General features: G+C 48.0%; 1 protein-coding gene across 1 annotated transcript; it reads right to left on the reverse strand.

Annotated features, from left to right (window-relative positions):
- Positions 1 to 20,209: 20,209 nt before the first annotated feature.
- On the reverse strand, positions 20,210 to 80,770 carry LOC142586186 (palmitoyltransferase ZDHHC20-B-like). The gene is made up of 5 exons (XM_075697439.1): positions 80,557 to 80,770; positions 63,622 to 63,835; positions 36,721 to 37,078; positions 24,249 to 24,414; positions 20,210 to 20,460 (listed from the first exon to the last, which is right to left on the reverse strand). Exons 1-5 carry the CDS (start codon positions 80,768 to 80,770, stop codon positions 20,210 to 20,212), a joined length of 1,203 nt encoding a protein of 400 aa, XP_075553554.1.
- Between the last annotated feature and the right edge of the window lie 63,409 nt (positions 80,771 to 144,179).

The raw sequence follows: 144,179 nt of genomic DNA on the forward strand, positions 1-144,179 counted from the left end.
CAGCCCCTAATGTTTGGTTACAATTAGTGTGCTCTTGTATAGCAATGGTTGTCACCATCTGAGTGAAAAATATACAGCTGAACTCCTCTGCAAAGAGTATCGGGCCTTGCGAGTAACGTAGCTATGCAATGAACAATTACATTGCTTTTCTCATTCATCTACAAACGAAAACGCCCAACTACGTCTCCCGTGGCATTCCTTCATAAGAACTGTCATTAAGTCACAAAATAGAATGTTCCTTCACATTATTCTTGAGCGTATCCTTTACGAAACGAGGAAACATTTTTCGAGCATGCCAGTTATTGCCAACTCGCTGTGTGTTGTATGGAGTGGGCAGCTGAAAACGTGCTCCGCCATATGTTACTTTTCGCTTATGTTAGACGACATCGGGGCGTCTGTCACATACGCTACATTCCACCAGCAGGAGGGATGGAACTTCAATCAAGCCTTTCTTTTCTTTGCTTGTGACATGAAAACAGATGTTCTACCCAAGCGCCACAAGAATGACATTATTCATTACGCTGGCTATGGCTCCGGCCATATAAAGTCGCGGGTCCTTTCTCATTGCAATGCAAGAGAATCTGGAGCTATCTGTATTGTTCGTTCTTCTCACTCAAATGTCACCTGGTGAGTAGAGTTTCTTATCACATTTCTTTCGGCTAGGAATACCTCGGCATTTCGCTCTGGCATCATTCCTAGCTCACAGTCGACGACGCACCCAAAGGGGATCCTCCGAACCATCCGCCTCGGAACGCGCTACACACCGCCTCCGCGTAAGACCCGCCCCTTCTGCGACTGTTTGTCTCACTGGCACGGGTTCGTCGTTGGTCAGAGATCTTCATCACAAAGCTGGCGCTCAGGCTGGCAGGACCATGTCATTCAGACATCAGCCAATCCCGCTGCACAGCGTCATCCGTATCGAGGCCCCATTCTCTCCCGACGCCACTCTGTGCAATCTTGATTCTATTTTTAACAGCCGCCGCGAGGCGCGTCGAAATGGCTGCCCCTGTACTCAAACTCACCCTCCGATACGCCCGACCGGTGTCTATATGTGGGGGCGTCGTATAAACGGCCATCAGTGAGACAGAGGCCCACAGTTCTTGGACCGGGCGGTCGGTAGGGTCGCCAGCGGCGGGCGCACGCACAAAAGGAAACCCGAGTCCTTCTAATGACTGCCAGTTATGCGCCGCCCTGCAGGGTGCTTACGATTCGGCAAGTTGTGCGCAGGCGGGTTTGCTCCCAGCGTCGCACCGTTTGACGTCGTCTGCGACCGCGGCGGCCGCATGGCTCGTTTCGCTCGCTGCTCGCTCACAATACGTCCGCAGCGCTACAGAAGAAGGGCAGCGGCGCGATGCAGAGAAAGAGGGGAGGGGAGGCGGAAGGGAAGCTGCGTCGAAGGAACACCAGATGTGGGACGAGACCAGAGAGACCATATCGTTGCCGTCGCGGTCCCGTAAAGAGAAGCCATTGTTGTGCGGTTACCGAGCGCTAGCTCGCGCGCGCGTAAAACTGCAAGACAGGCGTGTTGCGCGCGCTGTTCTTCAGGCTGCTGGCGCTGAAAACGATCCAACGAGCTTCTCGTTTCCTGCGGAGCACGTGCGGGCTTCGGCGGCGCCGCCTAAACGCATACGCGACTTGTTCCGGTCCGCGGGCCTGGCTATCGCGCCTCGCGATCGGACACTTCCGTAAGCGGCATTCGCGGTGTGTGCTCGCTAGCCCGTGCCGCCATTTGGACACATAGATCACCGCTGTCTGAAGCGGCGAATACGGAGAGTTGCGCGGCGGCGCGACACTGGGCGCTTCGTGTACACTCGGTACAGCGAAGCGCGCCCAGCTCGCATGCGTCGCTGTACACTTATACCTATATCCGCAGCGGGACTTCGCGTGCTCTGTTCCAAGGCACGCCCGGAATGCGAAAGACGGCCGTGCTTCCAGCAAATGGTTTCGCGATGCGCGGCGGGCGCAGAGTTGCTTCGAGTTCCTTCCGTGCTCGGGTCGCTTTGTGTAAGCAGCCGTGCGTACGTCGGCTATCTCAAGTTTAGCACATTATGGCCGCCTGCGCGGGAGCTTATCGGCACCCCCTTCCACCCTGCGGCGGTTGATCGCGCCCCGGGATCGTAATGGGATGACCTAATTGCAATTCCGTTTCGGGCGCGACGCCGACGAAAGCGCGTTCGCCTCATCGCCCTATACTTTCCATCGACGGCTCTTTCAGGCCCGCTTGTGTCTGGGCCAAACCTCGCGGGCTTAACACTTGAGTAGCGTGAGAGGGCCAACAAGTTATTTGCGATGGAAGCATAGATTAAATTAAAGTTTATTTTTGTTTTCTTTGACGCGATGTAATTGTCAGTTACACATTACGCTTGCTTTCAATGTGCACGATGAAGACCGCGATGTGACATCGTTGATTGTGTCCTCATTCCATAAACGCGTTTCGTACAATGCAATTCCAACTGGTGCAAAATGTGGCCTATATAAAAATTTGAAAAACTAGAGAATAGGTCATATGAAGGACATACTCCTAAGTTTTCATTTTTATATATGATGTCTAAATTGATGCTGGCGCCTTTAGATGGCACCGGTTTCTTTAATTCACAGAGAAACTAATAAAAGTCATAGTTGTGAAAATAAAAATCACATATTAATGCACTCAGACCTAATGTCGGCTCATATAAATAAGCCAAGCCCAAGTAACCTAAATGTTAGGCCTCATAGATGAGGGAACACGTTCACTTCTAAACTCTAGTCACATAGCTAAGCGAAAGTCAAGGCACAGAAGAAAACACGAAATAAGTTAATAGGAAGCTACGTGAAGTCATGCAGAGAATGTAACCCATCCCTGACCTAATGACCGTCTCGGGACCCTTGAAGCATAATAATTAATAATAACGAAGTCAGGTCAATTAAAACACATCCAATGAGCTTACAACTGCTGATAAATATTTTATTCAATATTATCAATGCACATCGCTCACTTACAGAAATATCTGAAGCGCCTTTAAATCCCGCGCTTGCAATCATAACGTTGGATGTCGACGTATAGGATCTTCTGAGGCTAAGGAACACGTTGGTCAATGTCATTATTTCATGTAATTAACGTTACGTTTGTGAATCGTGTCATAGACATTCTAGTAGATTATGTTGAATTTCCTCTTCCACGTGTCCCGAAGCGCATCGTGGACAATCAGCGGGTATAATTTGGAGTAAAAAGTGTTTTGCAAGCGCCGTAGCGTTTCAAAGGGTCTGGTTGTATCCAGTGTGCTAGAAATTTAAAATTTAATCCAAGGGTCTATGCAAAATAGGTCCTAGGATCTTAATTCTGACCGAACAACTTCACATTGCAACCATGGGCTCAAATATGTATTATTATATGATGTGATCTACCTATTGTTAGAGGAAGTTGCGATGTTACGTTGCTCACATGCGCTTTTCCCGCTGCTTCATCCAGTGCAGCATTTCCAAGGCTATTGCAGTAGCCAGAAATCAAATTTGTTACAATTATAGGATTCGCTTCACTTCGTTTCGCGATTTGCTTGAGAGTTTTGTAAGCTAAAGCTTTGTTCTGCGAATCAGTGTTGTCGTTATGACGGGACTATAAAGCCATGTTTCAATCAGACAGAATGAAACGTTTTATCGCTTGTGATATATTTATGTACTGTAACACAGATCTAATTTCAGCACACTACTTCTGCATTCGATCAAATCACGTAAGGCAGCTTAAGTGACCGTGTTTGGTTCCATTCCGGAATGACAAACGCAACCACACAGAAACCACCGGTGTACGCTTGACGTAACCAACGTATCTGAAGTATATCTAGTATATAACGCCGTTTGTTGTGCTGCTAATAAGATTCAAGATTCAAGGTTCATTTATTTCTCCAAGAGAAAGAGGCCCGGGACAAAAAGCTGCCTTGAAGCAGCTTGAAGGGCCCCGGGCCCATTTACAAAATGGCAGCCGCGAAGGGAAAAAATACAACTTCACATACATCATGAATCGAGGAACCGTATACAATGCAGAAGGACAATTAAAACTTAATGTACGACAAAAGTAAACTTCAAATGCTTAGGTTCATATTTTCTGTGCACCATTCTTTGTGTTAAGGGTGTTCGGAAACAAGAAATGAAACGATAATAGACACTGGAACATGTCTCGGTTGCATAATCAAAAGTTGCATTTTTGGGTGTACAAGGTGCCATGGAGGGTAAGAGACGTCTAAACTGCCAAACTTGCGTTTTGATTGCAGATTTCTGTGCATGTGGATCGCCAAATTGACGGAAGTCCTGTATCGCTCAATTTATTTTTATTATGGGGTTCTATGTGCCAAAACCACTTTCTGATTATGAGGCACGCCGTAGTGGAGGACTCCGGAAATTTTGACCACCTGGGGTTCTTTAACGTGCACCTAAATCTAAGCACACGGGCGTTTTCGCATTTCGCCCCCATCGAAATGCGGCCGCCGTGGCCGGGATTCGATCCCGCGACCTCGTGCTCAGCAGCCCAACACCATAGCCACTGAGCAACCACGGCGGGTACCTTTTCCCTGAACTTATGTATGGAAAGCAGTATTTGTCTGTTTTGGCAAGATATTTATTGCTGTGTCCGTACAGAATATTGATAACGGCAGCAGCGAAAACGTCTTTCCTTAAGCTGCGCACTCACACCTTGCCAGTTGAAACGTTACTTCACGAAAAAGGAATATATGTACCCTAGAACTCAAATTTCCATTAATTTGTCGTTTCTTTATTTCATTTACTAAGCACAAGTAATTTCCCCTGTGTTGTCCTTGGTGTCAGTGTTTGTTGGCTTCTGATGCTATGACTATATATATATATATATATATATATATATATATATATATATATATATATATATATATATACTGTCTTGCCAATACACTGACATAGCTGAAAAGATAAAACAATGTGCACTTTTTGTTATGAACGCATTGCATGGTACATATATAAAAAGGTGCAACAGCAAGGATAAACTTGCTGCTGTTAGTGGAGAGAAATAGTATTCGTGAATTTCCATCCTAAAGAAAGCGGCAAAAACGGATAATCACAGAACACAACAAAGCAGTCACTTCTGTGTTAGCAAAACATATACGTAAAAGAACATTGTTGGAACAATGGATGTTGCTGTATTCGACATTTCAACAAAGGTGCTTGTCATCAGGGTAGCAAATGTTTTCGTTGGCATCGTTTTTTTGTGCATAGCGTACTGGCACCTACCCTCATCGGGGCAGGAGAAGCTGGTGCATAAGGCAAGTCCAGAGAAGCCAAAGTTTTAAAATAAAGGCAGGAAGGATGTGCTTAGCAGTGGTGATTGTGATGGAGCGGGTAGGGCCACTGCTCTCAGTTCTTGCAAAGAACTGGAAAGTCGAGGAAAAAAAAATATAATGATCAAACATTGAAAAATAAGGATATCAAAATTAAACTGGGTATGACCATAACACAGCAATGAACAGCCTGGGAAAAATATGGGATGGGCAATATCATAACCAGGTGCAAGATTGCGAAACGTTCAGCGCTGTTTTTATTAATGCCGCTGTTGATGGCTCCAAGTTTCTGTCGTCCTTTGTAACCTTTGTCTTATTTGAACAAGAAAATGGGTCACTTTTTAAACACGTCTAAGTTCCAAAGCTGTTCAAAGCTTCAGCATTATTATAATGGAAGTAAATGTTATGGGCAGTTCTCCTGGATGGGCACTCATTCAGCAGTAATAGCCACAGGTGTAAGTTCAAAATTTAGTGGTCTAAATGGACCTTAGCTCCAGGCAAACCATTAGCTGGTCTTTCTTTCAACACAGATGCCTACACACTATATATATTGGCAGGAGTGCTAGCAAAGTACATTGTACTTGTTGCCACAACCAAAGTGAAGTTTGGTAACAATGAGTGAAAGAAACAAACAGCATTCCACAATACTGATACGGAAAAGTTGCTAAAATTTTTGTACCCCCTCCCTCCCACCACCATACACACAATTATACACCACACTGACTCTCATGGTGTGGATCATGCTTTTATAACACAAGGCATCAAATGAGGAGAATTAGGGGATCACAGGGCACAATTCCTTTTTGTTAGAACATCAAAGGTGCTTTACATTAATGCCACATTCTAAATAACAAAGGAGCAGCCGGTTTGTGAGATGGTGACTGATGCATACGAGAGGCTCATGACATTCTGTGCAGCAGAACATTGCGGATGACGTGTTATGGGCGCAAGAGCACTCTCATGCAAAATGACATCCTGCGGTCAAACCTTGTGCAGACGTGCCTACCTTAGACCTTGAAAAACACCACAGTGTAAGGCATAGAGTGCTAAATTTGTTGAAAATTACTAAAGATTCTTCGAATATTCATTGTGTTTGCTCTTAGTTAAAGGTTCACAGACTGTTCTCTACGGGTGCTGTAAACAGGCACCCGTCTTTTACAGTTGCAGCAACAATGTTCTCTGGCGCAGACCAGGAGAAATACTAAGTTATAAAAGGGTATACGCTATAAATTACACCCCCCTTGACATTCGAATCTGGCGGAGGAGGAGGAAAAACATTATTTTCTCATGGAGGATACATACTCCAGAGTAGAAGCGACTAGCGTAACCCTAATCCTTTCTGTTGCCAATGCCTGTGCACTAGCAGTTGCATAAAATACGGCAGTTACAATTTTTTTCCACACGCGTTAGTTACTACAAGCGGCTGCCAGTTTAGCTGTGCACAGCTGTAATACATTTCGGGCAAGCTAAAACTCTGTAATGAATTTGTCTCATATGACACAATTGGAGTGCAATATTCTACAAATATGTGAATCACTATGGTACACCCCATACAATAAAACACCGTTGATGAACCCACCCGCTGTGGTTGCTCAGCGGCTATGGTGTTAGGCTGCTGAGCACGAGGTCGCGGGATCGAATCCCCGCCACGGTGGCCGCATTTCTATGGGGGTGAAATGCAAACGTTAAAGAACCCCAGTGTTACGTTTCGCCTACGACGCGCGGTATAGCCGGCGCGGAGGCAACGGACGCCGGGGCTTCGTTCAAAGCGGCAGACATTTTGGCCCGTTCGGCGCCGCCGCTACGCCTCCCTGCCAAGCGCGTCCAGGCATGTTCCAATGCCACGTGTCTTCATGTGCGTGTGTGAGTGTATGTGCATATTGGTGCCCACGCTTGTCGAAGCGCGGATGCCGGGGAGAGGAGCTCCCAACAACTGTGAAGCGAGGGGGTCTGACAGGCGCCGACACGACGGCTGCTCCACCTTCTCTTCCCATTGTGCCCGAGTGGCGCCGACACGACGCTGCGCCACCTTATCCCATTGTTCCCGAGCGGCACAGTCACGTGCTCGTCTATAGAGGGGTTCCTTCTTGCCCTCAACTGCGAGAGTATAAAAGCAGCTGCCCCCGGACACCAAAGAGGCTCCGATTTCTTCTGTTGAGTAACGTGCTCTCCCGTCTCTCTACTTCGGTCGACCTGACCGCCAACTCTTTGCGATGTTAGAATAAACAAGTTGTTTTGTTGTTACCAGTCGACTCATGCTTTGCCGGGACCTTCGGATGCTTCCAGTTGTACCCCAGGCCGCCAGGCCAACGCTACCCTTGGGGCTTGCGACCCAGGTGCAACAACGGGCGTCAGCACCGAGTTCCCAACAACTCGTGCCAGCGGTGCGATTACAACTGTCTGCCAGCGGTGAGATCGCGACAACGGAGGCCAGCAGCGAAGAGATGCAGTTGACTGTATGCTGAGCAGCTCAACGACCATCCGGGAGCAGTGCAACAAGCCCTGTGTGATGACTGGTTGCCTGCAGCGGAACGACTGCGCTAAATTCTTGGCTGCGAGGTTTGGTGAGGGCGGGACTTTCTTCTTCTGAGCTTTGCCAGGCTTTTGTTAGTGTCAGAAACAGAGCTGGTAATTGTGGTTGTCGTTGCTGCCGGGTTAGATTGCGGCAAGACAATAATAGGCAGTAGAGGAAGCAGCATTCAGAGCAGCCATGGATTTGAAGTCGTTGCGCAAACCGAAATTGCTGGAGCTTGCAAGAGAGTTGGGTCTGGATGTCTCGGACAAACTCAGAAAACCAGAACTGCTAAGGGCTATTCTTGAGTTAGAAGCTGAGGATGACGAGCTGTCGGAATGCCTTGAGACCATTGAGGAGAGGGAGACGGCGAAAAGACAGGAGCGCGAAATTAAAGAACAGAAAGAAAAAGAAGAGCGTGAACGTAAAGAACAGAGAGAGCGAGAGCAACAAGAGCGCGACCACGCTTTGGAAATGAAGCGTCTTGAGGTAGAGATGGAACGCGCTCGTAATGGAAGTCAGGCACACGGTGCAGGAGAACGCGTATTGTTCAAAATGACTGACCTGATGCGGCCGTTTAAGCTTGGAGAGGACATTGGTTTGTTCCTGGTTAACTTTGAGCGAACGTGCGAGAAGCAGGGGTTCTCTCGGGAAACGTGGCCACAGCGCTTGCTCACTTTGTTACCCGGCGAGGCGGCCGACGTAGTCGCTCGCTTGAATAGAGAGGAGGCAGAGGATTTCGACAAAGTGAAATCGAGTCTGCTAAAGAAGTACAGGCTGTCAGCGGAGGCGTTCCGTCGGAAGTTTCGGGAAAATGAGAACGGCAAAAGTGAGTCATATACAGAGTTTGCGTACAGGCTTATGTCAAACATGCAGGAGTGGCTCAAAGAAGAGAAAGCGTTTGGTGACCACGAGAAAGTTCTGCAGTGTTTCGGGCTAGAACAGTTTCATAGTCGGTTACCTGAGAACGTGCGGTACTGGGTCTTGGATAGGCCAGACGTTTGTACGGTGGCTAAAGCCGCTGAGCTAGCCGAGGAGTTTGTGACGCGTCGGGCTCGCGGAGCTAAGGACGGTCAAAAGGGTGAATTTGGCTCGAAGTTTGAGAGGCCGAAGTTCACACCCATGAGAGCAAAGGGGAACACACGTAGTGCGGATGCGAGTGAAAGCAGTGCGACCGAACCTAAGGAGACGGCGGCAGCGGAAGCCGAACGCAGAAAGCGGTTCGAGACGAGGCAAGCGCGCGTTTGTTATACGTGCCAGAAGCCGGGTCACTTTTCGGCGCAGTGTCCGGAAACAAAACCAAAAGTTGTGTTTTTGTCATTATGCAGCACTGACGAGAACATGAAGCTTCTCGAGCCTTACATGCGAGACCTCCTCGTGAACGGGAAAGAGTGCCGAGTGCTTCGCGATTCCGCAGCTACGATGGATGTAGTTCACCCCTCCTACGTAGAACCCGATATGTTCACAGGCGAGTGCGCATGGATCAAGCAAGCCGTGGAAGCTCATAGTGTGTGTCTGCCCGTAGCAAAAGTGCTTATTGAAGGACCATTCGGAGCGCTTGAGACGGAGGCCGCAGTGTCATCTATGCTGCCCCCCCAGTACCCGTACCTATTTTCGAACAGGTCCGATCACCTCCTGCGCGAGAAGGGGCTTTTGTTTGGTGAGGCTAGCGTTCAGGCCTTAACCAGATCGAAGGTTCGGGAGCTCGCTGCAAAGGCGGTAGTTGCGGGGCCGACGTTATCAAACAATGAAAAAGGGTCAGAGGCGCAGCAAGCCGATATTCAGAGCACGCCCGAACTGAATAAAATGGAGCCTGTAGCGTTGAAGGCGCCAGATACTGGAGAGGAAATGCCCGATAAGGGAAAGATAGAAGAGCTATCTGCAGATTTGCTCATCGCGCCTACGTCAGACGGACTTGATAGGTTGCTAAAAGTCAGCCGATCGGCTTTGATAGCCGAGCAAAAGAAGGATGGCAGCCTAGAAAACGTGCGCTGCATTGTCAAGGAAGGTATCGCCAAGAAAAATGCTCGCGTTGTGGAAAGAGGTGGAGTCCTGTACCGGAAGTATCTAGACCGCAGGGGAGTGGAGTTCGATCAGCTGATCGTGCCTCAGTGCTACCGTCAGGATCTGTTGCGCTTGTCGCATGGGGGTTCGTGGTCCGGACACCTAGGAGTTAAGAAAACTAAGGACCGTCTCTTGCAAGAGTACTATTGGCCAGGGTGTTTTCGGGACGCAGACCATTTCGTGAGGACATGTGACACCTGTCAGCGGGTGGGCAAACCAGGGGACAAATCGAGGGCGCCGTTGAGATTGGTACCTATCATTACGGAGCCTTTTAGACGGCTCGTTATTGATACAGTGGGACCTCTGCCGGTAACAGCCACGGGGTACAGACACATTTTGACTGTGATCTGCCCAGCGACAAAGTTCCCTGAAGCAGTGCCGCTTAAAGAACTCAGCTCAGTTGAGATAGTCAATGCACTACTGTCCATATTTGCGCGAGTTGGTTTTCCTGCGGAAATCCAATCAGATCAGGGCACAGTGTTTACTAGCGCTTTGACGACAACATTTCTCGAAAGGTGTGGGGTAAAGCTGTTACACGGCTCAGTGTACCACCCACAGTCGAATTCCGTTGAGAAGCTCCACTCCGTCATGAAGCGCGTGTTGAGAGCCTTGTGTTTTGAACATCAAACTGACTGGGAGCTGTGTCTGCCTGGGGTGATGTTTGCATTAAGGACCGCGCCGCATGCGGCTGCGGGGTTTTCGCCAGTTGAGCTGGTGTACGGTCGCTCGCTTCGATCTCCGCTTCGCATGCTTCGAGAATCGTGGGAAGGCAGGGGCGACGACCCAGTCGTGGTGGAGTACGTGCTTAAGCTCCTCGAACGCTTAAGAAGGGCACAGGAGTTGTCAGGTGAAGCAATGGCAAAGGCCCAGCAGAGGGCCAAGGTTTATTATGATCGGACCGCCAGGGCCCGTCGTTTTGAGGTGGGCGATGAGGTCATGATATTGCGCACATCGCTAAACAACAAACTAGACGTGCAGTGGGAGGGCCCAGCACGAATTGTTCAGAAACTGTCGGACGTTAACTACGTGGTGAGTCTGCCAGGAAAGCGGAAAGCACAGCAAGTTTACCACTGTAATCTGCTCAAACCTTATAGACAAAGGGAAGCAGTGGTGTGCATGATGGTAAACGTTCCTGAAGAGCTTCCGGTCGAGCTTCCGGGACTAGGCTCAGCGACGAACAGGGAAGACACCGGTCAAGTCATTAGTGACCTTATCAGTAAAGCACCGCTGTCGCCTGAGCAGAAAACCGAACTACACCAGCTCTTACAAGAGTTTCAAGGTCTGTTCTCTGAGAGGCCTGGTAGGACTTCTGTCCTTACTCATGATATAGAACTTACCTCCCCAGAGCCAGTACGATCCAAGGCGTATCGGGTGTCACCCCGCCAGAACGATATTATGGAGGCTGAGGTAAAGAAAATGCTACAGCTCGGTGTTATTGAGGCAGGTGAGAGTGATTATACCTCCCCTTTGATTTTAGTTGAGGTACCGGGCAAGGAACCTCGTCCTTGCGTCGACTACCGCAGGCTTAATTCCATCACTAAGGATCAAATTTATCCGATCCCTAACATCGAGGAGCGCCTTGAGAAAGTTAGTAGCGCTCAGTTTATTTCCACCCTAGATCTTGTCAGGGGTTATTGGCAGGTTCCACTTACAGAAGAGGCTAGTAGGTATGCGGCGTTCATTTCACCAAAGGGAACATTCCGTCCTAAAGTGTTGAGTTTTGGTTTGAAGAACGCGCCATACTGCTTTTCAAGCCTCATGGATAAAGTGTTGCGGGGACAGCAAGAATTCGCTTTACCGTATTTAGACGACGTAGCGATATTCTCCGCATCCTGGTCTGAGCATATGGCACACTTGCGGGCAGTGCTAACCCGCCTGCGCGAAGCGGACTTGACGGTCAAGGCTCCCAAGTGCCAGTTAGCACAGGCCGAGGTTGTCTACCTCGGTCACGTGATTGGTCAGGGTCGTCGCCGCCCCTCTGAAATAAAGGTGGCCGCTGTGCGAGACTTCCCGCAACCGCGCACGAAGACCGATATTCGGTCGTTCTTAGGTGTCGCCGGCTACTATCAGAGGTACATCCCCAGGTACTCTGATATCGCGGCTCCCCTGACGGATGCTCTAAGAAAAACAGAGCCCCAAACAGTCGTATGGGACGAGACAAAGGAAAGAGCTTTTAGCGCCCTAAAGAGTGCCCTAACAAGCCAGCCGGTGCTACGATCGCCAGACTATACAAAAGGGTTCGTTGTTCAGTGCGATGCTAGTGAGCGAGGCATGGGCGTTGTACTGTGCCAACGGGAAAATGGAGAAGTAGAACACCCCGTCCTGTATTCTAGTCGTAAGCTGACCAGTCGTGAGCAGGCGTACAGCGCCACCGAGAAAGAGTGTGCGTGTCTCGTGTGGGCCGTTCAGAAATTGTCATGCTATCTAGCCGGCTCGAGGTTTATCATTGAGACGGATCACTGCCCTCTCCAATGGCTGCAGACCATCTCTCCCAAAAATGGCCGCCTCCTGCGCTGGAGCCTCGCTTTGCAACAATATTCCTTTGAGGTGCGTTACAAAAAGGGGAGTCTCAACGGTAACGCCGATGGCTTAAGTCGAAGCCCCTAACGTAGGAATCAGCCTCAAAATTGTTTGTTCCTGATGTTTTTCTTCCTGGGGCAGGATTTTTAACATATTGCTTTTGTGTAGTGTTTCAAAGTGATGATGTTCTTTCTAGTGCAATTTTCCAATTTGTGGACGCGTTCTGAGTGCTGCTAGACTACTGTAAGGAACTAGGCAGTGGTATAAAAGGGGAAAGAGCCTGGCAGGGCTTAGTGAGGGTTGTGCCGTGCTTGCTGACTAAGCGGTTGAGTTTCAGCGTAGTTCTAACGCTTGCCGGGAACGAGAACAAAAATGTGAACTCTCCCGAAGTCACTTTGCAGTGTCCCGTGCGAACCTGAACGAGAGAACGAGGCCTTCTCTGTGCGCTGCGCTCAAGAAACGTCGAGGGACGCCCGACTTCGGTTATGAGCATCATCGAGCGACATCCCTCCGGACAGCGGATGCAGTCCCCTGACCATCGGGATCTCCTTCCCCCGACGGGGCGGTCTGTTACGTTTCGCCTACGACGCGCGGTATAGCCGGCGCGGATGCAACGGACGCCGGGGCTTCGTTCAAAGCGGCAGACATTTTGGCCCGTTCGGCGCCGCCGCTACGCCTCCCTGCCAAGCGCGTCCAGGCATGTTCCAATGCCACGTGTCTTCATGTGCGTGTGTGAGTGTATGTGCATATTGGTGCCCACGCTTGTCGAAGCGCGGATGCCGGGGAGAGGAGCTCCCAACAACTGTGAAGCGAGGGGGTCTGACAGGCGCCGACACGACGGCTGCTCCACCTTCTCTTCCCATTGTGCCCGAGTGGCGCCGACACGACGCTGCGCCACCTTATCCCATTGTGCCCGAGCGGCACAGTCACGTGCTCGTCTATAGAGGGGTTCCTTCTTGCCCTCAACTGCGAGAGTATAAAAGCAGCTGCCCCCGGACACCAAAGAGGCTCCGATTTCTTCTGTTGAGTAACGTGCTCTCCCGTCTCTCTACTTCGGTCGACCTGACCGCCAACTCTTTGCGATGTTAGAATAAACAAGTTGTTTTGTTGTTACCAGTCGACTCATGCTTTGCCGGGACCTTCGGATGCTTCCAGTTGTACCCCAGGCCGCCAGGCCAACGCTACCCTTGGGGCTTGCGACCCAGGTGCAACAACGGGCGTCAGCGCCGAGTTCCCAACAACTCGTGCCAGCGGTGCGATTACAACACCAGGTGGTCAAAATTTCCGGAGTCTCCCACTACGGCGTGTTTCATAATCAGAAAGTGGTTTTGGCACGTAAAACCCCATAATTTATATACCTTTGAAGAACCTGAATCGCCGTCGGGGCCGTGAGGAGGTGATGAGTAAGTTCTGTGAAAACTAGACCACCTGTATAGCCTAAAGCTGTCGAGAGTGAATTCAGCCTCAGTTGGGATGGTTTCTAATTTAAACTGCACTCAGTAAAAATCTCCTTGCAGTTTTGCAAAATGTGAAACCCCCCGTTTTGTTGTTTATAAGTAATGACACGTAGGACAACATGTACAGTACCATCTTCATCTCCATATAATCAAAGCGAATAGCACCACACCAAATGTTATGTGCCTTCTGTCTCACATTTTCTGTCAAAAATTGTTAGTGCAGGATGCTGCGGTTGGCAGGGAAACTGATTTCTGGAGCAATATAAAGAATTAAGTACTGTGATCTCAGTTCTTTCAATGCTGTTTAAGCATCACAGGGTCTTATAAGGAAAAAATGACGAATAGACGAATAGATACAACATGTATATTTCACGTCACAACCCTCATGAAGTATTTAGCAGTCTGAATTATAAAGGGTTCCAGATTTAGATCGGAAGACAGATTTTATTGCACTTAGAGAATGGCATCATGTCAATGACTTGCATTTGGTGATTTATTTATGTTTATTTATTTCAGTTCAAATGTGTATGCATATTCAGCGATATAGCTTGACATGTTTTAAGTTAACTGTTTTCTCAATTTAGGCAAATTCGTATTCGCAAATAACCTCGTGGATGATGCCAAGAACTAGCTTAGCAGGAGTATATGTTTAACATTTGCATGATACGAGGCTCTTGAATGCATATCTAAGCCTGGGGTGCATGCCGCCCTTTAATCTCATCGGCAAGTTTCTGGAAATCATCTACAAGGTTTCTTATGATGAATGCAATTTGCTTGTACGGGAGAAACGGAATTTAAACAGGTGAATCATGCAGCCTAAGAATGGCGTCAGCAAGAAGCAAGCATCAAGGAACACTGCCCCAGGAAGCACTAGCTCAACGGGCATAGGCTATCAAACACAAGAATTATTGGGCTTCTTTATAATTCTGGCAGTGTAATGAAATCTGTCTTCCAATGTATATCTAAACTTTTTGATTATTCAGACTACTACCAATGCCTTCCCCAGAAACATTCATAATCATTATCCTATCTACACCAAATCATCCTGGCCGATATTCAAGCCTTATTAGGCTGCTTCTTTTTTCACTGCGACTTCTCTGTGGGAAAGAGGTGTCCATATGAAGACCATGTCATCTACTTATTTCCAGCTTTTTTTTGATAAATGATAAGGGAAGAATTTCCCACTTAAACTGCATTGAGCTTGAGCAAGTGCTATGTTTGAAGCTGTTGATTCTCTTTCCATTTGCCATATTTGACACACCTGGTTACCTAAGTAGGTAAAAAAGCTACAGGAGAAAGGTAGTGGCGCCGAATTAGACTTGTGACCCAGGGGACCTTTTCACGGTGACTGGAGGAACTGCTTGTGGTCTTGGCTTCTGCAGTCAACTGCTATGGCTTGGGCTTCTTGAGTGCCATGGCCACATCTAACAAACCTTGTCTCCACAGGCTGCATAAAAAGGCATAATTTTCTGAGTTAAGTCTTTTTCTTAAAAGAACCCATTTAAATTCTACTCTTAGCTTTGTGACACAAATTTGCCAAGCGATGGCAAACAACACTACCATGGTTTTGTTAAGTTACATGGCATTTACATATTTCGAAATCTTGGTGCATGATAGATGGGACACCCTGTAGATCAAACAACCCTATTCCAATTTTCATAATGATGTCATGCATGTTATTGGTGGCTATGACTGCTTCAAGTGATTCTTTCAGTAAGGGGCAAGTAGTTTAGAAGTTAGATTGTTTTGTAGAACGGGCGTGCAATGTAGAAAATCGAGCAAAAGATTAAGTTATGTTCACATGTTTAACTAAGAAGATGTAGAAAAAGGAAACAGGACACAACACCTAATAAAGAATGCAAAATTTGAAAATCTCCACTCAAGAAGAAACCAGTTTTTGAAAGTGCAGCAAAAACCACCAGCTTATGTGGAGTACACCCATGCTATGTACTCCAAGTGAAAAAGTTGAAATTGAATTATTCATTATAGATTACAGGTTACAAGTTACAGGACTGCAAAGTTGTTACTGCAATGCTTGGGCACCATAACTCAGAAAACGAAATGCCGTGATAATCTTCCACATTTGCTGAGGACAGCAGCAATGGCCAAACAGCACGTGGTTGAAGCTACATAAATATTCAGTTTTCACACACCTTAATTATTTAGCAAACAATAAAGAGGTACGCTGTGCACCTCTGCATGACCAATGCAATCTATCTACTTGAGACTGTACTGAGGCTCTTGCGTGGTACTGTTCGGCAGTTCAGCTTTGATTTTCGGCTATGCAGAATTGTTTAGGTACTAGTAACTTACTTTGCGATAAAATGAAACTTGCAGCACTGGTCATCTTAACATAAATAATGCGACTGCAAATATAACAGAAGCAGGGGACTATGGGTCTCTTAGAGAAAGAACATATACATTACGATTTTGATGTGATGTGATGCCACAATTGCTGGTGCTTGTCCACCCGCACTCCTATGGCAATAGCAGTGATCACCTACACACCTATGTAGATGTTCATGATTCAGGTAGAAAAAAGCTCAGAGGAAAAATGTCCACTCACGTTGAGAGCAACAATACTGCGATAACTTGAGGGAGATGGACCCATTGCAGGCAGAACACCTCTTCTCAGCTCCAGCAAGACAACAAAAACTAGTCTTTCAGTAAAATAAAATGAATAATTAGTAGTGATAAGTTACCTAGTTCCTGCTAAATATCAATACAATCGGATTTCCATGCATATCTGCTCTCTGTTTTGGTAGTACAACTGAATTGCTTTTAAGATACCGTCTATGATGATTGCATTCGCTTCTCTTGTAGGTCCACAGTTTTTGACACTGATACAAGATTTACAGCTTGCTTACTGACATGAATGCCTCGATTGCCCAAACAACATTCTAAGCAAACGGTGTCGCGGCACCGCAAGCAGTTGCACCAAGGAAACACACAAGAGAGCAGCCAGAGCGAATAACATTTTTGTCACTAAAATAAAGACGTGCACACAATCAAGAAAGTAACGATTACACGTAGTGAGCCACTGCTATTATCTCGAATGTTCAGTTCCGTATTCTAACAGAAGTTCTTGCTGTATCGGATACAGTATGCTCTCAAGCCAATACAAGCGTCAATACAAGTGCGCAACTAAATGTAGTTTTATTCTACGCTTTCAAGGCGATTAAGCAAGAGGTTAGAAGTGTCACACGGGAAATTGCGATCGCAATCGAGCCGATCGCGCTACCACTGAAATCGACCTTAATAAGATAGCTGATCCTTTCCCCGTTCGTCCATAATTTTTGCCCTAAGACGCTGCTTACTGGCCTTTTGAAACAATATTTCTGTTCGCGACGCCGGCTTACCACACATCACTGCAACACCTACATTATGCAAACCAAATAACATTAAAATTGGCTTACCACATGAGCAGGTTACGAGCGCCCGTAGACTGTTGACCATCCGGTGAGAGCAGGCTATTGCGTGTCCAAGCGCATACGTGCACCCGAACACAGGACAACTTATTCGATGCCGCAGCATGCAGAGTTTTCCAGACGAAGTGAACGACATTCAGCGCAAATATCCCCGCGCGATGACAGCAAATGACAAGAGCACAAGCGTACACCACACATCGAAAAATGAGGAACTTTGCCAATTTAAACGTGCCGACACCCAAGCAGCGTAAGCATCCATAGCTTGTGTTCTTGGGCTCCCGATGTGTCAACCTCTCTCCTCCTTGGGGCTTTACTCCACTCTTGAGTACAAAGCAAGGCATATTTACGGTAAACTAACCATTTTTACAACATGAAACGATAAAAGCCGCCTGACTACACATGCGCAGCTTTGTCTACCGCTGCTTAGATCGGTAGCGCAGCGCGCGCTTACCCTGGTGCCGCACTCTGTCAGCACGGAGAACAAAACAGAATCGGTTTCGTTCTCTCATTTGTGCTCTAGTTGCTGCAACAGGAAACTAATTGCCTGACAAATGCTTGAATTCTTAAAGAGGAGACCGCTTTCTCTCCTACAAGGTAGCGCATTTTATACAAAGAGATCAAGAATGCAAGAATAAGAAAGGCATGGAGGTCAACCATACGGTTTGCTACTGGGGATAGCAAGCCCCAGTGTTGCAATGCAGTGCAAAGTAGCACACGGCGATGCGTCAGTAAGCTCTAGTACAGTGCTAATTTGGGCTGGTTGGTGCATGTAATGAAAGGGTAAATAATTAGTTATGTCATAACATTTACCCATGGATAAAGCACATGGAACAAATGGTGTTGCACGCTGGCTCAAAAACGCAAACTTTGCACTGGGAGTTCTTTCTTTCCTTTTTCTTTTTTTTCTTTTTGGCAGTACACACAGTACTAACATGGTACTAGGTCCTTCCTATTCAGTCACTTTCCCGTAGTTTGCACACATGTCGGTGCGTGTTCGCCATCTTTATTCTGCCGTACAAGAACATGCGCGCTCACCGGTCTTGTTTCAAGATGAAGCGCCAAATGTTTCGATTTGATCTTACAGCAAGAATTGACAGCACATGAACAGTGCACACTATACGAAATCGTTGTGTGTCAATGAGTGGACAGTTATTGACAGAGACAAGATATTCTAGAATTATGGTAATGAGTTAAACCAACTACATTACAGTTAAGCAAAGCCCTTTAACTCTTGGGTACATGCTGCCCGCATTGGAAAATTTCATCCAGCCATTGTACTTGCATCTATTGGCCGGCAGTTCACGTCGAGACCATTTGTCGCTAAATGTAAACGCAGTTACGGTGATTATACCACTCCCTTTCTTTCAGTACTGACTTATAGTGCGCACAATTCTTGGCATAGAGCACCAATATTATTCCCAGTGCACCAGCACCTGAGTGATGAAAGTTTGCTTGCATTGGTACGTATGCCCATAGCTATTCCTTCACTTGAACATATATGCTGTACTATTAACTGCAAAGCGCGTAATTTGAAAACATTGCAAATAATTGCGCGTAGATCAGCGTTATACAAGGCCCGTATGCGCGGCAAACGGCGACCTAAAGAAAGAAAGCTCACATTTTGTACGCACCTTCATAATTCGTACAGTTTGCATGTTCATTAAAATATTGTTGAATGAAACTTTGTGAGTACAAGAGCTCATTCAGACTTGCAGTGTGTACAGCTTTCCTCGCAAAAATACGGAAGTTCGCATAACAAAAATACGTAATTGTGTCTGTTTCGTACAGAACAGTGTAGCCACTGTATTATTACAGTGAAATGTCCGCAACGCTTAAACAGGGAGTACTTTCCATATATTAACTGAAGATTTTGCCGTATTGTTGAAATGTGACATACTTTCGGTATTTTTACCTGCAATTCCTCCGTATAGCGATGCAAATTTTCTACAGTGTATACAACATGACATGACATGACACACACACACACACACACACACACACACACACATATATATATATATATACACACACACACACACACACACATATATATATATATATATATATATATATATATATATATATATATATATGTGTGTGTGTGTGTGTGTGTGTGTGTGTGTGTGTGTGTGTGTGTGTGTGTGTGTGTGTGTGTGTGTGTGTGTGGGTGTGTATGTGTGTACGGTACCTCACGGCGACGACGACAGAAAATTTGCGTGGAGTTCCTATATAATAACTATGGCAATTAAACATTGTTTTATTACGTTAACGTTTACAAGCTTCAAGACAAGAGCGCTACAAAGACGCGAACTAAAAGAAGAGCATGTACGACGGACAGGCGTTAACAAGACAAATTGTGAATTTATTCAAAATAAAATAAAATGAGTAATCAATTATACATAGATGTGGTGAGGAAAATAAAGAAGAATGGCATGAGGCGAGGGCAAGGAGGCGCTCCCTTCGCCACGTAATCACGTAATAAATACGTACGTCAAAAGCGCTGAATATGTTACGTTACTAAAGAGAACCCGATAACCCGCAGAACCATTCGCAGTAATTATAACCGTAATTTACGTACGCACTGACGATGAGCGTAATTACGGGTAGGTCATTGCCACCAATGGCCATCTGGCTGCTATGTTATTTTTTTTGTAATAGACGATAATGAAAAATACGGAATTATGTTTGCTTGAAAACTGTCTATAGACAATTCGAAGGCGATACGTCGAGAGTTTAAGCGAGTGTGTGTGATGCGCAATTACCCTCGCTTAACCAGTATTCGCTTATACTTTCAGTGTCGCACCTCCGAAGAAATGCCAGCGACAAGCAATAGTATTGCCTTTTTTGTTATTCTTCAGAAGTTGCATTGTATCGAATAAAACCTTCGAATAGTGAATCCCTGTAATGTCATGTGCATATAAGAAATGATAATAAAATAAAAACGTTTCTTCATTTCGGCTCAGCCGGTGTTTGGTCCACCTTTTGGGGTGCGGCAGTAGTGCTTGGCTGTTGCGGGGTCATTCGGGGGTAGTTGGCGAACTTGGGGAGTGGATGCGTAGGGCCAACTAGCGAGGGGCCGACTAGCGAGGGGCCGACCAGCGAGGGGCCTCTCACGGGCAGCGGGGGCTGGGGGAATCCACTTCTGGGTACCATGGTTGCCGGAACAGCGGCAGGAACCAGTGCCAGACGTGGCGGTATGACTGCGCGCAGAAAGACGAGCATTACCAACCACCAAAGTTTGACAAGGACACGAAAGTGCATATTCTTGAAGCAAAGAGGTCTGAAGCGCCATTTCTTAGGTACACGGATCAGCTCGCCTTACGGTTGAAAACATTGATAGGGACATAAGAATAACGTACGTTGACGGGCTATTCTGTGAATAATTCAACCGCACAAACGTGGCGCAAGCGAAGTGCATGATCGCGACGAGACTTGCAGGCGAAGCTCTGCGACTGAGTAATATGAAAATCTATCAGAATGAGACGTAACGAATTGAAACAGTGCCAGAGGGCATTGTTGAGTGAATGCTATAAAATGCAGTTCACATTGAGGTCAGTCAGCGGTGTATGCCATGTGATCCATTTTAATGCAAATATAATTTTTTTAACGTACCATTTAACCAATGCCAGGATGTTTACAGCAGTACTTGACTCTGCAGCCTAGCTCACACGGCGAATAGCCGTTGCAGTCTTTCTGCTAGTTCACTCAAATTTGTTAAGGAAATTTTCAGTTACAAGTTTTAGGGGCACACGTTGCAATGACATTGTCGCAGCGGGGCGGCGCAGGAGGACATAAAGCAAGTTAGACAATAAAAAAAAATCGCTGCCCAAGCGCCCCGTACAGACGGAATCAGTTGATTAGTTCCGGCGGTTCATTAAACGACGGCTTGGTAGGCTGCCGCATCCTCGGCACGCAGTTGTTGCTTGTTCTCGGCTGCAGCACCGGCACGGCGTAGACGAGTTCGTTCACGGCTCTGCTCGCGGCGTTGCTCTTCGAGATGCTGCCTGCTCCTCAGAAGTACGTATGACGTATGGCCTATCCTTTTCGCAGCTGGAGAGAAACTGTTGTGAGCGCGCTTGGCAGCCACGGAGCGCAACGATGTAACTACTGGCGTAGCCAATCACTCGCCTCTCCTACTCCGTTTTTTTTTTTTGCGCATGCGCGTGAGGTTGCATCGGATGATTTTTCGGCGCACAGGTGACAGACGGACGGACAGGCGAATCGGCTAGCCATATGCAGCTTTTCTGTAAAACGTCCTCCATTGCTTAAATACACGTATAAGGAATTCACTTTTTTTTGCTCCGATTCTGAAGCAGGCGCTTGTACCGCAAGTGAAGTCACATGCGCAGCTTCGGGAGTTAGGAAGACCAGAGGCATGCGTGCAAGGGGGGAGCGAATAAATAAAACAAGGCAGCAAGCGTCACTTAGCATTGCTTCCACAGCTCTTCGTGCTCCCTTCGCCGACGAATATCTGAACAGATGGTACTTTTAGAAACGCGTGAATTGCTGTTGCATCCCGTAGCGCCCTGCTTCAATAATGCCATCAACACGATGGTGTTAAAACCAGTAATAAGAAACTTTATTCGACAATATTATTTAGTTATTGAACGGATGGCGACGGCTACTCGAGCATCTATGGTATCCACCGCACTGACGGAAATAATAGTGAAAATGTATTGCCGAATATCGGTGAGATTTCTTGTTGCTTTTTTTCTGATTTTGTTTTATATTGGTTTCGATTAATATCCCTGTCCCACGGGAAGATTTATTGTCACTCGAATCGAATGGCATTCGCATATAATCCCACTAATCGCGATTTACACGGGAAAATTTAATGGCATTCGAATGGAATGACATTTGCCATCGAATGAGTTAGGGGGAGTCATTCGCATTTGATTTCGAACCGAATGTGCACTCTTGACCCTAGACAGACAACAGCGACACGCAACGCGAAAAAATAATGCGTGCATCAGCAATGTCAAGATATTTTTATAGACTTTTAAAAAGGAATAATTATTTTCGCCGCGCTGACATTTTCACCACGGGCTGCGCTCAAGCGCTATTACTCTTTGCATCAGGAGTCTGTCGCGGAGGTCAGCCATATTGGATGCGCTGATCGAAGTGCTTTTAGTTGTGAATAATTGGCGTCAAAAAGTTTTCATCCGTTTTAAAAGTACTCGAAAAAGTTCCTAAACGCGCTTTATAGGCACAAAATTTCTTCGAATTTCACAAATTTCGATCCAGATCGTCATAGCTTTCATTTGCGAATGCCATTATATTTTACTGTGTAGCACCGCAAGAGACCGAATGGTATTCAATGCATGGAATGCCATTCGATTCGAATGACATTACATCTCCCCGTGTGACAGGGCTATAACATAAATCTCTCAGTAGAGGGAAAAGCCATGATTTTGCGCAGACACTCGGTGCTTAGTATGAGATGACGAAAAAAGAAACTCAATACTCTTTCAAATGCGTCCACCACCAGTAGCTAATCACGCGCCATGCGGTTATTTATCGGTACTCTTGAATAACGCACGGGTGTGTCTACACCAACACACACTAACGCAGACTGTGCAGCACCTGAATACCGACAGATGGAGCACGTTGCATAATATTGTTACATATATATATATATATATATATATATATATATATATATATATATATATATATATATATATATATATATATAATATATGGGTTTTTACGTGCTAAAAACCACTTTCTGATTATGAGGCACGCCGTAGTGGAGGACTCCGGAAATTTTGACCACCTGGGGTTCTTTAACGTGCACCTAAATCTAAGCACACAGGTGTTTTCGCATTTCGCCCCCATCGAAATGCGGCCGCCGTGGCCGGGATTCTATCCCGCGACCTCGTGCTCAGCAGCCCAACACCATAGCCACTGAGCAACCACGGCGGGTATATTGTTACATAATATTGTTACATAGTCAAAATTAAAAATAACTTGATGTTCGTGATCTTGCTCTCCGAGGGCAACATAACGTTTTTAAGAGTGGTTACGCTTTTAGCGTTTACTTTCTAGGCTGAGCTGCCCCGAGATAACTGTTTTATGCGTATACGTATGTTTTAACTCGCAACGCTTTGTCACAACGTTAATGACCTATCTGTACTACTAATTGCCGAAAAATATGACACCGGTGCGGATGGTTTATGTAGCGCATCGAATAGCATGAGCACATTAGAGGCCAGAGGCCGTTTGCGGCGATGTAAAAGTGCTGACGGTAGCGGTATAAGTGCAGTGCTGCGTTTTATGGTTCTGTTTTTCCAGTATTATTTAAATACTTATATGGCAGTATTTGTGTGGCATATAACACTGGTTCATTTGACGCGTAAGCATACATTAGAGGATATCGTCTTCAGTCGAAGGCAAATGGCGCACTCACTAGACGTTGGCTTGACTAAGGGAACTGCACGCTTAATCGACAAAAGCCAGGTGTAACGCATCTCACTATCAACATATATGCACCTCACGTAGTGCTCACGTGCACCTTCTGCATCTAGCTGCGTACTATCGTTGGTGTACTTACTTTCTGTATGAAAACAACGCGTAGAAAGCAAGCCTAGCAACGCTTGCCTTGCTTCTTTATTATTATTGCGCAGACAAAACGACAGAAGCACATAAATGTACGTTAGACAACAGCACAGCGCTGTGTGTTATCGAATGGTACTTTCTGTGTATCCATCATTCTGACTGCACTATAACAACATAGAAGATGCATTACCAACAAGCCCATATAGCTATACCTCATCCACTTGCTTTACGTCGCTTGGGGAACTGCGATGCTCAGTAATCTAAATGCGCAAAAAAAAAAACGAGTGACAGCGCAAGACAGATGACGTACAAATGGAGACGAATTAAGCGCTGTCCTTCCATTTGTACAACCTGTGTCTTGCGGTGTTACTCGTCTTTTGAAGCAGCATGCACACTAATCCGTCCAATTTGGCACTCCAAATGCGCAAACCTGCACACGAGCTCCCCGGTGTGGCAGCAGGGGCATCTTTCACTGCGCGGACCAGTGGAAGCTGCAGGTTGTTTGGGTCGGGGTGGAGCTTCGTGGGGAAGCGGGTACCGTCACCAAGACTGGTCAACACCGGAATCGCCCAGAGAGGTTTGGACCGACCGAACACCTGTGAGAAGGGCACGAGTGACGTATTCCTGGTTAGACGTTGTGTGATACCAGTACTCTAGGGGATATGGACAGTGAAGGAAGAGACACCACGGCGTTACGCTGTGTAACATCCTTCGCCTGTCATTGCCCCCTGTGGTACTTTCGGCGCGGTACAGGCTTGAAATTTATTTCAAAGGGCCAAGCTTTCCTTTGAAACTAACCGCGTTTTCTTTGTGCCCAACTGCTTTCGGAAGGCGATACCAAAGATGGTGCAGTCAAAAGATATCTTAGTAAGAAAAATCACATGGCGGAACGGCCCCATAGTGCGCTCCGGTGATACCGGTGGTACCACCGAAGGCAAGGTACCACAAGTACCAGTACCGCACGGTCGTAAGGGGAGCGTTCTAAACACAACCGGAAAGACGACAAATACGAGCACTATGCCTCAGGGACGACACCGAGGACTGGATCCTAAATATTCAAGGCTTCTGCACAGGGGTGACAACCGACTCTACACATATATAATGAGGCCTACACTGCAACATTACATCACAAATCAAGCGGAACTTACAGCAGTCGTGGAAGCCGCGGTCATGCCAAATCCACACGAATGAAATCTGCTCATTCGAACAGATAGCAAGGCTGCAAGCAGGGCACTTCCAGCCATAAACATTTCGCGGCACTACATTCAGCATTAACCACGCACGTCGACGCACACCCTAACATTAGAGTGCGAGTTCAGTGGATCCCGAGCCACACAGGGTTCAGAGGGAACGAAGTCGCACATGCCACATCCCGCGCAGATCTCCCGTGCCCTCCTCTGTGGTGGGCGGATCCACTGAATATGAATGAGCAACACGCCTTCGCGAGGGCTGGAAGGTGCGAGATACTTGATGATTTACGAAGCGACTCCATGATGTACCTACAATCAGTCACACTCATGAAGCAAAGAGAGGTGGTACTAGGGAGGCGTGAGCAGACGCACTCTCTCCTGTCCTCACACTTCCAACACTACATACAAGCTTCGCCTGGTAAACCTGTTTGCATGGCATGTGGCGGCTTCCCGGATGATGCTCACATTCTGTGAGCTTGTCCTTGTGTGAGCTGTGAGCTTGTGAGCTTGTGATGGTCCTTGAAGAATTGGCACTAAATGTATCAGCTGGCCCCCGCATACGGTTAAGGTACGGTGATTAGGGGAGCGCCACCCATAACACGTAGTGGCAACACCAGTGCCACAGACAACCAACTCTCAAAGCATGATTAAAGCGTTCTTGGATAGCAACTGGTGTTGGTACTTCAGATTAAAAAAAAAAATCCCATCACCAGTGTTCAGCCGTTGGCCGCTCATCGCATCAAATAAGCCGTAGTAGTGAAAGGCCACGACATTCACGGAAAGCTTACTCGTAGACTTTCGGAAGCACCATCGTGTGTCGATAATTTCTTTATAAAGATATGTGTGACTAATAGTGGCAAAAAATCCGCACAACACAAGCGGCTCACGAAAATAATGAAGGCTTGATGAAATTATCAGTACTAGGCTAACAAGAGATTCCTCCGCCCGAAGCCGACTCTAGGAAAGGGCACTCTTGTCTTGTTGCACTGATGAAGACAAGTCCAGTTGTATGAATATTGACATTTGGATGAAGCATTTCAAACAGGCAAAGAACGCCCTTTTTAGTGGGAAAGCCAGCACGTTTATGCGCATCGGGCGTTTCGATCCGCAGCTGCACCAGAAGAAACCGACGCATCATAAGCACCTCGAGTGCAACTGAACACTGCAGACGTACACCACTCACAAACAAATAACAGATATATGATATACTACACGTAGATACATGTATATAATATGCAGCCTGTCTATAATTCACTGAAGATAAAAATGGTTTCTTCTCATAACATGGAACGCATTAAAACTAATATTTTACCTCGAAAGCCGCACTTCACACACACACACACAGATCTAGTAGATGAGCCAATCACACCAAGAATGCTTCGCTTTACGTAGATGTCCACCGCAGTTGAGTCTGCCTGCTTCTTTAGAGCACCGCTCTTAGGCACCCGCTCCTGTGTTGAGTGTCGGCGTGCGTAGGCGTGCGTCGGCGTTCTACCTCGCAACCGAGCGAACAAGCACAGCGAAAGATAAAAGAGAATGCGGAGCGTAGCGGGAAGTGAAAGAAGAGAGCGCGAGGAACAAATTGGAGGAGGAGGCTACAGTAAAAGCACGAATCTTAAAGTGGAGGAAGAGTGGTGGAGAAACGGCCTGTGCATGCGCTGAATTGCCAGCGATCACGGCATCCGCAGCTGCGTCGGCGAAATCATCGCCGCTTCCGAGGTTGGGGGGGGGGGGGGGTGGAGGCAGGTTGGTGTGAGGTTGGGAGAGCTACGCTCGTCCGCGGCGTCAGCTGCTGATTTCAGTCCGCGTTACCAACGCGTGGTACGGTGGTCACTGCTGCTGCAAGAGGCGACCACGAGCGGCTACGAGTAAGGCTCGATGTGACGCTCTCTGGGGCGCTGTCGCCGCATACGCTGGGGGCACGATTTCCATGCGACAAAGGGCCGCTCCAGTCGCTGGTGGAACGAAAGCTTGAGAAGAAAAGCTTAGTGCCGCGCAAGACGGGCTGTGCGGCGACGATGGCTACGATATGGCACCATAGTAGCGAGCTTCATCTCTTTGTAAACAGAAAGCTGCATGAGCGTAGGTCTCTCCATGGCAGCTGCTGTGAATAGCGCCCGCGCGTAACCCACGCGCTGCCTCTCGAGATCTCCGAATTGGCGAGGCAGTCGCGCCACAGTTCGCTCCTGTTGCGTTTCGCCTGCGACACGTGGTTTTGCCGGCGCGACTGCGGCGGGGCGGCGGACATTTTGGCCCGATCGTCGTCGCCGCAACACTCATCGCCAGGTGTTTCCAGGCGCGACTGCGACGGTGCGACCGCCTAGGGATCATCCTCGCATTCCAGTCATTGTGCCCGAAACAGGCGATGCCAAAGCAGGGATCTCATTCCAGTTATTGGGCCCGAAACAGGCGATGCCAAAGCAGGGATCTCGTTCCAGTCATTATGCCCGAAACAGGCGATGCCAAAGCAGGGATCTCATTCCAGTTATTGGGCCCGAAACAGGCGATGCCAAAGCAGGGATCTCGTTCCAGTCATTGTGCCCGAAACAGGCGATGCCAAAGCAGGGACCATCCTCTCATTACAGTCATTGTGTCCGACCGGCAGCGCCACGACAGGGTGCTACGAGATCGTGCTCGACATGGTGCTACGGCATCGCTACGACAGTGTGCGTCACCATTAGCCCATTGTACATTCACGTGCTCGTCTTTTGAGGGGTTCCTTCTTGCCCTCAACTGCGAGAGTATAAAAACAGCTGCCCCCGGACGCCAAAAGGAGGGCTCCGATTTCTTCTGTTGAGTGAAGTGCTCTCCCGTCTCTCTACTTCGGTCAACCTGACCGCCAACTCTTTGCGATGTTAAAATAAACAAGTTGTTTCGTTGTTACCAGTCGACTCATGCTTTGCCGGGACCTTCGGATGCTTCGAGTTGTACCCCAGGCCGCCAGGCCAACGCTACCCTTGGGGCTTGCGACCCAGGTACAACCACGGGCGTCAGCGCCGAGTTCCCAACAGATCGTACCAGCAGCCGGATCCAAACATCTGGTTGGCAGCGGTGAGATCGCCTACGACTTCAAACAACTGTCTGCCAGCGGTGAGATCGCGACAACGGAGGCCAGCAGCGAAGAGATGCAGTTGACTGTATGCTGAGCAGCTCAACGACGATCCGGGAGCAGTGCAACGAGCCCTGTGTGACGACTGGTTGCCTGCAGCGGAACGACTGCGCGGAATTCCTGCCTGCGAGGTTTGGTGAGTGCGGGACTTTCTTCTTCTGAGCTTTGCCAGGCTTTCTGTTAGTGTCAGAAACAGAGCTGGTAATTGTGGTTGTCGTTGCTGCCGGGTTAGTTTGCGGCAAGACAATAGTAAGCAGTAGAGAAAGCAGCATTCAGAGCAGCCATGGATTTGAAGTCGTTGCGCAAACCGAAATTGTTGGAGCTTGCAAGAGAGTTGGGTCTGGATGTCTCAGACAAACTAAGAAAACCGGAACTGATAAAGGCTATTCTTGAGTTAGAGGCTGAGGATGACGAGCTGTCGGAATGCCTTGAGACCATTGAAGAGAGAGAGACTGCAAAAAGACAGGAGCGCGAAATTAAAGAACAAAAAGAGAAAGAAAAAGAAGAGCGTGACCATCAACACGCTTTGGAAATGAAGCGTCTCGAGATAGAGATGGAACGCGCTCGTAATGGAAGTCAGGCACACGGTGCAGGAGAACGCGTATTGTTCAAAATGACTGACCTAATGCGGCCGTTTAAGCTTGGAGAGGACATTGGTTTGTTCCTGGTTAACTTTGAGCGAACGTGCGAGAAGCAGGGGTTCTCTCGGGAAACGTGGCCACAGCGCTTGCTCACTTTGTTACCCGGCGAGGCGGCCGACGTAGTCGCTCGCTTGGATAGAGAGGAAGCAGAGGATTTCGACAAAGTAAAATCGAGTCTGCTAAAAAAGTACCGGCTGTCTGCGGAGGCGTTCCGTCGGAAGTTTCGGGAAAATGAGAAAGGCAGAAGTGAGTCATATACAGAGTTTGCGTATAGGCTTATGTCGAACATGCAGGAGTGGCTCAAAGAAGAGAAAGCGTTTGGTGACCACGATAAAGTTCTGCAGTGTTTCGGGCTAGAACAGTTTTATAATCGGTTACCGGAGAACGTGCGATACTGGGTCTTGGATAGGCCAGACGTGAGTACGGTGGCTAGAGCCGCTGAGCTAGCCGAGGAGTTTGTGACGCGTCGGGCTCGCGGAGCTAAGGACGGTCAAAAGGGTGAATTTGGCTCGAAGTTTGAGAGGCCGAGGTTCACACCCATGAGATTAAAGGGGGACACGCGTAGTGCGGATGCGAGCGAAAGCAGTCCGACCAAACGTAAAGAGACGGCGGCAGCCAAACGCAGAAAGCGGTTCGAGATGAGGCAAGCGCGCGTTTGTTATACGTGCCAGAAGCCGGGTCACTTTTCGGCGCAGTGTCCGGAAACAACACCAAAAGTTGTGTTTTTTTCAATAGGCAGCACTGACGAGAACATGAAGCTTCTCGAGCCTTACATGCGAGACCTCCTCGTCAACGGGAAAGAGTGCCGAGTGCTTCGCGATTCCGCAGCTACGATGGATGTAGTTCACCCGTCTTATGTAGAACCCCATATGTTCACGGGCGAGTGCGCATGGATCAAGCAAGCCGTGGAAGCTCATAGCGTGTGTCTGCCGGTAGCAAAGGTGCTTATTGAAGGACCTTTCGGAGCGCTTGAGACGGAGGCGGCAGTGTCATCTATGCTGCCACCCCAGTACCCGTACCTATTTTCAAACAGGTCCGATCACCTCCTGCGCGAGAAGGGGCTTTTGTTTGGTGAAGCTAGTGTTCAGGCCTTAACCAGATCGAAGGTTCGGGAGCTCGCTGCAAAGGCGGTAGTTGCGGGGCCGACGTTATCAAACAACGAAAAAGGGTCAGAGGCGCAGCAAGCTGATATTCAGAGCACGCCCGAACTGAATAAAATTGAGTCTGTAGCGTTGAAGGCGCCAGATACTGGAGAGGAACCGCCCGACACGGGAAAGTTAGAAGAGCTATCTACAGATTTGCTCATCGCGCCTACGTCAGACGGACTTGATAGGTTGCTAAGAGTCAGCCGGTCGGCTTTGATAGCCGAGCAAAAAAAGGATGGCAGCCTGGAAAACGTGCGCTGCAATGTCAAAGAAGGTATCGCCAGGAAAACTGCGCGTTTTGTGGAAAGAGGTGGAGTCCTGTACCGGAAGTATCTAGACCGAAGAGGAGTGGAGTTCGATCAGCTGATCGTGCCTCAATGCTATCGTCAGGATCTGTTGCGCTTGTCACATGGGGGTTCGTGGTCCGGACACCTAGGAGTTAAGAAAACTAAGGACCGTCTCTTGCAAGAGTACTATTGGCCAGGGTGTTTTCGGGACGCAGACCATTTCGTGAGGACATGTGACACTTGTCAGCGGGTGGGCAAACCAGGGGACAAATCGAGGGCGCCGTTGAAATTGGTACCTATCATAACGGAGCCTTTTAGACGGCTCGTTATTGATACTGTGGGACCTCTGCCGGTAACAGCCACGGGGTACAGACACATTTTGACTGTGATCTGCCCAGCGACAAAGTTCCCTGAAGCAGTGCCGCTTAAAGAACTCAGCTCAGTTGAGATAGTTAATGCACTACTGTCCATATTTGCGCGAGTTGGTTTCCCTGCGGAAATCCAATCAGATCAGGGCACAGTGTTTACTAGCGCTTTGACGACAACTTTTCTCGAAAGGTGTGGGGTAAAGCTGTTACACAGCTCAGTGTACCACCCACAGTCGAATTCCGTTGAGAAGCTCCACTCCGTCATGAAGCGCGTGTTGAGAGCGTTGTGTTTTGAACATCGAACTGACTGGGAGCTGTGTCTGCCTGGGGTGATGTTTGCTTTAAGGACCGCGCCGCATGCGGCTACGGGGTTTTCGCCAGCTGAACTGGTGTACGGTCGCTCGCTTCGATCTCCGCTTCGCATGCTTCGAGAATCATGGGAAGGTAGGGGCGACGACCCAGTCGTGGTGGAGTACGTACTTAAGCTCCTCGAACGCTTAAGAAGGGCACAGGAGTTGTCAGGTGAAGCAATGACAAAGGCCCAGCAGAGGGCCAAGGTTTATTATGATCGGACAGCCAGGGCCCGTCGTTTTGAGGTTGGCGATGAGGTCATGATATTGCGCACATCGCTAAACAACAAACTAGACGTGCAGTGGGAGGGCCCAGCACGAATTGTTCAGAAACTGTCGGACGTTAACTACGTGGTAAGTCTGCCAGGAAAGCGGAAAGCACAGCAAGTTTACCACTGTAATCTGCTCAAACCTTATAGACAAAGGGAAGCAGTGGTGTGCATGATGGTAAACGTTCCTGAAGAGCTTCCGGTCGAGCTTCCGGGACTAGGCTCAGTGACGAACAGGGAAGACACCGGTCAAGTCATTAGTGACCTTATCAGTAAAGCACCGCTGTCGCCTGAGCAGAAAACCGAACTACACCAGCTATTACAAGAGTTTCAAGGTCTGTTCTCTGAGAGGCCTGGTAGGACTTCTGTACTTACTCATGATATAGAACTTACCTCCCCAGAGCCAGTACGATCCAAGGCGTATCGGGTGTCACCCCGCCAGAGCGATATTATGGAGGCTGAGGTAAAGAAAATGCTACAGCTCGGTGTTATTGAGGCAGGTGAGAGTGATTATACCTCCCCTTTGATTTTAGTTGAGGTACCGGGCAAGGAACCTCGTCCTTGCGTCGACTACCGCAGGCTTAATTCCATCACTAAGGATCAAATTTATCCGATCCCTAACATCGAGGAGCGCCTTGAGAAAGTTAGTAGCGCTCAGTTTATTTCCACCCTAGATCTTGTCAGGGGTTATTGGCAGGTTCCACTTACAGAAGAGGCTAGTAGGTATGCGGCGTTCATTTCACCAATGGGAACATTCCGTCCTAAAGTGTTGAGTTTTGGTTTGAAGAACGCGCCATACTGTTTTTCAAGTCTCATGGATAAAGTGTTGCGGGGACAGCAAGAATTCGCTTTACCGTATCTAGACGACGTAGCGATATTCTCCGCATCCTGGTCTGAGCATATGACACACTTGCGGGCAGTGCTAACCCGCCTGCGCGAAGCGGGCTTGACAGTCAAGGCTCCTAAGTGCCAGTTAGCACAGGCCGAGGTTGTCTACCTCGGTCACGTGATTGGTCAGGGTCGTCGCCGCCCCTCTGAAATAAAAGTGGCCGCTGTGCGAGACTTTCCGCAACCGCGCACCAAGACCGATATTCGGTCGTTCTTGGGTGTCGCCGGCTACTATCAGAGGTACATCCCTAGGTACTCTGATATCGCGGCTCCCCTGACGGATGCTCTAAGAAAGACAGAGCCTCAAACAGTCGTCTGGGACGAGACCAAGGAAAGAGCTTTTAGCGCCCTAAAGAGTGCCCTAACAAGCCAGCCTGTGCTACGATCGCCAGACTATACAAAAGGGTTCATTGTTCAGTGCGATGCTAGTGAGCGAGGCATGGGCGTTGTACTGTGCCAACGGGAAAATGGAGAAGTAGAACACCCCGTCCTGTATGCTAGTCGTAAGCTGACCAGTCGTGAGCAGGCGTATAGCGCCACCGAGAAAGAGTGTGCATGTCTCGTGTGGGCCGTTCAGAAATTGTCATGCTATCTAGCCGGCTCGAGGTTTATCATTGAGACGGATCACTGCCCTCTCCAATGGCTGCAGACCATCTCTCCCAAAAATGGCCGCCTCCTGCGCTGGAGCCTCGCTTTACAACAATATTCCTTTGAGGTGCGTTACAAAAAGGGGAGTCTCAACGGTAACGCCGATGGCTTAAGTCGAAGCCCCTAACGTAGGAATCAGCCTCAAAATTGTTTGTTACTGATGTTTTTCTTCCTGAGGCAGGATTTTTTTTTAACATATTGCTTTTGTTCAGTGTTTCAAAGTGATGATATGCTTTCTAGTGCAATTTTTCAATTTGTGGACGCGTTCTGAGTGATGCTAGACTACTGTAAGGAACTAGGCAGTGGTATAAAAAGGGGAAAGAGCCTGGCAGGGCTTAGTGAGGGTTGTGCCGTGCTTGCTGACTGAGCGGTTGAGTTTCAGCGTGGTTCTAACGCTTGCCGGGAACGAGAACAAAAATGTGAGCTCTCCCGAAGTCACTTTGCAGTGTCCCGTGCGAACCTGAACAAGAGAACGAGGCCTTCTCTGTGCGCTGCGCTCAAGAAACGTCGAGGGACGCCCGACTTCGGTTATGAGCATCATCGAGCGACATCCCTCCGGACAGCGGATGCAGTCCCCTGTCCATCGGGATCTCCTTCCCCCGGCGGGGCGGTCTGTTGCGTTTCGCCTGCGACACGTGGTTTTGCCGGCGCGACTGCGGCGGGGCGGCGGACATTTTGGCCCGATCGTCGTCGCCGCAACACTCATCGCCAGGTGTTTCCAGGCGCGACTGCGACGGTGCGACCGCCTAGGGATCATCCTCGCATTCCAGTCATTGTGCCCGAAACAGGCGATGCCAAAGCAGGGATCTCATTCCAGTTATTGGGCCCGAAACAGGCGATGCCAAAGCAGGGATCTCGTTCCAGTCATTATGCCCGAAACAGGCGATGCCAAAGCAGGGATCTCATTCCAGGTATTGGGCCCGAAACAGGCGATGCCAAAGCAGGGATCTCGTTCCAGTCATTGTGCCCGAAACAGGCGATGCCAAAGCAGGGACCATCCTCTCATTACAGTCATTGTGTCCGACCGGCAGCGCCACGACAGGGTGCTACGAGATCGTGCTCGACATGGTGCTACGGCATCGCTACGACAGTGTGCGTCACCATTAGCCCATTGTACATTCACGTGCTCGTCTTTTGAGGGGTTCCTTCTTGCCCTCAACTGCGAGAGTATAAAAACAGCTGCCCCCGGACGCCAAAAGGAGGGCTCCGATTTCTTCTGTTGAGTGAAGTGCTCTCCCGTCTCTCTACTTCGGTCAACCTGACCGCCAACTCTTTGCGATGTTAAAATAAACAAGTTGTTTCGTTGTTACCAGTCGACTCATGCTTTGCCGGGACCTTCGGATGCTTCGAGTTGTACCCCAGGCCGCCAGGCCAACGCTACCCTTGGGGCTTGCGACCCAGGTACAACCACGGGCGTCAGCGCCGAGTTCCCAACAGATCGTACCAGCAGCCGGATCCAAACACTCCGTTTGCAGTGTGCCGTGCGAGAATGATTGTCCGCGCCATCAACGCTACTCACAGCGTCAACTTTCTAATACGTATAAATCGTTTATCTATATAATCATAGTACAAAATGTTGACACGCGAAATTAAAACACGTATAGAGCTACGCTCAAATTTCGCATTAGGGAGTATTGTAATCGTCGGTGACAATGCCTCCATGACTGCTGGTATCTCTACTCAGTCAAATGCTTTTTCGTAATCTATGAAAGCCACATAGAGTAGCTTATTGTACTCTGCAGATGTCTAGATAACCTGATTAATGACATGGATTGGGTCTATTGTAGAGTATCCCTTCTTGAAGCGAGTCTGTTTCCTTGGCTGACTAAAGTCCAGTGGTGCCCTTATTCTATTAGAGATTATTTTGGTAAATATTTTATATAATACTCCTTCACAGACTCTAGAGGCTGACTTGCGATCCTGAACTCTAGTTTCCTTGCCCGGTTATTCATCATTATCTTTGTCTTCTGCATATTAATATTCAACACCAGTCTTACACTCTCCCTGTTAAGGTCCTCAATCATTTTTTGTAACTCGTCTGCAGTGTTGCTGAATAGAACAACGTCAGCGGCGAACCGAAGGATGCTGAGGTATTCGCCGTCAATCCTTACTCCTAATGTTTCCCAGTTTAATAGCTTGCATACTTCTTCCATGCACGCATTGAATAGTATTGGAGAGATTGTGCTTACTTGTCTGACACCTTTATTTATTGGTATCTTTATGCTTTTCTTGTGCAGAATTAAGGTGGCTGTGGAATCACTGTAGATATTTTCCAGGGTATTTACGTAAGCGCTCTGTACTCCTTGATTACGAAATGCCTCTGTGACTGCTGGTATCTCTAGTGAATCAAATGCTTTTTCGTAATCTATGAAAGCCATATAGAGAGGCTTATTCTATTCTGCCGATTTCTTGATAACCTGATTAATGACGCGGATGTGATCCATTGTAGAGTATCGCTTCCTGAAGCCAGCCTGCTCTCTTTGTTCACAAAATCCCGTGTTGCCCTTATTCTATTGGAGATTATTTTGGCAAATATTTTGTATAATACTGGGAATATGCTAATGGGTCTAAAATTTTTGTTATTTAACGTCTCCATTTTTGCAGATGGTATAACGTTAGCATTCTTCCAGTTTTCTCGAACCCTTGCAGTCGATAGGCACTTCGTGTAGAGAGCCGCCAGTTTTTCTTTCAATATGTATCCTCCACATTTGATTAAATCGAGTGTTATTCCATCTTCCCCTGCCGCTTTTACCCGTTTCATTTCTTGCAAGGCCCTTCTGACCTCGTATCTAGTTATAGGAGGACCATTAGGGTGACAGAATGGGTACCAAGAGAAGGGAAGCGGAATAGAGGAAGGCAGAAGACTAAGTGGTGTGACGCAATTAGGAAATTTGCGGGTGCTAGTTAGAATCCGTTGGCGCAGGAAAGGGGTAATTGGAGATTGCAGGGAGAGGTCTTCGTCCTGCAGCGGACATAAAATAGGCTGATGATGACGATGATGGTGATGTTGATGATGATCATGATGGCGATAATCATGATTCGTCGGTGAATCTTATTTTTTCTGCGTTCTTGATAGTGGAGCAAGTAATTTGGTGGACAAAATCCAATGTCCATCTCCATATGACATGTATGTTTTATGCGGTTCTTACATTGTATTTCTGTGCATCCCTTACTGTTGTGCTCTTGCATTCTTTGCAACGAAAATTAACTAATGTGCTTTCTTATAGAACAAGATAGGCACGTGCGGAACCACATGATTAAAGTTTGCGCAAGGAACGAACGCATTGAAATTATTAAAGAAAACATCGCTTTCGAAGTCATGTTCACTACTTGTAAAATCAAGCTACCTAATGCGACACTTCGTTGCCTCAAACATGCGATTCCTTCCTTGCAACTTTTGCCACTGGAATCTTCTCATTACGTTAAAAGTACCATGTAATTGAAACCACTGTATTCGCCCTTGAAATTCCCTGTTATCGTTGGCGTTAAATAACCAAGTGCAGCCAAAGTCGGTGCGACATTAAAAAAACTGTCGCGTTGTATGCGATTCAGAAACCTTTTTAGAAGCATTTTACCCACTCGACAGTGCTGCTACCACAGGTTGGTGCATTTGTTTACATTTGTCAAGTTCAATATGCTAAGCATAGCTTTCTTGGTCAAAAATGCAGCAAACCTTGAATAAAAGTGACGAACAGCTAACGCTATCCCAGACGAGGGGATTGTCAAAGTGTCAATACGTATGTGTTGAACTATGTGGAATCCCATATGGGCGCCGACATAGAAAAATGTTTAACTACACACAGTACCGGTAACTGGCACGTGTTAAACCACCATTTTGTTTGTCGTCGTCGCCGTAGAGTCCTGGAGCACATTTGACCACGGGAATTGTGTTACAGCTCAAGTTTAACGCTACCGTACGTTTGACGATACACGCAGTTCGATGCCAAATATTTTCTGCCATTTCGCAGTGAAAAATTGCGCAATCATCGCAATACAGGCACACTCACCTGGGCGACGTTCTCGGTGCGGCCGATGTCGAAGGAGTCCTCGGGCTCCCTGAACATTGTCGCCCGCATGTTCTCGAGCGTGGTCACGTTGCGGCACAGGTTGCCCGAGTGAATATAGAAGAAGCTGCCGAGGCCGACCGACAGGTAGACGCCGCCGATGACGAGCGCGCTGACGTTGATCGCGGCGAACAGGAGGCCATGGCCGAACCATGCGAGGACGGCGTGTATGACGGAGGTGGCCGCCACGAAACCGGCCAGCAAAGAGGAGTAAACCAGAGTCAGCAGGAACGACTTTTGTGTGGTGAAGGAGACGCAGTTGTTGAACCACGGGCAGTGGTGGTCCATTTTGAGCACGCACCTGTAAGGAGAGACAGACGTAAAAGGAAGCGAGGGATGTGAAGACGTAGCTCGGGATAAATCTCGTGGAGAGTATAGTATAGATGCTGCTTCCGTTCGTTATAACTGGATTCAAAGAAAGCACAAGTGAAGCACGTACAAGCTAACCGATTGAATCGACGATTTATTGCGGTCGCTTGTTGCTCGGGGAAGTTATAGAAGCTTTTGCCTTGAAGCTCGTGGTCCCGGGTTCATTTTTCCACTACGCTGACCGCAATGTTAGGCGAGCGACTGAAGGTAAAATACGCCTAGGAGCGGACTTAGTTGACGTGAACGTGACCTTATATCCTGCTCATTTAGCAATTTGCGCGTAATTCTGCCCATGTTCCTCTAGTTTCGCAATCTGCGCTTTATGACGAAGTTGGGGCTTTAACGACATTTCCTCCTTTCGGGCACAAATATGATGACAAATGAAATAGGGCCACAAGCACGGAAATGGTGTTAATAAGTACTGGACGTCCGGACTTTCCGTATGGAAGCCAGAGCGTCAAATACTTATTGACGCATGTTTCCTTGGCGTCCTTCTCATTTCATTGCAGTGAAGCAGTGTGAGTAATATACAAATCGGTGGGAAAGTAGGTACTTCTTCAAAACACTTAAAGCGACACTGAAGGTTACTATGAAGTCAAATTAAAGTAATAAAGCAATGCTCTAGAACGTCTAAGGCGTCAATATAATCGCTAACAGAGCTTTATAAACCCAGAAATTGAGGTAAATGCATGACACGATTTGAAACCCCCCAGCGACATTCCGGTACAAGCCCGATGACGAAGGCACTCCTCATCATAATTTATGTCACTAGTACTCAACTGCACGTATTAAAAAGATCATTTCGTTAGGTTATAAGAAGGAAGAAAATACTGCTTGTCTACTTCTATTTGAGTCTAAGAAAAAATAACATTTTGAAGTTGCCCTTCAGTAGTATGGGTGGTCGAAAGGTTTCGTGTGCGCTCGACTCTGCGCCGTGCGCGCTTTGGAATTTCAGATGTTTCGTTATCGCGTCGTGCTGCGCTGGTTCTGCTGGCTCATGAAACTTGCATTTGGAACAAATAGTGAGAATGCCACGTCCATGTGATGTCGTGGGATGCGCAAACAATCCGCGGAACTTGGACAAGGGCAGTTGCAGCGGCGAATCCAACCTTACTTATTACTCTGTGCCAACGAGTGAACCTCTCCGTTCGAAGTGGTTAAGTGCCGTACCTCTGCCCCAGCGCGTTGGCAAAGGGCCGAAAAATCGCGTAGTGTGTTCGCTGCACTTTTGTCCATAGGATTACAAGTTCAACGCCGACTTACTGAAGTCGTGTGGAGTGCCTTTCAAAGCAATACTTTCCCGTAGCGCTGTACCGTCCGTCTTACCTGCATTCTTGGAAGCGCAAGAACAACTGCAGGTCGAAGACGGTGAGTGCGGGATTTGGTTTTCACGAAGCAAAAGCTCCAAATGAGCGAATATGTACAGCCATGACACAAAGTTGCCGTCGTAGTAGTACGCAACGACGCCGGCAGTACGAGCCCTCCGCAGCAGGTCACGTTCATCAGTGCTTAAATCACTAAGTCGAGCCCAGCATCGCCAGCCAATGTGTCGTTGTCAGGGTCGTCCATCGCAACGACCGTCAAAGTTGGCGTCATAAAATAAAGAACCAGCCACCATAGTTCCGCTTTCGCGCTGCTGTCGGCTCTGTCTTGGCTCTGTTCGTGGCCGCGCGTTCGCGTTTTGCGCAGAAAAGGCGTAACGCCGTCTGTGGGCGCCATTTTCTCTCACCGATGGCGCAACGTCACTATGAGACCATGACGTCACCACTCCTGGATCGGAGGGCGGGCGATTTGAACTGCGCTAGAGGTGCGAGGACGCTTCAGAACGCATTTTCTCTTAAAATAAATCTCTTCTTCGCATGAAACAAGCCTTTCGAGGTTTCTGGGATGGTATCTCAACACTCCGCGTTGACTTAATTTTAATCTTTAGTGTCCCTTTAATACGCCACAGTCGTGTATTGCAAACGCACTACACGTTTTGCAAGCGCCTTATGTAGGCTTTATTTATGTCCCAAATTTTTATTTTCATTATTTCACACTGTTGGTTTATTCTGTGTTCACCAAAGACCACTGGTATTGTCCATCGAGGAGGAGGAGGAGGAGGAGGTGGAGGAGGAGGAGGAGGAGCAAGTAAGTTCGTTGAAATTAAGGAAATAAAATCCAGATGGCGCGCACTGTGGGGATCGGTGTACGCGAAGCTTTCATGCGCCAGCAAGGCAAAATGGTGCGTCAGGAGGAAGAGACACGCGGTATATATCTGTGATGAACGCGTCCCTGAGCCACCATGGTGGATTTCGCAACAGCAAGCGGTACTTATAATGAGCAATGAAACACGTTGAATAACCAGACATGAAGTGCTCGAACATCTAGAAACGTCCCACGAATGCATCCCGTACCTTCTATCTTCATCGACAGCTACAGAAGATGCGCGCACTCACTTTGCAAATGTAATTGTTGCTATGCGACGCGCCTAACGCGCCAAGTGTCTCTAACCGCTAAATTACACGAGGGAAGCTTGTAAAGGTGTTTTATTCCACCTTTTTGGGCTAGCGACCGTTCGTTCCCTAGTGATATGAGAGTCGATCTTGTGTGCTGGAGGTGCTGGGTTTGATTTCAGATGTCAGAATTGTAATCCCTTTTATATTGTTACGGGAAGGACGAATCAGTAAGAGGAGCAACTACTTACTGGTTATATTTACAACAGCGGTTGCAGCGCTGACCGGTTAGATTCACAGCGCGAGCCCAGTTCGTTCTTCCTCCTCTTTTTTCGAGTGATGGCGCCCACGCGCCTCATTCAAACAATCAAATACCACACGCCTGTAGCATAATCCCCCGGCGGCAGAAGCGAGGTCCCGGGGCGTCTAAATCTCATCACTGGGAGGGTGATACTGCTTCAGTCGTATGACGTGCGCGATATCGCTGGACTGGGAAGGACATGGGGCGTCAGGGGCGATCTCGTAGGTGACGGGAGCCATGGCACGAAGCAATCGACATGGGCCTGTGTAACGAGACAGCACTTTTTCGGACAGGCCGACCTGACGCGACGGAGACCATAGAAGCACCAAAGAACCAGGCGGGTATTGCACGTCTCGGTGTCGCCGGTCGTACAAATGCCTTTGACTCTATTGGTATTCCAGAAGGTGGTCACGGGCAATTTCCCTTGCGTGGGCACAGCGGGCGATAGCTTCAAGTGCCTATTCATTGGTCAGTGCCGCGTGAACAACGAGGGTTGTGTCGAAGGGCAGTGCTGGTTCTCGGCTGAACAGAAGAAAAAATGGGGAATAACCAGCTGTGTCGTGGCGCGAGGAATTATAAGCAAATGTGACAAATGGGGCCGTATAACGTAAAACTATTCCAATATGTTTTTATTCCAATCTCCTGACGTCAAATTTGCGTAAGCGCCGACGCAAGAATTCGGCGGTCACTCGCGGGGTTGTCTGAACAAACCGATTGAATGCTCCCCTCGTTCATAGGAGGTCACTTTTGTTTGCTTGAAAAACGAATAACATTGCCTGCACTGAGCGGCTTGCCTTATCTAATTGGCTCACAAGAGGCGAGGAGCACACTCAATTGGAGAGAGATTCGATAGAGCGGAGCTACTCCACTGAATATCTATAACCGGATGAAGAGGGTGGTGCCGGCGTCTGCGATTGGTCTGCTTTCTCTTACTTAGCTTGCGGTGGCATGTCAACAATCTTGGCGGCATGGAACGGAAGCTTAAGAATGACGCTAAAACAGATCCTAAGCCAAGAAGAGTTGGCAAAACTGGTTCGTAAACGTGATTAAAGTTATCGAAAACGTTACACGACCACGCAAAAAGATTTATTACATGCAAATAAACCCATACTCTCCGGCAGGGGCGAGTAGCCAGTGCGGAAGCGATAGGCGGCAGCCATCTTTTATTCCTTTCGGAAAGGGGCAGTCTGCGGGCATACAGAAAAAAAACCAGTTTTGTTCGGCACATTAATGCATCTTTAACGAGTACGCGTCACTTTGACGCGGCAAGTTTTTGCCGTTTTCGTGACGTCGCGTGACAGACAGATGAAGTGGGGCTGGTCCAAAAAAGTTTTTGACCAATCGCGGTGGGCTGATTGCATAATTGAAATAAAAGAAAGTTTGGAATAGTTTTGCGTTATAGCGCCCATGGTAGAGCGAGGTCCCAGTCACTGTGGTCTGAAGAGACATATTTCGCGAGCATGTCTGTGAGGGTGCGATTGAGACGCTCTGTGAGGCCATTTGTTTGCGGATGGTATGACGTGGATAGCTTGTGCCTCGTGGCACAGGAATGCAGGATGTCCGCGATAACTTTTGATAGGAATATCCGGCCACGGCCAGTGAGAAGTTGTCGCGTAGCTCGACGTAATAAGATCACGTCGTGTATAAGAAAATCGGCGACATCTTTGGCGCAGCTTGTAGACAGTGCTCGGGGGATGGCGTAGCGCGTGGAGTAATCCGTGGCCACAGTGATTAACCTGTTCTCAGAGGTAAAAATAGGAAAAAGGCTAAGTAAGTCCAAACCAACCAGAAGAAATGGTTCCGTGGCAATGTCGAATGCTTGAAGGTATCCAGCAGGGAGCATGGATGGTGTCTTGCGTAGCTGGCATTTGTCACACGCAGCTACGTATCTTCGAACGGAGCGAGCAAGCCTTGGCCAAAAGAAGCGTCGGCGGATCCGGTCGTAGGTATGTGACACACCCAGGTGACCGGCAGTGGGGAGTTAGTGAAGTTCGTGGAGAACAGCCGAGCGAAGGTGTTTAGGGATCACAAGGAGTAATGCAGGGCCGTCGGGGTGAACGTTGTAGCGGCAGAGTACGCCATCTTGAAGTGTGAATAAGCGAAGGGAACTGTCGGCAAGTGGCGATTCCAGGTGCTCAATGATGATACGCAAGTACGGGTCACGGCGCTGCTCGTCGGCGACATGGAGCAATGGAAAAACAGAGAGAACACAGGTGTCGTTGTTAATATCAGACATAGAGGTCGCGTCTTCGACTGGGTAGCTAGAGAGGCAATCTGCGTCCTGGTGTTGACGTCTCGACTTGTAAGTCACTGTGTAGGGATATTCTTGCAGTCGGAGGGCTCAACGACCGAGCCAGCCAGTAGGATCCTTAAGCGACGAAAGCCAACAGAGCGCATGATGGTCTGTGATTACTGAGAAGGGTATGCCATATAAATGTGGGCGGAACTTTGAAACAGCCCAGACCAGAACAAAACAATCTCACTCGGTAATCGAATAGTTGCGCTCTGCAGTTGTCAGGAGCCGGCTAGCGTAGGCTATAACGCAGTCATCTCCGCGTTACCAGTAACCCTGGTAACCCGTAATCCCGTAACCACTGGTATCGGTTCGGACCTCTGTAGGTGCGGACGGGTCAAAGTGGACCAAGACCGGTAGATTTGTAAGAATCGCGAAAAGGCATGAAAATGCGGCAGCGTGAGGGGAACCTCACATTAAAGGCACGTCTTTCTTCAGATGTTCAGTGAGCGGTCGAGCGATTGCTGCGAAATCTCTCACGAACCGTCGGAAATAAGAACAGAGCCCCACAGAACTCCGGACGTCTGACAGACTGAGGTACAGGAAAAGCCGTTACTGCTCGAACCTTCCCCGGGCCGGGTTGTCCTCCGGAAGCATCGACGATATGGCCTAGCACTGTAATCTGTCGGGGCCCGAAGTGGCACTTTGATGAGTTCAATTAGAGCCCAGCCTTGAGGAAGACGTCAAGGATAGCTACGACGCGATCAAGGTGAGTCTCAAATGCAGGAGAAAACACAAGGACGCCGCCGAGGTAACAAATGCAAGTTAACCATTTGAAACCTTGAAGCAGAGAGTCGATCATCCGTTCTAACGTGGCGGGGGCATTGCATAAACCGAACGGCATCAGCTTGAATTGGTAGACGCCACCTGGAGTGACGAAAACGATCTTTTCTCGGTCTTGTTCATCGACGGAAATCTGTCAATAACGAGATCGAAGGTTGATGGACGAAAATTATTTGGCACCGTGAAGACAATAGCGTAGTCGATTCGCGCTAAAGGGTAAACTTCCTTTCGAGTAATTTGGTTTAAGTGGCAGTAATCAACGTAGAAACGCCACGTGCCATCTTTCTTTTTGACGAGCACGACCGGCGACGCCCAGAGACTCGACGGCGGCTCAACAATGCCTGTGGCGAGCATATTGTTTACTTCCTGCTGAATAACTTGTCGCTCCGCCGTGGACACGCGATACAGTCGGTGGTGAATGGGAACAGCCTCACCAGTGTTTGTCCGATGCTTAAGAAGGGACGTCTGACCAAGTGGTCGATTGTCAGTGTCAAATATGTCGCGATACGAAAGCAAAAGGCGATATAGGGCGGCTGCTTGGTCAGGTGCGAGGTCCGGAGTAACCATGGGACGTAACGGGCCATCGAGGTTCAAGCCATCCTGCGGGTAATCAGGAGGATTTGGAGGTGCGTCGGCTGCAAAAGCAGTGACGTGGTCGTCTGTCACTGACCGGAGCGTGGCCTCCGTTATGCCTTCAGGTAACACTTGCTTCGTCAAGCCAAAATTGTTAACGGTGAGACACGCCCGATTAGTGGGAAGGGTTACGACGGGGTGTGGCACAGAGATGTCGCGCGCCAGAAATAGGTGCGACGACATAGTCGCCATCAGGCACGGTTGCCGTTGAGGCCGATTTGAAGAAGGTTAGGACTTTTGGAGGTAAGCGAACAAACGCTGTAGTGCAGAGGGTGTTCGGGGCGAACGTTTGAAAGAAGAGGAAGCTCGAGGCACAGTCTACCGGTGGAACAGTCGATGAGGGCCGAATACGTCGTTAGAAAGTCGAGCACGAAGATTAGGTCATGAGGGCAGCTGGTCAGCACGGTGAAAATGACTGAAACTTGGCGGCCAGCAATTCCTATGCGAGCAGTGCACATACCCTTGACGGCAACAGTGGCGCCATTGGCGACGCGTACGGCTTGAGTGATGGCACGCGTAAGAACTTTTTTTGAGGCGACGACATAGGTCGGCACTCAATATGGATACTTAGGCTCCAGTTTCAATTAATGCCGTCAACGGAACACCGTCTACGTCTACTTCAATTACGTTTGTGTTGGTGAGGAGCGTGAACGGAGAATTTGGACAGGACGAACGTGATGCAGCCCCTCCAAGAGCTACATAGCCTAGTTTACCGTCCGTCACTTTTACGAGGAAAAGCGGCGAGGTTGGGGCGATGGGGAGCGACGGCATTGAGGCGACGGCGATTGCACGGAGGAGCGGCTGCCAGGGGCATCAGAAGCAGGGTACAGACGGCGAGGTGAATAACGGCGAACGTCGACGTATGGCCGAGGAGCTGGGAATGAGCTTCAGTACGGTGGCATCCAGGCGGTGTGGCAGTGGCTGGATATATGACCGACGCGGTGGCAGCGGAAGCAGATCGGTTTCTCGGCTGGGGTTCGCCATTCAGCAGGATTGCGTGGTCTGGGAGAAAAAAACTGGTCATTACAAGTTGTGGAAATGGGAATGGGTGCCGAATCAGGTCGGGAGAAAGAGCCTGTGGTAGGAATCCAAGGTATGAAATTTTTTGCTGGACAACTGCTTGAACAACGGAAATAGTGGGGGCCGCTTGGTCAAAGGTACCGTCAGGGGGTCGTGGATGAAGGGGCGCCGGACTCGCCGCTTCAATCTCACGGCGAACAATACGTATGACGTTCTCTTGAAATGGTCGTGTGGCGGTAAGAGCGAAGCAAGAGGACGTGGCAGGGGTGTTTGGGAGCCGGGGAAACTGTGGCACGACGCGGCAGCTTTTGGCTACCTCGAAGCGGCGGCATTCTTTGACGATGGCGTCGACTGTAGAAACGTCGTTATAGGCGAGCAAATTGACGGCGTCGTCCACGATGCCTTTTAGGATATGGCCCACCTTGTCAACCTCGGTAATGTGCTCATCGACTTTCTGACAAAGCGCGAACACTTCCTGTATCTAGGAGACATACGATTCGGTCAATGACTGGACACGGGTGGCAAGCTCTTTTCGCGCAGCCTGTTGGTGACCTGACGGGCTGCCAAATAGGTCACGAAGCCGCTCTTTGAAAATGCCCTAGCTGGAGAGCTTGATTTAATGGGTGCGAAACGAGACACGCGGTGTCTCGTCCAGAGAAAAGATCACATTGGCAAGCATGATGGTAGGGTCCCAGTTGCGGCTTTGGCTAACACGCTCATACATGCTGAGCCAGTCGTCGACGTCAACGTCATTTTGGGCGGGGAATGTCCCAGGATCACGGAGACTAGGAACCGTAATGTACGTTGTGGTTGGCGCCACAGCTGTAGGTGGCGACGGGGTGGTTCCATCGGAGGCCATAGCTGAGAAGACTACGGTGCATGCCACTTCGGAGCTCCGTGGCGAAGACGGGGAACATTCCAGCTCCACCACAACGTTGCGCGAAGGACAAGTCAGACGTATAACTACTTACAGGTTATATTTACAACAATAGTACCAGCGCTGACCGGTTAGATTCACAGCGAGCCCCCAGCCAGTTCTTCCTCCTCTATTCTCGAGTTATTGCGCCACGCGCCTCGTTCAAACAACCAAATACCACACGCGTGTAGAAATATATACGCTGGAGTGCTTGTTCCCCTATTATATTGTTACGTAGGAAGACGCAGACAAAGAGCTATATACAAGTGTATGTACAAGGGACTACGCCGCACTTGGCCAAGAGGCAACAGCCCGCGCTAGCCTCTAAACGTCGTCGTCGTCTTCTCACTGCTGGCCTCTTCGTCAATGTAAACACTGTTCCGTAGCAATACCCCCGGAGGAGAAAGCACCGTCCCGGAGCGACTAAAGGTCGGACTCGGAAGCAGTGTAGTAGGCCCTGAGCCTACTGACGTGCACGACATCACTCGAGGCCAGAGTAGAGGACGAGGTTGAGTTCACATGCAGGAGCAATTTCGTACGTCACAAGCGTCACCTGGCGCAGCACGCGGTAGGGCCCTGTGTTTCGCGAAAGGAGCTTTTCTGAAAGTCCGACGTGGCGAGAGGGTGGCCACAGGAGCACGAGCGCACCATGCGAAAACTGTACGTCACGGTGGCGGGCGTTGTACTGACGCTGCTGAGTGGTTTGCGAGGCCGTCAGTCGAGCACGGGCAAGCTGGCGTGCATGGTCGGCGAGGGCGATGGCGTCGCGCGCATGCTCGCTTGTTGAGATCGCAGCAGGAGGAAGTGCCGTGTCAAGGGGCAAGGTCGGTTCGCGACCGTACAGTAGGTAAAATGGAGAAAATCCGGCGGTGTCGTGCCGGGAAGAATTGTACGAAAATGTGACGTAACGAAGGGTAATATCCCACTCGTGGTGGTCCTTGGAAAAGTACTTGGAGAGCATATCGGTAAGAGTACGGTTTAACCGCTCTGTTAGGCCATTGGTTTGAAGATGGTATGAGGTAGTCAGCTTGTGTTGAGTGGAGCAGGAACGCGCAATGCCGGCGATAACTTTCGAGAGGAAGTTACGACCACGGTCAGTAAGCAGCTGTCGCGGGGCGCCATGAAGTAAGATAATGTCACGCAAGGGAAAGTCCGCGACGTCAGTGGCGCAACTGGTAGGGAGAGCCTGCGTGATAGCATATCGTGTGGCGTAATCAGTTGCGACGGCTACCCATTTGTTCCCAGAGGATGACGTGGGAAAGGGACCGAGGAGGTCTAATCCAACACAAAAGAACGGTTCCACAGGGACGGTGATCGGCTGGAGATGACCGGCAGGTAGCACCTGAGGTGTTTTCCGGCACTGGCAGGGATCACAGGCAGCAACATAGCGCCGGACGGAGCGAGCGAGACCAGGCCAATAGAAGCGGCGGCGGACGCGGTCGTACGTGCGGGTTACCCCGAGACGTCCTGCAGTGAGTGTGTCATGCATCTCAAAGAGCACAGTCGGTCGTAGATATTTTGGCACGAATAGCCGATGATCAGATCCGTCAGGGAGGAAGTTCCTTCTGTACAGAATGCCGCCCTGAAGGACATATCCCCTAACGAATGCGTCGGTAGGTGCAGAGCGCAGACGCTCGATGAGTGCTCGCAGCAACAGGTCTCGGTACTGCTCATCGGCGATGTTAGTGAAGGCAGACACAGAGAAAATGCCGTTGGCGCTACTATTAACTATGTCCTCAGGCTCGTCTACCTGGTAGCGAGACAGGCAGTCAGCGTCCTTGTGTAGTCGGCCAGATTTGTAGGTGACAGTATACGAATATTCTTGGAGGCGTAAGGCCCAACGACCAAGTCTTTCTGCAGAATCTTTCAGTGAGCATAACCAGCAAATCGCGTGATGGTCTGTGACAACGGAAAAGGGTCGGCCATATAAGTATGGGCGGAACTTCGCAACCGCCCAAACTAGCGCCAGACACTCACGCTCAGTGATGGAATAGTTGCACTCCGAGGGTGAGAGGAGCCTGCTGGCGTAAGTGATAACACGGTCGTTGCCACGCTGGCGTTGGGCCAGTACTGCGCCAATTCCGTGACCGCTGGCATCAGTACGGACTTCAGTAGGCGCCGAAGGATCGAAATAAGCCAGAACGGGAGGAGTTGTGAGAAGGTGGATTAGATGCGAGAATGCAGTGGCCTCGTTATCGCCCCGCTGGAAAGGGGCGTCTTTTTTCAAAAGCTCGGCTAGTGGTCGTGCTATGGCCACAAAATTTTTTACGAAACAGCGGAAGTGCGAACAAAGGCCGATGAAGCTGCGCACATCCTTGACACACTTCGGAACAGGGAAGCGAGTAACAGCGTGGATCATGCCTGGGTCCGGTTGCACTCCGTTCGTGTCAACCAAATGCCCAAGGACGGTAATCTGGCGATGGCCGAATTGGCACTTCGATGCGTTGAGTTGCAGACCGGCTCGACGAAAAACGTCCAGGACAGCTGTAAGGCGCTCGAGGTGCGTAGCGAACGTTGGGGAGAATACTATAACATCGGCCAAGTAGCAGAGGCACGTCGACCATTTGAAACCGTGAAGAAGGGAGTCCATCATCCGTTCAAAATTGGCAGGAGCATTACATAGACCGAATGGCATCACTTTGAATTGATAAAGACCGTCTGGTGTTACAAAAGCAGTCTTCTCGCGGTCGAGACCGTCCACGGCAATCTGCCAGTAGCCGGTGCGAAGGTCAATAGAGGAGAAGTAGCGAGCACCGTGGAGGCAGTCAAGGGCGTCATCAATCCGAGGTAGGGGATACGCGTCCTTTTTGGTAACCTTGTAAAGATGCCGATAATCCACGCAAAAGTGCCATGAGCCATCCTTCTTTTTTACCAGTACAACAGGTGACACCCGTTGACTGCATGATGGTTCAATAACGTTGTTCGCAAGCATTTTGCCAACTTCTGCGTGAATAACATGACGCTCAGCCGGTGACACTCGATACGGGCGGCGATGAATAGGAGGGGCATCGCCGGTATTAATGCGAGGTTTAACAGCTGTAGTTTGGGCCAAAGGACGATCGTTAAAGTAAAGAATATCGTGGTAGGAAAACAGAACGCGGTAGAGCTCACGAGCGTGCTCGGATGGCATATCAGGCGCAATCATTTTCTTTAAGTCGGCGATTGTACAAGTTGCCGACTGCGATGGTAGAGGAGGATCAGCTGAATTGTCGTCTACTGCAATAGATGCTACTGAGTGACCTTCGAATGAGCAAAGCTGGGCCAGAGACATCCCGCATGGCAGCACTTTTGTCGTCAAGCCAAAATTGACCACTGGCAGGCAGACGCAATTCGCCGTGATAGATAAAACTATATGAGGTACTGTGGCCCGTATGTAAGTAGGACGTCTTGCATAGGAGCCGCGATGTAGTGACCGTCCGGCAGTGGTGGGGATGACACTAAGTCATCGTAAGTCAGTGCCGAAGGTGGCAAGCGAACGAAGTCAACGGAACTGAGGCGACTGGGGTGTGGTTCAGCGGGATCCAGAACGGGCAGATCAAGGCGGAGAGTACCGGCGGAACAATCGATATGAGCAGAATGTGCGGAGAGGAAGTCTAAGCCGAGGCTGATGTCGTGGGGACAGTGGGCGATGACTGTAAATAGCACGATAGTGGAGCGATAGGCGAAGGAGATGCGGGCGGCACACATGCCAATTACAGGGGCTGTTCCGCCATCGGGGACACAGACAACAGGCGTCGTCGCAGGCGTGACTATTTTCTTCAGGCGGTTGCGGAGATCAGTGCTCATTATCGACAGATGCGCCCCAGTGTCTATAAGAGCCGATACAGAAACACCGTCGATTGCACGTCGAGAAGGTTCAGATGAATGGGTAACGTCAGTAGAGGATTTGGCGGCGTAGGGAGCAACGCAGCGTCACCTCGAGGCGCTGCATCGTCTAGTTTTCTGGCTGGGAGCGGCGTCTAAAGCGAGTCGGCGAAAAAGAGCGACGGGGCTTGGGAGAGCGAGATTGTCGTCGTTGGGGCGAAGGCGAACGAGAATAGGGGTGGTTCGGCGCAGGAGAATCAGTGGCGGCATTATCGGAGCGTGCGACATAGGGACGAGAAGGGCAACCTGAGGGGCGATAGTAGTCAGTATAAGCAGATCGAATTGGGGAACTCCAGCGACTGCGACAGTGCCGAGAAATGTGCCCGATTCGACGGCAGTGAAAGCAACTGGGCTTGTCTTCAGCAGTGCGCCATTCAGATGGGTTGCGGAAACGTTGTGGGTAATAAGATGCCGGAGTGAGCGTAATCGATGAAGCCGGATGGTTATGGGCCGAGCAGATGGTGTGAAAATCCATGTTTGCGAATTCCTGGCGGACAGCTGCCTGGATCAGGGAAACCGTGACTGCAGGTGCGTTGGAGCGGCTGGAGTCGAAGGCAGCCGGATAGGCCGCCTCGATCTCACGCCGGACGATCCGGGTAACATCGCCAGTGTTGGTGGGACGAGGAGCGCCGGCACAAGAGGATGTCGCTGGGGTATTGGGCAGACAGGCCTTTGAGGATGTGGGAGGCCTTGTCGGACTCAGTCATGTGTGCGTCAACATTGCGGCACAGAGCCAAGACGTCCTGAATCTACGTGACGTAGGGATCCGTTGACGTCTGCACGCGGCCGGATAACGCCTTCTGCGCGGCAAGTTGGTGGCCTTATGGGTTGCCGAACAAGTCTCGGAGCTTTTGCTTAAGCGAATCCCGACTGGTGAGCTCATCTTCGTGCGTCCGAAACCAAACTCTAGGTGTGCCACCGAGGTAAAAGACTACGTTGGCAAGAATGATAGGCTCCCACCGGTTATTGCGGCTGACGTGTTCGTAGAGGCTGATCCAGTCATCGACGTCTTCCCCATCTTTTCCCGAGAATACGCCAGGATCACGGGGAGTGGTGAGAGTGATGTAGGTCGTCTAAGTCGAGCCTTCCATGAAGGAAGGCTCGACGTACCATCCACTGCGAAGCTCCGTGACGAGGTACAGGGACCGTCCACCTCCACCAGATATGTTACGTAGGAAGACGCAGACAAAAAGTGATATACAAGTATATTTACAAGGGACTACGCCTCACTTGAGGATGATGATGTCCTTGATGAGTTTGGCGCTAACCCACTAGCGGGGCTTGACCAAGAGTCAGAAAACCATGTGTTCAGAAAATGGAGGTAAAAATCTATAATTTTGTTACAGGAATTGGCCAACAGGCAACAGCCCGCGCTAGCCTCTACTCGTCGTCGTTGTCTGCTCACTGCTCGCCTCTTCGTCATTGTAAACACTGTTCCGTAGCAATCTATATATATATATATATATATATATATATATATATATATATATATATATATATATATATATATATATATATATATATATATATATATATATATATATATGTTACGTGTAGAAAGACACAGACGAAAGAGGCTGTTTACAGGCTATATACACTGGACTGTAGCCAGAGCGCCAGGTTGACATTCACTCGCGCCAAGGGCACAGACGCACTTCGTTGTCGTTCTCGCGGTGGCTCGCCCCTTGAGCATCGCTCGATGATATCGTAATACTACCCCCCGGCGGCACAAGCGCCGTCACGGTGCTGTTAAATATCCAAGGAGCGTGGAGAATTGTAGGGTTTGAGTCGGGTTACGTGGACAATGTCACTGGCTGTCACAGCAGAGGACGTAGTGGGCGTGGCTGGAACGATTTCGTAGGTGACATCGGTCACTTGGCGAAGCACACGATATGGGCCCGTGTAGCAGGAAAGCAGTTTTTCCCAAAGGCCAACTTTACGCGATGGTGACCAAAACAACACGAGGGTACCGGGCACAAAAGCGACATCACGGTGATGGAGGTCGTAGCGTTCCTTTTGTTTGCCTTGAGAGACTTGTAGACGAGCGCGCGCAAGTTGGCGAGCATGGTCAGCATGGGCGATAGCATCACGGGCATAAGCGCTAGTTGATGCTGTGGTGGACGGAAGCACATTGTCCAGTGGTAGCGTCGGTTCACGGCCATACAAGAGGTAAAAAGGAGAAAAGCCAGCAGTTTCGAGACGGGAAGAGTTGTAAGCAAAAATGATGTAAGGTAGAGCCTGGTCCCAGTCGCGGTGGTCGTATGAAACGTATTTGGATAGCATGTCTGTAAGGGTGCGGTTCAAACGCGCAGTAAGGCCGTTCGTTTGAGGGTGGTAGGTGGTGGTAAATTTATGCTGTATTGAGCAGGCACGCATGAGGTCGTCAATGACTTTGCCTAAGAACGTACGGCCACGGTCTGTTAGCAAATGGCGCGGAGCACCATGAATCAAAATGATATCATGCAGGAGGAAGTCCGCAACATCAGTTGCACAACTGGTCGGAAGAGCATGGGTTACGGCGTAGCGGGTCGCGTAGTCTGCCGCGACTGCAACCCACTTGTTTCCTGATGTAGATTCCGGAAATGGGCCGAGAAGGTCTGAGCCGACACGATGGAAGGGCTCGGCAGGGATGTCGAGCAGCTGCAGGTAACCAGCGGGGAGCTGGGAAGGCTTCTTGTGTCGTTGGCAAAGTTCACAAGCGGCAACGTAACGGCGTACGGAACGGGCAAGGCCCGGCCAGAAAAAACGGCGACGTACACGGTCATAGGTTCGAGATACGCCGAGGTGTCCTGCCGTTGGTGCGTCGTGAAGCTCTTCTAGAACGGTTGAGCGGAGGTGTTCAGGTATGACAAGTAGGGACTCAGAGCCGTCCGGATGAAGGTTACGACGGTACAGGGTACCGTCGTGGAGGACGGAGAGGTGTAGTGTGGCGTCGTCCGGATAGTGTTCAAAACGGTAAATGAGTGCTCTGATGTAGGCGTCACGACGTTGCTCGTCGGCGAAATGAAGCAGCTGCGAGAAAGAGAATACGCAAGCAGCGCTGGTAATATTGGAGGAGTCAGGGTCGTCAGCAGGGTAACGCGACAAGCTGTCAGCGACTTGGTGCAGGCGGCCAGACTTGTAGACCACGGAATATGAAAATTCTTGTAGCCTCAAAGCCCATCGACCAAGCCGGCCTGTAGGATCTCTTAGCGATGAGAGCCAGTAGAGAGCATGATGGTCAGTGACTACGGAAAAAGGGCGACCGTAAAGGTAAAGACGGGACTTCGCAACCGCCCAGACTACAGCAAGGCATTCTCGTTCCGTAATGGAATAGTTGTGCTCCGATGGCGTGAGGAGGCGGCTCGCATAAGCAATAACGCCATCTTGGCCACGCTGACGCTGGGCTAAGACGGCACCTACGCCTTGACCGCTGGCATCTGTACGCAATTCTGTAGGGGCATCAGGGTCGAAGTGGGCGAGAATGGGTGGTGAGATTAGAAGAGTGACGAGACGAGAGAAGGCAGCGGCTTCTGAAGTGCCCCACGAGAATTGTACGCCTTTCTTTAAAAGATTAGCGAGGGGTCAAGCAATTGTCGCAAAATATGGAACAAAACGACGAAAGTACGAGCGTAGTCCTACAAAACTTCGGACATCAGCGGCTGTCTTCGAAACAGGAAAGTCTCGGACAGCGCGAGTTTTGTCGGGATCAGGCTGTACTCCGGAAGCGTCAACGAGGTGGCCCAGAACAGTAATTTGGCTGCGGCCGAAACGACATTTGGATGAGTTAAGCTGCAGCTTCGCCTTGCGAAATACATCAAGTATAGTTGTGAGACGCTCAAAGTGAGTGTCGAACGTGGGCGAGAAGACGATGACGTCGTCGAGGTAGCAGAGACATGTGGACCATTTGAAACCTCGGAGCAAGGACTCCATCATACGCTCAAAGGTGGCAGGTGCGTTGCATAATCCAAACAGCATTACGTTAAAATGGTATAGGCCATCAGGTGGGATGAACGCGGTTTTTCCTCTGTCCATATCGTCAACAGCAATCTGCCAGTATCCAGAACGAAGATCAATAAAAGAGAAATAGCTGGAACCGTGGAGGCAGTCAAGGGCGTCGTCTATACGTGGGAGCGGGTAGACATCCTTCTTAGCAATGTCGTTCAGATGACGGTAGTCTACACAGAAGCGCCACGTGCCATCCTTTTTCTTAACCAACACTACAGGTGACGCCCAGGGACTCGAAGAAAGCTCAATGATGTTTTTGTCTAGCATTTTGTTCACTTCACTTTGAATTACTTGGCGTTCCGACGCAGAAACTCGATACGGTTGTCGGTGAATAGGAGTAGCATCGCCAGTAAGAGTCAGATGCTTGACCGCGAGCGTCTGGCCTAACGGGCGATCGTCGAAGTCGAAAATATCTCTGCAGGACGATAACACTTGGTAAAGGTCTTCGGCCTGCGCATAAGACAAGTCCGTCGCAACCATTTTCTTTATCTTGGGATCGGCGGCCGAGGCTTGCACGATGGGCCTGCTGAGCTCGCAAGAAGCATCGGTCGATAAAGTTGCCACGTGACGGTCGCCGAAACAATCAACGTTGGCAAGGCAAATACCTTGCGGTAGAATTTGCTTTGTCAATCCAAAGTTAAAGATAGGCATGAAAGTGCGGTTCGCATTAATAGTAAGTATACTGCGAGGCACGGTAACGTCCTACTGTAGTGGAATGTCGGGCAGAGGGGTGACGAGGTACTCCCCATCAGGGACTGGTGGGGAAGACAAGAGTTCAATATAGACTATTGATTTTGGCGACAGGCAAATAAAGCCGGTGGGGAGTAGGCGGCACTGGGGTGCGTCAGAAAGTTCTGCGAGAATCGGCAACTCAAGGCGAAGGGTACTGGCAGAGCAGTCGATAAGAGCAGAATGCGCGGAGAGAAAATCAAGGCCGAGAATGAGGCCGTGGGGGCAATGAGCACTCACGGTGAAGAGGACAGGAGTGTGGCGGCCGGCGATGCTAACACGTGCCGTACACATGCCGGTGATAGGCACAGTACCGCGATCCGCAACGCGGACGACCCGTGCCGACGCTGGGGTGAGGAGCTTGTTCAGTCGTCGTCGGAAGGCAGCACTCATAGAAAGATGTGCCCTTGTATCGATGAGTGACGTGACAGGATAGCCATCAAGGTCAACGTCAAAAAGTTTTTAGTTCGTGTTTAACGAGAGCAGAGAATTTGAGGGCAGTGTCGACAACGCAGCTTCACCTCCAGAAGCTGCAGTACCTAGTTTTCCGGCTGGGCCCGGGAGGCGATAGGCGGCGAAGAGAAGCGACAGGGTTGTGGTGAACGAGACTGATGGCGTCGAGGTGAGGGCGAGCAGCTGTAGCGAAGGTTCGGAGCAGGGGCATCAGCGGCACTGGGTTCATGGCGGGTGGCATAGGGAACAGAAGGTCCAAAAGTGCGGGAATAAGTGTCGGCGTATGTCCGAGGAGGCGGTGGCCATCGGTTGCGGCAGTGACGAGCGACGTGGGCGATGCGACAGCAGTGGAAGCTGTCATCAGGGGTACGCCATTCGGACGGGTTGCGGTGAGATGTGGTAGAAAAGGACTGTCGGGGACGAGGAGGGCCGGTAGAGAACTGGGGAACGCTGGGTTGAGATGTTGAACACACGGAGTTTAGACACATGTGCTCAAATTCCTGTCTGACTACGGCTTGAATCATGGCAATCGTGGTTGCTGGCGGATCGGAAGGCGTCGCGGAGAAAGCTAGCGAACAGGCGGCCTCGAGCTCGCTGCGAACAATGCGGGTGACGTCGTCACAGGTGGTGGCCTGACGCGGTCGACCTTCACATGTCGACGTAGCAGTGGTATTGGGTAGCCGCGTGATATGAGTTGGTTACGGCGGCTCTTGGCTTGTTCAAGGCGACGGCATTCTTTAATGATGGCGTCGGCTGTCGAGACCTTGCCGAAAACAAGCAAATTGAAAGCGTCGTCGGCGATGCCTTTTAGAACATGTGACACTTTATCTGATTCAGACATAGCATCGTCAGCTTTGCGGCATAGAGCCAAGACGTCGAAGATGTATGAAACGTACGGCTCTGTAGATGTCTGAACACGAGACGCAAGAGCCTTTCTCGCGGCAACCTTGTGGCCAATGGGGTCGCCGAACAGTTCCCGTAGCTTTTCTTTGAAAGTGTCCCAACTGCTTATCTCGTCGTCATGCGTCTGGTACCAAACGTGTGGGGTGCCGCCAAGATAAAAGGTAACATCGTTCGGTCCCACCTGTTATTAGCGCTGGCATGTTCATATAGCTTGATCCATTCGTCAACGTCCTGTCCCTCTAGGCCAGAGAACACACCAGGGTCGTGATGTTGGGCAACCGTGACGATTGGAGCAGTCGGACCGGCCATAACAGTTGCAGAGGCTCGTCACCGGGAGGCGTGGTGACAAGTGTTGCGTTTCGCCTGCGACACGTGGTTTTGCCGGCGCGACTGCGGCGGGGCGGCAGACATTTTGGCCCGATCGTCGTCGCCGCAACACTCATCGCCAGGTGTTTCCAGGCGCGACTGCGGCGATGCGACCGCCTAGGGATCATCCTCGCATTCCAGTCATTGTGCCCGAAACAGGCGATGCCAAAGCAGGGATCTCATTCCAGTCATTGTGCCCGAAACAGGCGATGCCAAAGCAGGGATCTCGTTCCAGTCATTATGCCCGAAACAGGCGATGCCAAAGCAGGGACCATCCTCTCATTACAGTCATTGTGTCCGACCGGCAGCGCCACGACAGGGTGCTACGAGATCGTGCTCGACATGGTGCTACGGCATCGCTACGACAGTGTGCGTCACCATTAGCCCATTGTACATTCACGTGCTCGTCTTTTGAGGGGTTCCTTCTTGCCCTCAACTGCGAGAGTATAAAAACAGCTGCCCCCGGACGCCAAAAAGGAGGGCTCCGATTTCTTCTGTTGAGTGAAGTGCTCTCCCGTCTCTCTACTTCGGTCAAACCTGACCGCCAACTCTTTGCGATGTTAAAATAAACAAGTTGTTTCGTTGTTACCAGTCGACTCATGCTTTGCCGGGACCTTCGGATGCTTCCAGTTGTACCCCAGGCCGCCAGGCCAACGCTACCCTTGGGGCTTGCGACCCAGGTACAACCACGGGCGTCAGCGCCGAGTTCCCAACCGATCGCTCCAGTGTCGCGATCCGAAACATCTGGTTGGCAGCGGTGAGATCACCTCCGACTTCAAACAACTGTCTGCCAGCGGTGAGATCGCGACACCGGAGGCCAGCAGCGAAGAGATGCAGTTGACTGTATGCTGAGCAGCTCAACGACGATCCGGGAGCAGTGCAACGAGCCCTGTGTGATGACTGGTTGCCTGCAGCGGAACGACTGCGCGGAATTCCTGCCTGCGAGGTTTGGTGAGTGCGGGACTTTCTTCTTCTGAGCTTTGCCAGGCTTTTGTTAGTGTCAGAAACAGAGCTGGTAATTGTGGTTGTCGTTGCTGCCGGGTTAGTTTGCGGCAAGACAATAGTAAGCAGTAGAGAAAGCAGCATTCAGAGCAGCCATGGATTTGAAGTCGTTGCGCAAACCGAAATTGTTGGAGCTTGCAAGAGAGTTGGGTCTGGATGTCTCAGACAAACTAAGAAAACCTGAACTGCTAAAGGCTATTCTTGAGTTAGAGGCTGAGGATGACGAGCTGTCGGAATGCCTTGAGACTATTGAGGAGAGGTCAAAAAGACAGGAGCGCGAACTTAAAGAGCAAAAAGAGAAACAGGAGCGCGAACTTAAAGAACAGAAAGAAAAAGAAGAGCGTGAACGTAAAGAAGAGAAAGAGCGAGAGCAACAAGAGAAAAAAGAAGAGCGCGAACACGCTTTGGAAATGAAGCGTCTCGAGGTAGAGATGGAACGCGCTCGTAATGGAAGTCAGGCACACGGTGCAGGAGAACGCGTATTGTTCAAAATGACTGACCTGATGCGGCCGTTTAAGCTTGGAGAGGACATTGGTTTGTTCCTGGTTAACTTTGAGCGAACGTGCGAGAAGCAGGGGTTCTCTCGGGAAACGTGGCCACAGCGCTTGCTCACTTTGTTACCCGGCGAGGCGGCCGACGTAGTCGCTCGCTTGGATAGAGAGGAGGCAGAGGATTTCGACACAGTGAAATCGAGTCTTCTAAAAAAGTACCGGCTGTCTGCGGAGGCGTTCCGTCGGAAGTTTCGGGAAAATGAGAAAGGCAGAAGTGAGTCATATACAGAGTTTGCGTATAGGCTTATGTCGAACATGCAGGAGTGGCTCAAAGAAGAGAAAGCGTTTGGTGACCACGATAAAGTTCTGCAGTGTTTCGGGCTAGAACAGTTTTATAGTCGGTTACCGGAGAACGTGCGGTACTGGGTCTTGGATAGGCCAGACGTTTGTACGGTGGCTAAAGCCGCTGAGCTAGCCGAGGAGTTTGTGACGCGTCGAGCTCGCGGAGCTAAGGACGGTCAAAAGGGTGAATTTGGCTCGAAGTTTGAAAGGCCGAAGTTCACACCCATGAGAGCAAAGGGGGACACGCGTAGTGCGGATGCGAGCGAAAGCAGTCCGACCAAACGTAAAGAGACGGCGGCAGCCAAACGCAGAAAGCGGTTCGAGATGAGGCGAGCGCGCTTGTGTTATACGTGCCAGAAGCCGGGTCACTTTTCGGCGCAGTGTCCGGAAACAACACCAAAAGTTGTGTTTTTTTCAATAGGCAGCACTGACGAGAACATGAAGCTTCTCGAGCCTTACATGCGAGACCTCCTCGTGAACGGGAAAGAGTGCCGAGTGCTTCGCGATTCCGCAGCTACGATGGATGTAGTTCACCCGTCTTACGTAGAACCCCATATGTTCACGGGCGAGTGCGCGTGGATCAAGCAAGCCGTGGAAGCTCATAGCGTGTGTCTGCCAGTAGCAAAGGTGCTTATTGAAGGACCTTTCGGAGCGCTTGAGACAGAGGCGGCAGTGTCATCTATGCTGCCACCCCAGTACCCGTACCTATTTTCAAACAGGTCCGATCACCTCCTGCGCGAGAAGGGGCTTTTGTTTGGTGAAGCTAGTGTTCAGGCCTTAACCAGATCGAAGGTTCGGGAGCTCGCTGCAAAGGCGGTAGTTGCGGGGCCGACGTTATCAAACAACGAAAAAGGGTCAGAGGCGCAGCAAGCTGATATTCCGAGCACGCCCGAACTGAATAAACTTGAGTCTGTAACGTTAAAGGCGCCAGATACTGGAGAGGAAATGCCCGACACGGGAAAGTTAGAAGAGCTATCTACTGATTTGCTCATCGCGCCTACGTCAGACGGACTTGATAGGTTGCTAAAAGTCAGCCGGTCGGCTTTGATAGCCGAGCAAAAAAAGGATGGCAGCCTGGAAAACGTGCGCTGCAATGTCAAAGAAGGTATCGCCAGGAAAACTGCGCGTTTTGTGGAAAGGGGTGGAGTCCTGTACCGGAAGTATCTAGACCGCCGAGGAGTGGAGTTCGATCAGCTGGTCGTGCCTCAATGCTATCGTCAGGATCTGTTGCGCTTGTCACATGGGGGTTCGTGGTCCGGACACCTAGGAGTTAAGAAAACTAAGGACCGTCTCTTGCAAGAGTACTATTGGCCAGGGTGTTTTCGGGACGCAGACCATTTCGTGAGGACATGTGACACTTGTCAGCGGGTGGGCAAACCAGGGGACAAATCGAGGGCGCCGTTGAAATTGGTACCTATCATTACGGAGCCTTTTAGACGGCTCGTTATTGATACTGTGGGACCTCTGCCGGTAACAGCCACGGGGTACAGACACATTTTGACTGTGATCTGCCCAGCGACAAAGTTCCCTGAAGCAGTGCCGCTTAAAGAACTCAGCTCAGTTGAGATAGTTAATGCACTACTGTCCATATTTGCGCGAGTTGGTTTTCCTGCAGAAATTCAATCAGATCAGGGCACAGTGTTTACTAGCGCTTTGACGACAACTTTTCTCGAAAGGTGTGGGGTAAAGCTGCTACACAGCTCAGTGTACCACCCACAGTCGAATTCCGTTGAGAAGCTCCACTCCGTCATGAAGCGCGTGTTGAGAGCGTTGTGTTTTGAACATCGAACTGACTGGGAGCTGTGTCTGCCTGGGGTGATGTTTGCTTTAAGGACTGCGCCGCATGCGGCTACGGGGTTTTCGCCAGCTGAACTGGTGTACGGTCGCTCGCTTCGATCTCCGCTTCGCATGCTTCGAGAATCGTGGGAAGGTAGGGGCGACGACCCAGTCGTGGTGGAGTACGTGCTTAAGCTCCTCGAACGCTTAAGAAGGGCACAGGAGTTGTCAGGTGAAGCAATGACAAAGGCCCAGCAGAGGGCCAAGGTTTATTATGATCGGACAGCCAGGGCCCGTCGTTTTGAGGTTGGCGATGAGGTCATGATATTGCGCACATCGCTAAACAACAAACTAGACGTGCAGTGGGAGGGCCCAGCACGAATTGTTCAGAAACTGTCGGACGTTAACTACGTGGTAAGTCTGCCAGGAAAGCGGAAAGCACAGCAAGTTTACCACTGTAATCTGCTCAAACCTTATAGACAAAGGGAAGCAGTGGTGTGCATGATGATAAACGTTCCTGAAGAGCTTCCGGTCGAGCTTCCAGGACTAGGCTCAGTGACGAACAGGGAAGACACCGGTCAAGTCATTAGTGACCTTATCAGTAAAGCACCGCTGTCGCCCGAGCAGAAAACCGAACTACACCAGCTATTACAAGAGTTTCAAGGTCTGTTCTCTGAGAGGCCTGGTAGGACTTCTGTACTTACTCATGATATAGAACTTACCTCCCCAGAGCCAGTACGATCCAAGGCGTATCGGGTGTCACCCCGCCAGAGCGATATTATGGAGGCGGAGGTAAAGAAAATGCTACGGCTCGGTGTTATTGAGGCAGGTGAGAGTGATTATACCTCCCCTTTGATTTTAGTTGAGGTACCGGGCAAGGAACCTCGTCCTTGCGTCGACTACCGCAGGCTTAATTCCATCACTAAGGATCAAATTTATCCGATCCCTAACATCGAGGAGCGCCTTGAGAAAGTTAGTAGCGCTCAGTTTATTTCCACCCTAGATCTTGTCAGGGGTTATTGGCAGGTTCCACTTACAGAAGAGGCTAGTAGGTATGCGGCGTTCATTTCACCAATGGGAACATTCCGTCCTAAAGTGTTGAGTTTTGGTTTGAAGAACGCGCCATACTGTTTTTCAAGTCTCATGGATAAAGTGTTGCGGGGACAGCAAGAATTCGCTTTACCGTATCTAGACGACGTAGCGATATTCTCCGCATCCTGGTCTGAGCATATGACACACTTGCGGGCAGTGCTAACCCGCCTGCGCGAAGCGGGCTTGACAGTAAAGGCTCCTAAGTGCCAGTTAGCACAGGCCGAGGTTGTCTACCTCGGTCACGTGATTGGTCAGGGTCGTCGCCGCCCCTCTGAAATAAAAGTGGCCGCTGTGCGAGACTTTCCGCAACCGCGCACAAAGACCGATATTCGGTCGTTCTTGGGTGTCGCCGGCTACTATCAGAGGTACATCCCTAGGTACTCTGATATCGCGGCTCCCCTGACGGATGCTCTAAGAAAGACAGAGCCTCAAACAGTCGTCTGGGACGAGACAAAGGAAAGAGCTTTTAGCGCCCTAAAGAGTGCCCTAACAAGCCAGCCTGTGCTACGATCGCCAGACTATACAAAAGGGTTCATTGTTCAGTGCGATGCTAGTGAGCGAGGCATGGGCGTTGTACTGTGCCAACGGGAAAATGGAGAAGTAGAACACCCCGTCCTGTATGCTAGTCGTAAGCTGACCAGTCGTGAGCAGGCGTATAGCGCCACCGAGAAAGAGTGTGCATGTCTCGTGTGGGCCGTTCAGAAATTGTCATGCTATCTAGCCGGCTCGAGGTTTATCATTGAGACGGATCACTGCCCTCTCCAATGGCTGCAGACCATCTCTCCCAAAAATGGCCGCCTCCTGCGCTGGAGCCTCGCTTTACAACAATATTCCTTTGAGGTGCGTTACAAAAAGGGGAGTCTCAACGGTAACGCCGATGGCTTAAGTCGAAGCCCCTAACGTAGGAATCAGCCTCAAAATTGTTTGTTACTGATGTTTTCTTCCTGAGGCAGGATTTTTTTTAACATATTGCTTTTGTTTAGTGTTTCAAAGTGATGATATGCTTTCTAGTGCAATTTTTCAATTTGTGGACGCGTTCTGAGTGATGCTAGACTACTGTAAGGAACTAGGCAGTGGTATAAAAAGGGGAAAGAGCCTGGCAGGGCTTAGTGAGGGTTGTGCCGTGCTTGCTGACTGAGCGGTTGAGTTTCAGCGTAGTTCTAACGCTTGCCGGGAACGAGAACAAAAATGTGAACTCTCCCGAAGTCACTTTGCAGTGTCCCGTGCGAACCTGAACAAGAGAACGAGGCCTTCTCTGTGCGCTGCGCTCAAGAAACGTCGAGGGACGCCCGACTTCGGTTATGAGCATCATCGAGCGACATCCCTCCGGACAGCGGATGCAGTCCCCTGTCCATCGGGATCTCCTTCCCCCGGCGGGGCGGTCTGTTGCGTTTCGCCTGCGACACGTGGTTTTGCCGGCGCGACTGCGGCGGGGCGGCAGACATTTTGGCCCGATCGTCGTCGCCGCAACACTCATCGCCAGGTGTTTCCAGGCGCGACTGCGGCGATGCGACCGCCTAGGGATCATCCTCGCATTCCAGTCATTGTGCCCGAAACAGGCGATGCCAAAGCAGGGATCTCATTCCAGTCATTGTGCCCGAAACAGGCGATGCCAAAGCAGGGATCTCGTTCCAGTCATTATGCCCGAAACAGGCGATGCCAAAGCAGGGACCATCCTCTCATTACAGTCATTGTGTCCGACCGGCAGCGCCACGACAGGGTGCTACGAGATCGTGCTCGACATGGTGCTACGGCATCGCTACGACAGTGTGCGTCACCATTAGCCCATTGTACATTCACGTGCTCGTCTTTTGAGGGGTTCCTTCTTGCCCTCAACTGCGAGAGTATAAAAACAGCTGCCCCCGGACGCCAAAAAGGAGGGCTCCGATTTCTTCTGTTGAGTGAAGTGCTCTCCCGTCTCTCTACTTCGGTCAAACCTGACCGCCAACTCTTTGCGATGTTAAAATAAACAAGTTGTTTCGTTGTTACCAGTCGACTCATGCTTTGCCGGGACCTTCGGATGCTTCCAGTTGTACCCCAGGCCGCCAGGCCAACGCTACCCTTGGGGCTTGCGACCCAGGTACAACCACGGGCGTCAGCGCCGAGTTCCCAACAGATCGTACCAGCAGTCGGATCCAAACACAAGCTCGATGTACCGACCACTCCGGAGTTCCGTGGCGAGGACGGGGATCACTGACCTCTACCAGAATGTTACGTGTAGAAAGACACAGACGAAAGAGGCTATTTACAGGCTATTTACACTGGACTGGAGCCAGAGCACCAGGCCGACATTCACTCGCGCCAAGGGCACAGACCCACTTCGTCGTCGTTCTCGCGGCGCCTCGTCCCTTGAGCATCACTCGATGATATCGTAATAATATATATATATACATATATATATATATATATATATATATATATATATATACATATATATATATATATATATTGTGTACAGGAAACCAACAAGTGGGGAACATAGAGCAAAACAAAGCGATGATGTTAAAAAGAAGCAAGTCGACTTGTCTTGTATACTTCAAGGAACATCAAGGAGAAAATCTGAATCAGTGATTTATAAAACCTCCTTGAGGATCTCCAGTTTCGATGATTTCGTGTTAATAGGTTGACTTTTAGGAGAGTAAATGACGGCCAAAGTTTGTTTCATAATTCGCGCTGAAACCCCATTACTAGTGCGTCATTGTGCCGTCACGCATTGCAAAATGATTTTTCAAATTTCGACGGCTGTAATTCGGTAAAAGTTCTTGGAATTTCTTAAGGTCAGTCCGTGGCTCCCTTAAACTATAATGTGCTTCACATTTTTGCTGAAATGCCTTCAACTAGGCTCGAGGAGACGCCGTGAAAATTCTAGGCGTCATGGCTCTAGCTTATGCGGGAATTTCGAGCCGGCATCGCCAGAAGTCTTTCATTTTCGCGTCTTTGCTGGCTTACGAAAATGCCTTCTCGTGGTAAGTGTGGCTGTTTTCGTGAGGTGAAAGAACAATTTCCTAACCCAGATCAAATAACTTTGTCTCCTGAGGGTGCCTTCAAGGCTTGCGCTACGGCTGTTCGAAGCGGTCGCTGCCGCGTACCTCCTGCACCAGGAGCAGTGGTGACATCGGTCCGGCTTGATGCGCTGGCACTCGGCGCAGTAGCGGACGCAGCCGTCCATGCCCAGCGTCAGGATGCCCCGCTTGTCGCCCAGCTCGTCCAGGTACAGCCGTCGCTCCTGGAAGTCTGTCAGCGCGTCCAGCCGCTGTTTCTCGTCGACGCTGACGCTGAAGTACGCGGGTATACGCCCTGCGCCTGTTGACAAACAGTCGATATTTTGCATTTGCACTTATTCCAGCTTAAGTGCCCGTGGGCATTACGTTAGGAAGGGGGGTGGGGTCCATGATGCAGTATATATGAGTACCCAATACACTACACTACCAAAACAATTTCGGTGAAGCAGTTTTGGACAAGAGCAATAATAATAAAAAGGGAAAGAAAAGAATTTATAGCCGCGATGGGCGGAGGCGTATCCGTGTAGGGATGATGATGGCTCGTATGTATGTCGCCAGATTTGGAGTGGTCCTCGCAGGATGCCGTGTTGTGAGGCATTGCATTCCGCACTATACTAGCGTCGGGGAAGAACTGCTCGACCTTTGAGTCGTCCTAAGGTTTGACTGTGAGATAAACGGGAAGGTGTTCTCAAGAGAGGGTTCAGGAGCACGTGTTCTGATTCTGTGGGATAATAAAATGAGTGATGAAGGGATAAACGGGAACCTGTTCGACGTGATCCAAATGATGTTAGAGCCAGTGTGCGTTTTTCATGCGGCAACACTGACTTGCCTATGGGTGCTGTACAGTGGCGTAGCCAGAAATAGCGTTAGGCGGGGGGGGGGGGGGCGCTCACGTTGCAGCTCGGCCTCGTCCTTAAGAGGAAACTTTAGGTCGGATGCTCCTATCTAAATACATGTAGAAGGAGAATTCGTTTTTCTCCGCTACCCTGCACCAAATTTGACGAAGTATATCGCATTTAAAATAAAACCGCATTTTAATGACTGTTTGTTTGGAATTTTTGATTTAGGTCGTCAATACTATATTGAAAAGTGGCAAGAATAAAGAATTTTCGGTAAACTAAACGATGAAGTTTACAACTCTGTAAATCAGCAATGAAAATTGATATCACAATTCTCTGAATTGCATCTAGTAGTACATCTACAGCGGACAAAATATGTTACCCACGAATCTAAAAAAAAATATGTATTAAGGAAATACGGCATTTGCAGAACCCTTGTACATAACGTAACCAATTCACGTAATAAACAAATTGGCATATCCAATTTGTCCGCTTTGAATGGTCTAATGGATGCGGTTTACAGAACCGCGATACCTGTTCTTGATGCAGAACTAATAATGTGTAAACTTCGTGGTTCTATTTTCTTTAGAATTTTCGAATTTTTCAAAATTTTTAACAAAGTTCAGGCCCTAAATCGAAATTCCGCTCCAACAGACGCTAGGATTCAACTTCCTCTCTCAAATACAAGAAATTTCATTAAATGCGATCCAGGGGTTATCCCAGAAAAGCGTTTCTGCGTTTTACATGTATTTGAATAGGCCGCGCTGGAGTTGGGCCCGAGCTAAAGCTTCCTGTTAAATACTTTGTCTAGGGATCAAATACATGAATAATAACTGCATTGCCATTGCCAAACATGCTGCAAACGAATTCTTGAACGCTACGCACTGTCAATACAAGTAAAATATGTATTTTTTCATAAGAGAATGTACTCGTATGTGCCAACAATTGTGCCTAACATAACTGATATCAACGCTTCCATGTTTTTTGTCTGTCTATCACACGATCTTTCGAACAACATCAATTCGAAACCACATTTCGCTGAAATGGAAAAAATAAAAAGGCCATGAAATGAACAAGTTGAGCACAAATATATTAATGAAACTTTATCATTCAAGATCCTTGTTCATATTCTTGTACATGTGCGATGGCCAGTGAATAATGTCAATGACGCAGTCATTTGTTCCAATGTATTACGCAAGAGAAGCTGTCACCGGTGGTGTATCGTGACTAATTGCACCGAAATTATAGTCACAACAGAGAGCACGTATAAAAAGCAGGAGTTATGCAAAATATACGAGGGCGAGTCAAATGAAAGTGAGCCAATGTGAATATATGACAAAGAGGGTACTTTTTTTTTTAAAGTCTCCATGAGCATCGATACATTTGTCCCATTGACTAACGAGTCGCGCGATTCCCGTCTCGTAAAGCTCCTTGGGTTGCTGGTTCAAAAAGTCTGCAACTGACTTTTTCACGTCATCGTCCGACACGAATCTCGTTCCCTTGAGCTGTTTCTTCGCTAGCCCCAAAATGTGCAAGTCGCAAGGCGACAGGTCTGAGCTGTATGGCGGATGTTGCAGCTTTTCCCGCTTGAACTTTGCCAGTTTTGTATTAACCAGATCAGCCACGTGGGGACGGGTATTGTCGTGGAACAAGATGACCCCATTCGACAATTTTCCACGTAGTTTGTTCGTGATTGCGACACGCAGCCGATCCGGCGTTTCAGAATATCGGAAACAACTGAAAGCCTCTTAAGATTTAGCAAATTCTATCAGCAATGGCCCCTGACGATCGAAAAAGAAAGTCAACACCTTTCCGGTGGAAATGATGGCATTTGTTTCTTTGGGGGTGGCGAATTCGAATGTTTCCACTGTAAACTTTGCAGTCGTGTTTCAGGCTCGTAACAGTGGCACCATGGTTCGGCCCCGATCACACTTGCAGACAAGAAGTCGTCGCCCTCATTGTCATACCAGATCAGATAAGTCAAGGCAGCGCCGAAATTCTCCGTCTTCTGGCGGTGGTTCAAAACCTTGGGCATCCATTGCGCACACAAGAGCCGTTAACCGAGATGTTAATGAATTATGGCGTGAATCGAATCGTGACTGATGTTCAGACGCTGTGCCAGTTCATCGATGGTTATCCTCCATTCTTGTCTCATCAGCTCATCAACGTTTGCCATTTTGTTAGGAGTGATTGCACGATGGCTTTGGCCCGGTCTCAGATCGTCTTTGCAACTTTCACGACCTTCTTTGAACCGTTTCCTCCAACGCTTCACAGTGGCCAATGAAATGCAATATTCAATGTACACGGCAGCCATACGGCGACTAATTTCTTTTTGGGAAACACCTTCAGCTGTCAAAAACCTCACGGCACCATGCTGCTCAACTTCTGGAGCGCCCATTACGTCACGCAACCATGTTCAACCCAGTGTATGAGAGCATTAAAGAACATTTATCCTCACACCTGTGTGTCACTTTTGTAAATGAGAGAGACAGAGAGAGAATGAAGAGGAAAGGCAGGGAGGTTAACCAAATATCAGTTTCGGTTTGCTACCCTACACTGGGGGTGGGAGATAGGGGTTAGAAAGATGACAGAGAGGAAGACGCTAAAAAGAGGAAACACGCACACATGGAGACACACACACACAAAATGCGTTCCAGTTAAAGACGTTCGCAAGGCTCAGTAGATCGCAAAAAGTGCAATAGCGCTTGCACGGCCTTCTGCTGTGACGTTAGGTCCCTTCGATGGCGTAGAATACTTTTTTCCGATAACGGTTGGTCGTCCAGCTGGTGAAGTTCGTTGCGAAAGCATTCCCTCGATGGACTGTACTGCAGGCAGGCGCACAAAATATGGTCAATTGATTCTTCATGGCCGCAGTGGCCATATGTTGGGGTGTCAGTCATCAATATGCGGAACGCATAGGCTTTGGTAAAGGCAACGCCCAACCACAGTCGATGCAAAAGCGTGGCGTCTCCACGGCGAAGCTGTGATGGCGCTTGAATACTTAATGTTGGATCAAGTGAGTACAGAGAGATGCCTGTGTGCTAGGCGCATGCCTCGCAGATAATGCACCGAACCATTATTGCGCGGGGTGGGTAGGCTCACTTTTATTTGACTCGCTCTCATACATTAGAAATGCAAAGATACAATGAAATATACAAATGTGAAGATACAGCTTGATAAAGGGCAAAAATGTGTCACTGGAAACAAAGTTCGCTGCATGTATACACAAAACCTCGCACCAAGATATTTAAACATACGTATTAGCCTCCAATAAATCTACGTATCTGAGAAAATGTAACTGTATATAATGCGTCAAGCAAGGCAAATAAACAAGTTGCGCAGTCACAGATTCACAGAATCCTAGATCCCGCCCCGATGCTGTTCATTCCCCCCACGTATCGCATGCGACGGAAGGCGGCGCGCTTGCTCCTCACTTTTCTCCCTTGCGCACACAGGACTGAGCCGCCATCGTTGGCTCAGCTATCCCCCCCCCCCCCCCCGCTTTCACTGACACATACAGCATGCGAAGCGCGGTCACGATGTTATAGCTTTGGACTTTATACGAAACATGAGGGCGATGGCGATGACAGGAATGGGCTGGAGTGTCCATATAATTGCTATCGCAATAATATATTAAGAGCATAGGGCAACTGAAGCGTCCCGTGGCCTATTACTTTCCGCAAAAGAAGTAACAAAACCGAACTTTCAACATGCGACAATTCGCTGCGCCGCAACAATGTTTATTTGTTTCTTTCGTGGGGCGGGGACACCGAAATAAAAAAGAAACGCGAAGGAAAGTATGTTTGCCACAATTGAATGCCTACCTTAGGTACATAATGTGGCTACCAAAGGAATATCGAAGAAAACGCGAGACGCTTGGCACACCAAGAACCACGCGCATACTGCTCAACATCCTACACTGGCGAGACAAGACTTTCTGGAGAGGTTGCATTGAAGCGAACGCGGTGCAATCCGTCTAGTCCCCACAGTGATGGCGGCAGCGAACACTGTTCTGTGTTCTCGTCTGCTAGCCAGAAAGCAGCCAAAAAACACTGCCAGGCGAAAATTCACTCGGCCAGAGAAAACCGAACCCGCACAGAAGTTCGCCGCGTGGTGGTCAGGGCAACACAAGAAAAACGCATGCGTCTGGCTGACTCTGGCAGCCCGCGAGTAGGGTAGCGAGAACAAAAAAAAATAATGAAGAAGCTCTATGTGTCGTCGCAAATAAAAGTCAAAGTAGAAAAAATAAATAAGAACGAAGTTACCTTGGCTGGCTTTAGTGTCTAGACAAGGATGCTTCGGCGCAGGTGAAAAATAATGTTGAAATTTTTTTTTATGTGGCATGACGGCACCAATGAACCACCACAACGCGTAGTCTCATCGGACCTCGCTGCGGGCTTTGTCAACTTGTCTGATAGTGTGTTGATTTGGCTTGTCTTGTATGTTCCGATGTAAGACTTTGGAAAAGTCAATGCACCTTTGGCGTCAAATATTTATGCGAACACTAAACCCACAAAGTTCCACAATTGAAAATCTAAAGTACCTGTTTGGCAATGTCAATGCACTTTTCACACGAAAAGTTTATGAGAACTTTATACCCATAAAGTTCCGGAATTGACATTGACAGTGTTTTACTCCGGAATTGACATACACGTGCTCCGGAGATTCCATGATAGAGTGTAGATTCCGCGGCGCGCCCGTTCACCATCAAAATGCCCTTGAAACTTTGTACACGGATGGGGCTGCTTGCGTTATATGACTCCCGGTGCACGGGTGTTGACGCAAAATCCAGCCCGAGTTCTCAATTTTCGCGGTGAAATGTCTTTTTGAGCGTGAAAAAGATGTTCTAGACAAAATCCAGAATGATTTCCGGCGCAGGGGGTTGCTTTGGTTGGCGGTGCATGGACAGCACGAAAAAATTTCGGAGGGGGGGGGGCTGAAGCCCCATAAGCCCCCCCCCCTTCTTCTGGCTACGCCCCTGGTACTGTAATGACATAAACCAAGCCGCGCAATTTCGCACGGCTTCTAAAGTCAGCAGAAAGATAGGCCTGCGAGGAATGCCACACGGATGCTTCGTATCCGAGCTTCACTCAAACATAAGTTAGGTGTGTCAGTTTCTTTCTTTTCTTTTTTTTTGTCATTATTTCAGGAGATGCTACTTTCAGATGATTTATTTATTTATTCAGGTTTCCTTACAGGTTCAGTCGGGAACATTGAGTAAGGGGGGGGCGATTGAATCAAACACAAGTTTAACAGAAGCAACGCAGATCAAACAATACAATGTGATAGAATACAATATAATACGGCGTAAGCATTCCAGTGTGCACTAAATATCAGAGCAGATGGTTCTGATATGAAGGATTCATGATACGGACGGCACCACGTGGAACCCTATGTACTTGAAACATTCAGTTGATTAAGGTGGCACTGAGTAAATGCAATACATGTGATGTTTGATAGTATGTTTGGGTGAGAATGATGCGCATTTGCATTTTTAGAGATTTAGCGGCATGGAGCGATTTCTCGCACCATGTAGCGATTACGTCGACGTCGCGTCGGAGGGCTATTCTGCCATCAGGCGTGCGAGGGGGGGTATAATAAAGCAATCGACCCCGAAAAGTCTTGTTTGTGCGCTTACGTTTCTTGAGAGGTCATCGATGTAGGTCAAAAATTATCAGTGGCGATAGACCGGCGCCTTGTGGAGCGCCCGACCTCAGGCCAGCAAAAAGTTAGTTTGGTTAGTTGGTGGTAATAAAGTGGGCGCCACCTTCTTGGAAATATGCAATCCATCTTAGTCAATTTGTACCTATGGCAATGAAGCGTAGCTTTATTAGTGGATTACCATGGGGAAACGCGATCGAAGGCTCTTGAATAGTAAGAAAAAGAAACTGAGCCAATTCGGTAGCGGTGATCCATGAACTGCGCTGGTTGTGGGTGAACGCAGCTAGTCGCATTTCACAAGAAAGGTGTTCGCGGACTTAGCCGTGTTCGTGCGGGTAAAAGAACTTATTATATTAAACAGGTTCTCTTATGCTGGACATTGCAATATGCTCTGGAATTTCGGAAATTACTCAAGGAAACCGGGCGCTAGTTAGCAAGAGATTCATGATTACCTGATTTAAAAATGCTTTTTTTTAATATTTTGCATGGAATATTACTGGACCACGTGAGCGTGTTTCTTAGTAGTTTGTTGTTGACGTCATCGCAGCCAGCCAGAGGTAATAATTTGGGCCCACTTATTATTTTAGACACACATTCTGAGCTGATTCTAATGTCCGTGGCATTGATGTCGATCAGAATGTTAGTAATGGTTCAGTTGGGGAGTCACTGAAATATAAAAATGGTGACAAAAAAGTACTCGCTGAGTGCGGTAGCACATTTTTTAGAGTAAACTGGGCTGCCTTTCGAGCCAGTGAGCTGTAGCTGCGTGGTTCTGGCTTTAGTAAAAATTATGATATTAGTCTTTTCAGGGTCAGAATGCAGTATAGACAGCAGGTCGGAAGGAAAGAGTTGGTATTTCAGCTTTCGTATTTCTTGGACGTAGACTGTCGCGCACGCGTGGTAACTTTTTCCTGATTCAGCGGCATTACTTTTGCGAGCGGACCTTCAGAGAGGCTTTTCTTTTATGTACTGGAGATATTTCGGCTCTAAACACGAGTTATCAGCATCTGCTGCCAGAGTTATGGTAAGTATGTATTTAGTTTTAAAGGATGGTAGCATGTTTTTCATAAGGTTCCCAGTTTCTACTCGCAAAGCGGAAGTGGTAGGAACTTAACGAAGTCATTGTAAAAGAGTGCAAATTTAGCCTTGATGTGATCATAATCACACTTGTGGTCGACCACATGTTTCATTGTGGGTGATCTGTTCTCAACGGGAGTGAGACAGAAATAACAGGAAGACTGGTTGCTAAGGCCGGCAGTAACGTTACACTGGATATTTAGTCAGGACAGATTGTACGAAGGTTTAATGCGTTGTCGCCTCTGGCAGGGCAACTTACTGCTTGATGGAGGTTAAAGTAGAGTGAGAGGTCAAACATTCGCCAGCAACACTTGAGACCGCTTACATTCGCATTGCCACACGTAAGCATTCCCCCACATTGTCCTTTTAATTAGAATCCATTTGGCAAATGTTTTGAATAGATGTTTTCTAAATGCCTTTAAGTTCTTTCTGCTGATTGGGTGCGTGTGTATGCGTATACCGCGTGCTCAAAATTAAGCTTTATGATTTTCTTAAAATTAGGCACTGGGAGGTACGCGAAGACCATCTGTGCAAATGAGTTTATGTGGCCAGGGGGACATAAGGTAAGACTACAATTGTCGCTGTCGGCAGTCCACTTAACTTAAATTGAATAATTAACCTTTTGTTGACTGGAGTAACTGTGCACGTCTGTATTCAAAAGTAAGAGGCAGTAGTGTTTCTACACAGTTTCACCTGGAAGAACTCTTCTAACATGTCTGCGCTCCGAGATGTTCGACTGCAAATTTTAATTCAAGTTCGCATGATTACGCATGCAGGAGAGTGAGGATCGGCGTAACGCTTCTCCTTGATGTGACGCGGCTGTTGCTTGCGGCGTTTACTACGGTCTTTATGAACCACCTGGCGAGGCGCAACTCTTCAGGTGGTTACGCATCGAGTCGCTGGCGTTCGGCGACGTTCTCCCGGTTGCGAACCTCGGGATCAGCGCGGCGACGACATCTGGCTTCCGCCTCGTTGATGCGAACGTTCGGATTAGATTGTCGATGGATACGGAAGGCTTCTGCATGCGGTTGCGGATGCACGGGGTCGGCCTTACGGGCACGATTACGTTCCCCTATGGCAGCCTTTTCTTCTGCCGTGCGCTGCACCCACGGCCTACCCGTGGTGACGGCCGGGAATACACTGTGTGACGAGCGCAATGCAATGCAGATATATACAGTTCGTTTGCGTAGCGTGGCGTTTTCCCATTGGCCGAGAGCATGACATCGTTCCCTTTGTTCTTATCGGTACAACTTCGGATGTAAACTGTAGTGTTCTACGCAGATGTATAGGTTGGCTTTCCTGCAGTGCGTTTTCCACGATCATGGACGAATCAGTGAGACATAGAAAGCTTCGCCTTAAAAATGCCGCGTCGATCAGGGCAGCCGGCGTCGGGCGTTACAGCTAGCGTTCACAATGCGTCCGTCAAAAATTGAAACCGAAAGAGTGGCTCAGATATTAATGTCGACGGCTTGGAGTGCTACAATTAATTTGGCCTCTGGGCTCTTTGTTAATACCGTGTTGATACGCCCAATCTGGCCGACAGGAAGCTGACAAGGAAAGTTATTCCCCCGTAGGCACACTTACAACTGTGGTATGAAGGAAATGTACAATATAAGTTACAGCACATGTAATATGTCATGTGTGATGTAAACAAAACAGATTAGCAAACAAAATAATAAATGGTGTCATGACTATTGCTCTCCGCCACAATATCTCCATTGGAGCCAACGTCTAACATTTTTTATGGCTACATGTCGTTTCAACGAAACCCCATCCTCGTATTACTTTTCTCAACTATATTTTTCAATGTAACTTTCAGAATTCTTCGCAGCCTTGGCGATAAAGAAAACATGTGAAAGCGTTTGACGTAAAGAGTAAATCTTATTTTCCAAATACAATGTACACTTATCAAATTTTGTGGAAGACCTTGTATTTGTAGTCAGATGATGACTTATCTCGCTTATGATGGGCAGACTCCAAGTGGCTCGCTTGTTCACTTTTTTTTCACTTTTTGTTTCCTTGGTTTATTATGTTTTGTTATTGCTGTTGCTGTTGGCCGCCAAACTTATTTTGTTTTCTTCTTTGAGCCTGTCACTTTTTCATCTAACTCGCTGCATTAACTTCGAGAAAGGCGTCGTACATCGTTTCGCGTTACGCAAAAGTATAAATTCACTATCCTTCACCCAAATATATTAGCGAGTTAAGTTGGAAATCGGAGTCTAATAAAAAGTTTATTGCTCAATTCCGAACCGTTATGAATACTTATTAACCCATTCAAATAGTTTCGAGCAATCATATTTTTGATCCGAAGCTGAACCTGAACCGAGACGATTCATATGCAGAAGCCTGAACTCTAACCTCAAATGAAATTGAAAGCTTTTTGGTTCGGCAACATGAAGGGGAAAGATTAAGTCTTCATTTTCTCAATTAAACAGCTTTCCTTCATCACCAAAGGAGAGCAGATGGAGTTACGAAATAACAAACTACAAGTGAAGCCTCATTCGTTGCACGCTGTCTAGGTCAAAAAGCATGTGAAATTTTGCGCTGACTGAGCGCAGCATTTCTGAGGCTTGAAATGTAGGCGTGGAAAGGCCGAACGTATCCAGCAGCTCAGCGGTGCAGCGGTGTCCACAGACACGAATACTTGCCGTAGCTGCTTTCAGTGCTTTTTGTGATGAACACGGCTGCCGAAAGGGCGTTGTCAATGTGAATTATTCCAAGAAAAAGGAGCTGTTAAGAGGTACTCAGCAGTTAATTCCCTGCGTTATCATCACTTCATCTTCGGATCACTACCTTTTGATATTACCGAGAACAAAAGGGTTAACCGAAGCGCCCGATTTTTATTAATCGTATCATGAGAAGCCAGGAAACAAAGACATCAAGGACAACGTAGAAAAAATTACTTTTACTTACCACTTCAATTAAAGGAATCATAAATTAATGGCAATTAAAGTAGATGAACAAACAACTTGCCGCAGGTGGAGAACGATGCCACGTCTTCGCATTACGCGTACGATGCTTTAACCAATTGAGCTACCTCGACACCATTTTCCCAGCTGCATTGTTGGGTATTTATGTGTTACTACAAGAGCTAACCTTGGAACTGTTAGCCAGCGCCACCACTCACATACCTTGGCGGCGGATGTGGAACATCCTTTCTGCCACATGCGTCACGAGTGCGTGATCTTTCTGGTTGAAGGAAACTGGTCAATAAACCCGCACATGCTACCTGAAGGAATTAATGTTGCTGAATTCTAGACCCTCGTTATGTAAGAACAAGAAGAAAAGGGAAAGAAACGGTCCCGAGTTAGTTCAATTGTTTAGAGCATTGCACGCGTAATGCGAAAACGTGGGATTGTTCCCAACCTGCGCAAGTTGTTATTTCATCCACTTTCATTGCCACTAATTTATCGTTTCTTTAATTCAATTCGTAAGTACAAGTAACTTCTCCTATGTTGTCCTTGATGTCTTTGTTTGTTGGCTTCTATGATACATGCCTAGACTGTCCGCACCCCTGGTCGCTATCAAGACAGGGCTCGCGCGTCCGCGCCATGCATGCGCAGCCGCCGCCGGAGTAGGACACTCGCTGTCAAAACGCTCGCATGAGGAAGCACGGCAGCAGCACCGAGCGAAGTGAACTTCATGTTGTCTGTCCTTTCGAAGCAAACTGAGCGGAGAGATTACAAAGAGAAAACGCACAGTGGTATGACCAATCGGTGCACTTACTCTCATCTCTACGCAGATCACTTTCGAGATACGGCCCGCGCGACCGCGCAATACGCAGTTTGTGCCGGAGTACCACCTTCAGGCGCCTTCCTCTGCCGCCGCAGAGATTGCCTTCGGGGCTTCAAACATCCCATCGCCGACTTCACTGTCGGCGGTCCAAATACGCTTGGGCGTAAAAAAAAAGCAAGACAAAGGAGCTCAACGAAACTTCAACAAACTCGGCGCCATCGGCCATTTTTGCTACCATCTTTCGGTGAGGCCGACTACGCCGAGGGACTTTCACGTAATGGGGTATTTCATGCTTTCGAATTATTAATTTTTTTCTGTTTGTTGGGACAGTGTCCAGTGGATACTGAATGAGGTGATGATAATCAGAGCGAAGTTCTTTTGGGGACTTTCTCGAGCAGCGGTGCATTCGGTATGCAATTAAGGAAGATTCTGCACTGTGACCTGCGTCAGTGTCCCGAATTTCCGCGTTATAGTGTGATTGTCGATCATTATAAAAGAAGTTACCGTTGACGTACCTCGCCCGAATACATCACAATTGTTCGTTTGTTTAACGACGAATTTATCACTTCCTTTCCTCTTTTTTGTCTATCGCGTTGCGTTTTACCAGCTCTGCTTTGGAGGATAACCAAGAAATTGTACGGCTGTGGAGGTGGAAGCTGACGGCGTGGTCCAGCAGCGTAGCAACGTGATAACCTGGACGCAGAACTATGACCAGGGCATCGGCCATTATCCATCACGAAGAAGTCAGACCCGCCGTTATTGCTTAGTGGCTATGGGGTTGGGCGGCTAAGCACGAGGTCGCGGGATCGAATCCCGGCCACGGCGGTCGCATATCGATGGGGGCGATGTGCGAAAACACCCGTGTACTTAGAGTTAGGAGCACTTTAAGCAATCGCAGGTGATCCAAATTGCCGGAGTCCGCCCACTATGTTGTGCCTCATGATCAGATCGCGGTTTCGACACCTAAAACACCATAATTTTAATCTAAGGACTGTTATCAGTCAGATGCTAGGTACTTCCACTCGATGTGAGAACTGGTTTATGCAGCCTAAAAGCCTTAAATATTATTCACCAAATTAGCATATTAATTTCAGCAGCGAGTAACATGTAGTATTGATGTACGAACTTGAAAGATTTCGCTATGATAATGAACGCTGCAAAAACCGGTGATCTATAGGTGCAGGTGATGCAAAGCTTTGCTAATCAGAGCAAATGGTTGGTGTGCACCCATATACTATAAAGCCCTATAGTACTCGCGCGCTCTTTCTCTCTCAAATATCGCAATTGGAATTTATCGCAAAATTTAAGGGCGTCCGAAAGTTTTCAGAAAAGAAATATGAGCCCTAGGGGGGCTGAGAACTAACAATTGATTTTCTCGGATATTTCTGCTGTGTGTACAAAAAAAACAAAGACGCGCTTGATATATTTTGCTGCATAAGTGTGCACTATGCCAGAAGCAAGGGTCTGTGCGAAAGAAACGAGATTATGCACGAGGGCACGCCGATCAACTTTTTTGCCGACAAGTCAATGCTCGCCTCGGACGAGATGTGATGCGTTAGTAGTCATTCACGAAGACCACATGGTACTAAAGTGTCGCGTAGAATGCGAAAGAGACTGCAATAGTTTCAAAAAGGCAGAAATGGCAAAAAAAGAAAAGCTCGGAGGAGGTTTTGCGGCCAAAGTACGCCCTAACTCCTCCGTTCGTGAAGTTATAGGGTGAATATCGCGTGAATATCGCGATTGGCCAGTGGGCCTAACAGCTGCCATTACGTGCGAAGACGCCTCCCCTGAAGGCAGATAGATGCTTAGGTCTGCACCTGGGAGATGCCATTCGTGTAAGCGCTGTTCGTAACTCACGAATTACAAGGAAAACTGTCTTTAGCGGAGAGAGATACTGCAACGCGCTTTGAAGCTTCAACCGTGGATGAAACCATTGGGTGAAATACAAGACATCAAAGCTCTTGCTTTTGCATCCTTGCGAACAATACTTAGTGATAACCTATGAATTTACTTTAAAAAAAAACGCATTGTACCTGCTTTTCACCTCTGTAAAAAAAGCCATGCCATCTGGAGTCCGCTGCAAGTTTAAGTGTTTTTGCTGGGCTAATGTAAATGCTATCGGCTAATCGGAAAATAAAAGCTTGTTGTTTCTAGCTGAAATATATTCTGTTCGTGAGTGCTGATATCAGAATTACGCCTGTTCAAGTTGCCATGACGTTCAGCTACCGCTGCCACTGGATCAAACTTTGTGAATTTTGAAAGATTGGCATGGCGGTACACATATGCCACTGCATTATTAGGTTGTCGCCGACTACAGACGGCTAAGAAAAATGACAGCATACTGGTGCGACCTTGCACAAGCACAACCGAATTTCCGGCGAAGCTGTTTATTTCGAGCAGGTGCTTTGAGCTTTTCAGTCGCCCGTAATTAAATCACATATACTTGAAAACGCTGCCTGTATGAGTGGCCCGTTCGAAATCTCGCCTGCATAAAACGCGTTAGAACATTTGAAAAATAAATTTTACAACTATATTAATTAGTACACACACATACATCTTGCGAACTACGTCCGTGCGGACCCGATCCCCTGACCATTTCTTCAGTAAATGTGATCTCAGTTGCGTTCATAATTATCCCAGGGCAGCGGCGCAAATTCTGCGTTGTTAATGAAAAACATGGTTATAACGCTTCGGACCAATTGCACACGTAATTTACCCACGGGGCTGCATTTCAATGAATAACAAATGCAAAAAAAAAGAAGCCAAGTACTTAGATTTAGGTACATTTAAAGAACCCCGTGGACAATATTTATCCGGCGTCCCCCACTACGGTGTGCGTGAAAATCAGACCGTCGTTCTGACACGTAAAACCCCACAATTTCTTTCCTTAAACTTACCGCTAAAGGCGTAATTAGTCCACGAATTTTGAACTTCGCCAAGGTATTAGCAATAATCTGAACCTAAATTAAATAATACATACACCGAGGGTGCCTCTTTCGTTCTTCGAGTGTGCCAAGGAAACCCACTACAAACCTCCTATGACGCATATGAAAAAAGTAAAAAAAGAGGAATTAGTAATTACTTGCCACGTTTCTAAACGCGCCAGGAAGGTGAACATTTCGCATCACATTGGAATAACATGACCTCCATTTCTACCAAATATAGGTTACACGTAACGTAGAGTTATCTCGGGACAATAGGAAGCGGACCTGATAACCGTGGTACGATACTTGCGAACAATTGTCCAGCAATTTTTCTTGCAAAAGTTCTATTTTAGCCACACGAACTTACCTTCATGCGGATTTCCCACAATGTTTCCACCCTTTAATCTAAATAGGCCCTTGGTGGCATTGGTAATTATGTCAGAGCAACGGACTAAGCCCTCAGTGACTCGTTGCACATACACTTAAGACTCAAGAGCACTTGCATAAGTAATTTATTTAGAAGGCGGCCATCAACTTGCGCAGTTTGAATATCGCATACTCGTAATACCATTACCCAGTCCATGAATTTGCCAAACGTAAACAAGGCGCCTCATTTCGTTCACCACGGACACCGTGGGAAACTCACAAAAACGCATGATAATGTATGAAATGAAACGAGAGTTAAATAATTATTTGTAACGCTTTAAATTATACCAAAAACGTTAAAAATTAACCACACATTACACTAGTATTTGCTTCTATTTGTGCTTAATGCGAACTTGGTATAACGCAGAGTTCCTTCGGTGCGTTGAAAAAAAAAAAACAGCGTAACATGGTTACATAAGGTTTTGAAGGAGTTGCTACAGGAATGCTTCACAAAAGCTTTCTTTTTTTCATCCATATGCGCTGTCCTGGCATAACCACACATGTCACCGAGATCAATTTTACCGTAAGTGGGAAGAGTGCAATGAAAAAAAAAATGGTGCGCAATGTTAAATGCATAGTCCGCTTAGTAAAATCCACATGCACATAACTTCGCGCACACCAATTTGTCATAGCGTTCCCCACATTTACGCTATACTTGATCTCGGTGACATGTATGGTTAGGCCAGTACAGCGGGCGAAGTTTGGCGCAACTCGTAAAACTCACTCATAACATTCCAAAACAGTTACATAAGTACTTTATTGCACTGGCCGTAATTAACCAAGACACCTTTAATTTTAGTTACACATAATCTGTACCGCGTCCCTTATTTAGAAGAAACGTAACATTTGCGTAAGCTCCCTCGCAACACCGAGATACACAGAGCGAAATGACGATATAACGCTTTCGAGCAGTAAAAAAGTTTTTTTTTTTTACAAAGGGTTGTATTTCACCCACAGGCAATAAAATTCGCCCTAAAATTTGCCACAGCGTTTCTTCTATGCCTGCGCTAAACTTGATATTGGTAGTATTTGTAGGTATGCCAGGGCAGCGGGCTAAATCTTCCACTGCTCGGAACACTCATGACGCACCGGAGTAGCTGTAGTTCGTAATTATGTGGTTCGCAATTAGTCCACGCACCTTGAATTTTGCTTACATATAACCCATAACGTGCCGCTTATTTTTGCAAAATATAAACCTTGCCTGACATTGATCCGGGCACTGGAAAACAGCGTGATATGGAGGTATAATGCTTTTGAGCCCTTCACAAAGTCATATTTGAGGAAGACCATATTTCATGCACTTCAATTTAACTTAGCACACACATTTGACATAGCGCTCCTCCAATTTTCGCTAAATATGATCGTGGTGGCAGTAGTGTTATATGTCAGGGCCGCGGGTTACCCTGTGCGTGGGTCGTAGAACAAACTGACAAGGCTTCGGAACACTTCCATATGTATTTAAAACAACAATAAATGTACACATCTCAAACCGTGTTCTTTTTACCCATAATGTATGCCCTGTTTTCGTCAATCGTTTACTTCACGAAGTACACCGGAGAACGCAACTACGAGCCTCGTATGACGCATTACAATATGGAAAAAGAAAGAAAACTAAGGCGAAGTAAATATTTTGCGCCGCTTCTAATTAAGACAGTAACGTGGAAGTTCCATCGCTCGTTAAACTCCACATATACTCTATTTTTACTAAAGTGGAAGCTGGTGTCTCGTACAGTTGTCTTAGTAATCTTGAAAACATTGTGGATAACGGCATTATGACTCTGAGCCGCTTGATTGGATAACTTCCTACAAAGGCTGTACTTAACCTACATATAATAAATATTTATCATTCGGCACTCACTACATTCTGCATATCCAACTAGCTATAAGCAACGTACCTCACATAGTTTACCGAGGAGACAAGAAGAGACCTACATCGCACGTGTAACGCATAAAAATGGGCGGAAGACGAGGGGTCAGTATATATTTTGAAAGCACAAAACTAACTTGCGCACTTCAAACGTGTAGCACTTGTAACGCGCATATTCGTACCCATTTCCTGTAAACATGAAGCCTTTGCCATTCTTGGTACTCCAAGGCAAGCGGTAAAACATTTAAAGCGTTTCGTATAATGCTTCTAAACGCACCGAAATTGAGTGTTTAGTAATTTTTTATTGCCCCTAATTGGCACACACATTTCGAACTTCGCCTGCGTATCGCGACTAACACTCCCTGTATTTTCTCGAAGTATGTAAACTAAGTGAGTGGTGCAGTCTTTCACTAAACTAAGAATGGGCATCTAACGAACATTTTCAGGCGTTTGTAGACGCATTGACAGCTTCGTCGCGAAGTCGAGAGCTCACCGGCGAACGTCGTGTAGACGAAGGACCAGACGCAAAGCAGGAAGAGCGCATGGAAGGCGACCACCAGCAACGGGCGGAGCACGTCGTCTTCGACCAGTCTGCCGCAGAGTACGGTCACGTAGGCGTAGTACGTCCAAATGAGCAGCGCCGCGACGCCTACGACGGGTAGCCATTCAGAGAAGGGGTCGCCCAAACCCAGTCGACCTCGGGGCATCCTCAGTTTCTTCTTCTTGCACGAGTGAGTCACTTCGCGCCCAGTTAGTTGATTGACTGGTTTGCCTCCAAGCGTGGCTCATACCCACTAGGGGGAATTGGCCAGGAATCGGGTGGGTCAAGAAAGTGGTTCCATTCAGAACAAAGAGGGCGTTCTAATTCGTTGTCTTTTCAACTCGCTCGGCGTGAAACGCTGTTCTTACTCGAATTTTCATGTACACGAGGCTGATCTGCCACTCTACCCAATTTGTTCGTTTTCTGTTGTTTTTCTTTTTTTTTGTAGGGTAGGTGAGACCATAGAAAATTCGGAGATACGATCAGTATTCTTAAGGTACTTCCCGCACTTTCTGGCGTCTGACTGTCTGTCGATCTCTATAGACGTCCCATTTTCTGTCTATCTCTGTCTATAAAATCAAGCAGGGCGCCGACATATGGAGTACCACACTGTGGTATAAAAGTTACAAACAGAGATAAGACAATGGGCAAAACAAGAACAAAGTTAAAGCGGCCGCCAACGTTTCGACACGTGGGCATGTTTTTGAAGGCCTTAAGAAAGACAAGTCCACTTGTCGAAAAGTTGGCTCCCGCTTTTACCTTGTTCTCATTTTGCTCATCGTCTTGAACTTCCATCTCCCGCCTCCCCCATGTTAAACAGTGATAAAGTGCTTCAGAAAGGCTTGGCCAACGTTTCGATAGGGATACCTATCTTTGGCCCGCCTTTGACGAAAATGAGTCCCTATATCGAAACGCTGGCCAAGCCTTTCTGAAGCACCGTATTTCTGTTTGTAACTTTCGTACCACAGTATATGCGTAGCTAAAACTTTCCCGCCAACTTGAATCACTGCATAGTTCACGGTCTCACCAGGGTTTGCTCGGCACATCGAGCTGGTGTGCCGAGATAACAGGTTTGTAAACCAACCGTCAGGCCGGTTTGGGTGACTGGGCTTGTGGCACTGGGTATGCACCGCCTTTCAATGAACCTCTAGGAGACCCACTTGGGTCACTGGGTATGTGTGGGTATGTGACACAGGATACGTGCCACTGTCCAGTGAACCTCCATGATAGCAAATCCGAGCACTGGGTATGTGTGTCACATGGTCTAGGCTGGGTGGAATTCAAGCAGGGATGAAATTGATAAAGCTGTATCCATTACAGTCATAGTTAACTATAAAATGCAGATATAGAGGTTTTAAGGAAGCAATAAATAATTAAGAAAACGTAGACGCAGTGGTGCACTGTTAAATATCTAGCGATAAGCATATTAGCGCAAGAAGGCTAGGTGACGATTTGTCACCGCCCCGCTTCGAAGGTCATGCCCATAAATCAACATCACCGTCGGAAGCGTGAGAAAGGAGCCTGGCGTCACACACATTTCGGTGTTGGCAACACGCTGCGTCGCTACATTGAATGCTGATCGCATTAACACCGATATTCGTTGTGAGATGAATTCAGCGCAAAGATTTCATTTCTTGTCGACGACTTCTCGCTTTAAGAAAACGAAATACAGAAACCTACTTTCTCCTTTTGGGATTAGATTAATTTAGCCGTTCAAAGTTTACTCTTAGACACAGCGACGGGTAGTCTTGTGCTGCGTTTCAGAATATTATTGTAAGATGAGTGAGAATGAACCTCGAAATGCAGAATTTAATGTTTCCTTTTCTTTCAACCAAACTCATTTAGAATGGTCTCATTTTTGTTATTTTTTTCTCACTCGACACTACACTTGCGCAAGACTACTCCCCCTTAACTAGGCTTTTTAATCATAATCCATCTATTCTAAAATTATATTTTCTTAATTATTATATTTCATATTTCTTATTTTACATTGAAAACACATTTCTTAGTTAATCTCCCATAGTCCGTATGTGCAGGTAAGCCACAAGGATCTACATTATGTCCACTCTAATAATAATAATATTCGGGGTTTTACGTGCCAAAACCACTTTCTGATTATGAGGCACGCCGTAGTGGAGGACTCCGGAAATTTTGACCACCTGGGGTTCTTTAACGTGCACCTAAATCTAAGCACACGGGTGTTTTCGCATTTCGCCCCCATCGAAATGCGCCCGCCGTGGCCGGGATTCGATCCCGCGACCTCGTGCTCAGCAGCCCAACACCATAGCCACTGAGCAACCGCGGCGGTTATCTATGTCCACTCTAGTCTATACTTTAGCCCCCAGGTGTGTTTGCCTAACCATGTGTGATTTTATTCGTAACTCAAGAGGAAGACTGCGCTAATTTAACCTTAGCCCTCTTCTACAGCGAAGCTGTAAAATTGCTAGGGTTCTGTGCACTTTTGTTCTTCGTGAACTACAACTATCATCATCATTAGTGGCCCATACCCCCGTAAGCATTCATACTCCCGTAAAAAGCAAAAAATGCAATCGCTCATAGCACCGTAAGGCCGAGGCTACAAGCAGTCGGCGAAGTAAAGCGAAACGTGCTTAAATTCTTTCTAATCATGCATACAACATACAGACCAGCACGTCGAAAACTTTCATCATCAATGGTTCATACCGCCGTGAGCAATGGCTCATAACCCCGTAAGCAAGCAAAAAATGCGATGACTCATAGTCCAGTAAGGCTCATGGCTGCTCCCTTTGCGTGAATTATTTTCGATGACACCGCTCCTGTTATTGTTGTAGGTGATTTCAATGTGGTTGCGTCGGTACCGAATAGGGAGCGGTTTATGAGTTCCGTGTTGCAGACATATTCCTTGCGATGCCACAGCGATCCGGCCCAACCGACCACCCATCGGCGTACGTGCACCGATTAGACATTACCAAAGAATGTGATTGCAGTTGCCAGTGAAATAATGACCACCGATCAAGACAATAATTGAGCGTGCGTACCTTTGTTCAAAGTTATGTGTCACCTCCGTGTCGTGTGCTAAACAGCTTCACTGGTCAATCACTTTCACAGAGTGCAATGGCTGTTTGTTTGTTTCTTTCTCTAACATTGTCACGCAAACTCCGTATTCCATGTGATTCCTCTTTATGTAACCCTTTGAATTCCAGCTGTTTTTCTCCGTAACAGGATCGCTGATAAATAATACGTTCTCCCCATTATTCTATTCTGGGCTAACTAATCATGCAAAAGAATAACACTGTGAGTAATTTTAGCTTTTTCTCGCCGTTCTATCGCCGATTTTCTGGCCAGTGCTCCATTGTGGATATGCGCCATTGTAAGGCATCATCATATTCATCATCAATACTTTCCCTGGACCAATACAGGTATAAGGTGTAGGAACAAAGGCTATACGGAAGCACTGGGATGCGATAAACGCAATTTTCTCAAGAAGTTATCAGCACCGGTCTCCTAATGTGTGGTTGTCTACGTGGTACGGTCTCAGAAAAAAATTACCGACGATTACGTTACTTCCTAATGCGAAATTTGAGCGCAGCAAATAAGCTGTTTCACCTTTTCGATAGATTGAGGCAAAGAAATCGAGCAACACATGTATGCGCTATCACAGAATTTTTTTTTTTATGTTTCCCGTACTCCTGGATCATCTCGACGGCGGCGACGGTAAGCTTCTGCTTCGGCGGCACGCACCTCTGGATTCTGACGGCGACGGCGCTGGGCCTCTGCTCTGGCAGCTCGTTTAGCAGCAGCAGCAGCAGCAGCAGCAGACGGAGGACTTCCATCGGTCGTCTCGCTCATGGCTCAGAAAGAACTGGCAGATAATTTCGCAGTGGCGAACGGCAGCGGCAACTTCGGCTCGGGCGGTGCACATATACAGATCCGCCGCCACCGATCTGGCTCTCTGATTGCCACCGCACAGGGCGAACGGCAGCGGCAATTTCGGCTCGGGCGGTGCACATATACAGATCCGCCGCCACCGATCTGGCTCTCTGATTGCCACCGCACAGGGGTTGCATTGGAGGAGGAGCGAAGAAAGGAATTAAGTTCGAGCCGGCGCTTTGACAACCGGAGACTCGCAGGAAGAGGGGGGAGGGGGGCGGCGTGTACACCCAGCGGCAAACGATGGGGGCAGAAGCGCGCGCAGCAAGCGGACAACACGATAAAGGGAGGAGGGAAGAGATAGCAGCGACTGACTGATGCCGCTGACGCCGATAGTGAGTCAACCCCAGCTGCGGAGTTGGTTTCAGGGACAACGCCGCCGATGCCGACACAAACAATATGATACCCTCGCTTCCGCAGCGCTAAGAACCAGGTCTAGCCATGGGAAGGTGGTCACGTATTCGTCGACGTGCCGGGGCCTACGTGAAATAACCGGCGCGTCGGCAACTGAAGAGCACCCTATCAGCCACACAAGAACAGGGGGGGGGACCCTTTCCTCCTCTTTCTGCATGGCGGCGACGGTGTTCTATGCAGTCACGTTATCTTGACTCTCTAGCGGCGTCAGCGGCATCCAGCGGTATCAGTCGGTCGCTGCTAGCGCTGGGGGGATGAAAGGGGGGCGGAGCTGGTTACGAGGCCGACGACAACGCCGACGACGACGCGAAACCCAGGAACGGACGCCAAAGAGCTGCGCTCTAAAACGCTTACAATATCCCTATTCAATTTCTCGACGCTGTACCTTTTGGCTTCTTAAAGTCCTCCTTCCATAATTTCATGCAAACCGGCAACCAAACAAGACAAACACTGAATAAGCATTGAAACGGGAGCCCCAAGAAGAACAGCGTGCTCTTATTTCTCGCAGAAGCCTGCTACGAATGACCCAGTGTATTCTTCAGAAACTCCAGAAGGAGCATGATTTATTCCTTGGCATATAGTATGTGAATAAATACGAGTTACATGTGTTCAGTTTAGAATATACAGTTACATTAAGCATCAAGTGGTCAGAAAGAAATCGCAACTGCGCCGCTGGCTTTCTATTACACTATTGCAAAAAACAACAAATATTCTGTTTCTGCCGCAGGTGATAAACAAAGAGATGATATCGCTGGGCAGGATAAGACCGCGAACAAATGACCGAGTGATATTTATTTTTGTGACGCTTCGTCAAGCGAGGCTTTCTGCGGATCATCTCCACTTGGCGACACTAATTGCAGAAACGGCGCAACTTCCATCAGCGCTTCCCCGTACGACACGGGGGTCGTACTTTCGTGAGACCTAGGTCCTCTGTATTGAACCGAGTCAATTTTGGCTGATCTATTTTTCCCACGGGGGGTTAGGGTGTATCGATTCCCACCTCCTCTTTATACCATCGACCGTTCGACCGTTCTTCGGCTTTCGTTATCCGCTAACTTATATGCGCGCGCCACAAACACGACCCCCACGTGTCGACAAACCGCCTCTCCTGCGGTGCCGATATCGCGCCTATATGCCACAAATATCCGCGCGGACTCCGACACGCGCCGCCGCCATTAATCTCCGGGCCTTTCGCAATGTCGCTCGCCGGATTAATCCGCCCTCCCCTGTCCCAGGGAAGCGCTCTCCTGCGCTTGCATCCTCTCCAAATTGACACGTCGGTGATGCAGACGCGGGCCACGTGACGTCGACGCGTGACGTATAATCCCCGCGCGTCGGGAAGCCACATTAGCCGACCATTGATCCGCTATCCCGAAGCCATAATCCGGTGCAGGGTCGCGCGCTTTATCCGCTAGTATAATACGGTGCGGCCGATACACGCGACCGCCGCTGAAGGTTCCGGTGGCGCGTGCTTCCGCGATTCGGCGCCCCACGTGTCTCTTCCGGTGGCAACGGTGATCCACTCGGAACTCCGCGTCGACGGGGAACGTCCCACGGAGACGCTCCCCCGTTGTGCACGAGAGCGCTGCAGAACGGCGACTGCCCACTGTTTGCTTGGAGAGGTCGCCTCGACCGTTGTAACTATACGCTGCGCGCACGCTTGGAGTTGCGCGCGATTGGCGTGACACTTTGCGAAGCCTCTGTTTGGCGCTAGCTTGCCATCAAGCCAAGTGAGTCGTGTAGGAAAATTATGTATTTTTGTTGTCTCTTTACTGAACTGTTGGATTGTTCAGCATATCAGTTCAGATTCAGTTTCAGTGTATTATTCGTTCACAACAACTTGTTACAAGGAATGATATACAGGCAAGGGTCCCATAGTCAGAGACTACGATGGTGCCCTTGGATTTGAAGTTGAATAAAAAAAAACGGAATGTGTATCTTTAAACTGGAGATAGACTTTTACTCAAGCGTTATTCTTCTATTGAATTTTGGTACACAGCCTATCGCAGCTTTAGCCTTTGTATTCAGAAATAGTTCTACAGCTCAATAATAAAAACACACACAAAAAAAGAAAACAGATTGTTTGCCCTAAAGGCATTCGTTTGCCTCATTTTCTGCTAGACTCCATGGCACGGGTGCTACTAAAAGTTGATTGTCTCACTTTTCTTCATGATTCACGCTCGTGCGTGAATTATATATATATATATATATATATTTTTGGCATTGCGCCTTGAATGTGCTCGTTTGTTCACTTCTCCGCCGCAGACCAAACAGCTCGCTGGAGAATTCCGTCTTCAGTGCCGCTTACGTGATATTAGAAATAGTCCGAACTTCTGCGCCAATGAATATTTGGGTCATTATAATGTTAACTGAATGCATTCCGCCAAAAGAAGAAAGGGAGCGCAGCGCCAATATTTCGACAAACGGACATACCAACGCCAAGACCTTCCCGAAAAGAAACCATCGGCAATCAGCCAGTGCTCATGCAAACGCTTCAACAAGACCAGTTTCCTTCCTCAAACGCGTCGTAGAATGTTTTCTGTTTATCCTTTTAGTCATTATACTTAGGTATGACATAGGGGGTATAAACAATTTAATGGTGTACCCTTAAAGTACCTTCAGCATCTGTTCCGTTTTCATTAAAATACACAGAAAACAAAAAGAAAGCATTGCGGAACCTGTCTGAGCAAGGTAGAAAACTGAAAGCATAGTTCACCTTACACCACTTACAAATTTGCGTGTAACTCCTACAGACAGTTATCATCGCAAGCGAAGCGCAGGTGCACTTTGCCTTTCCTCTACTTTATCGGAGTCTTAGCACTGCAGCTGGGGATTTCTGACCGGTCTTTCTTCTCTGAAGGGCGCATTAACCAAAAAGGTGAGTCGCACGAACGATCTATTTTTCGTCCTCCGTTTCTGCTCTATCGAACAAGTGATACTTAGTGGCTCTCGTTCAGTACTGTCCAAAAACGTTTAGCCAGGATCGTCCTACTCTAAGCCAAAACTCTGCAAGAGAAAAATGATGGTGTGTTGCCTGCGGACAACACTCGTCCATAAAGGTTTAAGACATTTGACGGAACTGTGCTTCCAAGGACTCTACTTTTCTTGTACGATATACCTCTTCCCTCGTGAGTGATTGGCACTATGCGTTGGTAGAAGCAAGCGCAAAACCGACCGACTTATGCATAAATATACCTAACTTCGATGTCCCATGTCATTCGAACAGGCGCATTCGTATACAGCTTGCGAAAAGCCGTGCGGCAGTAAAGGGCAACTAGAGAGCTTCTAAAAGCGCACTCGTTGCTTCACTTACATAGTCGGGTGCGCCGGTATACAACATGCGTCTGTGAAGTGAAAAAAGAAATTCAGTGCTCCTGTAAGAAGTGCAGTGTAGATGAAACACATGTTCTAACTGAACGTATCTTTCAAAGTGAACCTCTTCAACTGAAGCAGCGAGCTTTAGTCCCAAGACACCGGGCAAACTTATTAGATGTATCACGTTTGTCCCAAACCAGCTGAGTTCAGTTAAGCTGGCGACGCACAAAGGAACAATAAATTGTCTTTTTTTTTTGCCATCTTCATGCACTGCAATCTTGTGTGTTACAATTTCCATGCACTGAACTGGGAATACCTGCATGTACAACCGACGCGTGCGGATATTGAAGATGCCGAATGAAATATTTCTGCCTATGCGATGACGCGAATTTAGAGATAGAATAATATTTGTGCGCTGACGTTAAAGCAACCTGACAGAGACGCGACAAGAACCTGCTGAAGAAGTGAAGCGCAAAGACCGTGATTTATTGAAGGAGAGAAACGGGAAAAGTTCGACGCGAGAAAGAGAGCACTAGCAAAGTGCTCAGGGTATTACACGCTACTTTTACTTTGGTATAGATGGAAGGGGAGAACCGGATTTCTAATATTGAATTTACGAAATCAATTTCCCCGTTCTCACAAGTGAAGCCGCAGGGGTGCTTCTTTTCATTTACACATAACACACGCTTTCCGATTTTCTCTGTTTATTTATGCGTTCGCATTCTTAGGGTACACTTCACGGACTTTCCGGGGGCTACCTTTGTATTCATCGATGTTTTTATACAAACATTTCCTCGCCACCCGGAGTCACTGGGCAGTCCGTGGTCAAATGGTCAGAGCATCGGGCCGCTGTGGTGAGGGAACAGGGCTCTAAACCAACCTCCGGGCCAACTTGATTTACTGAGCGTGTGAAAATATGTGCCGCTATTCAAAGAAGCTCGTTTCCGCCGACATGCGCAGTTGTATATGCGGGACTGTTTAGGCACCGCGTTTCAGTGAAACTCCTTGACGCCGGCTTAGAACACTGGGTATGGGCCACTCTGTCTGCGTTCAACATCTTTTCACGGTAATTCTTTAGCGAGCAGTGGCATAAATGAACTGGGCACTTGGCGCTCTTTAATGAACCCCTCCCTAACTTCGGTCATCGTGTATTTGCCACTGGGTGTGCGGCAAGCGATGGAATAATCCTCAGCGTTCGCACACACCGGCGCGCCACGCTTCTCGTCTCGGAGGCCACCCGCGGGTTTCTCGTCAGCATCACTAGATGGCGCAGCGTGTTTTGATAAAGAAGCGCGACACAGGAGCTCGGCTGCAGCAAGCCGTCTTTCTCAGCGTTCGCAAACACTAGCACGCCATGCATATATAAGGCCATGCGCAGGCTTCGCGGCGGCCCTTCTAGATGGCGCTGAGTGTTCTTAAGGAAGAATGAAACAGGAGTGCCGCGGCATTACACGTGTTATAAATAACTACTTTCAACGGTGGCAGTACGCCTTGCCGCTTTATTGATTCAATGCTAAACGTTTTACCAACGACCGTCTTCTTAAGATGGGTTGGGCCGATTCCTTTCCTCATCTGATTTATTTAGCGCTGATATTACATTGAAATGTGAAGATTCCTGATCGGCCTTGGACCTATCATCTGCAGCTGCATTGCACAGCCTGTACCTAACGCAAAAGAAAAGCACTCGGTTGAAGGAAAATCTGTCAAAGTATGACCACACTTCCCAATTGTTTGAGCGCCTCCAAATATTTTCTGTTTGAGGATGATATAACCTGAGTCTATCAGAAGTACTAATTTCGCAAGAGTAACCGAGCTTAGTTTTTGCTTCACATGCGCGCACATTATCACGTTATCAATTTAGGCACATTAATTTCCGAAAGCCGGAAATTAGAATTATTTATGGCAAACAACTACTGGAACGGCGAATCTCTGTCATCACAAATAACAATTGTAGTATATTATAGATTCATAGATGTATCCGCATCCTTGGTTTCTTTTAGAAAGTATGCAAAACTACTTTATTTTGGTAAAACATGAGCATAAGTTAAGATTAACAATAGAGCGTTTTAAAGAAAGATTAACACTAAGTATGTGCATTTTACGTTCCATTGAGTAATAAGTATAAATATACTACTGCATTGTATGATGTTGAAATTGTATTGCAGAATGTGAGCTATGTATAAATTGTGTATATTTTCTTTAAGTTATTTTTTCTGCCACGTTAGTATTTACACCCAAATATGTTAGCCAGAAACTGAAGCTGTTATGCTGCATATGCGGTGGCTCCGAGGGCACAGCCGGGTGACCAATAGTGTCACCTTTAGCCACGGAGCCACCTCATTCTTGTACACCATCCTTTAAGAGAAAGTCAGCCTTAGTCTTACATTTGTATCGACCGCCTTTCTGGCAACTTTTCCAGCCCGTAGACGACATGCGCGCACAATTCACAGAAGCATATACAGTGCCAGATGTTTCAGCGGCGACTGCCTCCCAAAGTTAGCAATACGGAATTCGAGATACAATGGTAATCATTTGAAGTCGCCATTTAGGATCATAATATATACAGGTTTTCAATGACGAACCCAGCATTGTGAGTCTGCACCTATATCAGTAGTTCCATCAATGCAAGCACCTGGGGCCCTATAGCGTAAAACTATTCCAATGTGTTTTTATTCCAATCTCCTGACGTGAAATTCTCCTGACGTCCGGTAATCACGCGACGCAAGCATCGGGTGGTTACCCGCAGAGTTGTCTCAACAGAACAATCAAACGCTCTCCTCGTTCATAGGAGGTCACTTTTGTTTGCTTCAAAAACGAATAACTTTGCCTACACTGACCGGCTTGTCTTAGCTAATTGGCTCACAAGAGGCGAGAAGCACGCTCAAGTGGAGAGGGACTCGATGGAGCCGAGTCACTGCACTGTAAATCGATAACCGGATGAAGGAGGTGGTGCCGGCGTCAGCGATTGGTCCGCTTTCCCTAACTTAGCTTGCGGTGGTTCGTCGACAATCGCGGCGGCATGCAACGGAAGCTTAAAAATGACGCTAAGACGGATCCTCAGCAAAGAAGAGTTGGCATAACGAGGTCGTAAACGTGCCGAAAGTGCTCGAAAACGTTACACGGCCACGCAAAATGTTTTATTACACGTAAATAAATCCATGCTCGCCGGCAGGTGCGAGCAGCCATTGCCTGAGCGATCGGCACCAGCCATCCTTTGTTCCTTTCGGAATGGGGTAGCCTGCGGCTATTTAGAAGAAAATTCCGTTTTGTTCGGCATATTAGTGAATCTTTAACGCGTAAACGTCACTTTGACGCGGTGTGTTTTTGCGGTTTTGTGACGTCGTGTGACAGGCAGGTGAAGTGGGTTGAGCCCAAAAGCTCTTGACCAATAGCGGAGGGCTGATGGCGAAAAGGCGTCGAATCAGAAATAGCTATGTTTCTTTTGTTCGATCGAATCATGCATAATCAGTGCGTACACGTCTTGTCAGATGGGGAGCTATTGTGGTTTTCATGACGTCGCTTGACAGACAGGCTAAATGGGGTGGTCCAAAAAGTTTTTGGCCAATCACGGAGGGCTGATTGCAGAATTGGAATAGAAATGTTTGGAATAGCTTTACGTTATAGCGCCCCTGATCTGCTTGCACGAAGCGACTGTAAGCGGAAATGAGGCGGCTTTTGTGTCCAATGCGTTGAAGCATGCGATTTCCCACGCACAACAAAAGGTCCCAAAGGGAACTGGGGCTTGACGAAGTGTAGTTGCGCGCGCACGGCAGCACATCACAAGCTAACACGATCAAGCCGCTTGAGAGAAGACACTGGTTGCCTTCCCAGCATCACTATCCAGGCGTGGCTTTTCCGCACACTGACAGGGCGCGTGTGATTTGTGTGGACCTAATGCTGCTTCGTGATGCGTTCGGAAATCAACACAGATTGAGGAGCGGAGCTGAGAATCTTCGCAATGCTTTAGTTTCAAAGATCAAGGAATGTTTCTTTTAATTTTTGCAGGAATCATTGACCAGCACAGGTTGCGTAAGATTGATTCTGCGCGCAATGCGAAACTTTTAAGATGAATTATGGTTCATGGCAGCGCCCCTACTACCGGCGGGACTGTAATCTTGAAGCATCGAGGAGCTTTTTCAAGCAAGATTTATTGCTTGAAGGAAATGTTGGCGGGAATGCTCGCAGGGCAGAATGAACTACGTCAGGCGTGAATAAAGAGCGCCACTGCAAAGGTTACAGTTTCATAGCCCGCCGCTAAGTTTGATATGTTACAAGTTATCCCACGTTATGATCGAATTACCGTCAATAAATAAGAAAAGAGCGAGGGCTGTTCCGTTACTGAAATTTATTAGGGTCGCATATGGTGCTTGTGCAAGTGACAGGAGCATCTAATATTTCAAAGACGCAATGATCTCAGACGGGTGCATAAAAAGAGGACATTTGTTTAACGATATTGGAGCTGCTTATCATGTCTTTATCTTGCTACTACATATGAAAAGGGTGTCATAACAAATAATCCGAAGATGCATAATAAACGCGCGCTCAAAACTTACAAGCACGCACTGTATGAGTATTGTATAGTTAATGTAAGTGTCCCGGACGAAGACTGACAGCTTCTTTGCGCAAGAAATACCAACTCCGTCATCTGCTTCGCAAACATGGTGCAGTTACAACCCCCTCCTGCATGTACTTTTTTACAGCGAAGTTGTATGTGACTAGGTTCCGGAAAAAAGTACGCGCGCCTATCGAGCCGTACAGATCGAGAATTTCTTTCCATACGCGGATCAATCCCGAAGACAGTGCAATACCGGGCCAAGCCGCAGTGGAGGTGAGGCAGGCTTTAAGCGATCCGCCAACTTGCAAAAATAAGTTTAATATCTTGCGCCCAAATACAACCCGTAGGCGTGCTGCCAGCCAGGACCCCGAGGCGGAAAGAAACGCGAACCTTCTATGTGGCACCAATCCCGCAAACTTTGAACGTTTCACCGGAGCAACGGCCAGGTTTCGGAGGGAGTTTGTTCGGTACCAATTTTCTGTGGCTTGTGCTGTGCGTGACCGCTTGTGGTTATTGAGCGACCTCACAACCATTACTGCACTGCTGGACGCCGACCAACGCATGATCACCTTGGCTACGGCGAAGCAGTTTTTGCCCTGGGAGCGCGGGGTGAGATGCGTCTCTGTTCTACTGGCAGTGATTGGTTATAGTAAAAGGTGTCGCGCCGCGTTTCGCTTCAATACATGGGCACGCATACACCCCGGTGCCTGATCATCCTCAGAGGCTCGACATCGTGGAGGAGCGACTAGTCGCGCCTCGCCTTCCATTTATGTGTGCATACGGCGTTTGACACACGCCAACGGACAGTTCGCCATTAGGGGCGCACGTACACAGCTTCACTGGCCACCAACCTTCACAGAGTGGAATGGCACGCCACCTTCAGGCACGCCCCCTTCAGCTTTCTGTGCTCTGAACATGGGAAGCGTAAGGCGAGATGCTGTGGAAGCTACATTAACCAGAAACTATTGCAGTGAAAATATTGTTGCCAACTCAATATTGTCATTGTTCATTATTTTGAACGCACTGCGGCGAACAGAGGCTGATCGATGAACTATAAACGTCGAACTGGCGCTATATTGACGGCCTATACGTGTCGCAACGAGAGCTGGCTGGAAAGAATCATCGCTCTTTAATGGCATTCCCAGTCGGCTATGATAACGAACCGCTCTTAGCCTCGTCGCGTGCACCTCGTTAATTTCCACGGCAGCCGTTCCTGCCATGCCGACCTCTATGTGCTTGATAAGTGGTCATCTCGAGCGGTTCTCCGAGTTTGTTTCCCATATAGCGCTTCCTCGACACTTTTGACTGCGGTTGCTTTTGTCACGCTGTTCTCGCTCGTCTTTCGATATTTTTTTTCTCCCTTCGGTGTCGTTCATTACCTTTCAAAAGCACGTGTGCGTGCGCTCTTCACGCCGCGATCGGTAGCCGCATAACGACCACCGCGGTTCGTCGCTCGCGCGCGCGCGCAGGCCACTAATCCCGCCCCTGTGAGCGCAGCCGCCGGGGTCTCGATGTCCCAGGAGCGGTCTGGCGGCAGGCAGTGTCTGTCGAGGTGAGAGAGACGTCGTGGGAAACGACTCGAGCGCGGTGCTCCATCGTCCGACGCGGGCTGCCCGCAACGGCACCAGGCGATGAGCCGCGCATCGGCAAGCACACACGGGGCAGTGCCGTCGGCCGTCGACGGTGCCGCGCGTACGCAGCGGCGGCTCGGCCGGCCGAGTGACGAAGGGCGGCCGGCCTCGTATCTGGCAGGCGGCTCCCTTTGCGTTTTGCCGATCACCGCGGATTAAGTGATTACGCGCGGCGTTCCGCCGGGCAGTCTGCGTGGCCCGCCGCCCGTATCTCTCCGCTTTGTTCCTGCATCGTGCCCGCGCGAGTGTTTTCTTGCGCATGGCTGCATGCGTATAGGCTCGTGTGCACATGAACGGTGGCTTTTGTCGTGTCTGTGTGCGTGCGTGCTCACGTATGCGTGTAAGGGCGTGCGCCCAGGTTACCTCTCTTTCGTGCGTTGGTATCCATGTATGTGTGCATGCGTTTATATATGTATTTGTGTATCATTGTGTATTTCTTGATAATTTGTGCGCGTGTGTGAGTGGAATAATCAGATTCCCAAGACAGCGCCCCTTTGGTATCTGCTTGCGCGTTCGGAATGATGACACTCACGGTAGCCTTCCCCACGTGCCTCTCCCAATGGTGGAGATATCGACACCCCATGTATCCGGGCCTCTTCACACTTAAGCCAGCAGTGCCGACGCAAGGAGTCAGTTACTGTTGGTGCGAAATATCTCTCTCTCTTTCTTCTACTTCTTCTTCTTTTTGTGCTTTGTAGGGATATAAATTCCAGAAAGAAATGCTTTGCCCAAGGTAACGGTAAGGCACGATCCAGTGCTTGCACGGCGTGACGAACACTTGATGACTTTGACAACAATCCTTGCCCGATGTCCTGTTGTTGACACGTATTTAGTGTTCTCCTCCATATCATTAAAGATTGCATCTGTGTCTTAACGCTTTGTCTTTCCCCTTGGAGCCGAAAACTTAAACATTCCTGTGTTTTCGGGGAATGAGAGTCAATTTAATCAAGGATGGAGGGGACATTATATTTGAAAAGCTTGCAACACCAGGTATTTTGGTTATACTGCGACTGCTCTCTTACGATGACTCGTACGTCGCTCTACTTAACAGGTACAGTAACTGCAACGGTAGCCGCGACATTAAATGCGACTACTGCTACATTTTGACATGCAATATTTTTACACGATATGCAAGTACGCATTTATTTACATGCGCCATTCAAATCCTGTTTTTAGGTGGGGCACGACGCTGCAAAGCGGTGCCCCACCTACACGGCAGGCTTTCTCCGCAATTCTCCAAAAGCCTTTAGTCGTGGGCACGAGGTGCCACGTTTAAAGTTAACTTATAGTTTTCTTAAAAGCTTTACCATGCATGGTTCCAGTCATATTTGATCCGATTGCAATATCGATGATCGTAAACTGGAACCTACTTAGTAATACGACAAATTTTGCCTGCATAAGAAACATGAATACTTCGCTGCAACTCCTATGGTACTATCATATGCAGTTTCCACCAAGGAGCGCTACAATCCTCCTGATTTAAAAGGCTGTTAGCTGCAGGTCGACCTATAATTCCAAAGTATTTCTCTGACAGAGCGTCGACCCTTACACGGACAGTAATGAAGAGGCCTAAGGTAAACTAAATGCCCGAATCACACTTTTGGTGCGCCAACATTACAGCATCACTGCTCGCGGAGAGTTGGCGGACCAAAGGCGCAAGAACGAACGGCGTCTGGCGACGCCACTTCGAACTTCCTCCTCTCTCTGTACCTATCAGTGACCTCACGGCTCTGGGCGCCGTCTTCTCAGGACTAGTCAAGGCATTTTCAAGGTAAAGGTGCTACGTATACCATTCGAAATCAAGCAGTGGATCAAATAGAGGCATTTGTGGAACGTCCAGCACGCCCGCGGAAGCATCCCTAACGCGCAAATATAATTTGAACTAGGCGGCATACGCCATACGACGCACCCGGGTCACGGTTTGCGTGGCAACGATAAAATTAAATACATTAAATCCGGGGGTTTTATACGTGGCAAAAGAACTCGCCGTATATGAGGAGCGCGATAGTTGTGGACTCCGGCCTAATTTCGACTACCTGGGGAGATACGGAAGTCTGTGCACACGAGCGTTTTTTTTTTTTTTTTTGCATTTCTCCTCCATCGATATGCGGCTGCGGACTCACCATCGCCAAGCCGCGGTCACATTGCTAGCGCGGCCGGTCGCGAGAAAGTTAGCGTGGAAAGATTTGAACCTTCGTTTCCGTCGCTAACAACCAGCTCTTTTCTGCCGAGTTAATAAGCAAGGTCTTTAAATGATGCAACGATACTTAACGATTCTTGGGTGACTTAGTGCGGCCTTTTGTGTGTGTGTGTGTGTGTGCATAGACGCCACAGTGAAAATAGAGGTATTGCAAGATATTCATGCCCACCACGCGATCGGCTTTCAAGGAACGCTGAAACGACACCACTCTTGCCGCAGATTGACGCCACTTGGAAATCGTGGGAGCTTGAGGCGAAATAGTTCACTCGCGAGGATCGAGTGTCCTCAGGTGAGCAGTAAGTCAGCCACGTCAAAGTTCATGAAAGCAGTATACGTTTCAGTGCAATATAACGAATTAGATTTGTAATCAAAGCTTTCACCTGTTCTAGAGAAACGTTGTGCAGCTAGCACGGAACAGAGCTGAACCATAACCTTTCTTAATCGGATCGTGGTTTTGACAAGTAAAACCACATAATTAAAAAAAGTCAGGTGCAGTAAAAGAAGCTACTTTAGCCGTTCTTAATGAGTCCATCTATACTAGTTGAAAAATACATGAGCTCTCGTAGACACCCTCGTACCCAAAAACATGAACCCTTGTACCTACAATGTGTCAACTACTACTTGCCTTCAGAAACTTAGTTGAAAGAATGTGACTGAATCTAACCGCATAACTGAGTATCGACGTCGGTTTTCGGCAAGGCGATGGCTTGCATTGTTATTTACAGAAAAGGCATTCCTGCTGCGTGTAAGCCTGGTCGGCTAGCATGACGGTATCGGTATTCACGAGAGTATTCCAGGCAATAACAGGAGCGACTGAAAGGGATTCACTAGACCATAATTTCTAGGGCATTTGCCTAATTCATCAAAAAGTGCAGCAGAGTGTCGGAGCTGCATCGGGAAATGTTTAGAGAAGACATATGTGCTCGGGGATCAGCAACTCAGTAAGAGCGTACTTGACTTTCACCGCTTCGGACAAAATGCTGAAAAACCACGCACTGCTTGTACAGGAACTAGAAATACCAGAAACAATGAAAAACTAACATGAATACACCTAATTGGGTCAGCTGGCACGAAACATGAGTATTTGCCACTGAGAGGGGCAGTCGTTTGGCAGAGGGTATACATACAGCGATGATGATGACGACGACCATGATGAGAACACAGTAAAAGAGCACTTATTGCTTAAGTCCGCTTTGTGTGCAGCTGGTACGCAAGGGAAGCTTTTGACAGAGCATTGAGAGGGCAAATATGTCAAAAGCTCAAGGAAATGTGTTGTTTTGTGGATGTAGTTATGCGAAAGGAAGCGATGTGGTTTACTTCCGCGGAAGTTTTATTTCTTGCGGTTCTTTATGCATGCCAAAAACATCTAAAGAGTTGATCAATGATGCGTTACTACGCTTTACCTTCTATACAGTTAAACCAATGAAAACGTTCGAAGAAGGTTTCGGATCACACGGAATTCAAGGTAGAAATATGCTAGGAGCATAGCCAGGATAAATGAAGAAGCTTGCCGCCTAAAATAAAACACAAACGGCAAGTTAGGGCGAAAAGGAAGAGTTGATCTGAAGCACGAAACCTAACCCAGAAACCCCTCACCCCGCTCGCCCCCCCCCCTACCTCCTCCAATATATGGACAGAAAAAGTGATATAAAGTTACCGTGTACCGGCAGGTGCGCATGCAAAAAAAAAAAAAGAAGTGCGTTGAACAGGACGAGCAGCAAATCGATGCACGTGACACGGGAGCCCGGTATAAATAATACGATAGCCCGAACGGCAAGATCGCTCCTCCTATTCAGCTTCGGGCGCGTACACAGCCGCCTCCCGGACGCCAATCGCGGGGCGGCAGGTGATGCATATATGGCGCTCACCATGACGAGTATCGCACGCCACATTGACTCCATAACCAAGAGTCCGTACCCACCCCGTCTCTTGCTCCCTCGCGAGCCTCTTCGCTGCTCGCGTATATACGAGCGTAGAGGGAGGAGGAGGAGGATGAGGAGGCTGGTGCTCCTTTCCGATCGCACTCGGTGCCCAACCATGCGGCAAAGCACTCGTGCCTGCCACCCTCCCTCTTCCTCGGGCCTTACGCTCCCCAGTGCCCATATGACTCCCCGATCCCTCAGACATACACGGGCGACGGGTCGACGTTCCGGCGCGCTTCCTCGCGGAGCTGCCCGGGGAGCGACGCGCAATATAGAAAGCCGGTGTACGCGCGACGGCGCGGCGAAAGTGATGAATGTGCCCTCACTTCCCCCACCCGCTGGAGGCCGGGGCGCTTTTTGCTTCCGACCGTGTATACGCGGTCCCGCGCCATCGCCGGTATTGTGCGCCGACTGCTCAGTCGTGCTATCATCTGCCCGAACTTGCCGCGCTTCGCGTAATGTTACGTGCGATGCGGGCGCCGGTGGAGAGAAGTGCCGTGGAGAAGTGGCCCTGGCTGCCCCGAGCAAGCGAGCGTCGGATACACTTTTCTTTCTTCTCCCCGTTTCCCTTCCCTCTGTTTCCCTTTTATCAGTAGGCTGAACGGATGAACATCATTGTAGGCTATACAAAATGGGCGGTGTTATATTTTATAGAAGGACGGGCAGGGAAAACAAAGCGTCACCTGTACGAGGAGCACAATTTGCTATCGGTCTTTCGGCACCCGAATGTTTAGTTCCTTTTGCTACAAACTCAGTATTTCCTAGAGAATGTTACCTCGCATACTTTTGTAGTTGCGTTGCGACGATTTTACTGATTGCAAATATCCTTTTTGAACCCCTTATTCACTGGAAAGTGTTCGCGAACGTCTCGTTAGAAATCAACTAGATCTGGGCTAACGCCCGTGAACGTTGCTCGTAGAAGCGTCAGACAATGAGCAAAAGTCGATATACTTTATACTAAGGCCACGCACTGGCGTCGGCAAGTGAGGCCACGGTATAAGTGGTTTGTCACCCCGTGCCTCTGTCGGCACGGAAGCGCTCACAATAAATGCGCCAGCCGAAGCAGTGACGCGTGATTGGTAATGACTACGTAAGCAAGCGATCGCCCGAACGTAGCGGAGTCATTCACCTGAAAAAGGGCGACGTCCTGAACGCCGCCACAATCAGGGCATGGCTGCCAGCGATGACGGACAACGGGCTAACCGGCACACTACGTACCAGCAGATGCATATTAAAAGCGTGCCTCAGTAACGCCTTCAAAGGGCCGCAGAGTTTTCTTTTTTTTCCCCCTAACGCCTGATAAGGCTGCAGCATTGCGACCATATTTGACAACATGGGTCTTTCTTCCAGGAGATTTTCTTGCCCAATGCAGCATGGAAGCGCCGGCGTTTGCACGCGAAGTAGCGCGCGCCTGAAACTTACGTTGTCGTCAACAACAGAATTACCGATATTACGCCTAATGCAGGAGTAATTGCAGTTCATTGTGGAAGAGATGTTGACTACCCATCCCGGCCCCGCGAAAGTGGATGTCCAGCGAAGCTGTTCGGAACCACCACTACAACTGCTGAGGGGGTATGCAGTGCTTTATTGGTGGTCCGGATGCTTGTTTTGAACTTGTTCTTTAGTGAAACGTGTGCTTTTCTGTGTGTTGTACGGGTCCCTCCAATGAATGTATGCACTGCTCGCTTCACTTTGCTGAGCGCTTGTAGCCTGCTCCTTACGGGGGTATGAGCAAGTGCATTTTTTGCTTGCATAGGGGGTTGTAAGCCATTGCGGATGATGATAGATGCTTGTTTTTAGCTTGCTGTTTATTTAAACTTATGCTGTTCTATGTGTTGTACGGGTGACTTCAATGAATGTGTGCACTGTTCGCTTCGCTTTGCGGAGCGCCTCTTCCTTACGGGGTTATGAGCTACTGCTGCTGATGAGATTGCTTGTTTTGAGCTTCTACTTTATAGAAACGTACGCTGTTCTGTACGTTGTATGCTTTATTCCAATGAATCTATGAACTGTTCACTTTTCGGAGTGCTTGTGACCTCTGCATTACGAGGGGGGGGGGGGCGAGCCATTGCATTTTTGCTTGCTTTGGGAGTTATGAACCATTGCTGATGATCGCAATTACTCTTCACGGACGGACACGAAAAATGCCAACTGAGAGGTTAAGAGCTTCGCTGTAAAAATGCCTTTCTATTTTTCATCAAGTTCTGCGCAACCACAACCGTCTCCAAGTATATCATATTAACTATAGTATACCTTAGAAAACCAAAGTGTCCCTTCGCCCCCCTACTGCTTTGTTCGCCAGTAAATATCTGATGCCTTGTGTCAAGAGGTGTATAAGCGAAATCCTGCAGATTTTCGAAGATTGGTATAGAGTTTTACACCTTGTTTCAAGGTATACAGACTGTTTAGACCAAAATGCCAACTATTACTTTTTTTTTTGTAGTGAGTGACTTTGTTGCTCCTGTAAGTGGTGACGCCGGCTCTACCAACACGTGCGCAATAACTCGCGATGGGAGTGCTGCCGAAGTGTGACAAATTTCAGAAAGCGAGTTTATCCCCTTTATGCGCGCGCATGCATATGCACATATGTGCGCAACTGTGCCTAATCGCCCGACGCTGGCACCGAGCGGAAGCCACGTTCGGAGCAGCGAAACGCAGGTGGCCCTGCCGTAGCAAATCGGAAACAAGCACCCCCGACTTTTCCTTCTCTTTCGTCTTCCTTCCATCGAAGCGCGTTTCGCTTCCGATCTCCCCGCTGACTCCCCATAGGGATTCCGCGGCATTGACAATGAGACCCCCCCCCCCCCCCCCCACTCGTGCGGTGCGAATGGTCTCAGTGTGGTGTGGGGCATGAATTGGCACGCTCCGCAATGCGATTATGCCGTGGTGTTTTTGTTTCTTCGGTTTCCTTTTGTGTTGTGAGGTCGATTAGGGGGCGTGGACGAGGGATTTTCACTCACTTGAACACCCCGTAGCGAGCGATAAAAAGCCGCATAAAACATATGATCCCCGCTTGGCGGCTTCAGTCACGCCGGCTGCCCTTGAACAGCTCTTTCTGGGGAAGCTGCAACGGTTGTATTTGAATACTGCGTGCTTTATCCCCACCCGCAAGAGAGCCTTAAGTTCAGCACTCTTATGAGGAAAAACTATTGCAAGCACTGGCCCGAAACCTTAACATCTTCCTTGCCTCAGAGCAAAAGTTTATTGGCTTTTCTTGCTTAAAATATGGAAAACGTGGGGGACAGGTGTAGGGCATGAGCAAGTTCGACGATATAGTAAAGGCCGCAAAGGCCTCATATAAGCCGACCTTTGGTACCTAGAGCCGCCACGCAATCCTAATTGAAAGTAGTTATGAACAGGGTATAGCAACTCACGTGTAACTTGCCATGTGGATAGACGGGCTTCGCAAGAAATGTCCCAGGAAAACGTGGCAGGAGATGATAAAATAACCTTCGGTTCAATGAAATTTTAAGGCAATGTTATATCTTAAAAGGTTTTGACCTTTTGTAAACAATGCGTCATGACAAGTGTACCAGGGAGTCGGAAAAGTGCCAACGTTTTACCGATCCATAACACAAGAGATGTTAAATAATTGAATAACTATAGGCTCATTACCTTGCTTTTAGTATTTTATAAGGTATTCAGCAAGGTCATTTCCAGTATAATTAGCACAACACTTTAATTCAATCAACCAAGAGAGCAGACTGGCTTCAGAACGCGGTGTCCTACAATGGATCACACGCAGGTTATTAATCACGTAATTGAGAAATCTTCGGAGTACAACCAACCTATCTATATTGTCATGTAGTAGTGACGGGTAGGTAAGGTTTTATATTTGCTAGCTGCTGGACAGCGATCAACCGAGAAATATAAACAAGTACACGTGTAAATATGGTTTCCATTGATTATGAAAACGGCATTTAATTCAGTAGAAGTACAGCGGTCATGGATACATTGCGCAATCGAAGGGTACGGGAGGCACACGGGAATATCTTGGAGGATATTTACAAAGATTCCATTGATATATACCTTGCTCCTCCACAAAAAAAGTTAAAGAAACACTTATCAATAAAGGGCTCAGGCAAGGAGACACAATTTCTCTAATTAATAGAAGTTTCAAGAAGTTTTCAAGCTATTAGACTGGGAAGGCTTAAGAGGGAGGTTCAGCTGCCAATATCTCAGCAATTGACCTGCGATTTGCAGCTGACACTTTCCTGTCCAGCAACACTGGCGATGAACTGCAACAAACGATTGGGGACCCTAATCGAGAAAGCGTTGAAGATTAATCTACAGAAGACAAAAGTAATATTCGATAGTGCCACGTTGTCGTGACGGCATGAGTGAGTGAGTGAGTTAGCGAAGAAAATTTATTGCAGGTCCGACGAGCACGCGAATTCGTCGCGCACCCGGCTAGTCGCACGTCGGGACCGGCAGGTCAAGCCCACCGGCCCGGTCGCGAGCACGCTGGACAGCCAGGATTTGCTTTTCTAGAGCGGGGCTGCGCAGAAACGAATCCCACTCCTCCTTGATGAACTTGGGGTATGTTCACCGGCACTCCCAGAGCATGTACGCTATAGTGGAGGTCTGCCCGCAGGACTCGCAGGCGTCGTCGCGATACACGTCCGGGTAAGCCTCGTGGAGAACGGACAGACGCGGATATGTGCTGGTCTGCAGAAGTCTAAGCGAAACGGCTTGCGCCCTATTCAACTTGGGGTGAGGGGGTGTAAAGACCCCTCTAGATATGTACAAGAATTTAATAATCTCATTGTGGTTAGCGGGAGCGTCCCTGTGGCCGTAGGGATTAGGGGAGTCGGCGCTTCTTGTAGACGAAGTGCGGTCGGTAAAGTCACGCGCAGCCTCGTGAGCAGACTCATTGAGGTTCGGGGGAGCACCGTCGACCCACCCTACGTGAGCGGGAAACCAGTGGATTGAATGATGCGTTAGAACATATGGACTCGAGCCGCTAAGAAGACGAGCAGCTTGCTTGGCGATGCAACCCTTCTGAAAAGTTATAACTGCCGTTCTGGAATAGCTATATATCTCGGACCCACGACCGTCTAGCAGGGCGAGGGCAATGGCGTCTTGCTCCGCGACTCCGGGCTCTGAAGTGCGAATGGAGGCGCTATTGCAAATCTTGCCGCTGGAGTCGACCACAACGATGGCAAAGGTATTCGCATCGCTGTAGTCCGCGGCGTCGACGAAGCTTGCTCTAATGTCTCGTTGTTTGATCTGTTTGAAGATGGCTGCTGCTGTGGCCTTGTGTCTGCCCTCGTTGTGGACGGGATGGACGTTCGAACTTTTCTCGAATGCACCTAGGGATCGGGGTACTGACCATCGGGAATCCGCAGGGTGGTAACCCAGTTCTTGGAGGATGCGTTTACCTGCCGGGGTGGTGCTCAGGCGAGTGAGTTGCGCGCGTTCTTGGGCTTCGGCAATCTCCTCGGCAGCGCTATGCACCACTAGCTTGAGGAGATCCTTGGTATGGGTCCTCATGGGTAGCCCGAGAGCCCTCTTGACTACTTTGCGCATGAGAGCGTTGAGCTTGTCTCACTCCGCTCTGAGCCTGTTGTGCATAGAAATTGTGTACGTGGAGTGACATAGTATGAAGGCATTGATCAGCCTGAGGAGATTGTGTTCTTTCATTCCTCAGTGCCGGTTTGCTATTCTGCGAAAGAAGCGGAAAATGTTCTTCGTCTTTGCGATGATCTTGCGGAAAGCCGTTCCATTCCCGCTGTTGAATTCGACAAATATGCCCAGGACCCGAATAACCTTGACCCTGGATATCCCCCCCCCCCCCCGTCACAAGTACGAAGACTGATGCTGCTTTCGGAGACTCGCTTCCAATCTTTTGGTCTGCCTCCCTTTTCTTTTATGTAAAGCAGAAGTTCCGACTTGGCTGGGGAGAATCGAAGTCCGGTGGGGCGGAGATACTCCTCGATCACGTCGATTGCCTCCTGCATGGGTTCTTCGACTCTGCCCCCGCAGCCGCCGGAAAACCATAAGGTAACGTCGTCGGCGTAGATGATGTGCTTGACGTCCTCGACGCGTGCCAACCTGTCGGAAAGACCAATCATACAGATGTTAAACAGTGTGGAGGAGATGACGGCGCCCTGAGGAGTTCCCCGCCCTCCGAGGGGCACAACGTAGGAGCGGAAGTCCCCAATGCAAAGCATGGACTTCCTGTCCGTTAGAAAAGAGCTCACGTAGCTGTGGAATCTGGAAACGAGACCCAGGTCTGAAATGGTCTTTACGATGAAGCTGTGGAGCACGTTGTCGAAATCTCGAGGTCCAGACCGAGCAGAGCCTTGACGTCTCTGGAACGGCCATCCACAATCTGATGCTTTATTAGCTTCATGGCATCCTGCGTTGAGAGTCCGGCGCGGAAGCCGATCATGTTGTACGTATAAACGTCGTTGTCTTCGAGGTACGCGTTGAGCCTGTTGACGACGACGCGCTCCATGACCTTGCCCACACAGGAGGTTAGAGAAATCGGCCTGAGGTTCTAGGTGTTCGGGGTCTTGCCGGGCATGGGAATGAGCACCATGCAGGCCATCTTCCATTCTTCAGGAACAACGCCGCTATTCCAGGATTCGTTGATCTTGTCGGTCAGAAAGACGCTCGACGTGTCCTCGAGGTTTCTCACCATTCTGTTGGTCACTCTGTCCGGAAACGGCGCAGACTTGCGGTTGAGCGCGAAGATGGCCTGTATGAACTGGGCAATGGAGAAATCTCCGTCCAGCTCGGGGCGCGGAGGGCCTCGCTGGTTCGGGAGTTGGGTCGCCGGATCTCCGTCGCGACGGATGGGCATGTACTTCTGTACGAGTTTTGAGACGAGTTCATCGACCGTGTGAGACCTGGTGGCTTCGTGAAGGGCCCGGGCCAACGTATGCCTCTGATTTGACTGCGAGCCGCTTTCGTCGAGAAGGTGCTGAGCATCCCCAGGATTTGCCATTGCGCATCTGTCCGTCGATGGATTCGCAAAGTTCGTATCACTGCTGCTAGCATAGCGCCTTGCATTGGTCATCGATGAACTTGTTGAGCTCTGAGATCTTCTTTCGGAGTCTGTGACTGAGCCTTTGACGCTTCCATCGGCGGAGCAGGGCGTTTTTGGCCTCGAACAGGTGGGCGAGTCTGCTGTCCATCCGCTCGACGTCGAGATCGGTTTCCACTTTCTTGGTAGCCGCGGAAGAGTAGTTCCGGACGCCGTCGCACCATTCTTCGAGAGTGGCGGGTGCCCTGGCTCTGCCGGGTTCATCGCTAATCTCGCGAAAATGGTCCCAATCGATGAACGTGTATTCCTTGACCCTACTCCGAGGCACCTTGAAGTTGGTCTCGTGAATGTAGTGGTCGTTGCCGAACTCCATGGCAGTGTTCTTCCAGCCCACGTCCTCTACGTTCCTGACGAAGGCGAGGTCGGGTGTCCAGTACCGGGTGACGGAGTTGCCGATACGCGTAGGAAAGTCCTTGTCAGTGACCAGAGTGAGGTTCATCTCGTTGGCGTCTTGCCACAGGTAACGCCCCTTGGTAGTGTCGTAGACGTAACCCCAGATGCCGTACGGTGCGTTGAAGTCACCAACGACCACCAAGGGTCGAGGGCCGGCCAAGTCGGTCGCTTTCTTGAGGATCGTCTTGAACTGCTGGCGCTAGTCCCTGGGGTTGCTGTAGGTATAGAGGACGAACACGCTGTTTCTACGCTGATTCCGCTGCGGTACGTCGAGCAGCAGCCGTATTCTGTAGCGGTTCGTTTTGGAACCGGTTCCTTTTGGCTGTTACGTCAGGATTACGTCGCTCGGAGAAAGAGTGGAATGGGGCGGCGTGAGGGCAACCAATCAACGAGCGGCGGTCTGCCCGAAGATCACGTCATCATTTTTGTTTGTACTTGGGGGACGGTATAGCAATGGAAGGATGTTGCTGGTTTGATAAAAAAAAATTACCGACGATTACGTTACCTCCTAATGCGAAATTTGAGCGCAGCAAATAAGCTGTTTCACCTTTTCGATAGATTGAGGCAAAGAAATCGAGCAACACATGTATGCGCTATCACAGAATTTTTTTTTTATTTTTCACACGTATTCCTTTAACAAAGACTCCACTAGGTAAGCTTCTGCTTCGGCGGCACGCACCTCTGGATTCTGACGGCGACGGCGCTGGGCCTCTGCTCTGGCAGCTCGTTTAGCAGCAGCAGCAGCAGCAGCAGCAGCAGACGGAGGACTTCCATCGGTCGTCTCGCTCATGGCTCAGAAAGAACTGGCAGATAATTTCGCAGTGGCGAACGGCAGCGGCAATTTCGGCTCGGGCGGTGCACATATACAGATCCGCCGCCACCGATCTGGCTCTCTGATTGCCACCGCACAGGGGTTGCATTGGAGGAGGAGCGAAGAAAGGAATTAAGTTCGAGCCGGCGCTTTGACAACCGGAGACTCGCAGGAAGAGGGGGGAGGGGGGCGGCGTGTACACCCAGCGGCAAACGATGGGGGCAGAAGCGCGCGCAGCTAGCGGAGAACACGATAAAGGGAGGAGGGAAGAGATAGCAGCGACTGACTGATGCCGCTGACGCCGATAGTGAGTCAACCCCAGCTGCGGAGTTGGTTTCAGGGACAACGCCGCCGATGCCGACACAAACAATATGATACCCTCGCTTCCGCAGCGCTAAGAACCAGGTCTAGCCGTGGGAAGGTGGTCACGTATTCGTCGACGTGCCGGGGCCTACGTGAAATAACCGGCGCGTCGGCAACTGAAGAGCACCCTATCCGCCACACAAGAACAGGGGGGGGGGGGTCCCTTTCCTCCTCTTTCTGCATGGCGGCGACGGTGTTCTATGCAGTCACGTTGTCTTGACTCTCTAGCGGCGTCAGCGGCATCCAGCGGTATCAGTCGGTCGCTGCTAGCGCTGGGGGGATGAAAGGGGGGCGGAGCTGGTTACGAGGCCGACGACAACGCCGACGACGACGCGAAACCCAGGAACGGACGCCAAAGAGCTGCGCTCTAAAAACATTCGTTTGTATTGAACCCTTGCAAATATATTTTCAGTAATAAATGTGAGCTTGCGGCGCAGACGGCTACTGGGAGTTGTAATTTTATTTGTGTTGTTATATTATTTAGTCGCTAGGTGGTGTGCCATACGTTATGCAAACAACTTGCCTCGCTTTGTTTACGTTTTGGACTTGTTCGCGCACTGAAACCGAAACCATGTCGTCGCACAAGGACAGGCGGCTGGGTCCTCATGTTTCAGCGAGGCAGCGCGAAATAGTCGTTGCAATTGTCGGGGAGCACCCCTACCTAGCAAAGGCGTCGTGTGTGTTGGGCCAGCACAGCTGACGGCGGCTTTCTGTTGCGCCGTGGCTGGGAATCTAACCCATCCTTTTTCTTTGCCCACAACCGTAATGGCCTTGGCGATGGCTGTAATGATACGGTTGACCGAAGGCTGCGACAGTGCAATCGCTTCTTCATTCCCGACGCACTGTTGAAAGCTCCCGGTGGCAAAAAAAAAAAAAAAAACGCAGCGCGCACAGCACTTTCATCGTAGTGTCGACACCACGAAATCTTCGAGGTCCGAGATGTTCTTCCAGCTCATCGCAAAGACGTCGCACTATGCCTTTGGAGAGCTTAAAATGCCTTCGAAACTCTTCTTCGGCCATGCCGAACGCGTCGCGTCGTTGCCTCTCGTCGCGTCGTTGTCTTTCGGCGCTCGCCAGCAGCACAACCTAGCACAACCAAAGGAGCCGCCATTGCCGTTTCTGTCTCGTCTCGTCTAGGTGCCGGCTCGTCAGCTGGCGCGAGACTAGCCGGCAGCCACGGTTGCCCTAGCAACCCTCGACATCATGCTCGCCACCGCGCGCGACCCTCGAGCGAACCACTTCTCCGCGGTTCCTCTAGTAGCAGGGAACCGGTTCCTTTCCAGATGATTGGCAACCTGTGTGACGTCATACAAATTTGTCGTCCCGCCCACCAGGGATGACGACAACGAAGCGCCGACCAATGGCAACAGCCAAAAGGAACCGGTTCCAAAACGAACCGCTACAGAATACAGTCCCAGGATCTCAACCATGACATATTCGATTCTACGACTCGCCAGCTTGAGGTCGTGGGTGAGATGAGTCAGCCTTTAATCAATCAAGGTGCAAATCCCTCGCCCCCGGGTCGGCCCGACCCGGCCCTGTAGCCCTGGAGCAAGGCGCCGGAGACTGTTTCCTGGAGAGCAATGACCTGAGGTTTGACAGCGAAAGACCTGAAAAACTACTGCAGAAGGGCTTTTTTGTTAGAATACCCCCTGCACTTCCATTGCCAAATGCGAAAACTCCATTTGGACATATCCATTATGGCGGACCGCATGGACTACCACCTAACGGGGCAGTTAGGGCTGCGCAAAGACTGGGACCTCCTCTCGCCGCCCTGTTGGTATACTGAAGTCTAGCTTCCGTTACTATGGCGGGAACGGTTAACGGTTGTACGACTGAGGCGGATAAGCCATTCGCGCCTCAATGGCGTCGATGCGATCAGCGAGAGTTCCGACGCCCCTGTTGGGGTCTCCGAGCGCAACCTGAATTTGGCGAACGTTATCGGTGAGACAACTGACGCTAGCGGTGACCTGTTTGAGGGCATCTGCCAGCCCGCTGAAAGTTTTCTTAATCTCGCTGACTTCTGCAGGCAACGCTCCCGATTCACCTGTTTGTTTGACTACTGCTCTGCGTTTGGAGGCCGTCGCAATACCGTATACCGAAGGTGGGATTGGAGTCTCTGTGGCCCTGCCTGGCGCACCGTTATCCGACACATTCGAAACGAGTTCCCTTCATTTCATTAACTAGCCTCTTGATCGTGTTCTTGAGGTCGTCGTTCTCTTTGCATTAGCGAATGACTTCCGCATCCCTAGCTTGCTCTGGGCGCGGGTCGTTACGAGGTGCCTGAACAGCCTCTGTATTGGCACCAGGCTTGGGACGTGCCAGATCGGCCCAAACGAGGGTCGGCTGCTTCTCGCAACGTATGGAGGCAGGCTGAGCTCCAGATGCTGGCTGGGTTCTGGAACCCCGTGGCCCCTGGAACCAGATCTGGACCTGGATCTGGATCAGACTCGGGATCTTGACTTCGACCTGGAGACGGGGCGGCTCCTGGTGTGACCCCTGGAGCGGCCACGAGATCTGGATCTCCTCTGGACCGGGAGCGGCTGCAACCGTACTGACGTTGAGGCGATACTTGCCGGGCTTGATTCGCACCCTCCATGGGCAGGAAATGCTCGGCGTTGAGGGCGCGCGAGCGTTCACCTCGTCTGTGCTTGACGAGATATGACGTCTGAAATCTTCGCTTGCACTCCTTGGTGGCGGTAAGGTGGTCGCATCCGCACAGCCTGCATCCGCACAGCCTGCACAGCCGCATCCTCTGCAGATGGCGTCGTTGGGCGAAGGGAAACGTTGGAGCGGTGCCCGAGTCTACCGCAGCTGTAACACACGTCCATTTTCTTGCGAAATAAAGTGCACCGGACGACAGTACCGCCGTACGAGATAAAATTTGGCACCCGGTACTCCTCGAACAGGACCACCATGGTGCCGGCGTTCTTGATTCTTTTGGCGCCCAGCGCCGTGGGATTTAGCGGGTTGACGAGTTTTTTGGCGATCGCCGCGGGCTCGTGCGTAAGGGAGACGCCTCGGATGACGCCCTTGCACGTGGAGCGGGGGTGGCCTTGTAAGCGCTCACCTGAAAACGTTGACCGGCGACGGAGATGTCCTCGATGCCGACGTAGCGTGCAGCGTTGTCCCTGTTTGGTGTGCTGATCATCATTATATTATTTTGAAAGTTGGGACACATCGTCTCGGTGTCCCGCGACGCCGAATCGAGCCCGGCAGCCTGCCATATGGAGTCGGCGACTGCGGTAGGTCCGCACTTGCTGATACACAGGCTTCCCCTGGGCCGCACGATGAGCTTTGCCTCTTCCTTGGCCATCGGAGGCATCCTGGCCCCTCGAATGATCTTGCTTTTAATGCCTGCGCGGTCAGCGCGGCCCTAAGCGTTGGAATCGGCGTTATGCTGAACGTAGGCCGCACTGGCATTGGCCTCGTTTCTCATTCTCGTTGAAGAACGTCTGGTGGCAACGAGCTGCCACCCGGAGTCCTTAGTGAAGTCCTTGGGGGCTAAAAACTCCCCTTCCACCTCCCACCCCATCACAAAGTCCGTGGAAAAGCCTCCGACGAGAAGAGGCGGGCGAGCGATGCCTCGCCTCGCGAACCCTAACACAGTTAGGCTCAGCGCACAGTCACGGCGTAGTCGAAAGAAAAACGGCAAGAAATGTCACGAAAGCCCACCCACCCATGAAAGTCGAGTATCGGCGTGTTCCTCTTGACTTCACGGATACGAAAATGTATAAAGTTCAGGGTTACACACTCGAAAAACATCCGAAAATGTTGGCAAAAAGCAGGAGACGAGTGAACCACCTCAGATCTGGCTCAAACCCACTGCCCATTCATATGATAATACGCTGTCAAAACCGTGATTTCAAACCTGTGCTCAGAAATCCTACTCTAATTTGGACGTTCGTTTTATTGATTTCATTGAAGATACCCTAACCATTGGTTGCACGCCTTTGTCATGTTTCAACACAAAAACATCAATTACTTATTCTTCCATAATCTCGCAAAAGAACGTAGCACTTGCTATTAAACTTATTTAGGTTTAATAACTTGTTCAACGCCATGAGCAACCTTTCTTTGTACTAATTCGCGAATCATTTGAAGCATTTAACACTTCACTGAAACAGGCTCTATAACGGTAGCTCAGTTTGATGGTGCCGGTATTACAACTGATAAATGTTGGAGCATGTTTAATGATAGCCTTACCTTATTTTTTAATTACCGCGTCTGACAGTACGTCTCGTGTACTTAACGCGTTCCTGCATCACAAACTCAACAACAAATAATGGGTTAGTGTTAACCAAGATATCTCTTTTAATGAGCAAAGGGCAAGTCAGCGGAACTCCACGCAGCTCTGTCCTTCGTAATGAAGCACTGAATCACGACATAAAATTTGTGCATATAATGTAGGTTGATGGGCATCTGCATGGCATATATTCCTTTTAATATACTAGCGCATAATATTCAACCCTTTTGAATTTGGCTTGCACAATTCTGGTACGTGCCGCCGGCTGCTCTGGATCATGTAAGACAGGATTTTGACTGACGAAGCGGTGCCAGTGAAAGCCACTCTGTTTTGTCTCACCGCGTCATCGTATCAGTGATGAAAGTGAGTAATTTAGTGCACAACGCGAGTGCAGCCGTGTTCATGGATGAAAGCATTCTACACGTGCCGTGCAATTCTAACGTTGTAAAGGGATAACTACTCTGAATAACAGTCATATTTTATATACAGGAACTACAGAGAGGTTGGCCTGTAAGCTGAAGCTCTCCATTGTGAAGGACTCCACTGGAAAAGAGGGGCTAACAAACAGAATATGGACAAAGGCAACAGTTTACACACTCTCTGAAACGCTAATGTGGGAAAAGAAGTCAACTCTGTAGACCGCAAAAAAAAAAAGAAATAATGCATTACCCTCCACAACGGCATTTGCTGTGATGCCAACGCATATTCAGTGATGGACGAGTTAGATTGATTTTAAAGTGCAAAATTTTAGCGCGCGTGCAAAATTTTAGCGCGCATCCTACTGCCGTCGTCGTGCCGTAGCCTTGTAGTTGTCGTCAGCACGTCGTGCCAATTTCGTCGTCGGTTTTGTTGCTTGGTAACGATGACGTGCTAGTGCGTGTCAGCGTTAGACAAGCTATCGTCGTCTCTGTAAAGCTATCGTTATCGTCATAAGAATATCATCGTGATTCCGTAGTCATTCTTATCGTAATCGCGCTTCATCGCCATTGCAATCGCCGTTGTTGTCCTGTACGCCTCGCCTTCACCCACACGCCACCATCGTCTTCCCAGTTTCGCCGAAAGCCTTTCACGGAAAGGTCACGTGTAAGTTAAGCTTTGAGTATACAGTATCAGGTCCTCGGCACCGCCGGACATGCCAGAAGAAAAGGATCTGCTGCCGCCCACGCATCTCTTCTTTTTTCTACACTGGAATCTTAATTTTTTTTCGTGCATACGCTACCCTTTTCTCTTTTTTCTCCTCACCTCCTTCCTGCCCCTACTTCCCATCCTCTCAACAGCACGTGCACTGATCCCCCACGGAGCTGTTATGGCGAAAGGGAAAGCCGATTAATTTTTGCGTTTTATGAACACACCATCCTATGGTGAACGCCTCGCTGACAGTGCGGACCCTCGCCCTACGGCTTCGCCGTGCACCTATTGTCCCCCCGCTCTGGAGTCGACGGCGTCCCTACGAGCCTCCCCGGCCCACCGCGCCGGATCATGCAGGCGCCGAGCTGAAAGTACCGGAAAGCGCACCCGTAATCGATGTCAGACGTTCGGCGTACGCACCGCGTCACCCCGCCCCCCCCTCCGTTCACGCCCTCCTCCTCACGGGGCTCATCGCTCTCTTTCCCGATGTCCTGGCTTAGCGATATTGACCCGCTGATTTGTGAGAAGAGGTGAAGAGCGGGGGCGCGGTTTTATTGCTGGACCCCGGAACAGAGGTCCCCCTGTTTTGTCTTTTCTTGTGTTGTTTTCTTTCTCCGCTATTCTTACTTTGCCTTGCTATATAGTACCCTTGATGCGGGTGGAAATTCGTATACCTTTGGCGTTGAAGCATTGTACAAGGAAATGTTTGAGCATCATTGTCTTAGTAAAAAAGCCCCAGGAAGTGTCTACGCTCAAAGTTATCATTCTGAGGCCATTTCTATAGTTTGCGTATTTCGCGAACCTTTCAATATCTATCTATCTATCTATCTATCTATCTATCTATCTATCTATCTATCTATCTATCTATCTATCTATCTATCTATCTATCTATCTATCTATCTATCTATCTATCTATCCATCCATCCGTCCGTCCGTCCGTCCCTCCGTCTGTCTGTCTGTCTGTCTGTCTGTCTGTCTGTCTGTCTGTCTGTCTGTCTGTCTGTCTGTCTGTCTGTCTGTCTGTCTGTCTGTCTGTCTGTCTGTCTGTCTGTCTGTCTGACCACGCCAGCTTGGGTCACTAGATATTCCAGTGACCCATTCTCTGCCCAAAGTGCCCAGGAACAACATCAAGGGTCCTGGTGCTGGCGCACTAAGCAAAGCAATGCACATGAAGAACAATGCAAGCTCGCTCACACACACACACACGCACACACACACACACACACACACACACACGCACACACACACAGACACACACACACACACACACACACACACACACACACACACACACACACACACACACACACACACACACACACACACACACACACACACACACACACACACACACACGCCCGCAAACTAAGAAAGAAGTAGAAGAATTTTGCGCATACAGATTTTAACAGAGCATAAAATGTTCCTACAAGGAGAATACGAAGCAAAAGTGGAGAAACAGAAAAGAAGGATTACAGAATGACGGAACACACAATGGATATGTGAGCTTTCGTTCAGTTTTTGAATTTCCTCCACAACTCCTTTCAAGCAAATATCAAAAATTAGGCATGAAGACATCCATGCAGTCTGGTGCTATATGTTGCCTGCACTCTAGATCGAGGGTCACAAAAATCTGAAGGCTGAAAGGCCTTCTATTTCCTTGTGCATTGCTGTGGAATGTAAAGCGGGCATTCGAAAACAAGTGCGAGCATCAGGTTTTTCCATGTACTGTGGAGAAAAAGGAAGATCCAATTTGCTGCGTCTACAAGTGAGGCTAGGTAACGTGAGTGTCTGTGTTAGCTCTATGGAGATGGAAGGATTTCGACAGAAGCGATGTTTAAATATATATGTGAACTTTTTTTTTGCACACTTTTGAGAAGAACGCAATTTGGCCTACAAGTGCCCATCCAAACAACGGAGGCCTACATAAGAACTGGAAGGCACGTGCTCTTATAGAAGGTTACAAATGGCCCAGGTTGTTTGAAGTCTCTCGCCACCCGACATGCTCTCCGGAGCGTTCGAAGTGCACGCTTCCTTGTCTGTTGAGCGTGGGGCAAGAAACTCAGAGAGCTATCGAAGTACACTCCAAGGTTCTTCGTTCCGTGAGCTCTTGGCAGGAGAACGTCTTTAACACTATAGGAAAATAACGCCCTGTTAGTATACCGCGGGAGGCTTACGACGACGACGACGATGACGACGACGACAACAACAACAACAACAACAACAACAACAACAACAACAACAACAACAACAACAACAACAACAACAACAACAACAACAACAACAACAACAACAACAACAATAATAATAATAATAATAATAATAATAATAATAATAATAATAATAATAATATGCTTATTGCGTTTTAAGCGCAATTCAAACGAGGCACTCATTTCGCCAAGTTTCCAAAACTCGTAAGGGATAGTACAGCACAAATAACAAATATTTTGTTTGTTTCTGCATTATTGCGTCCATTGCGATAAAAGCACATAAATTTATTTCGTGTTATACCTAATGTAGTTCCAGGCTGCAATTAGATTCGTTGCAGTTGAACAACAATACAATGTGTGCTTATTTACAGGATAGAGCAGAAACAATTGCCTAATCGATCGAGATTAATTGGTGAAACACAGCACACATAAGGACGCCCCTGAAGTAAATTCACACACAAAACGGTGTTGCTTGCCTGCGTCTCTATTCATGCAGCTTTGTCGAGTGCACTGTTCTAACTCACGCATGGATCGCAACCTGACCCACGGTCCCACCATATTAATTGAGGCTGTTTTTTATTCCCACCGCAGCTTCCAATATATTGATAGTATTTGTTCACTCATTTGGACGTATACCTCAAGTCAACGGTGAATAGGGCACCACTGGAAGTAACCGCAAGGACGAATATCCTTTCAATTTATGTTTCTCAACACTTCACATAGAACCGTCACTTGTTTATTTGTTGCGCCAATTTTATTTCGACAACAAATGTACAGAACATTCCAAGCGAATTTTCGCCGTCGTCGTCGCCGTCACCGTGAGGTTGTGCATATATTTATACACATGTAAGGCGTATGTTATGCCACGCTTCATGCGATGCTGGATTTGTGGGTTATATTGCCACGCCATTCCATCATTAATGCTGCTCCCACCAGGTCTTACCACGGTCCTGACCAAGTTGTTCCTCAGAATTTTAAGAATCGCAATCCACAAACAAATGTCACAAAACATAACAAGGACAGTGCATGGCCTTTAACTTAAATATTGCCAGATTTTATTGCGAAACAACATCAGAGCTGAAAGCGACGTAATTTTGCTGGCGCGGTGCTGCGCTATGTCCGGGATCGGTCCACGAAAGATGTTCGAAACATACCGGATACTGAAAACTGGTGTTAAAGTCACTAAGAAAGACTTTATTGTTTAAATATAAACATAAATGGTATTGTCTGATGGCAGGATTAAAACAGAAGGCCCCTAGCATCACAGTTCGACCTTCTAACTATTCGGTCACGGGCGCATTCCTCAGTAAACGGAATAGGACCTCCTTCAGAATTTCCCGCGTGCACGCTGAGGTGGTTGGCGCGTTTTATGCAAGCTCTACGTGAATTTTCGTCGCCTTCAATATGTACAAATAAAATTGCTGATTTTTATAGCTTTAATATGTTTTCTGAAGAACATTACTCGCATTAACTGCATAACTTCCCTCTGCGAATCAATTTGGACGCCAGCAGGTGCACATGGCGTTCATTTCACCACGGCGAAGATGTCATGTTATAATCGTCAGAGGCTGGTGCACAGGATAAGCTGTATTCTATGACCTCAAGTTAGACAACTTTTCTCGCTGGAACGAATTGTAAAATAGCCTTCGCAGGTTATGCAGACCCTGCAGACTCAGTTGGTGGGTGCCATCGTTCTCCCACGTGTAGTAGCCAAGTGGTACGGTGGCGAGAATAGTTTCTGCCGATGGGTGGTTTCCGCAGCGAAGCAGCGCGTCCCCAACCATGACGCAAACGTGTCCCCAAGCGTTGTCAGAACGCCGGCCGAGAAGCTCCGTTGAAACGCCAATCGCAATGAAGCAAGGAGGGCTCGCATGCATGCAAAGAGCACGCCGTTAGTTGAGATGCAGAAACAACGTGCTGCTGCGCCCTGCAGCTCTACGCCGCAGGCACCCATACGAGCGGCGCCGCGGTAACAGCAGACGAGGGCCAGCGACAACGTGCATAAAACCCTGCAGTTCAAAAGCTCGATGAAGACGCACACATCGTGCCCGGCTTGCGTACGCCTCGGTACGAGAACGGAGGGCCACCACAACGCGACAACGCTGGCAAGACCCTGTAGTTCTAGCCGATGCTGCTCGCGCACATCGAGCTTTCTCTGTTCGTGTGTGTACACACGCCAGGCCACGCGTATTTACTTAGTCAGCTTAGGCTTACGCTAACATATATATACTGGCACTGCAGCTGCAAGCCTTACACTTCATGTGATATTGTAACATCTTGCTATGGCATTCATTGTCTGGCCCTTATGGCAAAGTTCTGATTTGTTTTGTTTCACCCGTTTCGACTTGCATTTTGTAATGTCTTCATCGTTTCTATTTTCAGGAAGACGGATGAATAATTGATTAGTGGTCTGCAAGCTGCCCCCGCCAAGCCATAAGACGGGGAACGGTCAGCATCGTGACAACAGGTCCTATTGAACTCTGCGCCTCGCCATGAACCGTTGCAATAAAACTCTGGTTTGGGCGAATTGGTTCGTATGTAGTCAAAAGGCGCAGCGCGACTGGGACGCAGACAAAGAAACACAAACCACAAGCGCTAACTAACCAGTTGGTTCATTTGTACCGAAACCGGCCCATTTATGCGCAAAGGCTTGCCATATAACACCTCAGTTAACACAGATATGGTCACACTTCATGAACGAAAAACAATATACGGGAAACGATTGAGAACATAATGCCAAAGCCCACAAAAATAGAAAGAACAAGAAATCTTCATCGAACTTAATTTAATATCGCCACGTGTCTCAATGCTCAAGGCTAAGGCGAAGTCACTATGCAGAAAAAAATATTATTGAAAACAAGGAACATGCGCACAGAACAAGGTATCCATCCACTTGGCCTGAGCAGGCTTCTGAGGATGAAAATAAAAAAAACACAATTGAAAAAAGAAAGACATTTAAAACGAGGTGAAACATATAAGACCTACCCAAAAATTTCAAGAAACTTTCAGCGCCATCTAGAAAATGGATGGCTTGCACATTTATATCTGGTTGGGATCAAGTGCACGAGGTTATATATTCATTCCTTTTTGTAATAAACGCCAGTTGGAAGTCAGCGGTTGTCCTTGTCGCTTTTCTTTCGTTCTGCGTCCCTTCTCGCACTGGTTACATCATGATGAACATTGCAAGTTGTGCGGCTCCTAGCAAAGATTTCCCAACACTAAGTTTCTGAGGAAAGCAAGAGACAGCACCGACCGACATATCGCAGAAGCTTTTCTTTAATTTAAGGATCGGCAGACAACTACGTAAGCAAGCCATTCATTTTTTTAATGACGCTGAGACTGAGTTTCTTGAAGCTTTTTTGTAGGTCTTAAATGTTTCACCCTGTTTAAAATGAGAGTTCGTTTCATTTGCTTTTTTTTCGTTCCAGAAGGCTGCTCAAGCCAAGTATGTAGTGTGTGGATACCTTGTTCATTCCCGAATAACGTGTTCATTCCAGTCATTACAACTGTAACGACCAGAACAGAAACGAGGTAGCGCGTTCCTACTTGCTAATACTCGAGCTCTGTCATCTGCTCTTTGCAAATAATCTTGGTGGGCTATGACACCATGTACCGCATGCGTCTTCACAACAATATATTGGTCAGTAAAATTGCTTGGATTTTTAAAACGATCAAACATGCACAACGCAATGTTGATGCAACGACACCTAGCAGTGACTGAATCTTCAGCAGTCACTGTCACATGGTACAACAATATATTGGTCAATAAAATTGCTTGGATTTTTAAAACGATCAAACATGCACAACGCAATGTTGATGCAACGACACCTAGCAGTGACTGAATCTTCAGCAGTCACTGTCACATGGTTTGTGAAGAGTTAACATGAAGTCAATAACTACGCTAGCTTTGCGCAGTCAAACAGAGTTGATACGAAAGGCAAGGTCGTCTATTCCACATTTAAAAAAAGCAAAGCATTCATTGCATGTGGGCGTGAAGTAAATAACTGAGCTAGCCCTGTGCATTAAAATATGAGTTCACAGATAAGGCAAGATGGCCCACTCTGCATTTTAAAACGCAAAGCATTAGAAGTGGGAAAACCTAAGGACCGAGACAAGTCCGTACTGCTAGATGCAGCGGTTTTTTAGGAAACCCTCTTCAAGATACTCTTCAGAATAGGGCCAGTGCGGCTGTGCCAACAGGCAGAAGAACAAGCTTATATTTCGAGGTAACGAACGTCATCATCAAAATGAAATTGTAATTGAAGTGCAAGCATAACTGTAAAAATTAATTCGCGTGTGACTCTTGACCGAGAACGTGCAATTTGTGCAACTTAGATGTTTGTTTTCAACTTGCTATTGCATTTGGCTGTATATGATATCTATCAATAATTGAAAGTCTTACCACTGTTTTGTACCAGAAGTTCGAATTTTTCTACTTCGCTGCCAGGATGAGCCAGTCTAACCAAATATTTCTTTTTTCTCTTTTTGAGTACGTTACCGAATTACACTTCTTGGGAAGAATTAGCCTCGATCGTAGGCTTCCATATAGGAATTTGCATTTTTGTTTCGTACAGATAAAACGGTCAGTTCAATTACTAGTAACTAAACTAACAGTGAAAATGCCGGAAATGTGAGCCCGAACTCGTCTTCCAAATGAACACGCTCGTTAAAATAATTTGCGCTCCGAGTGGTTGACTATAAAACAATGTGAAGCGACATGCCGTACTACTACGACAGACTTCGGCACCGCGCTTGCTCCGCAAATTCCCGGCCGCCAAAGTTTAAATGCATGCTGAATAAATGCTGGAGGGTCATTTGCGCCATCTCTTAGACCAAAAGAGGAACCACGGATGCACCCTATTCTCATGTTGTTGACGCAGCCCGAACAGTGGCGCCCAACTCGCCCGAGCGCCGGAGGAATACAACTAGGAAGCTTACTAGCGAGTCTCATGGGTAGCGGCAATGGAAATGAAACCTGCTATGAGTAACTACCTGAAAAAAAAAAAATCGAATCAGGTAAGAAACAATTTGTGACAACTGAAAGGGAAATTTTCTTGCTTTTCGAAGCCAGATCACGATGCCTTTACACTAGTAGTTATAAAGCAAGGTACACCATCGACGAAGACGCATGCGCTTGCTGCGGTGACGGTAGAGAAACGATGGAACATATTTTATTATCGTTTACTGAAAAAAAATGAGTTGATGCTGGTGACCTTTGAGGAACAGAAGCTCGATTCTCTTTATGCTCTCACCTTTTCACACTTTTTCAACCTTGTAACCTGTAAAATACAAAAGAAAATAATTAGTGCAAGGCAGAAATATTAACCAGGACGGAGTCCGGTTGGGTGCTCTATGCTGGTGGAAGGAGAGAAGGAAGGGAAATGTTAATAGAAGAAGAGAAAGTTCAGTATTGGTGTTTACTGGAGTCTCCGGCATAATCAAAACTATCAACACTGTGTGACAGCCGGTAGTTCAGTCCCGTTACCTTCGGGAATCGCAGTAGTGCTTTTGTAGCCTCCTGCAGCTCTCCTTACAAGATCTAGTTTAACGAGAAAGATCTCCGGTCCAGGTGATTTAGAGCAACGAGGATGGTTTTTCATTTTAGAAGGGCGGGCAGTAAAGTTGTTCGGCAGCTTTTTAGCGACCCCAGGCATCGTATCGTCGGTTTTGGTCGCTCCATTCAACAACTAGTATAGATTGGTGAACGCGAAGACCAGGCGTGAACGACAAAGTACTGATTTTTAATTTCACACACCTTAATTTAATGACCCTTATTTCCATCCACTCGACACTTATTACGCAGTCTTGCCAGAAATAAGAATGTCCTTACAAAAGGAATAGCATACGTACAGCTTTCTTGTTCGCTTTTTTTACTGTATACAGAATTTTAAATATTGTAATACGCTTAAGCTTCGCCTTTATAAGCGGAAAGTTATGAAGTCCAAAGATGCCTGACTGCTGCTCACGCTTCACAGCAGCTGCAGCTCATGTAACCGTAATTTTTACCAGGAAAGGCTGGCAGCAAACGCTATGCACGAAGGCGAGCTTTCTTGAAGAACCGTGGCCTCTTGCGTGAACTAATCCCGGAGGCAGTGCACAGCCACGCCAAATCTCAAAGGGCAGCTGGGAATGGGGTTCGTGTTTGAGTTTCCGCGTGAGAGAATTCTATTTTCTCGTGTGTTCCAATTATAACCTGATGCTATCGTGTCTGTAGGTTGTGTGCGAGCTGTATTTAAGGAATTTTCCGGCGCATTTTTTTGGGGGGAATTCAATTAATTCAGTAATGCCTCTACGCCACGCGGAGGGTCCTTGTGGTTCGGAATGCGTGGTTTGGGATAATTTTTTCTAACGGACAACGCCGCCGACACCGACGGCGACACTGGATTTTCTGCGACACGGGGCCCTTAACGCTATCGCGTTAGAACAGTCAGGTGTGCTGGATAGCACAGCTTTAGTCCTTGAGCTCTATTACTTGATGAGGCGGCCATGCCTTGCACGAGAAATCAAAATGCACAATAGCATAATGAACACATTTTCTCTAATTAGGTGTTGACTAGTTACTTTGCGGCACGTGATAGATTGTACTAATTGTAGCCGATGAGTTTGCAAGAGGCACCTACTTGGCCTAAAATCTCAGTATTACACCAGTTCAGAGATATTTATATGATTCGCTGCACCGTGAAAACACATAGGTGGGACTAAACACATGGGACAAGCGCTTGTCCCAACTGCGTCATTTCGCGCAATGAAATATCCAACCTTAGCAACTGGCACAACTACTGGCAAAGCCTGTGACGAAATACATTAGCGTTAGAGTTAGTTTTGTACTCCAGCCCATAATATAGCGTTTCGTGAAAAAAGTAAGTGGAACAACAGTGCTTCTTTACCGCCAGTTTTCGGGATAGTGCCATCCTCAGAATTTGTTCTAAGTCGTAGTGCTTTCCACATTCACCGGCTACGATGCATAAATTGCAAAATGTGCCGCAAAGTCATTATTTACAGATAATTAGTAATGAATCTTTATTAGTAAATTATTCATTTAGATATGGTAAGAAGGTAATGTCCACCTTCCTTTTCGAGTAATTAAACTCAATAATTACGGTTGAGTTATCTGCCACAGGTAATCTTTAAATATTGTATATAGCCTGACGAATAGCACCTGGTAGAGGTGAACTCTAGTGTCATGTGAACTGCATCCAGTGTAAGCGAAAATTAGTGGGCTAGCGGGAATACTTATTGAATATCTGTCGTATGCAAAGTGCAAACTTCTTTCCTTAGTCCTATGTGTTTGGTGTTACCGCGCCCTACGCAGTACGCTGTCATTTATGTATCTCAGTTAAATAACCAATACACTCAAAACTTTCGCCATAGATGCCGTTCAATGCGTGTATCATTCTTTAAAATGCTTAGTTTGGTGCAATGTTCTTTTTCACGTGGCCACTGCTTCGACTTCTCCGTGGTCAGAGCGATTTGCTAGAATCGCAAGATAATTTCTCGATAGTCCCTCACCGGCACCAAAAATTTTGCAGCCTTTCCGACAATAGCCACCCCCGAAAATCCGTGGCTTGTGCTGTATGAGATAAGGTGCCCGTCGACAAATATCACGTACGGGGACATTGATTTCCCGATAAATGCCACCACTCGATGCTTTTCACGTGACATATGATGTCCTTGTTGGCAGAGGTAAGATGATGTTAAAGTTGCGGCTTCCTGAAGCGGAACACGAAGATGAATGCGCGTCACACCCGACGCCCAATTGCAAATATCGCCTGCATAGATGGACCGGTGAACGGTGCATGGAAGGAGGTCGGCGATACCGACGAGCATTCGACTGAGGAGCGTTGGGCTCAATGCACCGTCCTGAGCCACCGCCACGGCTACATTAAAGCTGCGGCCGGGTTCGGGCCATGCTCGGTGAGTAGTAAGCGTGATCTCGCTTGTAGCTAGCTATATATCCAGAGACAGGCCTTGCTGCCAAGCCGTACTGCCTCTAACGTGCTCAATAGCGCGTTACAGGCGGTTGCAATTTCGTATGTGGCGCTATCAAAGGCTCCTTTTAACATCCAGAAACAGAGCAGCAGCTAATCGTCTGCAGGGACTTCAGTGCTCGACGTATGTCACCAAATCAACAACTATGCTTAATGAAGGACAGCCATGCCTGAATTCGGTCATTGTGTCGGGATATTCCTCGTAATGCTCGAGGTACCATTCTAATCGTGCTAGAAGCATCCTCTGCAGCAGTTGTCCGACACAGCTGGAAATCATAATCGGTGGCGCTGTAGTTTTACCAACTAGGGGAATAAACCAACGGTTCAAGATTTCCCACATCACTACGTCTACAGCTGCAGTGCTCACGGCTCTTCGCGGGCGCTTCATCTGATTAATACGGAGAATCTTGGAAAATGGGCAGTTTTCTGTGATTCAATGCAAGCATTACAAAGTACGCAGCCATTCCTCTGATGTGAATCTCACGATCAACTGATGTGCGAAATCTAGGAACTTTTCCATCGCTTGAAATAAAATACCCTAATATTTATCTTCAGTGGATGCCAGTTCATTGCGTATCGTGGTATTATTGGAAATGACGCAGATAAGACAGCTCGGACGCTGCGTCCCCATTCCTGTCTCAAGGGCAGACGCTCTGAGACAGCTTCGCATTCTGGCACGCACATTTTCCTTAGCTGACTTTAATACCATGCAAAGTGGCATATAAGACCGCACAGTCTAAACCCTTCGCTGCAACTCGAACCTCCTGCTGGACTGCACCGAGGCGAATCGTCTCTTCTGTGTCGGTTGTGGATGGGAGTTGCCTTCGCGAAAGCTTATTGAGCTCTCATTGTAATGACTGACAGTCCTGCTTCTGTTGTCTGCGACTGCAAGGAGAAAATCGACCACCTATTGTGGCACTGTCCTCAATTTCAAACGCAAAGACACTTGATGAGCGACGTGCTTTGGATAATAGATCATCGTCCACTGAGGGAACAGACAACAGTGGAACAGCGTCCCCGCCCATCCTCGGCTTAGAAGGCAGTGATCACACTTTTGTGCTTTCGAATAACAATTGGATTGTGCGGGAGCCTTTGACTGCATCATGATGTCCCTGCACGTGCTCAGTTTCACCAAATTCAATTATATCTGTTTTCTTTCTATTCTTTCTTTCCCTTTCCCTGTGAAGGGTAGTCAACCGGCCTCGCGACTGGTTAACATGCCTGCCTTCTCTCTTATCTCTCACTCATTCACTCGTGGCGTCTCCGGTAGGTTTTCTCGTGTACCCGCTGTATTCCCCCAATATATTAATTGTGATTCAACACCAAAATTGTTTATACAAATCATGTCAAGCGTCATGTAGAGATGAGGCCTTTCGCGATTGCTGAAATCCTAACATGCCGTGATTCGTAAAATTAGCCTACTGTTTGTATATTCCGGGAAAGTACGAAGTTCCACCTAATTCCTTACCCCTGCGGCAGCTCAGTGGTTATATGTGGTGTTGCGCTGCCAGGCTCTAGGGCTCGGGTTCGATCCCTGCCGCGGCGGTAGCGTTCCTATGGGGGACACAATGGGAAAGCGTTTGCGTACTTCGATTTAGGTGCAGGTTACAGAAGCTCAGGTGGTCAAAATTATTCCAAAATCCCGCACCACGCCGTGCCTCTCGATCAGACCGCGGAAAAACCCAAGCATTCTTTCTTTGGTCTGCGACATTTCGTCCCGACGTGGCTTGCGGTTGTTTTGCAATTCGGTAAAACAACCGCATTTATTGCGCAAGGGCCGTACTTATTTTCAAAATTTTCACGCTTTCATGGTGGTTTATTTTGTCGTTAAAAGAACTCATAGAAATTAACCGTTGCGCGTAGCCGAATTCTACTCTTCGCACTTGATCACGCTGAGAGACCGGTACTATTCGCACGAGAAATCAGAAGGAATTATTCATGCGAAGTGGACTATCGATAAATTTTCGCAAACATTTAAACTAAACATTTAAGCCGAATATCTCAATTTATTAATTATAGCCATATGACTTCCAAAGTGATATCCACTTGGACCGAATTCTGAGTATGACACCAGTTTCTATAAACGGGTTCCCAAAAATCGTGACGAAATGCATTGGTGTTCCAGTAATTTTATAGCTTGAATGTATAAAACAGGCGGGTTATTAAAATCACTAAGCCGGACAACAGTGCATTTTTACTCCAAGTTAGGCTGCGGTTATATGAAAACTGGTGCTGGTTTCAAAATTTCTTCTTAGTGGATGGGCCTTATGAAATCATAGGCTTCAATTCGTGTATTGCTATATATGTGCATGCGATGATTTAATTGGATAAATGTTCATTAACATAATTTAGCTTATTATTCGATTATGTATATTGATTTCTTGTTTAAGTGATGTCTGTCTTTTTGAGTAATCCAGGTAAATAAATATGCTCTCTCTATGTGCCACAGGCCATCTTTAAGAATTCTTTTACAGCAAAAATAAAACACCCTGCATATATGTGGAGACCTTGCCGCACAAAACTCGAAAGCGCATAAATAGGCACACTTGTGTACTCGGAGGCTACTTACTCTAAACAAAATTTTGGGGGACGCTTAAGCTTCAACTTTAAGAGGGCAGCGCGATAGAACTTAAAGATCCCTGACTGCTTCTCATGCTTCCCGGCAACTGGAGCTTACGTAATCGTAATGTTTACCGGGAAACGCTGGCAGGGAAGGCTGCGCACGAAGGTGAGCTTTCTGGTGGAAACGTCGATCAACTGTTACTGTGTCGCACTTTTGATATTTCATTCTGAGAAGATGTAACATAAAAAGCATGCGCTGCCGGTGTCTCCGAATTTCAAGGAATAACATTGTAACGAATGTTAGTCATGGTATGAACAACTTTAGTGATAGCAGAACTTTAGGGCCGTATGACATATATAGGGGCATTTTGTACACACACACACACACACACACAAACACAAACACACACACACACACACACACACACACACACACACACACACACACACACACACACACACACACACACACACACACACACACACACACACACACACACACATGCAAATGTTCTACGATTGCTGAGCCAAAGTAGCAGTGAACAAACAGGCTGATATAATCCTTGTACGATGACCGAACATGCCCACGTCAATTGTGCGTCACAACGAAATAGCTTCATACATAAAGCCTGAATATATCACGACGGCTTACAGGCATCCCTCAAGAAGCTTGATCTGTTAATGGAATGACGATTTATGTTGGACGGATTCTGTGCATTACTTTATTTTCTTCGATTTAGCAGTCATTCGGTTTTTGCTACTGGGGTTTGTGCCCGTTTTTGGGAAATCCTCTAGGATGAGTGTGCCTCACTGTGACATAAGAGGAACTGAATCTTGAAATGCAGTTTGATACGTGTCGTACTTTTCTTTGCATGCGCCTTTCATCGCCATTTTCCCCTCCGCAAGCAACGCACACATTGCCTTCGTCCCTGTGACCTCGCTGCGTTTATGTGTGACGCTGTGCATCCACCTGAACTACAACTTGTGAAAGATGCAGCGGATAAACATAAAAAATTACGTGACAATGAAATTGTGACCTTCGTGATCGATAAACGAAAAACATTGCGTGCAATCGCTCGTTGCATAGGATGAAAGTAAAACAAAATTGTACTCATCATTACAAGAAATTTAATAAACCCCTTCGCGAAAGCTTCCCGTCACATAGTTTCTAAAGTGTGCGTTTATGTGAAAATTTGGTTGAAATTCAGTCTAATTTCTACAGAAAGCTTATTGGTGACTGTAGGAACTCAACGTGAACATTACAGCATGTCTAAGACGAGTTTGGCGAGGTCGTATATCACCTTCATGGGCCGACCCCACTAGGTACACGGGATACACGTGTACCCGAGTGTGCGTAGGCCTCTCAGAGACTGTATGCGTGCGACGAAGGAAAAGACGACCAGCCGCACGATACGCAGAATCATAAAGAAGTGTGCTCGTTAAATCCAGTCGCACACTGTTGATAGATAATCCTCAAGGGAAACGTGCGTGCTTGGGATTGAGAGAAGCTTATCCTCAACTTCTGTATGCGACTATTTACTATTTATCAATGTTAATGCTACTACATTTTTCTCAAATTGGAAAACCAACGCCCTTTTTATGCACACACATTTATTCGCGCCGGAAGTTTGCGCGTCGTCCACGTGATTTAGGTGCGCAGGCTGCCACTTCCGTCGCGGACGCTCAAAAAAAAAAAAAAAATGGCGCAGCACCTCGCCCGGACGTCTTCCTTCGCCATAGACGCGTGAATGAAACGCGCACGGCCTCGTCGACGCGTGACGCGTAGCAAGCCGTGTACGATCTCCCGAATGTGGTTGAGCATTTACAGCAAGAAGCCTGAAAAATTTACGCATAATGCTTCCTACTATTATTACTACAGTGAAACCAGTTAGTCAATAGCTACGCCGTCAAGAAAACAAAAGTAGTCCAAATAATATTTTGTAGAGTTTTATTCTATGTCTTTTCCCGGGATAGGACGAATATGGGGCGCAATTATTTACAGGTTACAATCGCGAGGGTTCTGCGAACGTTCGCTTCATGAATTGTTTGGGTAGCTCGAATTGGTGTACGAAGTACAAAATATTTCGGCTTAATAATAACCCTGATGGGGCAGTTTACAAAATTGTGCTGTCCGTTTTCATCACTGAGTTACAAAAAGGTAAACAACGTGCTCATTTGTTGCAACTTTCAGCACTTTCATAAATATATTGGCAAGCTAAATCACTTATCGGTTCCCTGTAATGAACAAATTCCAACCGTTTCGTTTAAATTGAAGAAACCTCATAAAATTCGATTTTATGGACGAATAGCAAAGGTATTTGTGCGTTCCCATACATTCAAATTAGAATTCTCGAACAACCAGCTTTCTTTTTAAGAATCCCCATCACACAGAAAGTTATAAAACTCAAGCTTGAATGCCTGTGGAAACCAATCACAGGAATCTATTGCAAGAAATTTTCTTTAGAGTTGAATACGCATAAGACGGGTCTCTCCAGGAGTGCAGATATGTGTTCGACTTTTCATGGTTGGCGGTAAATGAAGGTACGGGACTTCAAAACTAGCAAATATACTCATAAGCGTCAGAGCACCACCAAATGTGTTCCAAAATCAAATTTTCCAGGAACCTATTTTTCGGTTTGTTTTTACTGGGAATATGGTGACGTCTCGACGCAGAAGATGGTCACGTGTGAGCCGGGCATGGCTAGGCCTTGACACTTGCTCCACCTTTCTCGGTAGTTTTCTGCTACTTGTAGCAATGCCTGGTGCGCTGGAATAAAATACCACTGGGTGAGCTAGAGCGAGTGATAAAACGCTGGGACGTACCGGTCTTTCATGGACCACTTCTGCGTCGTGAAGTGATGACACCTGCATTTCCATGAGAAACGAAGCCAAAACTGTTCCATAAGAAATGTCATAGCAAATTATTTAGCGCTCTCTGAGTCTGACCGGTATTTTTTCTATGGCTTGGAGGTCCCAGACGTTCATTTAACACAAGAGAATGAAAACTCTGAAATGTTAGGTTAGCACTGCTTTCAAACTCTAACGATGAATGAACCTGTTATAGACGTCGGCCGCGCTGAAAATAACTCCTCTTGCGGCCGGCAGACATAAGGTTGACCCAGTGAACGTTCATGCAAGCACGCGCCATGGGCGTGCCATGAGCGTCTATTAATCTCTACGCCTTTGCGACTTTCCCACGAGATTATCCTTCCACGAGTCATCTTTCTTGTCCTCTCCCTGCGGTTTCCGCTTAGAGTGAGATGTCAAGCAGAACGTACCCCCCTTGTATAACGTCGAAACGCGTGGCGGGCTTTCCTCGTCACTACCCTATCCCACATTATTCGGCCATCAAAAACCGCTTGGAGAGGGGATAATCTCTGTGGGAGGGATTATGCGCTGGTGCCATGAATAGTGAGAGCGCGACACGCCGTGATACTTACGGTCGGGGCTCCCGATGTTTGAGGAGAGTTTCTCCCTCTCACGGGCGAGCTCGTTGGCTTACCCAGCGATACGCTTCAACTGAGTTTCCTCGTGGTTTTCAAGCTCCCATTAGCGTAAAACGCCTACGAAAACGTCAAAGTTTGGAGTGATGAACGCGCTGTGAAGCCGTCAACTGACAACACGCGCACATGTCACGACGACCCGTCATCGTATATAGCGAATTTTCTATCACCGTGGTACAACACAATGCATAAGGCACTGAAAGCGGGATCGTGTTATTGTACATCCGACTCCAATTTTCCTACTGAAATGCATATGAGACTGCAGTGTCATTATAGACGTTCGCAAAACCGGGCTGTAAAGCGACATTTGTTTTCTTCGTAAGAAGCAGTCAAACTGCTCGTTTATATGGCAGCTGCCAAAATTTGTCCATTTAATAGCAACTTCAAAAGTTAGACCTTACATTGGTTACCCGAGTTTTGTATGCCACTCATTAGTAAATTATAAGTTTGGATTAAGACCACGGAAGGCGCGTGAAATTTCTCTAGTTTAAACTTATCAACCAGTAGATTTCATATATTTGAAGCATCTAACAGTTTTTCTATGGCAGTTTAACTCTACATGCAAACACTTCGATTAATACCAGTTGGCGCAGATAACGAAAGGCGGATGTCCTGTAACTGATCAGCATGTATTCCGCTAATTCAATGCTAACTTATCGATAGTGAAGAGATGAAGTAACAAGTCGCTTTCGTGACATCTCTGCATGTTGTTGCCGTTTTCGTAGTACCTCGCTGCCATTGACTGTCATCGCTTTTCTTCACTGATTCAGACCGAAGACGAAGAGCAAGATGCAACCTGTACTGAGGCCTGGCCTAACTTTTTGAGAGAAGAGAAAGGAGACGAGACCTCACTCAGGAAACGTTAGGAGGTCGGCGGGCATGATGTAATGTCCTCTAGCCTGCTACTCCGCTGAGAAGGGAGCGGCACAGGAGCAAAAGAAAGGTACGAAGAGTGATGATGAGATGACGCATAGTAGGGCGCGATTTTGCGACCATGCACGTCTGTGATCAAAGGGTTCGCTCACAGTCTTGAATCTAGACCTGTGCCGAATAAAAAAAAAAGGGGAAAACGCGATTGGGAGCCTTGATGGCTCGCTTTGCTTATATTGTGCCCCGCCGTGGACTCAGTAAAACATTTGCACTCAACTACCTGTTATTTTTTCTAGATAAGAAAAAAAAATATTTTAGTGCCCAAACATGGAACAAAGGAAATAGGCTACAGGACACTCCTGTTGCCTTCTTTCTCCGTTCCACGTATTGTGCATTAAAAAATATTTTTTTCTTCTCTACAGAATGTTTCACCGACCAGTCCAAGCAGCCTCGCTTTTGGCTTGTTGTTAATTGGGGAAAACAAAGCGGTCAATTCCTGCTGTTCACGAACATATTTGGCACAGGCAACAGATGTGGGCTCCACTGTCTCAGGTATACCACACGTATCGCAACCTGTTGAGTCCGAGCGTCGGTCGCGATGCAAATAGTGTCGCGTAAAAGCATCTTCTACTCTAAGCTCGTTCATGAGGCTTGTAAGGCTGCGTTGGATGCCACGCGGCGTCCGAAATGTCCTAGGGGGGCAACAACAACTAACCTACCATTTTCCCTTCGCTTTGATTTCTCCCCAAGGGACCCGATACACTTTCGTGACACCATGCGATTTTTGGCTGAATCGCTACACTTGCTGTTCGTCAGTGCTAGAAGGAGAACAAATCAAGCAAGTGTTGGGAAACCTTTTTGGCACAAATTTGTTATGTCCTGGCATAAAGCATTTAATTTTCACTCAAACGACACCAAATAATCAGGGAAACTAACTCCTGCTTATTCCCTTTCTTTATTTATATTTAGCATATGTCTGCTTTGACACATTTCTTTCTTAAACTACAACAATTGATTGCCTCCTGGTACCTCGAGCCTCTGGATGGAACGTGAAAATGTTAATAAATCGACGTTCTCCAAAACTAGCAATCTATATCATGCTTGTGCTTTATTTATGAAAGCAGCTTTGATGTACACATATCAATAACTAATCTCCTTGGAAGTTGCGACGGACACAGGTGCACACGTAGCCCTTGGAACAAAATAGAGAACCGGCACCCAACTTATTCATGGTTTCTTGAGCAATTCTAACGGTCCACTTACCTGGCTATTTATTAAAAATAAATTATTAGTCTTAGGGGCCAAAACCCCGATATTATTGCGAGGCACACCGTAGTGAGGGACTCCGCAATAATGTGAACCACCTGGGGTACCTTAACGTGCACCTAAACCGAAGTACACGGGTGCTTTTGCAATCCGCCGCCATGGAAATGCCGCCGCCGTGGCCGCGATATGATGCCGCAACCTCGTTCTTGTAACAGCCCACACCGCAGCCGTTAAGCAACCACAGCGGTTTACCTGGCTATTCATGTCCCTTAAAAACGACTCAAATAATGTCGCTATGACTTCAACAAGGCAAAGAGGTCGTTCAGATAAATAAAAGGCCGTTAATTCTAGCGAGGTTTTCGCTAAGTTTTAAACACTGAAGCCACGTCACGACCGTAGCTTTTTGAAGTCATTACAGGATGGTGCCACGCTTACGTTCACTGCTCGCTCTCTGCTGGGAGAAGCTATCTAGGGCTCGTCATGCTCATGAAAGGGACACTAAAGACAAATATTAAGTGAAGCTAAAGAGATATATTAGTGCTCGAGAATCTCTAAGGCGTCAATATTATCGCGAAGAGAGCCTAATAATCGAGAAATTGAGGTAAATGCAGGACATGGTTAGAGATTACCCCGGCACATTCAAGTACTTGCCCGATGACGAAAGCAGGTTAAATTCTCTCACTAATACTCAACTACCCGTTGCAAACAGCATGCTTGCATTGTAGTATAAGACGAAATAAAATGCTACTTGTCCAGTTCTATTTCACTTTTTTAGGAAAAAAGAACTAATTGAAATTGCCCATGACGACGACGCGAGCGGTCGAAACGTTTCATTTTCGATCCGACTCCGCGCCGCCCCCGCTTTCGCGTTTCACTAGTTTCCTTATCGCGTATATTGCTGCGCTGGTTTTGATGGATCGCGAAAGTGGCACAACCTGCAAGTAGCACAAAATTCAACTTCCATGTGATGTCGCGGGAAGCCCGAACGGTCAACGCCACATGACCAAAAAGCAGTCGCAGCGGCGAATCCACCACTCTGTCTTGGCTCGGTACCGCCGTCTGTCGGGCGCTCTTTTACTCACCGACGGCAGCAGAGGGTGGTGATGGCTTATGCAATGTCAACACTCCATCGGTTTGTTGGCGGGAGATTCGAATTTGGAAAAAAGGCATTCGGAAGGTTCGGACGTAACTTTCTCGTAAACTCAATCTTTTCTTTGCGCGAAACAAGCGTCGCAAGTTATCTGGAACGGTATTTAAACAGTCCACGTCGATTTAGTATTTGCCTTTAGTGTCCCTTTAAGGCAAGCCCGTGCGTACGTACCGAAACAAAAGAACGTTTTGCAGCACACGCCCGCTACAGGGCAGGGTGGGACACAAATATAGAGTGGGCACGCAGCAGCAAAGAAGGTCATGCGGAAAGTCAGAGACGCGGAAATAATCTCATGGGTGGCGGCATTGGAAAAGAAACCTACCATGAGTAACTACTTACGAGGAAAAAAGTAAATCAGGAAAGAAAACATTTATGATAACTCAAAGGGAAGCTCATTACTTTTCGAAGCGAGATAGGGATGCCTTAGAACACGCACCTATAAAGCGAGATATAATGAGGAAGAAGAAGCATGTGCTTGCGGCGGTAAAGCTAGAGAAACGACGGAGCATGTTTTATAGGAATGTGAAGACATCTACCCAGCGGTCGATTTAGGCACCACTAGCCTCCTTGAAGCCCTTGGGTTCAGCGGGAGCAGTGGTAAAGCAAACATGTCCGCGATACACATTAGTAAGAGGCGATTGGAGGATTGGTGGAGGAAAAGTAGCGAAACAACAAAAGACGGAGACGTACAAAAGCACAGTTGGCAATAGGGGATCAGAAAATTTGGGCGTGGTAGTTCATAGTGTTTCTTTTTTCTTTTTTAATTGTTTAACCTAGGTAGGATATTAGGCAGTATAGTAGCAAGAGCTTGGTGGCGCATCCCACCGCCCTGTTCCAAAGGGGACGCTCATACCATTCATCAATCCATCAATCCATCCATCCATCCATCCATCCATCCATCCATCCATATCTACTGAAAGCAAAATAAATTAAAATTAAATGAAAAATGGTGAGTCTTAGCTAGCCGGTAAAAAAAAAGGGGCCGTCCACACTAGAGAAATTCTAGGTTTCCTGGGCGCCGCTTGGGATCTGGCTGCGTCAGATGTAGTCTTCAAGTCCTGGAGGCTGCAGCCGGACGACGCCGGAGGCATCAAGCGCCATTTCGCGTGTTCAACAGCTCTCAGCTCAACGTGACTTGCATCCAGATGAAGCAGTGTGGAAACGGGAGACACAGAAACGGCAGCAAGTTCTGTTGAGAATGTTTATGTAACTGGGTAAAATATATACTAATCGGGTTTCGCGCTCCAAGACCAGTCCGGTTTAGTGTTGACCACCTGCGATTCTTTAACCTGCACCAAATGCAGGGCGCGTTAGCACTTTTGCATTTCACATCAATGGAATGCGGTCGCCGCGACCGGAATCGAACCCGCGACCTTGTGCTCTGCCAAGCAACGCCATAGTCACTGGGCTACCGGGGTTGGTTTTTAAGCGGGAAACTGACACAAAAACATTTGATTCAAACTTCGCACGTTAAAATGGTAGCTATTGAGGCATTTAGTTCAAGATTTGTAACGTCGACAGAAAGGAGAATCTTTACAAGGCATCAGTAACATCCTGGACAGATTTCTAACATCTCAGGTTTTCAGGGAGAAATCATCGGTGCCTCTCAGGACAGCTAGAGGGATTGATTGCAAAATTACGTTGCCGTATACTCCCCCCCTCCCCCCCTCCATGAACCGGCATTTGCACGTCTGGTGTGGTGATTTCTCCACTGTGCCATTCCTGTAGGATAATGGAATCTATAGAAGATTATTTTTTATACTGCGGCCTGTTCGTATTACAAAAAGGAAAGCATTACTTGTAGCTTCACTTCTTGAACTTGAATTCCATTTAAGTGATTTGACCCTTCTCTCATTTGCAACTTTAGCACTACACATTAGCCGCAAGGATGTGTTCGACGCTATGAGTGGCTGGATTCGAGCTACAAAACGGTTAATATGCTGATCTTAGTTATGGTTACAATCCCTAGTATAATTCTTCATTCCTTCCAGTCTAGATCATTAAGATAAGCTTATTATATTTCTTTTAAATTTGATCCATGCATCTGGTTCGAATTTTCTAAAAAACAATAATTTCTTCCAAAATTTTTACTTTTTCTGCGATTTATTCGTTCCTGAAAGTATTAGTGCGTTCGAAACCGTATACTTGGCTAATTCACCGATATTTGATACAGGCCCTGATTTTAAATTCTCGTCTGCTAACCCCAAGCAACCCCACGCAGCTGCTTCACGTAATACCGCCAAATAACAGTTTACTCTGTAATATGAACGTTTTTGTTTGTTTGTTTGTTCTTCCTTCTAGTCCTTCCTTTATTATTTTTTCACGAGCGGATAAAGTATGCATGCAACATACACCAACATTTAGCCATTTATGTCGGGTTACGTAAACATGCAGACATTACTGGCACGAGAAATCGTTATTCAGGTGACTAATTACAATGATTCCCTAAGTAACTTGCTTATCTTAAGGTGCATGTATCAATACGACATTTAAGCCCATGCAGTAATGGAGTCGTGCCTTCTTTGAAGAAAATTTCAGAGCACTTTCGAAATGTGCGCCTCTAAAATCTGCTAAGAGATTCATTTGCAATCCAGGTAAGATTTTTAAAAGCCTCATCTAGTAGCGTGGGACGATCTCAACAGGAAAACAATGCATGTTATCTAGCAGGTAACCGGTACTAATATCTCTAAGTGGTTGCAGTCTGCGAAGCAGACAGTCCGTCACGACTACTCTGTTTTCGTTTCACAATCGCAGCATGTTTCCTGAAGGAAATCTTTAAAATGCACATTGGTGAATCTTTCTCGATTAGGCGTTCGCATATTCCAATTTCGCACGCATGTAATTCCCTCCCATCAGACAAATGAACCCAAAAATGGCAAACAGACCTGTCACAGGCGAATAATTGAAAAATATATTTCTGGTTAAAAAAAGGAAAGAGAGAGTAGGAAAAAGAGATGGTATGAGCATATTCAAAGTAAACAAGCAGGTACAAAACAGCATTAAAATAAAACTCCACTAGTTAGGAAAAAAAAATTATTACAGCTGAAAATGCGTTACTTATATTGTATGCAATCATCCCGTACGAGTTGCGGCTAAGCCACTGCGTATTCTGAACTGTCGCAAATAACCTGTCGCTGCCTCTTAGATATAGAAAATAACGGAATAAGAATGATATCTGTAAAATTTTTATGAGGCCAGTTGGTTCATATGTAGAACTGAGGTTGAAGAGCGGGAATAAAACAAGGACACGGGAAAACAAATACCACAGACTAGCGCTGACTGCCAACTGGAAGTTTATTTGAAGTTCTCCAGCAATTCCATACCTTTTTCAGCATAGGCATGCGTACACCAGCCGCAAACACATCTGCAAATCAGCAACATCATAATCTTTCATGTAAAAACACAATTTCTTTTCCCGACAAGGCAAGAGAGGGTGTGCTTACACATTTACCTCCTTCCTTTCTAATGTAATAAGCCTCTATTACTTCCCTTTCCCTCTTACCTTTTCGGGCGAGTCATTTAGCAGGACATTGTAACAAGTGTCCCTGCGCTCCCATATTTGAAAAAAAAAATTCATAGAGAAAGGAAAAGGTAAGAGGAAAAGGGAAATAATAGAGGCTTATTACATTATAAAGGAAGGATATAAATGTGGAATATAAATATAAATGTGAATATAAATGTGCTCCCTCTCTTGTCTTGTCGGGAAAACAAATAGTGTTTTGCATGAAAGTTTATGATGTTGCTGATTTGCAGATGTGTTTGCGACTGGTGTACACATGCCTATGTTGAAAAAGGCGTAAAATGGCTGGAGAAATTGAAAGAAACTTCCAGTTGGCAGTCAGTGCTTGTCCGTGGTACTTATTTCCTCGTGTACTTGTTTTATTCGCGCTCTTCAACCTCAGTTCTAAATAAGAATAATATGCCACACTCATTGCCCCAAGTGTACGCGTCCGTCCAATGCCAAGTTCGTTCAACCCACGCTGCACCTCTGCAGGGCGTTTACCCGTTCTCAGAAGAATTCCACATTCCACAGAAAGGAAAACAGAGACATCCAAGTATATCGCACACCGTAATAAGAAACTCGTGAAATATTGGCTGACGGCGGGCGATTGCTTCGGGATTAGGCTAAATATACCGCACGAGCGGCGAATGTCACTGTTAGTCTTGATATGCAGGCCGCTTCCGCCAATTATGACGCATCGAGCGTGATAAGACGGTCCCAAATATTAGCATTGGCGGAAGCGCGACGCAATGAGGATATCAAGCGCCTGCAATCTAGCGGCCACCCGGAAGAACGAGTGATTCACGATTTAGCCAACACGATGCCGAGCCCGTGATAATCAGGAGGATTATCACGCACTCCGCAGTGATGCATGGAAGCGCCCTTAGAGCCACTTTCCTCGCTTTTCTTGTTCTCGGCCCTCTGAAACCTAAGCGTTTCATACTGTATCTATATACGTGCAGGTGTTGACATATGTGCCGGGCGGCCGCGCCCAAAGAACAAAACATCGCTTCACGTCTTCACCCTACAAGTTTACCTTTCGGCATTATATCGTATTCTCGGAGCGGGACATCACAGGCAGATAAACGCGCGAGACCGTTTTACTTCTCGTTTCTTATGGCCACTCTCCGAGTTCTCGACGTCAGAGCCTCGTTACGGCGCCGACAGCGTCTGCGCAAAGTCATCGCGAAACACAGCGCGAACGCGCGTGACGGGCATTTAATTCCACCTCCTCTGTCTCGATATCAGCCGACTCCGTCGTCGTTTCTGTTTTCGCAGAAAAACGCATTGTGATTGTGCCGCTGAGGGAACGTGGGAAACAGGCCCACCGATGGCCCGCCGCGCTATATGGGGGCGAGGAGTAGTAGTCGCACCAGCAGCAGCAACCGTTCGCGATGGCTCGCACTGGCGGCGGCAAAATCCTTTAAGTGAGGCATGCGCGGGCCGCCCCAGCCCATCGGTGATGCGGTACGCGTCTCACCCCGCCAGAGGTCGTCCTCCGCGCAAGCAGGTCGCGAAGGGGTCAGGCGATGCGTGAATGCGGCTGCGGCGGCGGCCGTTTGTTGGGGGATCAGGGCGGATTAAAGCAATCCGAGATTTTGGCGCCGGCAATGCTTTACGTGGTCCAATCGCTCTGTTCTGATTCTCCTAGCATTCTGGGAACAGTGGCCACGGCCGTAATTTCTCGGTGCCTTTTTATTGCCCGAGATACAGTATAGAATGTTGGAATGCGAACGTTTAGTGATATACTTATGCAGCTTTTCTTTCCCTTGCTTTATATCGAAAATGATAAAACAAATCCGACCGCGACGATATGGCAGTAAAGTACACAAATAGCTCTATCTGCACGCACCCAAACACACACCTTATGCGGGGAACTGTATATGACCGGGCGGAATTTATTCTTGGCTTATTTCTGGAGTTTAATGACCCCAAAAAGAACGCGCAGTCTTTGACGTTATTTCGCCTATGTGATATTCTTTAATGTATACTCAGAGCATGCTAGACGAGCGTTCTTGCAGGCTTGCCGTGAGAGAGAATCAAAACGGTTACCTCATGGTTAGCACGAGAATGCCATACACTGGGCTACCGTGGCAGGGGGCTAGGATGGAAAGAAATATACATTGACCGTAATAGGCTCAGCGAAAATTGAAAACGGAATAGCTCAGTCAATTTCCGATGTCGACTTCCGAATGCGAGGCACAGTTCATTCCTTTCTACAAAGAAAGGTGATAATTGCAAGTTTTCGGCAAACAGTAGAACACGTAAAGGGTGGCGGCAGTCTTCCGCCTCATCTAGTGAGCCACCCTACAGTTGCACGCCCAAAAGCATGCCCGTGTGCAAAACTCGCGTACGCTGGCACTCCTGTCTGATGAAACTTATTGACTTAATGCCAGCGGTTCTGAATTTCGTTTGCAAACAGTTTAGTATCTGGCCAATAAGTTCTGCGCAAGTCCTACATGTAGATTAAGGTTCACGAAAGGAAACAAATTGTTGTCCACCCGACCGTAGCACTCAACTACAAAGACCCCATACATCTTTCTCAGAAAGGAAGGGTCGCACTTGACGAAAAACTCGCGATGGTCCGGAATGGACAGGTTTCTACCTTTCGGGCTTTCGCAGAACTGATTTCCCGTTTTCAGTGTCCCTGTGCTTCGAGATGTCAATTAGTATCCCATTGCACTGCGATCTGCTTAGCCCCCTGGTTAGATCAGATGGTATAGAGCGACCTTTCGGAAATGCTTTGGTAATGGCTGTGATTGTCAGGCCAGTATGATTTTTTTTTTCAACTCTAAGGCGTTCTTTCTGCACTGTAACAATCAAAGGCGTCAAAGAGTTTTAATGCTACTCTGTCGGCGCAGTAATCGCATGTATCACATACGACGCTTTTGGTAGAATACCAGGGATAGCGAAGATATATTCTGCCACTTTAAGAGATAGAATAGTAGCCGTGTAGTAATTTGATCTACTGCGCACGAAGGGGGAGTGGTTGCAGTAGAGCTGATATTACTGTATCGCTGCTGCTTAGAGTGACTGCTGTAGAGCTGTTGCAGCTGGTTAGAGTAACCGCGTTGCTGTCGATTTTACTATATTGCGTGTGGCTTAGGCAGCTTCGCCCCTACACTGAAACTAGAATAATAACCGAAAGCTTGTCTTAGAAATTACAAGAGCAGGAACGTTTAATTTCGAAGGACTGTAATTAAGCCTACCTACGTACACAGCTTATTCAAGGCTCCCCACTGCTTTGTACGCATGCGTCAAAACTCTTCCATGACACCCTCAGCTGCGTAAAGCCTTCACGTATATCAGGGTGCCTTTCAGGCTTTCGACCTGCGTAGTCCGGACTCACATAAGTTGGAAGTCTGCAGTGAGCACTGAAACATATGTAGGCATAATTAATAGGCCATTCCTTCACTTGTAATTTCTGAAACGGGTTTTTCATGTATCATTCTTTTGCAAGCAGGGACGAAGCTGCGCCAAGGTCACAAATCCGGCAAAAAGCATTGCCAATGCAGAAGAAGCAAAGAAACGCATAATCATTAGCCAAAGTCAATGAAAGTGTAACGTGAAATTATTAAAAAAAAACAAGCAGTCATTGAAACCCTTGCACAGGTTAATGCAGTCAGGCTAAATTCCAGTAGCGCAGACGTACTGAATAACTGACGCCTTATACAAGCTGAACAACTAAACTCATCCACGAGCAAGTTAAAATTCTTTCATGGAGAGAAAATTCGCTTTAGTTTTCTTGTATTTTTCGCAAGCAATACGTGCACTGCTGGCCAGTTCCCCGCAAAACGTTTGAAGTGTACGACGTTTGCGGAGCATAATGCTCATTTACCCATTCCACAATTGAGAACGAACAATCAGAACAGCAATAAATGTTAGCAAAACTTGACCTTAATGAGAAAAAAAAAAACAGGAGACACATACGTTAACTGATAACTCAAATAAAATATAAATAAAATTGGGTTTTTTACACGAACTAGTGACAACAGTGGCTATAATAAATAAAGCTCAGCTGCACTGTACGGCTGCTAACGGCGAACCAGCTAAACCATGCTCGGCCACATCGCCACCGATTGTGCCGCGAATATCAGGGTACTACTTTCTTCTTTGCGTGAATTTATTGTAAGGAGGGGGTAAATGGGCAACAACGACAAGAAAACATGCCAGCTTTCGAGCGTCAGTGTTTCATTATGAAGCGCCGTCAGCTACAACTTCGAATCAAAGTAGAAAAAGGCTAGCGAGTGATCAGCGGCGGTCAGGCTGACGCCACGCCAGAGTGTAGCCATCTGGGACGAGCATGGTAACTGGCACAATTGAAGACCGAGCATGCAACGAAGACAAAAATCTGGTGTGTTTTACTTTATGATAAGCCGCTGTTCAAATACAACGCTGAAAGCTATTGCGTCATTAAAATAAATTTTCTCATCGACACTTTCCATCGAACTATAATATTTGAGAAGTTGAATAATTAATTAACACTAAATATGTAATTAGACTGGGCGCAATACATAATCTGAGTATCTCCAAGCGAAGGCAAGCAACATTACCTTGGTTCTGTCTAGCTACATAAAATGTGCATAGTTTTTAATGTTTGGCTCGAGTTGCGTCGGCATAGAAGGAGCCTCTGTATCCGTTCGTCTTTACTTATGATCAAGGCTGCGTGGCTGTTCTGGGTACTGCACATGTCACTACAGAATTCTTCTTCTATTTTACTATATAATCGAAATTGCTAATGACACTTCCCTGCTTATCTTTCACTGAAGACAACTTACCCTGTCCAATGTAAAGTTTTGTACTCAATGATTTCCTTCTGTGGCCGTTTTTTACTACTTCCTCAGTATTTCCGGCGTTTTAACTTCGTATATCGCTTACTTCCTTGTTGTCTCCCGCCTTTGACATTTAGTCGAATTCTATCTGATCTCGTTAGTTAGACTCTCGCATGACTTTGTCCTGTCTTCATTAGGTCTCTTGTTATTTGAGAGAGCTTACCTACTGGTTGACTTGGTGTCTTACGTTCCATTTCAATTTTGCTTGCGAAAGCAGTCTGGTTATTTCATTCATTAGCTCTATGTTATCTTTATCTTCTTCTTCTAAAGCTGCATATTTCTTTGTGAGCACTAGGCTGCATTCATCTAATCTTACCCTTACTTTATCTAGGTTGGCATGCTTCTTCTTGAATAATTCAGTTCTTTCTGTTTTCATTTCAGCCATGAAGTGAATTTATTTCCGCATATGTGTATATCTTGTCAAATATCTAAAAAGGTTCTACAACTACCTTGTTTGTCCGCAAGAAAAGGAGAAAGTTACCTATCGCGAAAGGGGTAAGGCAAGGAGACAAGTTCTCTCTAATGTTGTTCACTGCATGCTTAGACTGTTAGCAAGCTATTAGACTGGGAAGGCTTAGGAGTGAGGATCTACGGTGTATACCTCAACAACCTTCGGTTTGCAGATGCAGTATGCTGTTCAGCAACCGCGGAGATGAATTCCAACAAATTATTGAGAACCGTAATTAATGAAGAATGTGTAAGAGTTGCAGATTTTTTCGATATGCAAAAGATAAAGATAATGTTCCGTTGTCTGTCAAAGGAACTAGGATTCATGATCGCCTGTCAGCCCCTAGGTTCTGGCAATGTTTATCTAGGCAAATCATCGCCCGCACGTGAAGCGCTGCATAAATATTGGATACCACCTAGTGTTCGAAGGCACAAGTTTCGGCGAGGTACAATGACACTAACTTGGATATAGGATGACGGCAGGAAGACCGAAAGAACGTTGCATATACGGAAAGTGCGAAAATCAAACCCACGGTACGAGACAGAGATGGAATGGGACGCCCAGACGTGCCCAGGCATTCAAGAGCGAGATGCGGAAAGCGCAGGTGCGCTGAAGTGCTCAAGAAATGTGTTCGTTTCCACAGAACGGACAACGTTATATGCGTTGCATGCTCTCCAGGAAGAAGCACGCAGTAACTGTGGCTTGCACACAATGGGCAGTAAAAGAATACTTGAATGCGTGAGGAACATATATAGGCTATCGAAAAGTCTCACATGAAAGCATGCACTTATGATAATGAAGAGACTTAATACATCGGTTGCCAATAATGCTATTTCTGTTTCTCTTTGCTTACGTAACTGAGTCTCGATATTGAATAGTGTTAGGTGAACGAAGGTAAAAACCAAGAAATAACTATAATGCATAATATGCACGTTCTAGATATTGGCCGTGCACTGTGCAGTACGCCTCCGCATGCTGCGCACTTGGCAGTGAGGGACATTGTGTTGGAGGACACCAGAATAATTTTTAACGCATGCGGTTGATTACCTTGTTCCTATAGTGAAGCATAAAGATGTTTTTACATTCCGACTGAACTAAAATGCGGTCTCCGTGGCCAGGACATGTACCGGCCACCTCGCGTTTCATGGAGCAGAAACTTAAGAGTTATTGGCCATATGAGGGGGTTCTGCGCGTTGCGGTGAAGGCGTTGCAGTGGCGCTATCAAACTGTCGCAAGATCCAACCACCTTCACACGTGTTATTAGGATGCTGTGGTGGCAGAAATTGTGGAAAACATGTGACGAGAAATATGTCAAGCATTCCATCAGTGTTCTATAAACAGGAATGGCATCGTTATACTAATTTCGCTGACGTTCCAATTCATGACATATCATTTATGGGCTCGATATTCCGAGCAAACATGAAAGAAGAGGCGACGTGACACAGTGCGCGACTTCTCGCATACGCCGTCCATACGTAATCATATTAACTCATGATAACACTAACTCCTCCTACTTACGCCATACTGATTCTACAGAGTTTGAATAGAATGAGAGAGTGACGAAAGGTGCGATATGCAAATTTGTTAGAACGGCAGGGATTACCGGTGTGTTTAAGGGTACGTGAGCACGAAAGTTAGTGTACGAAAGCGAGCACGAAGGCGAATGGATGTTCGCGAATGTACGCGCGGTCGCGAGTATAGAGCGCGAATTTGAGTAGACGCGAGTGGTGGCTGCATAATAGCACGCAAAAGAATCGGCGAGGGTCTATGACCATCCACTTGTTTTGCCAACCTGTGGCACATTCGCATGTCCCCTCGTAGGAGCGGCACGGCACCTCGCAGCGTGAACACCGCCCGGGTCCCGCCGTGCGTGAATGCCGTGGATGCAGAGCCATCCATGCGCCAGCTGCGGCGCTCATCGCCTCAGCAGGGATGCAAGGTGGTCACGTGACCGCCGTCATATAGCTTTAGCCTCTTTTATTAAATCATCGCTTGCACGTGCGTGACGTAACGTTGCCTCGTGCCCCACGCTGCCGAGCCCTTATGCGATATTGGGGGCGAGGAAATCAAAGGGAGCGAAAGGAAAGAGAGAAGTGGGGGCAGCCCACCCGAACTTTGAGAGTGTCCTCCCCGCATATCGTAGTGGTACATTCCGGTCTGCGAACGTACGCACGGGGAAAGGAACATGCGTTACGCCAGAAGGGGCAGCGAAGTAGCACTGAGGAGCGGGTTCGTGCGTGAAACGGAGGCGACACGCCCTTAATGTTCCGTGCGCGCGAGGTCCCGAAATTAATTCCTAGCGTGAGTTAGGGACTGCGCGCTTGGTTCTCTTCGTTTTCTTTCCTTATTCCGCGCCGGGCAAGTGGGTTGCCTTGAGCCGATATATGAGCGCGGGGGTTCGGCTGTCACGCTCAATTACCGCAAAGCGGCGCCGATATGCTATAGGCGAAGCCCTGAACGGTGACATGGTACAAATAATATACACGTGAGCGAGGAAAGGAGAAGTGCCGACAAAAGATTACTTGTTTTTTTTTTTGGATTACTATGCGGGCGAGACACTAATACATGTGCTGCGTCGCTTTCAAATGGCATCACTTTCAAATGGCATCATCAAACAGAAAAGGCCGTTTGCTCATGCACTCGATTCATTATCGCAAACATTGCAGAAATTTTCGCCCTTACACCGCTTCCCACAGTGCGCAATTTTTCTTCATTCGGACAGCGAAGGCAGAGGGGCATCAGCATAACGGTCGTCACAGCCTGAGCGACCAAAATCATTCAGGCAGGAAGTCATGGTAGCCTTCACTGTCTGCGTTCTGCTTTTGCTGTCACGCCTCGTGGCAGAAGTTGCGTCAGAGCCGGGCGACGGGTTTCATTCAGCGAGCCTCCAAAGAGGTGAGCATGTACGGTGACCTCAGCGACCCTGTGTGAAGCCACGACACTGGTGTGGGGCCGCAATCTTCAGGACAGGAATATTTGAAATGTAAAACTTCTTGTTTCCGATGGTATCACGTCAGCAACTTGCCACTCTTGCATTATGTACGCGTTACGTCGGAAACATGCGTTTTGTCCCAGAAACTTATTTTGCGTTTAGTATACATTATACTACCTATACTTTCAACTGGAATGTTCGGTTAACGGGGTTTACAACTAAGTCCCTAAGCAGCAATGAAGCTGTGACAGTTGCCTTAGTGAAAGGCTCTCAATTAATTTTACCTCATGGGTGGGATTCCTTGCCGTGGGTCTCTACAGAATCACACTGGCATTCTTGCATTTATTCATTGTGATGCGATCGCCGCAAATGTGGAT

Source organism: Dermacentor variabilis, chromosome 6 (assembly GCF_050947875.1).
Source record: "Dermacentor variabilis isolate Ectoservices chromosome 6, ASM5094787v1, whole genome shotgun sequence".
NCBI lineage: Eukaryota > Metazoa > Arthropoda > Arachnida > Ixodida > Ixodidae > Dermacentor > Dermacentor variabilis.

What these genes read in the sequence shown, in the direction of transcription:
- LOC142586186 (XM_075697439.1), bottom strand. Translation starts at nt 80,770, where the DNA reads ATGCCCCGAGGTCGACTGGGTTTGGGCGACCCCTTCTCTGAATGGCTA. An exon ending in CACTGCTCCTGGTGCAGGAG is followed by an intron (nt 37,079 to 63,621) that starts GTACGCGGCAGC and finishes CTCTCCTTACAG; the next exon opens with GTGCGTGCTCAAAATGGACC. An exon ending in ACCGGGGAGCTCGTGTGCAG is followed by an intron (nt 20,461 to 24,248) that starts GTTTGCGCATTT and finishes TTCTGCGCGCAG; the next exon opens with TCATACCGCCACGTCTGGCA.